The 144,179-nt window shown below is 40.9% G+C and overlaps 3 protein-coding genes across 5 annotated transcripts; 2 read left to right on the forward strand and 1 right to left on the reverse strand.

The window, feature by feature from the left end:
- Positions 1-34,474: 34,474 nt before the first annotated feature.
- On the reverse strand, positions 34,475-38,432 carry cmpk2 (cytidine monophosphate (UMP-CMP) kinase 2, mitochondrial). Its single transcript, XM_031758392.2, has 5 exons — positions 37,428-38,432; positions 37,060-37,174; positions 36,471-36,672; positions 36,043-36,276; positions 34,475-35,155 (listed from the first exon to the last, which is right to left on the reverse strand). Exons 1-5 carry the CDS (start codon positions 38,019-38,021, stop codon positions 35,035-35,037), a joined length of 1,266 nt encoding a protein of 421 aa, XP_031614252.1. The 5' UTR covers positions 38,022-38,432; the 3' UTR covers positions 34,475-35,034.
- Positions 38,433-38,564: 132 nt separating this feature from the next.
- rsad2 (radical S-adenosyl methionine domain containing 2) lies at positions 38,565-41,150 on the forward strand. Its single transcript, XM_031758272.2, has 6 exons — positions 38,565-39,019; positions 39,104-39,265; positions 39,386-39,615; positions 39,697-39,846; positions 40,423-40,455; positions 40,683-41,150. Exons 1-6 carry the CDS (start codon positions 38,695-38,697, stop codon positions 40,845-40,847), a joined length of 1,065 nt encoding a protein of 354 aa, XP_031614132.1. The 5' UTR covers positions 38,565-38,694; the 3' UTR covers positions 40,848-41,150.
- Positions 41,151-42,602: 1,452 nt separating this feature from the next.
- Positions 42,603-73,613, forward strand: rnf144aa (ring finger protein 144aa). Of its 3 annotated transcripts, XM_031758339.2 has the most exons (9): positions 42,604-42,803; positions 43,108-43,294; positions 58,721-58,871; positions 60,686-60,790; positions 61,588-61,648; positions 63,828-64,044; positions 65,392-65,539; positions 65,889-65,978; positions 67,925-73,613. In XM_031758339.2, exons 3-9 carry the CDS (start codon positions 58,737-58,739, stop codon positions 68,054-68,056), a joined length of 888 nt encoding a protein of 295 aa, XP_031614199.1. In that variant the 5' UTR covers positions 42,604-42,803; positions 43,108-43,294; positions 58,721-58,736; the 3' UTR covers positions 68,057-73,613. The 3 variants fall into 3 exon arrangements, with proteins under 3 accessions (XP_031614200.1, XP_031614199.1, XP_039459332.1); XM_031758340.2 differs by lacking the exon at positions 43,108-43,294 and having other exon boundaries at positions 42,603-42,803; XM_039603398.1 differs by having other exon boundaries at positions 42,604-43,294.
- Positions 73,614-144,179: the final 70,566 nt, after the last annotated feature.

The raw sequence follows: 144,179 nt of genomic DNA on the forward strand, positions 1-144,179 counted from the left end.
TTATGGTTATCTGTGAGGTCTGTCCTGTTTGGTTTGGCATGCGCTCGGGCTGTGGCAATAAATTTCACTGAATGCTATGAACCGTTAATTAGGCTGGCAAATGGAGCTTGTAATTTGGCAGAAGCAAAACCCACAGCACTTTGAATTGCAGATACTACAGAGGCTAAAAGAAACTCCAAGTGCTTTGACGAGGCTCTGATTGAAGTTTCTGTGTGTGTACTGTGTGTACGTGTGTGTGTGTGAGAGAGAAAGCGAGAGTAAGAGAGAGTGACTATCTGACTGTGTAACTGAGCATCCACATATATGTGTGTGTTTGCATTTGTGTGAAAATGTGACAGTGTGTGGATTTGGCTATTAGTGTACATATGTATCATATATGTGCATATGTGTTTTTTCCCCTTTCTTTCTATTCTTTTTTCGTGGTCTGAAAGCTTCCTGGCAGCTGCTAATCTTCCACCAAAAGCAAGACTGAGGCTTTTACTTGGCACACCCCTCTTTTCTGTTTCTGTCTCAGACTGGATGGAAGCGAAATGGGCTCTTTTATGGTGAGTGAGTCGCTCAAAATGGCTACACAATCAAGCGTGGCAGAGGATTGAAAGAAGTTTGAGGAGCTGTGATTTACTTTCGTCAACATAAAATCACAAGGCTATTTGATCAGTAGGCAAACTAGCGTGGTAGCCTGACTGAAAGCAAAGAGAATTCATCGGGTTTTAGATAAGTGCTGTGGACTGTATAGAAAAAATAAATAAATGGGAGAAGGGCATGGCGAAAGGAAGAGTAGGGTGAGAATGGATGCATGTAAATATGGGGTTAGTACAGTGCACATCACTATGGCCTTTAGATATGTTGCAAATGCATTGGAGAGGTTAGCAACATGGGCCATGCTTCTAGAAGCCTCGTCAAAGAAAAATGTAGGAGCCAAACTCACACTCACATATGTAGAGTCCACGTGCTGTGGGAATCCACAACAGTACTGCAGGATCAATTACTGGTTAGTTGCTGGAGGGGTCATGCTGCATCAAGTGTCCAGGAGGTTCGATCAATGCTGACTGCAGAGTGGTCCAACATACCAAACATACTCTATATATGGTGGAAGCAGGACATACCACCAGTGTATCTGCATAGGACTAAATGCCCCGGGTAAAACCAATTTTTCCACATGCAGGGTTAATTTTATGAAGGGCCATATTATCTACATTCTTTTCCTAAATTTAATCTAGGTTTAAGTACCTAAACCTAGCCTGCTGCTTTATTATTCACTTAATCAATGAATAAATCAAAAGTAAAATGTGAATTGAAAACCAGTGGGTGTAACATGTTACAAAGTAATAAAATTGTGGCGCATCTACAACTTTTAAGGGGTGGAAATATTACTTTTATTTTCTACTGCAAACAAAAAGGCAAGAGTTCAATGGTAAAGTGCAAACTATGTCCAGGAAACAAGTAACCACCTTATACTACAAAATACAACATTGGCAAACATCATGCTTTCAAACAGCATGCTGACACGAAGCTAACAAAGAATGTGAGTATATGCTGACTTGAGCACAGCAGCCAGAGACTGACCTTCAGCAGGTAACAAAGTCAGAGATGAGGAGTCAGGTTTGTAGCATTGTAGCCTCTATTTCTATCATGTTTCTAATGTACAGTTGAAGTGGCAATTCCTTTGACAGCTTTCTGACCTGGTTTTCATCTTTGCTTTTTGTGTTCGATTTTGTGCTCACACTTTAATACTAAAAGGTTGTATCTGTGTCCTTGTTAGAACAGAGATTTGTCCAAGTTTGTGGGATTGAAGCCCATGGCTTCAGTTATTAACTAGTAATTACACAGGCACTTCAAGACATGTCACTGAGTAGCACAAAAGCAATGTAATGAGTAGTGTAATTAATTAACTTTCACCAGTGATTACTTAACTAATGGAATGCACTCATTTTAATAAAAATAATGACAGTTGTGTAATATATTACTGTTTTGAGTAGTGATAACAGCACTGGTGAAAACCAAGTAAAGCAAATTACAGATAGGGACACAAATCTCAGTCTCCTGGTGAACAGATGTGTGACTTACTTCACCGCCAAGCCTAAAATCTCCTCATGTGAACTTTGTAGCATATTAAAAGAAGACACTTTTCTTTTCTTTCTGTGTCCAGTATTGGTAAAATCAATTTCATTAAGGCTCTAGATCCAAAATGAGTCTTTCTGTCAGATCCCACCTGTGTCGCTCCAGTGGCACAGACTGACAGAAAGGCATTTATTGATGCCCAACTCACAGCTTGTTCATAACAACACTTAACTTTTTGCTGGTTTGTCAAAACTGCATTTGTGTGAATACATACAAGATGTCGTTTGTAGTTTGTACAGTAAAATATAGTTGAAGAACAATAGATATAATTTATGTAGTTTCATGATGGTGCGTCTTCTTGACCAGGTCTCCTTTGAAAAAAAGATTTAAACTCAAAAGACTTCTCCCTTAATTAAAGTTCATAAAAAATAAATAAATATAAATAAATGAATGAAAACATAAGCAGAAGAAAATGTATTTATGGATGGATGGATAAGAAGAATAGGTCATAGATTAGGCATGCTGTGTATACTGCCTACACAAATCTTGATCTGTTCTGCCACACTGATGATGAATTTTTATAAGACATCAAAACACATAAAGAAATGTCAGTTTATTTCGATATAACCTCTAAGTAAAATTAATACATAAATGAATGAATAAATAACATACGGGTGGGTCTTAAGATTAAGACACTTTGGTTTCATTGTAGGAAGATATAGAAAAATCTTGTTCGGTGACAGTTATTTATGACAAGGGATAAATACAGCTTTTAAAAAAAGACACAAAAATAATAATTAGTGACAAGTTTTTTTCTTGTTGTTGTTGTCAACCGAGCAGCTGGTATAACACACTGACAGAGGATGCTCTTTATTGTGCTCCTTTCGAAATTCACCATGTATGAAATATTCAGTGACCATGTGAGATCATCGGTAATGTGAAGACCCAGATAGTTGATGTTCTGCATAATCTCCACCTCTTCACCATTTATTCAAAGTGGGGATTTTGTAGTATTTGCAGATCTTCTGGAGTCCATGCTGATATCCTTAGTCTTACGGTACTCAGGACCAGGTTATTTTCTAGATACCGCTCTGTGAGATGTTTAACCCTCTCTTTACAGCACCTCATCGGTGGTGCTCAGCAAACCTGACTACAGTTTGCTATACAAAAAAGCTGCCGTTTTAGAGGGATGTTTGCTTCGGATTGATTCAAAACTTTGATTCAGATTGAAACATCTACAACAAAAATAAATAAATGCACAGATATTCATGTTCCTTATTAGATGGATACTTACGTATTTCACAAAGTGAAATTTCTGTATTACTGCATTTTCATTTTTTTAAAAAGGCTTCCAATAAGTTGTACGAGACGTTATATGCTAAGGAAGGAGAAAAGCACTTGTATCGATTGGCTAGGCAGAGAGCTTGAGCTGGAAAGGATGTGCAGCAGGGTGATGGGAATGTACTAATGAGTGAAACAGAGTCTGTTGAGAAGATGGAAGGAGTACTTTGAGGAGCTCATGAATAAAGAAAATGAGAGCGAGGAGGATGACTGGAACAGCGTTAGTGAATCAGGAAGTGCAGAGAATAAGCAAGGAGGAGAATGAAAAGTGGAAAGGCGGCTAGATCACACACCTGTGGCGGTATGGAGATGTCTAGAGGAGAGGGCAGTGGAGTTTTCAACCACATTGTTTAACACAATCTGATTAAGTGAGAGGACGCCTGGGGAATAAAGAAAAAGTGTACTGATCTGTGCCTACTGTATCAATTTACAAGAAAAATAGTAATGTACAGGGGTGTAGCAACTATACAGCGGGATAAAGTTGAGTCATACCATAAAGATACAGAAAAGAGTTTTTGAAACTAGGTTAAGAAGAGAGGTGACAGTCAGTGAGCAGCACTATGGCTTCAAGCCAAGAAAGAGCGCTACAGACGAGTATTGATGGATAAGTATAGAGAAAATAAGGAGTTGCAATGCGTCTTTGTGGATCCAAAGAAAGCATATGATAGCGTGTCAAGAGAGGAACTCTGGAGGTGTATGTGGGAGTCAGGATGGCAAAAAAGCATGTGAGGCTGGGGCAGGACATGTATGAGGACGGTGAGACATCGAGAGGTGTGCTGTAGGGGTGACAGGGTTCAAAGTGGGGGTGGGTTTACATCAGGGATCATATCTGGGCCCCTTTTTGTTTTGCACTGGTGATGCACGGGATGACAGATGAGGTTGGGCATGACTCTCCATGGACTATGATGTTTGTAAATGAAATTGTGGTCTGTAGTGAGAGTAGAGAACCAGACGGAAGAGAGCCTAGAGTAGTGGAGGAATGCACTGGAGAGAAAATTTGACAAAATGTCAACATTACCAGTACTTTAGTTTGTTTGTCCAACAGGTTAGTTTTGCTTTACCATAAAGCAGGCATCAATAATGTTTAAGTACTCAAGCAGCTTATCAAATCAACAATATAATATAAAGAACAGAATTAACTTTAGCATAAAACAGATAAAAATGTAATCAGAAGTTCTGATAGATTTCAATCACAGATAGGCCAGTTTTTCTATCCCTGCTATTTTCCTGTAGTATGACAACATTTCCATTTTGTAGCTGGCATTGTACACCTTGGAGCCCACAGTGTATGTGCTGCGAACAGTTGTTTTTTGCAGACTCATATTTGGAGAAAACTAAACCTGACAAAATAGAGAATAAGAGCAGACAGAGAAGGATTAGAAAGTCTGCCTATCAACAGTAATTTGATGGAGAGCACATATTTTTAGATTTATAGGTATTATTCCGGAGAGCAGAGACACTTGCAGTGAGAATGGTGTTATATTACATCGGTCCCAGTGACACTTCAAGCCCCATACACCTTTAATGAGGCAGATTTCAGAAAGACTGGAGGTAAAGCCTTACAGAAGCCCTACATGTAAATACCTCAAATTAGGTCTAGTTGAGTTTGAAATATGTGTGTATTTGCACAGTCAGTAGCAAGAAAGTTTTAAAACAGAGTTAGGTCAAAATCTCCATTCTTTGACAGAAATAACTATATTGAACATTTGAAAAATAAATATGTGGGGTACACTAGCCAGTTCTTTGCTACCACCACCTTCCCTTCAGGATACCCTTGTCATTTCTCATCCTTCCCAGTCCCTCTGTTTTAAATGGCCTCTCTTCACTCTCTTTAATTGGAGAGTGTGAGTTTTGTCACCATCTTATTAATGTCTAAGTCTCTGCACGCTCAGGCAGTTCCGCTCCAGTGGGCACATCTGCCCATGTTCATCCATGCAGCCGCAGAGGTGTCAGACATAGAAAGACACACACACACACACATTTACCCATATGCACATGCAAGGTATTGTCACATGGGCTATTAAAAGTAAAGCTGGACCGATTATGATCCCATTCAGAAAGAGAATAGCTCTCTTGATGTGAATGATGGCACATCATATGGTGCAGAGTGGAGTGGGAGTTTCAGTGGAGATGGAGGGGAAAGAGAATTGACAAGAGGAAATGGAAAATGGTATGCAGCCATAGAAACACGTGAAAAGAGTAACAGAAAGAAGAGGTAAGGTCTGATGATGGTTCCTATCTATCCAGACTGGTCATTTGAATATTAGCAGTCTGAAAGCCAACACACGCACACATACATACACATTTCTGAAGAACAACTCTTCTTCACAACACAGCTTTTGCTGTTGTAAATTAATGTGCAGACTATTAGCCAGAAACCAAGCAGTAAGTCTGTTTTATCCCTATGGTGAACTTTAATATTATAAAATAACAATAGATAATCACATTTTCCTCCACTTATCTGTGGTTGGAGGGGGTGAAGAGGGATATTCAATCCCTCCACTGAGCTGAGGGTCTACCCCAGAGCTTCCTTCCAGCTGGACATGCCCACAAAATCTCCAAGTGAATGTGCCTGGGAGGCATCCTAATCACATGCCCTGAACCACCTCAGTTGGCTCTTTTCAATGTGAAGCAGCACCGGCTCTACTCCAGGCTTCCTCCACATGTCCAAGCTCCTCTCTAAGGCTGAGCCCAATCATCCTATGAAGGAAACCAATTTCAAACACTTGTATTTGCAATCTCAGTGTTATGATCACTATCCAGAGCTCATGACCATATGTGATGGCTGGAACATAAATTGTCCGGTAAATCAAAAGATTTGTGTTCTACTTCAGCTCCCTCTTCATTCCAGCGGTCCAGTACAAAAGCTGTCCATCTTACCCCCGAAACTCTTTGCATGTACAGAGATGGGTTTTCACCCAATGCAAATGTGCTCCTGTGCAGTTCCTCCAAAATACAAACTACACATTGCTGGACGGATGTAGACCGGTGAGAAGTGGACCGGAAAAGGGAAGGGATAGAAGGTGGGGTTGAACAAGAAAAGGAGAAGTGTGAACAAAAAGATAAAAAATCAAAATATACAGTATGAAAAGTACAGACAGTGGACACTTTTCATTGTTTTTAACACTTGGCTTCACTTCAGCTCTTTGTATGTTATAACTTCACTCTTCTCCACGGCTGGGTGACGGCACAAGCAAAAATGGCCCACAGACAAGCTGTACCACATACTTTGTGCTTCCATCAACAACAGATGCTCTTTGAAGGTAGACAAGCTGTCAATGGACTTCCAGTGCACTAACAACTTTTGATTTTTATCTGTGAAAAGCACTGCATAAATAAATTTTACTTACTTACTTACCACTGCTGAACTTCAGCTATACCCTCAACTTAATCTGATTAAGACAACAAAAAACAAGTCATCTGAGAAACGCAAAGACTCATATCTGAGGTTCCCAAACCAGGAAGTCCTCCCTGCTCTGACTGCACCCTGAGAGCATATCAACAGGATTTAAGACAAGCACCATCCTTGGTGACGTATGAACGCCTTTATGCTGAGGAATATGCACATACACAGAAATGCAGTTCTGCAGGCCTTCTCCAAGTCCACAGAAGACGTCATCAAAATTCCATGATTTCCGAGCAAGCTCAGAAAGACAAAGGTTGGTTCCCGATCCAAGCCAGTAACGGTTCCCTGGTTACTCTTAAACATATTCCCTTTTGTATTGTCAATGTGTTTGTCATTTAAAATTACACACTCATAAAAAACCCTCACAAAAAATATGCAAGTAACTATTTCATAATTCACAAGAAAATGGCATCACAGGCTTTACATGTATACAGTTGTTAAATATGCCTTCCTTGCCACTATAAAACTGCACCTTACCACATCTTTACTGATGCCATCCTCTATTGATCACCTAACAACAAGTAGCCCAGAGAAATGCATTTGTGCTCATAAATGTCAACATTTTTTAGTGTGCCTCATACTTGTTTCACACTCTACAGAGCAGAGAATTCACATATTAAAACTGCCCTTCAAGACTTCGGGACAGCACGTGTAATAAAGGATCCAAATAAAGCATTCCTGGTGGAAATCATAAGCATCCAGAGAGAGCGAGAAAGGCAGAGTGGAACTTTGAGCATGTCAGCTGTTTTTCTGGGCCGTCTCAGAGGAGGGGTTTATGTAAGTGGTTTATTGCGTGCCTGCATCACGAAGAAGGGGGGACGACACGGAGCATTTATGAGATTAGCACAAAGTAAACTTCTTCTTAGAGTGGTTTCTCTTGCAGGGGACATCAGCATTCGGCAACAGAGACAGTACTGGGCAGGGTGCAGGGTTAACAATCAATTCAGGAATTAGAAAAAAATGACAACATTAAATGTTTTCGGGAAAAATGAGGAGAAAGAGCAAGAAAGGGACATGTCTCATGTTCCCATTACCTTAAGTGCATCGTGACACCAGAAGCAGAGCAGGTGATGGCCGTGGCACATGCATGACTGCCGTTATGTTGGCACCTGCTAATTTGCTTTACAGTACAACTTAGGATTGTTCTTACAGTGTATTTCAAGGTTAAAGGTATGAATTATGGCAAATGGCACAAGTGACTACAGTTATGCAATAAACACAAAATGACAAAGTTTTTGGCTCTAAAAGTATAGCGCTTTCAAAATATGATATTATGCAACAGGAAGTTGTTCCAAGTATCCTGTGAAACAAATCATAGATCTTTTACAGATTAAAGATGCCTAGGTTGATTCTGTCTCCTCATGAAATCCCAGGCAGACTTGATGAAGTAGAGACTGTGGCTCAGTGGGAGCCACACCATCTGTTGCAAGACTTCATATTGTGTTGTTCATATTGTGAAGGATCCATATTCAGGCTTTATATGCCTGTTATCATGCTACAGAATGACTGTGGTACTAGTCTTTGGTCTGCACTGATACTCGATAAGGATGCTTTGTAATGGATAAGAAAGTCCATCACACTGACCACAAAACCAACTTTTAGAGAAAATGTTTAAAATAAAACCACTTACCAGATAAACACAAACCCTCATAGACTGAATGTCTCTTTATTTCTTCATCTATGAACCTCAATGTGTATTGAAATATCCACTGAGAGAATGTAGATGTATTGTAATCCACTTTTTTATAAAATAGCAACCTCATTACCTCTATACTTTTCTCCGAAAAAAAGTATTTTCTACAGAAATTCAGTATTGTTACTTTTTTTTAGTAAATGAAGATATTTAAACACTTTATTTTATCTGCCTGTAGAAAAAGAAGTCAGTTTTTATTCTGCAAATGGTCACAGAAGTCATCCATTTTCTGATTTGTTTTGAAAGAAAAGGGGAAGTTTATAAATCCTACAAACATCTGATCTGATGATTGAGTATCATGTGAGAAGCAGAACCATCAATCAGAAGAAGACAAACCTAATCTACCACTTCAGGTCTGCTGGTCTTAGAGAGGACGTGAGGGTAGCAATACACCCGGGGAAGGAGTCTCAGCCTCTTCTTCCTCCACAGCCAGTTAGCCACACAGCAACAGCTGGGCACTTTGATTAATTCGTCCGAAGGCAGTGATTTATTCATTTGTGAGGGACCCGCATGAACTCCATAATGGCTTTACATCATGTGCATACAAAGACAACATGCATTGCCATTTGGACTCACTTAATATTTATACAACTTTTTTTTTCCTCTTTCCTACTTCTCACCCTCTCACTCCTCTTCGCTTTGCCATTAATCAGTTTCGACAGCTACCAAGAGGAGTGTGGTTAATGTGAAGTTTTATCATGATTAATTTTGTTTGAAGGAGGTATTTCTGATACATTTTTTATGCGGTATTTGCTTTGACTTTTCTGCTTTTATAGACTCCATCGTCAGTTACTCCACCTCACCTCAGCTCAGGTGAGAAATTGGATATTTTTCTTCTGAAACCAGACCATTAAAATCAACTCAGATCTAGTAGATTTTGTATCTAATCTGTAATCTAAGTAACACAGAAAGGGTTTTTTCACACTTTCACACAAATCCTTTTTTATAGTGTTAACAAGTGTTATGTTTAAAAAGCAGATGACTGCACTGATTAATTACCTTTCCAATATGATGTTGATGCGTTGTTTTAATAGACACTAACACAGATGAAAAAAAGATTAGTGCAGCACCTAAAAGTAACCATTTTTGTAAATTTCCAAAAGAAGAAGCATTAAAATAAAAGTGAATGTGGCACTGTAGCAAAGCACAGTATTCATTCCAGCCCCATCTATAGCTAAAAACACACCAGCATATATAACTATGCTAGTTATTCCTGCAGTCTCTCTTTCAAGCTTTTTATCCCTTTTAGTATACTCTCAGGAATGTGCACTTACACACACACAAAGTGCTGACACCAGCATTTTGTGCTTTGTGTTTTCACTCTCAGCTCTTATAATCTGTTTTATCTCAGGTGCTGCCAATAGCAGGTTTAATTAATGAGAGGATATTCTTAATGTAATTTAGCCTCGAAAGGATTATAAAATGACACATCACTCTGCGGCCTGCAAGGCAATGAGGGATCGTGCAGGAGTGAGGGGTGGAAGGAGAGAGAAAGACTTAGCTGAAAGTCTGTATGACTTGTGTTATATTGTCAGCAGCACTTCAAAGTTCAAACAGCATTAAAAACTGAAAATTGCATCAGTTTGTGGAAAAGTCTTTGCTGAATCTGTATGTGCATGCACGTATTTCGGATTCTTTGTGTATCCTCTATTTAAATTTTGTTTTTGCACCTTTGTCATCAGCTTTTCTATCAAGGGGGTTTGGATTTATCTTTTAACACAGGGGTGTCCCATACTAATTAAGGCCAGACTGAAAAGCTACTCAGCCTAAAGCATTGCAAAGTGTCATTCTTTCATTTACCCTGAGACCTGAGAGAAGCACAGACAGGGAGGTGAGAGACACTGGGTTACAAGTAAATATTAAGATCGCTGATGCATGCAACACACTGGGTGAAGGCTTTATGACTGGATTCATAACTGGACGGTTACTAACTATGTGACTTACCATCACTGTGGTGCTCTCCCTTAACTTTACATTAATGTTTCTCCAAGGCCATATTTTAATGAGTCGCGTAAGATAGTAGATTATTATTAAATATAAATAGACACATAGGTGTGCTTCTGCAATATGATGCAGGTATTTGTATTGTAAATGCACAAAGGCGTGCGGTGGAAATGATTGCACAGTATCTTTCTGTTTGTATCTCTATGTGTGTGTGTGTGTGTGTGTGTGTGTCTCCTGAGCTGATGGCAATTGGCACACCTGCTTATCATCACCTAATTAACCCCTGCAGTAATCTACAGCAGTCCTTATCCAGTCTTTGCCAGATCATTCCTTCACCTACGTGGTATGGGGCATTCTTTGGCAATAAAACATGAGCAGTTTCTCGTGTTTACTTATTTGACTAACTGTGATCTCATTGCACTTCAGGTCAACTCTCCGCTCTCCAGGATGCCTACCAGCTCTGTCTCACCTTCAGTCTGCCTGCCCAATCTCTGCTAGACACCAGGCTTCACACTACTTTCTGCCTCTGTTATCACCTGCTTCTCTCCCTCTCAGCCAATCCAGCCCAAACACTCATCAACTGCTTTCCTCTCCCAGGGCCAACCTCAACCCCCACCTATCCTCATCTGTCTTCTTTTGCAGTGCAATAAACTTTAAGTTGTTTTCTACAAACCGCTTTAACTTAAAGATATTAATGGAGACTTGAATTTGAATAACATTTATACAAAAAAATCTGAAAAAAACATTGCAAATACATAAATTAATGCAGAATTTTATCATACAGACCTTTTAAATTCCAATCTTTGGGCTTATTTCAGCACAGTCAAATCACACATTCACACAGACAGATGCACAGCTTCAAACTCTGCCACTAGCCCTCCAGTCTTACACAATGAAATCAGCCCGGACAGATTATTACTGCAGACCAGCATGTGTTCCATTTATCACAATCTGTGACACTAGCTAACCGTAATATCAAAGTTGACATAAATTTAATTAACTGTCTGTACATGGACCCCAATTTGCATTTCATAAATTATATGTTCTAGCATGCATTTGTAGGGAAGAAAGATAATGGCAACCCATATTTAAAACATGGTGGTTTTATTTTATTTTGTATTTTTTTGCTACATGTGCTGATGATATAACCTGCTGTCACTGGTTCAAGAATCAGGTGTGCAAGCAAATGAAGAGAAGCTCTTCGTGGGCCTGTTAAATGAGACAGAGGGATGATGTGTTGACCGTCTGTTTTGTGCTATCATTTTTCAGTCTTGGATGCATTCCTCATCACTTTAAGTTTCCTACCATTTCAAACAATAAGACTGAATTTCAGTTTGTGTAGTACTGTAAGATCACATGGTAACACTTAAACAAAAGATTGTATTAGTCCACTCAACACACTTGGAAAGTAATATTGTCTGTTTCTTTCTTTAAAAAAAACACACATTAATTTTAAATTAATACTTCAGATGAAAGTTGTATCCTGTAGTTATCCAAGTTAAAGATTAAAATCTCTTTTTCAAGCGAGAGCTGACCAAGAGGACAGCAGAAGATACAAGATATACAACAAAATATAACCACAAATACGACTAATATTCAGTACAGGCAAATGAACCCTAACATGCAAATCATTCCCAGATTTGAATCATATGCAGTAAATCATTACAATAGCAACATTAAAAGCAGTGACATTGAACATAAGAGCTTTCCTATTGCTCCTTTAAAATGAACTGAAACTCTCCAATCATAACCAATTCTGACAATTTCAGCCCCTTCTGTAGATTATGCCAGGAGACAGGGGCAGCATCCTAATTGCTATTTTTTTTATATTAATGTGAGCATGTAGGCTGTACTGGTTGTCATTTTTACACATACGGACCCAAAGATAAGAAGGACCCAGCCCAAGTACAGATTTAAAGATAAAGCAACCAAGTCTGTTTATACAGAGATGGCCGCTTATCAGCAGTATTCAAAGATCAGCGATGTACACAATTTCCACAGCAAATAATAAAATGTGAAGCACAAAGATAGACAGTATCCTTCCTCTTTAGGTCCTGGTCTGGTGCATTCATTAAGAGCAGATAACCAAAGCCCCAAGAAGGTCAAACGTTCCGGAGTTCAAGAAAAAAAAGTTTAAGCTCGGACACAAGCCTTTCAAATGACAAATTCTGATCTAATATGACACCTAAATACTTAGAAGATGCAGCCATTTGAATTTCAGCCCATTGGATGGTTTTGATCTAAGGAGGCTTTGCCATATGAGAATAACATGAAATTGGATTTGCCCACATTTAACACCAATTTAAGTTGAGTTGGTGATATGATATGATATGTTTACTGCACATTGCAAAAACATGGCACTTGTGATAGTACATAAACTAAATCACAGGATAAAGATTTTACCGACCACTGGATGGCGAGAGCCATTTCTGCTACTTCCTGAATGTCTCGGATATGATGTCACACAAGTTACTTGTGTGACTTTTTATCCACTCCTGGCACCTGAGGGAGTAAAGAAGCACAGGATGACTTAGGTTTTTGAATGCAGTGTCCCCACAACAACTGGAAACTCGTACTGAACTTTCAATGTCTTACTTTGTTTTCTTGTACAAACATGTACAGCTGAACCTTGTTTTTTCACACCATCTGCATTGTTTGCCAGGATAGAGGTCTCTTTCTTAACAGAACCAAATACTTTCCACCACTGGCCAAATTTTTTTTAACACATTTGAACACTTATGACGATCTACCACAACATTAAAGAAATTGACTCGCAACACTGTCCAGAACAGACTTCACAGTGGTCTGTCTCTTTCTTAACATCAAACACTTGCTATATGAATCCTCTCTCAAAGTCTTGGAGAGCATCTGTGACCACAATAATTCACAGCTGCAAACTGATTTCCTCCCGGTCAAGCAAGCTCTTGATCACGAGAGCCTGTTCAGAAAGTCTTACTGACTTATGATCACTTACATGGGGAAAAGTTCCCAGGACTTCAAAACTTTGGCTTAGGTTTTCCCTTTAATTCCAGGGTCCAGATTTGCAGCAGAACATGTGTTCTGCTTTCAGGATTAAAATGGGCATGAAAAGCTGTTTGTCTGAGGCGAAGATGCAAAACCAAATAGCAAAAGCCTCTGCAACAATCTCCCTCAAGCTAGAATCCAGTTCAGGTATATTTAATTCATATTTGCGTCTTTAAGCTGTGTAGCTTGGGTAACGTGCACATGCTGCAGCAGCTGAATCACTTTTAAAGCTTAACACTTTGACACAGCCTGTTTGGAACAGCAAGTGTATCTTAGCACTTGAACAGTCACGGAGAGCTCACAGATCTCAGGATTCAACTTATTAAATCTGTGCATTTGTTGTCTTTTTGATTTCCGTTGACAGCAGAGATAATCCAAAAAGTTTTTCTTCCTCAAAAAGAGTTCATCAATACCTTAAAACAGCATTTAAAATCAGTTAATTGGCATGGATAGCGCTCTGTCCTGCTGGGACTCAGTTGATGCATGTTTTTTTCTTTCAAGGATACTCCGAGAATTACGAGTTAAAAATTCAGAATTCTGTCCGAGCTGTTAGCATTTGGCAATTTTGGGGTAGTTATGTCTCACACGCTGAAAACTCTCATTCAGAAGAACTTGATTTGTTTTCCAGATGACTTGTAAAAGCTGTAGCACATTCATTTCAAGCCACTTAAACATTAAAGGCTATAAAATGCCGCGCACATTTGGAACATCATTTGAAGAATTTGGAGCAGCAGAGAATTTTGTAATTGGCAAGATTAATAATATTTACAGCGTTGAGATGCAAATCTCCCTTCGCCGGGGCCCCATGAATAATTGAGTGCGAACAATCACTTTGAATAATTCATTTCTAAATATTCTTCAGTGTATTTTTTTTATGACCAGAGGGCAAGCTGAGTTTTGTGACAGCAGCAATGTGCGGCAGTAATTACGCTGAGTGTTTGTGCCTCTCCCCACCCCCCCTTAATTGCTGGGAGAAGTTCCTTTGCCCCAGTAGTCTTTTTCAAAGCGGTGCAGGGTTGTAGAAAATAAGGTGATAAGACAGAGACAGAGAATAGAGGGAGAGTAAACAATCATTCTCCCCTTCTTTCTATCCGTCTTCCTGCTCATATCCCCTTACTATAATTTCCATCGCGGAGATTTCCTGTACCAGCTATCTCTCTGCCTGTGTTTGCGGCTCATGAGTAGAATATTGATGCTAATGAAATTAATTACTTGTGGTGCTTTTTCTTTCAATATTTGCATCCTAACAGCAAGGTCTGCTGGGGGAGAGAAGCAGAGTGAAAGGAGTATCGGGAGAGCAGAGCAGACTTTGACTGAGGTGGGAAATTAAAAAAGGGAAGCTTTAGGAAGCAGATAAGTTGATGTGCGCAGCGAGACCCCCAGACCTCCAGGACCTGGTAGGAATACCGCGCTCCTGATTAAAATCACAGCTATCATTAAAGCAGCGCCCCGCTCGCCATTTTTAATTGAGGGGTTTTAAACATACACTGTGACTTGACTACAAAGCACAAAGTAAGAGGTTGAAGCCACAGGCGCTTTCTCTGTGTTTTCAGCAGCTCGGGCCAGTAGTGTTAATGATGGATCCTCCTGCTGTTAAGGCCACTGGTGTTAATGATTAGCCAATTAATTTTTCAAGAAGAAATTGTGCGACAAATACCCCGTGAGTTTTGTGCACAAAGTTCTTTTATTTACTCCACGATGGCTTTTCTGCAGGTGCCGCTTCGAGTCGGCAAGGGCTCGCGTCTATTGCCGTTGCATTGTTTTCCCTCATATTTCACATCATACGAATGCAATCACTGCACAACCAAAATCGCACGTACTAACTCAAGCCTGTTTTTCTTCACTCGGATCCCCAGAGATGTTGCCAGCAAGACTTATGAGATGGTCTCTTTCATTGGTTGTGGCATAAACTGAAACAGGATGTCAGGAGTATTGAAGACAAGAAGGCACTTTGTACAATTTCATTATGCCTTGATAGATGATGTGCACCTGTTCTGATTACAACCATAAAACACTGTTCCAAGCTTCATCATCCATCTCTTGAAGCAGAATATGCTTGGTGCTTAACTCAAACCCCCTATTGCAGGATAATAACATAACAAAAGATTTTGTGCTTTGGAGCTTTAGCAGGATTTCAAGTTTTTTTTAGACTAGGTAGATTACTTGTTTTCTGCTGTCTTTTCTTGTTAATTACCTCTAACAACATCACAATTTCACATTGGCAGACACCTTAAACCACACTGGCTTCTCTCATCATCCTGTCCCTTCTCTCTTATCCTTTAGAGTCTTCTCTCATACTTTGCAGAGTAGCCAGAAACTTAACCAGAGGCCTTGCTGCCCGCTATCGATCTGCGTGTCGTAATGATGGCTGAAAGATTGCCTGCACCAGGGAGTGATCTGGGAGCTAGTGCAGGATTAAGGAAGGCATGGATTGCTATCGATTTCTATCTGATACAATCATTTCATTTGAGCTCAGATCTCCTTCCTGCTGCATTGTGAACCAATCCGCAGCAAAAATCTTTTAATTCACCCATCCACCCACCCGCATCAGAAGAGCTTAATGCTATAACATGCCACTCAGCTAACAGGGTTAGCACCTTGTGCTGTTTTTATCATTCCTTCAGAACTTATTAATTAAAACCGACCTGAAGACTAAGACCTCGGGGGCCCTGTCCCACCCCCCCATGAGAGATCTAAGTTGAAATGAGGTCTCAGGGAAGATCTCAGCCTGACCACTAGAGAGATCTTATGGCTAATACGGCATTGCTACGCTGTGACAGATTTGTGAACAGCAGGGTCATTTACTTTGATTGATTGTTTTTTGTGGAGAATGCCCCCATTTTCCCACTGAAAATAAGGCCAATCTATTGAACAGCCAGTGTCTCGTGGGTGGGTGTTTTTAATTTGTTGCCTCTGCTGATGAGATGTATCATTGTCACTGGATTTATGTCCTCAGCTCAGCATGCAAGGGGTCTCTTTTTACACTCTCATGCGTTGTACAGTATCAAAACGTGGACCTGACGTTGCTCCGTGATAGATAAATAAGAAGAAACATACCAGATTCAGAACATCAAGGTTTAAAAAAATCTCTTTTATTACCACGTAAAAAGGGATTAAAATGTGAGATCCAATTTTATATGCCCAACTAAGCAATAAATGCTGCATGCTCATCACCTAAACAAGTAGGGATGGCTGTCATCAGTTTAAATGAAACTAATATTGTGTTTATCCCTACTTTTCTGCCCAGGCTTATGTCAGCTTATTAACTCAGCCTCTGCACTTCTAGCTTGATGAAATTCACATACAAGTATCATGCTGACACAGACCTGCTTTGTAAGGGGCTTGTTTCCTAGCATGCTCTTCAATTAGTCCAATTTATGTAGCAAGGCCCGGATTCACCTTCAAAGCTGGGGAGCAAACAGCCAGGCGTCTATTGATTTGGCCCTGCTTTTCCTCTCGGCCATTGATTAAATCTCCGGAATTATTTGCTATACAGGCCAGAGGGATGGCATTATTGCTCTGCACTGCCGTTACCTGTCAGTTATCCAGCCCTACCAGACAGAGAAATAAGGCCACCAGAGGTAGAGGAGAGAGATGTGATGAAAAACAAAAGCACCTAACCACCCTCAACCCCCACCCACTCCCTGTCTTTTAACTCCAGGAACAGATTTGTCCCTTAATGAAGGTCTCACCACGGAAACAAGACTGGTCGAGGGGGTCACGGGGGTTCGAGGAAACGCCCTCTTATCCTGGGCCGGCTTACCCCCGTAGCCACTGGAGATGGCAGTGCCCCAGTCCAAGTGTTTGACCCTCAGATTGATTTATCGTAATCAACTGTGAGCCAGGAAGAATCTAGAGGATGCCTGTGTGGTAGGGAAAGGCACCTTGGGACCATACAGACAATCACTAGACCCTCCATCAATTTACACATGACAGCATCCAAAGACAGAGACGCAGAACTGTCTTTGGTGAGGGTGAGAGAGTAGGCAGCTCAGAGGGGGTGAGCAAGGTGGGGATGGATAGATTAATGTGCATATATGTGTATGGGTGTGCGTGGATGGGTGGTGATAGCGGGATATAGAATGAAGGGTCCCTAGGGCCAAGACAGTTAATTAGCTTTGTGGGAAAACAATCACACTAACAAGCCAAACAAACTTATTAGACCACCCCCATTATCCTTCCTGCTCTCCTTCCTGCCAATGTGGCAGTTTGAGAAGGAGCGCTTCCTCAACGGCAGTTTTAAATTTACAATTTTGGTCAGTTTTTTGGCCGGATGTAGGTAAAGCAGAAAGGAACAAAAGCAAGCAGATCACCGTGCTATTTGGAAAAAACTCTCTGGATGATTCTTGCATTTTTCAAGAGCATATTTAATCACCTCTGAAACGTCCCCTCGGTCTTGGGTTTTGCAGGAAATGAGACCAGTTCAATTAAGTGTGAGATAGAACAAAGAGTGATTCCACAAGCACATCTTCTCACTTTCTTCAGGCTTAACTGCTCCACTAGCTTTATGTCCACTGTGTATGGCACAACCCAGTAATAAAAAATGACCACGGTACATGAAGCAGTATCTGCCTACACAATGTGCATCACACCAAGTAGTCAGTCTTGACCAGCCAACAGATGCAAAAACTCACTCCCTTTTTTGCCTGCTAACATCAAACCTCCACAGAGTGAGCTGATCATTAAGAAGTCCATCCCCAGCACACAAACATTCGCGAAGTCACATAAAGCACTGGTGCAAATAATCGGAGATGCATTCATTCACGCCTGCATGGCTCTGTGTTAAAGTGCGGATTAGGAATGACTGGCATATAGGCACATGGGACGATATGTCACGCTACACATAAAGAAGTGGACTGAGAGCAGATGTAGTCCTCCAAGGGTGTGGCTGGCACAGGGCTGCTTTCCTTGGCCACTGTCCATGCTCTCCCACTGCTGCAGAACTGTATGAGATGCCTTTAATATGGCTTTAAGTCTCACTGAACAGTGGGGAACCCAGGGATCCAATTTAATACCGGCCAGCTGCCCAACTTGCCTGTTCACAGTCTGCCATATGTAGGTCTTACTGTGAGTGTGAGCAAGTTTGTGAGTCTATACATGTGAGTTTCCAGGCTTTTAATTATGCAGGCATAAGTACTGTGTGGAGTAAATTTACTAAAATGCAAAATGTTTGTGTTTAATCGACTGCCATCATGCCCTTGCCTACTTTGAGAGATTTCTTAAACCTAGAAATGAGACCTCTCCAAAATAAGATAAAGCTTCATCAAGCATATATCACATTAACTGCAAGATTAGAGGTTAATGAACTATTTTTTAAGTGTAAATTCTTTCTCGAAGTCAACTTTTTCTCTTGTCATCACATTCGGGCAAAATTGAGGTGATTGAGGACCTCACAAAGGCCCGACATGTTCCACAAACATGGACTGCATTTAATTTCAAACCACGTGGAGCAGTGAATAAGAAAAAAATAACAGGTTTTCAAGTTCAAGTTTTAACTGGGCATCAGTGTGTCTGTCATATTCTACAGATTAAAAAGAGGAAGTGCAACATCCTCAGTTGATGGCTTATCGCTTTGGTTTCACTCAAAACTGATGTGGACTTAGGCTGGTTCTATAGTGCCACATTTCCAAGAAATCTGAGAGGAACTGCTCAAGAACCAGAACATCTAAGACATCAGATAACGTCAAAAAAGTTTAAATAACCCAAATAAAACAGAAATGTGGTGACTTTGACCAGCTACTAAACTATTACCAAATAAACTAAAGCTAACAAACCTTCACAAATCACACAATTAACAAAAGTATAAAAATTCAACTTCAATTTCATTTTAAATTCACGCTTAGCTCAAACAGTAAAGGTAAAATTGCTTTGATTAAATGGCCTTTTTGTAGTATAAAGGATAAGAAGAATCCTAAAAAGAAGTACCAGGCATAGTAAAAATAAATAAATAAATAAAAGAAAAAGGTGGAATTCACACTCAAACTGTGCTCGCTTAATCCAGCATCATTAAGTTGTTCTCTGTTTTGGTGGGTGCATTTACAGACTGCCTAAATATGTGCCATTTGAAGAGCACAAGGACCCCAAAGTGCTCTCACTCCCTTGAGTGGAAAGCAGACACCGCTACTCATTTCCTCCTCCGAGAGGAGCAAGCGGCCGTGAGAGCTGAGGTTTGACACTGGGCCACAGGAGACCAGCTACCTTTCCCTCAACAATGACCTCCTAAACCACTGCAGGACTCATGAGGCCGCCCAGTAGTTGGAACACGTGGATGACATTTATTGTGCAGTGGAATTCAGAACTCCATCAGTAATCTCATAAGCTGTATATGTGCAGGGATAAAGTTGTGTGTGCATGAGTGTGTGCAGTTTCAGGTCACTGTCTTTTACAGAGGTGAGCTAGCTTCTGACACATGCTTCATTACTGAAAGAGAAGTCTAGCTTTACAAAGACCCTTTTGAGTAGAGCTGTGCCATTGTGAAAGCTTGTTAACTTTTACTTGTTCCACTCTGTGACTGTGCTTCTCATGCGTCCCGACCGATACAAATACACAGTGTGTGCAAAGGTGATGAAAGCAAGGAACAATTGCAGATAAAGTGATTTTGAGTGAGTGTGTTTGTGCATGTTTGTTTGCCTGTTGTGTGTGCAGAGTAATGACGCACTGTGTCTGATGGGAAAGTCACATCTTAATGATGGATGGTCGATTATAGAGAGATCTTTTGCTCATCCCGGGCCCAATGTGCTCCGTTATTAGCATGCATGTAAATGGATCATACCCAGCAGCCTCTTCGCTCTCACTTGCTGTCGCCATTAGATATGCAGCCCTGTCTCTCCATTAATAAAGCATGGTCACACTGGAAATTAGTGTGTGTACTTGTAGTGCGTCTGTGGATATGTGAATGTGACAGACAACAGCTTTCAGCTCACATTAAATCTTTTGGCTTGATCAAATGTCACAAGAAAAAGAGTAAAAGCATGAGAGATGAGTATTGTGAATATTGTGTTTAATCAGTTTTTTCTGTCCTTTACATTATTTAGACTCTGTGTGTGTTTGTGTGTCCATTTAAAAATATCACTAGACATGCACCAGCCATTTTTTAGGCACACCTGTTCAGCTGCCTGTTTATGCAAATATCTAGTCAGCCAGTCATATGGTAGCAACTCAATACATTTAGGTATGCAAACATGTCAAGATTACCTGTTCAGTTCAGTTTGAGGATCAAAATACAGAAGAAAGGTGATTTAAGTGACTTTGAACGTGGCATGGTTGTTAGTGCTAGATAGGACGAGCTGAGTATTTCAGAAATTTCCCACCAGCAAATTTTGATTTAGTTCCAGTCATAGTTTTTTGACTTAGTTTTTATTTAGTTTTAGTTGACATGGTCTTTTTCACAGAATGGTCTGAAGCATTAGAAGTCTACACTTGGTGCCACTCCTGCCAGCAAAGAACAGGAAACTGAGACTACAATTTGCAGACAATAGAAGAGAAAATTGTCGCCTGGTCTGATGAATCTCAATTTCTGCTGCAACATTAGGGTGGTGAGACAGAATTTGGTGTAAACAACAGGATTAGTTAATTAGCTTTTAGATGGAGAAATTAAACTCCTGATGGCTCCTACCAGGATAACGTGTCATGTCACAGAGCTCAAATCATCTCAAACTGGTTTCTTCAACAAGACAATGAGTTTGTTGTACTCACATGACCCATATAGTTAGATCTCCTTCCAATAGAGCACCTTTGGGATGTGGTGGAGCAGGAGTTTTGCATCATGAATGCACAGACGACAAATCTGCAGCAACTGTGTGATGCTGTCGTGTTACTATGACCAAAATCTCTGAGCGATGTTTCCAGAACTTTGTTGAACTCTGTTGAATCTTTTTTGGGGTCAGATCTAATAAAGTGTCCAGTGAGTGTATATTGGTGCACAAGTCTGTGATGGAAAATAGTAAGCATGCCTTACAGTGTGTGTGTAGGTGAGTGTGTGTGTGTTTCTGTGCCTGGATGTAGAGGGTACAGTTTTTGCCAAAAGGCATTTCCTAATTTACTACCTGGCAATCCTCAGTATGGAAGAAGCGTGCCATCCAGAGCCACATAAATCTCTGTAATGTACAGGTTATTGCACTTTTTATGTTGAAATTCTGCTTGCCTTTGAATGTGACAAACAATGTTTCCTTTAACAACACAATCTGTTCTACACAACTGCCATTTGTTTTATGGACTATATACATGGAGAGTTACACTTACAAACAGCAGACAGACACCAAGAGCTATTGCTGAGCACAATGAACTCTCTCCCTCCCCAATAATCTACAAAGTGACATCAGAACATTATTTAAGAGGAAAAAAGTGAATCATGTAAAATGTCTGGTAGTATTTACCACCTCATATTGCTATGATAAATCATTAGAGAGCATCATTGAAACTGCTGCAAGAAACAAGAATCTTCCATAAATCTGTGAATAGAATTGTGCGTATACACGTGCGCACACCAGTGCACGTGTATATGGCTGCATTTGCATCATTAGATTACAGTGTAGTCTCCGAAACCCTCCTTAATGATGCTGATGCGTTTCCTTTTGGGGCACTTGCTCCCAGTTTGAGCCAAACTACACATTACTCTACTCTAATAACGTTTTTAACAACTCATTAGCTGTTTTCTGTGACCAAAAGCAACCAACAGCATCCTCCTTTACGCTTTGATTGAAGTATCTTGCGATAGATTTTCTTTGCTACATAAAGCGCATCCCAGGATGCGCTCTAGAAATACTTGGACTTAAACAAACAACACGAAAATCGAGCCAAAAACATTTTTTTAAACAAACACAAAGTACTTGACAGCAACTTTAGTTCACACTCAGTATCTTTATGTGCAGACTGCAGTATCAGCAGGCGTCATCCAAACGCTTCGTAGCATTTAAGTGAAACATCAGCGTCACGCAGCTGTGGCTTTAACACCATTCTCAGCTGGACGAAAATATGTAACGAGAACATGGCGAGGTGTGCGTTGTTGTATGCGGCATTTTTTTACACCTTGGGAAATAATGTCGGGGCATATGCAGCAGGAAGCTTAAGGCCTCTTTGGTCGGCAGCCACCAGCAGCAGGGAAGGATCCTCTGTTTGGCATTCATGTTAAGTGTGTGCTTTGCCTCCCCCCAACATTTCAACCTAATAGTTTGCGTGTGTCTGCTCATGTGGTGAGGGAACTGCTGTTTTTTTAGTGTGTGTGTGTGTGCACATGTGTTGCAGAGTAGAACAGAAGAAAAGAAAAAGGAGAAAGAAGGAGATGGAACGGAGGAATAAGAGGTGGTGAGCATGTTGGAGAGAGGGTGAGAGAAAGGGCAGTAATGGGTTCAGTCCCAAAGGTGAGGGCTATAATCCATCAGTAACCTTTCCTCCACATGCACTCCATACTGCCATGTGCCTAGTATGCATCTGCACATGTAAGTACACATAAACTCACTAACTGTGACTAGCTCGTGTAACCCCTACCGTCAAACTCCATCCACCCCACTGTTGGTTGTTTGATGAAAACCAGAATGCCCCACGAGATCACACAAATCCCCCCCCTTTAACTTTCCAACAACTTTAGCTTCATAGACCAAACTCTGTCTGTGTTGACAATATTTAATGCCCAGGGATTATCCTCAGGGTTCAACAAAGATTTTTAGACCGCTGCTGTCTCACTGAGGGTTTACACAAGCTTTTGATAGATATCCCCGATTCTATTAAGCAGCTGTGTACTGTGGGTTTAGTTGTACCCTCTGGAGTGCTGCATCACTTTTTAGTGCACTGTAGTTTTATGTTAATTGTAGCAGGCTTCGTCTAGGTGCCAGCTGGAAAACCGAGGAATATCCAAAGCTGTCATCAGCACCTTGTTCTTAAGCCCTAAAACACAGAGTGTTCATAGACAGTCATCTTTCCTTTTAAAGGTAAAAATGTTTGCCTCTCTTTGCTCCGGTCGCCAAATAATATGTTCGAAAATTACCCAGGAATGAGAGATCTAAGCCAGCCTACTACATTTTATAAACACTATAATACAAGTGAGGAAGCCAGAAAAAGTGGAAAACCACATACTTAATTATAACACACAGCTGAAGCAATCCATTTTCCTTTTACCAGTGGAGTAAGTAGAATAACCCAAGATTGCATGATTCTGTTGGAATAATTCATTTTTTGTGGTTGCCACATTGTTTAAAGGGTGTAGAGGCATTGAAACTTGGCTGGCCTTACAAGTGAGAGAAATGAGAGCTTTCAACCTCCGGCCAGGTTTTGCCTGGAACAAGGCAATCTTCTTCGCTCACAGAGCCTGCATTTTTAATGAGAACATCTGCTCCGGTGGCCCTCTGGTGGAACCGAGGCTTGCTTAATCACACAGTCGAGCCCCTCAAGTCTGTTGCAGTGGGATCTGCTCAGCCCAGTGATCAGACAGAGCTCACCACTTTGCACTAGAGCAAAGTCCTTGCTGGTTGACTGGATGGAGAAGGTGTTGGAGGGGGCAGAGCAGAGGCACTACATTTGATGCAAACTTTATCCAGGGGAATTGTAGCTGAGACAGTGAAAGATGCAGTCAGAGTAAAAGCCTAGTGCTGCATGTGAGGTCTGTGTGCTATAAGTGGGCTTCTGACTCAGAGGAAATCTGTTTCTCTCATTTGCTCAGTAAAGATCCATTTAAAAAGGTGTCGTAATCTCATGGGCTTGGAAAATTTATATATTGTATAGGTGATACAGTGGTTAGTGCTGTCACCTGAAGCAAGATAGTGCCAGGATTGAATCCACCAGCTGGTTAGGCTCCCTCTATGTGGAGTTTGTATGTTTACCCTGCACATGTGTGGGTGCTCCCTGGATGCTCAAGCTTTTTTCCATATACCAGAGATATACATGCTAGGTTAATTGGTGATTGTAAATGGGCTGCAAGTGTGAACTTGTTGTCTGTCTTTTTATATTAGCTCTGTAATGGACTGGCAATCTGTTCAGGGTGTACTTTGCCCTTTACCCTGTGACAGCTGGGGGCTCCAGCCCCCTCTCCAAACCTGAATTCGAGAACTGGATAGGAAAATGTGACCCCCGTCACATAAAGTGACGGGGGGTTTTATCACCTGTGGTCAAAAAATATGTTTAGTAAATGAGAACTGTTTCAGAAAGCGTGTGCAATAGTGTGAGAGGTTACTATGGAGACTAGAATACAACTTCTCAACATCTTCACCCACCTACAACTATACAACTATTCGCAGTTGGCAAAACAATTTTATATTTCAAAAACTAACTCTATAGGGTGGCGCAGGTGGTGCATTGGTTAGCACTGTCACTTCACAGAAAGATCCTGCATTCAAACCGGTCTCTGAAGGGCCTTTCTGTGCAGATATGCTTGTTCTCCCCATGTCTTTGTGAGTACTCTGACGTTCTCTCATATTCCAAAGAAATGCATTTTATGTTAATTGGTGACTCTAAATTGGCTCTAGGTGTGAGAAAGAGTGCGAATGGTTGTCTGTCCAGGGCGTACCCTGCCTTCCCCCCTGTGACAGCTAACATAGACTCCAGTCCCCCAAGACTTGAAATGGATAAATGGATGTATAATTGTATTTTGTCTCTCATCCAGGATAATAAATCATTATATTTCTATCCATAAGTAACTGCATATTATAACTGAAAAACTATCACACATAAGTACATCATTAAAATCGTTGGGCTTTAGCTGTGCCTTTTGAGATTTTTTTTCAGCTACTAAAAGCAGTCTATTATCCTGTTTGTAGCTACTGTACGAGAGAATTCAGTAGAGACTTTCACAGCCTAGAACGGGTAATTTTAACAATTACTTACAGCTAATTAAATGCAAAATACTGTGAGATATTTTTCAAGTACACTGCAGTATCTTTTGTACTTTTGTTATACTTTGCAAAATGCTGCTGAACTCTCATGTTAAAGAACAGTAATTAAAGAACACAGTTGAAAAGGAATTGCTTCACTCTTCTTTCTGATGAAGAAAAGCACTATAGTTGCATTAGATCACTGGAGTGCCTGCAGTTGAATGAATCTGAGATGTAGGGTTAGGGTTCGGGATCTGTAAAACCATGCCTTTTTTAATTTTGGTGTGACTGTGGTGCTGGGTAGATTTGTACTCACATAACCGTTACATAAAGAGAACATTTTTCTTTATGAATTTTGATGCGTCCATGTACATTCACAACACAACACACACTTTGTGAATGTGTGAGTTTAGAATGTGTGTCAGCGAGAGAGACCCTCTTAGCACACTGAGTACAGTGAAATATGAGCTGCTGAGATGGTATGAGACTTGTAGCCTCTGGTTGAACCGCCAATGAGGCCCACCTCTGCCTCCACCACCACCAATTAGGATAGCACACATAATGCAACCTGAAAGATGCACTGAGCCTGGCAGCTTTATAAACATCCTCCCTTGTCTACGGCCAGTGCTCACAGCCCCGTCTTCTCTGCTCAGCTTTGTGCGTGGGTGTGGGTGTAAGTGTGTGCATCAGGCGTGACTGTGTACGTGAGCGCCGAGAGTGATAGATCCTCCCTCCCAGGGATGCACTCCCATCCTGACAGGGGGTGTTATAGTTATTGCTCTTTCTTTCTCTCTCCCTCTCTCTTGACTACATTATCTTATCTGATTACTCTCTGAGCCAGGATGCGCAGACATGCTGGAGACTGCAGTGTAATATAACATGCCTCTATATGACTTGTGGTTGCTACATGAGATATGCCACCGCACACATCATACTACCGGTAACATCAGACTTGTCTGCTTGCCTCAGAGACCTGACAGCCTCATTGTTATTAACCATGCACAAAAACTGAAGCACAGACAGCCCAGCATGTCAATGCTGCAACAAACCTGTGTAATTACACCATAAATCAAAGCAATCTCCGGCCAAGCTCTGGCCAATTTATCTGCAAACCTAGATTTAATGTGTACAGGGAGGTTGCCTTGCACCTTGACTTGTGTGCACCTCGCGATTGAATAAGGTGTTCTGCGACGGCGTTTAAACCACAGCAGTGAATGATGCCTCTTGCTTATGCAGTCTCCATATCTTCAATTGAAAGATAGCTTTCCCAGCTTTGGATAATAAAGCGGCAGTGAAACTGTAGCCTACCATCAGTATACAGCACTATTAAATAATCCACAGTGTTTTCAGTGGCCTGTGGGGACAATGTAGAGGATGGTATAAACATTAGAGTCAGGAACAACCCTCCAGTAAGCCGTTTTTACGGCACGCGAACAGGTGTGATCCCTGCCTCTCTGCTTTCACACAACTGTGAGAAGTAATAAGAGATATCAAGCATAGGATTGTGCTACAGGCTGCAAGAACACATTCTGCTTGAAGTATATCCAAATGATGGTCTTCTTAAAGCGGTATAACAGGGTATGAATAGAGTATGAATATTAAATAAACCAAAAAGCTTTGAGTTTTGTTGCAAGCATGCAGCTGACACACTGGCATACTGCAAGACCTAGCACGTGGTTGCATCAGACGTACCGTAAAGTAGAGGAGTTAACTTTAAATGGGCCACCGTGTTGCACCAATCCATCTTTCACGGAGCAGTCTCACTAGTTTGAGGTCAGAGGAAAAGAGCAGTCGTTTAGGAGAGCAGAAAATCGAGGTCAGACTGAAAAAGGAAGAAGGGTGTGAGATTATAGGATTTAAAGTGATAGAAAGACACCTATTTCCACTGACACATACTTACTGCTAAGGTGGTCTTCTATTTAGAAGAGAAACACGCCTCCTTCCCACATTTCTGTAGTTGCAGATAATAAAATATTCTCAATTTCAGACCGTACTTTAAGTGATAATGGCATAATGACATTCACTCACTCCAGCTTGAAAGCTTCCTTAAAAAGCTGAATGAATGAATGTTGCTTTAGATACTTCCATGAAGTCTTGTAGAACAAAAAAGAAAGATGATGCCGGATTCGGAAGATTGACAGAAATGGTTTACAAGCAACTAGAGATTAGATTAGATAGTCCTGCAAAGCGAGGTGGGTGTCTCTAGGCTGACATGGCTTTACCAGACAAATCCAATGGACCAGTAAATTTTCAAATTAAAGCGCTATGCTGTGCATATTAATTATGCCAAGATGGAGAAATATTACCCCAAAGTTTCTTTCTTGTTGTTAGAGCTCCATTAGTTACTTCAGAGTAGGAGTGATCATCTGGAATTACACCTATGTATTAAAGTAGATTATCCTGCTTTATTTTATACTGTTTTCCATTTCCAACAGTCTGCTTCACAGTGGAATGGCTGTCACAGAGATTTCCTCCCATGTTATGAATGCGCGCCTTTGTTGCATGCATCTGTAAGATAGATCTAACCCTTGTAATAGTATCTTTGTGTTTTGTTGCTAGACTTCCTCCAGGGTAACACAGAGGTCAGTCTTTGTCAGGTGGTTAAGATATTTAAAAGCGATTTGAAAACTGAAACTATTGCAACTGATGCCATGCCCTACATGTTAAATGCATATCCAATTTGAGACCAAACAAAACTAAGTTAACAGCTAAACAGCAAAACCAAGAGTTTAGTAATTACAGAAGAAATACCTTAGAGACATCAGAATGTGGCCCCCCTTGCCTAAATCTGTCATTACTGTAAATACTTCTATATGTGCATATGGAACAGAAGAAGCACAGTACACGCAAAGACATACGACTTTTTTTCTTCAGGCTAGACCTATACAATTTTAAATTAGCTCGACTCCTCCACAGATCCCCTGGAAACATTCCAGAAGATTATTTTTTAAAGACAACAACAAGTCATTAAAATGAAAGATCATTTAATATTCACTGTTTATTCTTCGGTATTGCTGTGCTGTGAGAACGCTTTAAATTAGCCGGAGAAGCGAATACCTTTGGGTGCACTATCGTGTGCGTGTGTGTTGCAAGACTGCCAGTCTTTTGCTCAAATGAGCGTTAATGATACATCAGTCAAAACTCCACAACTTAACAGTATAGGGAATTTTAATACGTGTATAGTGTTGAGTTGTAACTATACATTGGCATTTTTACTAATGACTCTTAGGGATAAATTTAATAGAAAGATTATACAGAAATGCGAAACCTGTAAAACGTTTAATAGAAAATCCATGCCGTTTATCAAAAAGGTTGTAATCCACTCCATATAACTGCTGATATAAATGTTGTTTAACAATGATGTTTTCATGCTTTTCATGATGGTTTATTTAAGTATTTTTTAATAGCTAAAAAATACTGGCAAAGAAAAAAATTTAAGCTAAGTTTTGCTTATTTTGCTTTATATTGTGAGCGATTGGGATTTTTAATACCAAAATGAAGTTTCTAAGAAGTTCATATAGTCCTGCAGTTGTCTTTTTAGGCACTATATTAAATCTCTGGCAAGAAAACTTCTCCATACCCACCTCAGTCAGATAAAAACTGGCCACTTTAAGTCAAACATGATGCTGCATCAAATAGGCAGGATTAATCATCTCCCTGCAACAGAGCTGAGCTGCTCCATCTTGGCCCGCAGGAGACATCAAACGTACTCTCCCTGCCCGCCTGCCTACTGTTTCCCCTGGAGAGACAGAGATGGGTTAGAGAGTAGAGACTGGCCTCTGGTAGTGCAACTCTCTGTGGAGTCTATATTGATTACACCTGCCACCAGCGGCTAGCTGGAGCTGTGTACTCTGACAGCTGGCAGCACAGGGCGAGATGGATAACTGCTCCAGTCGGGTTTTAGCCAGCTACATCATCACTTGGCTCTGTAGAGGTAGTTAGGAAAGCAAAAGTTTCTCTTTTTTTTCTTTTTCCTTTCTACTGTTTTTTTTAAGTTTACTTCTTTATAGTGTTTCTTGTTTCATTGTTTCTTGGCTTTTCTGTTATGGCACATATTTCATCTCAGACATGAGGAATTCACTTTCTGTTGTATCTGTGAATGTCTACTTATAAAGTTATAGAAAACACAAAGCAGGACGAGGCCTTGGCTCTTTCATCACAACGTCCTTTCTCCATATCTTGTTATACGTATGCTTGACTTCGGAACTTACCCGTTAAAGTTTTCTTTTCAGAGATGGACAGCTTTAAAACTGAGTAGGTCTTAGATTTATAAAATCATGTCTACTGTTAAACCATACCCCTGAGGACAACTCACTCTGTTTAGAAGTCAGAAGGATTGAGTTGTGGGAAGAGTTGGGAGGTGAATCCAGAGTAAATCCCTTTTTTCCTGTTAGCTCACTGTCCCTTCAGCTGGCTGCGAGGTATATGGTGTTGATTATGGAGATGAGAACCATAAATTCAATATTTTCCGTGCTGAAGTGAGAAGACTGTAAAGCAGGCAAACACACTCTCCCTCTCACACGGGCGAGCCAGAGAGTGAGCAAGCTAAATGGGTGTAGAGGGATTCAGATGGCTTAGTCAGGATAGGAACTGGGATCTAGTGGTATGTTTCTCTTATTTGTGTCTCTGCCTCTCTCCCTGCTTTTCTCTCTCTTTTTATCACTGTGCTTTCTCACCCCAAAGGCCTTATTTGCAATCCTTTGCTTCTCACGCTGCAGTCTGTGACAACAGCACAGGTTGAAACATAAGCCTCACCAAAATCTTGGTCATTTCATTTAAAAAAATACACTTTAACTTCTCATCTACTGACTTAAAACCATTATAATTTAAAGGCAAATTGTTATGTAAATTGCACGGTTTGGTGTACTTTTGCTGGGTTTTCCCATTGAAAATTAGCAAACATTTGCTCTGCTTAATGATTCATATCCTTCAGAATTATTCTGATTTTCTTTGTCAGTCTGTGCGTTTGTAATTCTTCACTTCTCCGAGAGCGCAGCTTCCCCCAACCACCGTGGCTCTGTCTGTGGTAGTGTTCATCAAAGACCGGTGACTCCCCAGATACTGTTACAAGAATCCAGGATCAAGTTGCTCTACTTTTATTTATGTGTAGTGCCGGGAGTTTAAATATCTTCCTGCGATGTGAGAGCTCGGTCTGTTTTGACCCAGCCATTATTTCTGTGGCGGGGACCACAGAAAAAAAAGAAAAGAAAAACAGACCTGCATGCCTCATGAGGGACTGAATCAAAAAGTAAGACCAGAGATGTAGAGGAAGGGAGAGAGACAGCCAGTCAGTTTAGGTATTTTGAGAGTTAGTCATCCACTTGCCTGTCAAGCAAGCAGCTTCTCTGCTGTCTGCTGATGCCCGACGAAGCAGAAGACATGCCTAAACATTAATGGAACTAAAACAAAAATAAACCATTTTCATGTATAAAGAGAGATGCGCATACAAAGCTGCGTAGAACTTGGCAGTGCTGCCTTTCATTTATTCCTCTGGGGAAGAAGGACGGTGTTTGTATGTTCGGAAAAGGGGGGAAAAAAGAAAAAAAACATGGCACACAAGGAACATTCCAAGTTTGCCACAGGAAATCAATTTATTTGAGAGGGCAGCCGGGCTAAAAATAGGGAAGCCCCGAAACAATAGTGTTGGAATTAATTGCCCAGATTTTTGTGAGAAGGCAAGAAGACTCGAGAGAGCCAAAGTTTGTTCTCCGTCTTGTTTTCAAATGTGTGTTATGGAAATATTAGTCTGGTCTAGTTGTCATGTTATTTTGTTTTGGTATATTTCTGCTTGTCTGGAGCTGTCAAACAGAACTGAATCTCAATCATTTTCTTCCCCGACTTACCACTCGTCAACACATCTGCCAGCTGCCTTATTTGACAGGATATGATGATTTATCACAAGTTCTCCGCAGTAAATAGACAATAACTGTTTTGTCACACTCCACCGAGTTCTAACTGGGTTTTTGGGAGTGTGTGAGGGAGTGCTGTAGGGGCCTTATGGGGGCTGATGTGTCGTTTTTAATGAGATCTCACAGCAGTGTTTAAATATTTAACCGTTCCTGGTGAAGCCTCCCCAACAGCCGCCAGGCAAAACTGGTGAGGTTTCATGCAATCATCACAAAACTATACTGAACCTATCCCCCGAAAACATCAGAAAATAAGCACAACCTGAATACATAATGGCATTATGAATACACAGCCTGCTGTGCCTAATACCTGCACCTATCGACAGACACGCCGTCTTTGCCCCTGCAAATAAGCAACATGACAAAGGGTGAGCGTGATGATGAAAAGCTGTTGAATTATACATCTGTTTTTTGATGGGATATTTTCAAAACTTTTCTTTCCTCCCCCCCTCCCACCAAAGTAATCCCCCTGTCTCTGCTTTGCTTTCGCCTTTTTCTACCTCATTTTGAGCTTTTTCTGTATGTTTTTGAGAAACATTTCACCAGCGATCAGTTCAACTCCTACACTCTTCATGTTTTTACATCCCACAGCCCGTCAGTCACAGAGAATGGTGCTGGGGTGTCTGCCACCACCTGCTGTGTTCAGAGAGACGTTTCGATGGTGTGCTTGCATACGCTGTGTTTGTGTGCACAATAGTGGAAGTGTCTGAAGGGCATGTTATGTTAGGGTGAGTGACTGTAGAGGAGATTGGTCTGGATGGACAAATAATTGTATTAAGATTTAGGGTCAAAGAAGACTAAAAATAAATGTGTTTGTTTTGTTAATCATCTAACTTGGTCTGATGACATAAACTGGGTGATGAAATCAAAATACTTGCCCTTAAAGGTGTTTAAATAGCTCTAAAATATGAGTTTACGAGGCTGTACACTGATTTAAATTTCCTTATAAATATCATTTGGATTTTTTTTTAATCACAAATGTAAAAGAGGAGACTTTAGTTGGTATTTGAAGCCGCTCATGTGCTGTATTTGGAGGTGCGAGCAGTATAAAGCAAGAGGAAACTGGAGGGACCTGAGCCCACAGATGGCAACGTATGCGACATCTCCCATCACTCTCAACACTTCCACCCCCTTTTCCTGCATCCTCTCCTTTTTCCAGTCTTCCCCTAGGCTTCTCTTCCTTCTTTTATCCCTCCCCTCCCCCAACTGTAGACAACCCATCCCTGCCAAACTTAGCACTCCCAAAATCCACCACCACTCCATCCGGTTGCTGCTCTGAGGTCTCACTGATTGAAAGGAGCATTATTACCTCCCGCTATCCTGCCCATCCACTGTGGAAAATGTTGCTTATTTGACAGTGGATGCATACAGATATTGCTGTAGAGGGTCTTTAGAGTTTGGCAGATACTTGGTGCCAAATCATATGCATGACTCCTCTTGCCATGCCGCTTCATGTGGCTGCCAAATGAGGTTCACTCGGGTTTTTGTCAAGGGACCTAGACTATTATTCAACACCCCCCCACCCCAACAAGCCACACTCCTAACATGCACATCCGTGCACACACACCCACACACAAGATAAAAACCTGTGCTTCCTCAGTGCCCTCTTTCCCTCTCCCAACCTGTACCAGCCCTATGCCCTCCCACTCCCCTCCTACCTATGCCTTCAGTCTCCATACCACACTCATTATTAATGATCTAAGGGACAGCTTTCATTTGATCTATTACTTAGGACGGGACGGCGGCTGCTGTGCTGCTGCATCCCTGCTGGATCTTTAATTATTTCATGGAGGGCTTTCCTCCTCTCCGCTGCTCCTTCTCTGTTGTGCAGATGAAATATTGAAGTTGAGGAGTGTAGTGCAAAGTGGCCCCATACAGAGTAAGGTGTGTGTCTGTGTGCGTGTCTCCTCTGCTTTTGTGAGTGTACAGTGCATTTGTGTGCACAGACATATATGTGTAAGGCCGAGTTTCTGCAGCTCTCAGATGGATCTTAGTTTTTCATTATATGAGGCTCGGACTTTTATCTTGAAACTTCAAGTAGTGAAGTCACAGATTGGAAGCAGATTGCGTTAGTTATTAACTTCTTCCTCGAACTGCAATTCAGCTTTGAAATATTTTCAGTGGGTGAATATGTGAGTTCTTCTTGTTGTTGTTAAGACTCTGGAGTATATTCTGGCTATCTGACAAAAAAAATAGCAACAAATGTTTCCAAAAGGAAAAAAAAAGGCTACGACAAATGTGAACAGAATTATTTCGCTGCATGTGTAATGCGATGTGATTATGGGCCATAAATGTTGTATTACGGCTGTGTTGAGGAGCAGTAATGGCATGATATCACCGCTAACTTTTTGTTGCCAAAAATATCAGCGCTTAACAACATCTGACGGGGAAATGTGGCTGACACCGCTAGCGCACACAGCTTTGCATTCAGGTATGAAATATGGCACGAGGCCTAATTGGCTTGCTCTCCCAACTTCATACATTTTGGACTCTCTGTGTTAATGGCAATCAAAATTCCACATGGGTCTATACTACATTCATTCTGTGCCATACAGAACATCCACTGAGGCACGGGGCAGCTAAAGTGCTTATGAATTCAGCAAACTGTACACAGCTGCCTCATGTAGGAAACCATACTCCATAAACATAATGACTTAATTTTAGTCTGTGTGACGGCATGCGATGGTAAGATTTGCATCCGCAGCACCTCTGCACTCAGTAAAACACTGAATTGCTATAACTGGTAGAAAGAGTGATTCCATGCACTTATGTGGGGGACCAATGAAATGACATTGATATACAGCGCTCCATTAATTGCCATATGAATAGGGTCTGCATTGCTTGGCACTCTGCTGATGCATCACAGTAAAAGAGATGGGTCACTCTGTCTTCTCCACCCTGCAGCTTTGCCAAGCTCATAATTACTAAAACCCCCAATTAATCTTCCCATCACATAGGCCAAATATACACTTCCTCCCTATATAAATGAGTTACAGTATATGCTCTTAGTAGATGTGCATGATTGTGTGTGTGTGTGTGTGTGTGTGTGTGTGTTTTACAAAAGAAGGCGTGTGTACATTTACGTGTGTCCACTTGAAAATGCCAGTGCTTGTGAGAACATCAAGTACAGATAATACCATGTGATCATAGTGCATCACTTGTGTCAGTATCACACAGCTGAGTTCATGTTCTTGCAAACAGAGCAAGACATTGTGTTCACGTAGTACATAGCCAGTTATATAAGCAACACAAACATGCAGTTATACACAGTTTGTAGAAGAGAAAACACAAACAGATGTTTAGTGTCATTTTCTTTTAATTCAAAAACTTTTTTTAACAAGTGAAAATATGTTATCCGAAGATAGACTGGGTTCTGCATTTATTTTAACAAGTTAACATTCAACGTGCATTTTAAGATTTGTTTTTTCTTATTTGCATTTTGATTCAATCTGTAGTAACTCGTCGCCCTTATATAAATGTTCCTATCCACTTCATGAGCGTCAGTCTGCAAAAAAAAAAGTGCTGCTACAAGGTATCTGGAGGCTACACAGTGTCTAATTTCTGAGAGGTCACAACAGCCGTTAGATGTACACTTCTTCCTGACAATACATTAGTGCGAGTATATGTCTGTGTGTGTGTGTGTGTGTCTACATGAATATGTATTTCTGATTGTAGCATGCAGTTCTGGCCCCTGGCAGTCAACCTTTACACTTATGAATAGAATCTCTTCTCCACGCTCCAATCTGCCCACTAGTCTGTCTGCAATCACATTTACGATGCCTTACTGGCACCTAGTGGTGACGGGATGCACTGCATACACTTGATGCTTGACTGCCAGCAGGGGAGATGGAGAATTGTTTACAAGTGGCATTTGCCCCTAATTAAAAGCAGTACTTGTTGGAGCACTCGGTCTGCAGAAGGACTAGCATCCACAGTAACACAAGCTGGGCCGCTGATCCTCCGATAAGCCTCCTCCACTCTGCGCACACACACACGCAAACATTGGTCAAGGAGTGAAGGAAGCGTGCAGCACAAGACAAATTTTAGTATTGTGATTGCTTACAGCTTTGCTGCACAGTAAGGTATACAATACAGTACATTTTTGAGAAACAACACAGATGGCTCAGAGTTCTGCTATTCCTGTTACCAGTGAAGAATTGTCCTTTTGATAGTGGCGGGCCAAGTCTGCAGAATCCCTCACTCATTCACAGGCTGACTGTCAACTCCCTCCATTTTCTAATTCTGCAGGCCCAACATCTGGTTGTCCCGTGTGGAAAGGCCATTATGTCAGGACAGAAGACGAATGAAAGTAGCCATCGACCTGTCTGTGTAGCAACTAACTAGGCCGGCGGTGCCTGCCAGTTTTGACCAGCTTAATGGAGCACAGCAGCTCAGCAACTAATCACCTGCTCTTTCTCATCAGCTGCCTCTCCCATGGGACTGTAATTGATTGTTAAGTGTTTGATGGATCAGACGAAGACTGAGCTGACTTGACTGTGAATCCACAGTCGGGTTTGTACTGATCTTCACTTTCATGCTCTAACACTCATACTTTTTCTTCTTTTTCTTTTTTTTTAATATAAGTATAACATAGCGGAGCCTTTCATTTTTGTCTGACGTGCCTGACATCACCAACTCTGGGTACCTAGAATCATCATACTTGTCCTCAATCAGATTAAGAGTGCCAGCAATATGCACAGAGAACTACTTTAAAAGATCTATATTAATGTTATCACAAGTTCACAACCAATTATCTGGGCTTTCAGTCTAAATGGGTATTTTCACTTGCTTGGTGAGTGTTCTAATACAAGTATAATGCTAATTGAGTAAATAATATATTATGCATAAGCACTCCAACTACCTCACCTGAGTCTGAACAGCTGGTTGTGATCCAGCTCTTCCTCTTCATCAGTCTTTCCTTGGCCTCTGTTTCTGAGTCTCCTCTTCCTTTCCTCGGGGTCAAGGGTGAGTAAGACCACCAGGCTGGGCTGAAACAGGTCACTGGGCCAACAGTACACCTCCGAACCTTCTCCTGGAAGGTTGCACACTGGACCACTCACCGCTGTGGCGATGGCATAGGCCGCTGTGCTGTGCCAAAATCTGGGGACAGATAATCGATGGTGAATTGAAAGGTGAACAACAGGTGGAAGTCGCATCAGGTGACTTGGTAGCCACTGAATATTGAGTTGTATAGACCTAGATCTCAGCGGGATCTACAAGTTCTTACAAAAGAAAAAAAAAGGCCACAAAACAGGCAGACCTTACTCCACCCGCAACATCTCAGCTGTCTTTACCTGTCAACAATGACAGGTGTCTTCATGCCCTCTCGGCCTATTTGATCTGCTGTGATGTAGTTCCCCAGAGCATAGAAGGCCCTGCGGATGAGGGGTGGCTCCTGATCAAAGCGGGCTCTCCAGGGGGACAGGCACTCTGGTGGGGATGGCAGAAGAGTGGCCCCAAGTGTATCCTTCAGAGACTCAGTCAGAGTAGTCTTACCTGTGATACAGAGGACGGGATATAGATTCATCTCAAATCCAAAGAAAACAAAGGTGTGAACATTTTCGAATCACAAAAGGAGGGATTCATCCTTTCTGTTCATATTAAAAGAAACTGCGGTGGCCCTTGAAAAGTTCAACTAAAACTCCCTCTTGAACCACACAGTTGAGCTTTCATGAAGGTTTGAAAATAGTATTAGAGGAGCGAGCTACGCAATAAACCATTTCAAAGTGATGTAACTTTTCTGAGGTCATGATACATGATATTCCATTAAGTGAAGCTCCCTGGCAGATAATGGCTTTAGCGGAGAACAACCAGCCACCACTTTAGGACGACATCTATGCATCAGACTGATCACGTATTTATTTATGAGGTAATGGCATTAACCTGTGGCATCCAGGCCCTCTATGACAATAACAGGGAAGTCTGGTTTATTTCTGGCCTCCACTCTGCTGGGCAGCAGCTCCAGCACAGCCTTAGCTTCTGGGATGATGTCACCACACTGCAGAACAGACAAATCAGTTAAGCAGGCAGGAGTGAGTCATAGACTGTGCTATCAATGAGCGCACATAGTGCTGTGGGCCACCTGGCCCTCCCTGATAGATAAACGTTAGGAGCAAGAGCTCTGGGTCTCTTGGTATAAAGTGCTATCCCTACATCATCCACAAGAGTGCGCCCGTTTGCCAAAATCTTATGCGGTATACTAAAGTAAACGTAAAACAGTCTTATAAACATTAAAATGAGAAAATACGTACTTTTTTCATCACGTCATAGGCCTCATCAAAGCTGTAGAATACATCAGAATTGATAATGTTGAGAGTAGATGGGTGATATTCTGGCGCTTCTGAGGATACCACATAGTATCCCTTTGCCACATCCATCACCTGGCTTGCTGTCTCTGACCACATGTGCTGAGTCCACTGTTGGCCGTCTTCAGCTGGAGAGTACGAACAAACTAACACTGGGTCATGTTGTATTAAATCACTCAAAAGTCGCTCTATCGGGGAGGAAGTGTCAGAATTCCCTTTCAAAAAGTAACCCTTAACGAGAGAATCCCTGACGTTGGGTAGAAATGAAGACATGGGAGACAGGCGACACTCCGGAGGCAAGTCCCTCAGCAGTTTGTCTTTCAGCTCCCCGTAAAACTTCGCCGTTTTTATCCTGTCTCTGCTGCAGTAAACAAGGACAGAGTAGCACTTGTCACGGTTTTGAACTTCTCTGAACACCCTCGGCACGTCTTCTCCCAGGTGCTTTTCCTTAACAGCGAAATAAAAAGGCGCTCCATTTAGCTCCACCGAAAAAATACGAGAGCACCACCGCGGAAGAAGAGACATTGCCTGTTTTGACATCTTGTACACCAGATGCCCTTATCTGTTTCCAAAATATGGCCCAAGACGCATCGTGTGAGCTGAAGGGAAAACGATACTAACGGCGCCAAACGGAGAAAACGAAACTTTCCGTTTATTGTGAAACGCGTTTATTATTGAAGCCAACGCCTCTCAGGAGCAGCCCAGGAATTCTTTCCAGGAATCCAAGTTATGTTTATTGTTGTTTAATGATAACGAGAGACACAAAGAGACTAGACAAGTAGCGAAGCTGTGAAAACTACAGTGAACTGAATGCACCCAGACTCGAAACAGAAACTGTTTTACAAAGAAGCATTTATCACTGAAAGTTTGACCATTAGAACTAAAGATCTATAAATCCTGCACTATTTAATGGCATATCACTATTGTGCATAAAGGTCTCTAATAAAGGTTTAATGGACGAATGACAGCACTGCGAAGAAATGCAAAGAATGCGTTGTCATGACGCGCGTAAATTACTTCTTGCATCTCAGCAGGATGGAACCAGGCTAGGTTTCGTTTTCGTTGTTTGTAAACTGAAACTTTTGAGTCGCTCAGCTGACCGACTCTCCCTACCCTCTATATAAGATGTGCCCTGCGGGTTTCTGCTTATGACGCACCAGCATTCACCTTGCAAACATAGCAAGTCTGACAGCACAACTCATCGTTTAAAAAAATGGATTTTTCTCCGGCTGTCTCGTCTCCCAGGCTGCTTCTGCGGCGCTTCATCAGCACCATCTACTGCATTTTTGAGAGCGCCTTTTCAAAACTCACTTACTGGACAACAGGAGCCTGCAAGGGAACAAACTCATTCGTTTCGTCAGCTGGAGATAAACTGGACCAAAACAAAAACCAAAATCCAACGATCCCAACGAGTGTCAACTACCACTTTACGCGCAAATGTAATTATAAATGTGGATTTTGTTTCCACACTGCAAAAACGTCCTTCGTCCTGCCCTTGGAGGAAGCCAAGAGGGGGCTTAAACTTCTAAAGGAATCAGGTGATTTGACAAATTAATAGCAATAAGCTTTGTTTTTTTGTCAAATTGCTGTGCATGCTATTAAATTTATGTCTTTTTTTTAAGGGATGGAAAAGATCAACTTCTCTGGCGGAGAGCCCTTCCTGCATGGTAAGGGAGAGTTTGTGGGGAAATTGGTCCAGTACTGCAAACAGGACCTCCAGCTCCCAAGTGTCAGCATTGTCAGCAATGGAAGCATGATCAAAGAAGAATGGTTCCAGAAATATGGTAAGATAGCTAAGTTATTAACAGCTTCTTCTTCTTTTTTTATGGATACATTACAGCTGTGCCATATACCATAAAATAATTTACATTTATGATCTCTTTCATTTTTATTTCCTCTTCTAGGTGTCTATCTGGACATTCTAGCTATCTCCTGTGACAGCTTTGATGAAGCAACCAATCAGCTGATTGGCAGAACTCAAGGCAGGAAGAGCCACCTTGACAACCTCTTCAAGATCTGCAGCTGGTGCAAGGAGTATAAAGTGGCATTGAAAATCAACTCCGTCATCAACATCTTCAACTATGACGAAGACATGACACAGCAAATCAATTGGATTAATCCTGTCCGCTGGAAGGTAAAATCGAAAAAATAAGTAAATAAATATGTTTGTACGGTGTAATCATGGATGTACTGAACCTCTCGTTCTTGTTTTCAGGTCTTTCAGTGCCTGCTGATTGACGGGGAAAACGCAGGCGAGACAGCCCTGAGAGAGGCAGAGAGGTTTGTCATCAGTGATCAGCAGTTTCAGGAGTTTCTGGACAGACACAGCAGCGTCTCCTGCCTTGTTCCTGAGTCTAATGAGAAGGTATAATTCTCAGACATGTGCAGCAAGTATGGCAAATATGTTTAAATGCAATAACCTTAATGTATTCTGTGGGAAACATGTTTTTCATCCTTTTTTTAATTTTTTGATTTAAGTAAGGGTGTAGAATTAGAGCTTGGTCTGCCTAGAGTGAATAAAATGTGAATATTATTATAGTAAACACACACAGTGCACAGTTAAACAAACAAACTATGCAAAAGTTGACTTTTGAACACCACTGTCAGTTTTGATTTTGTTTTCTCCTTGTTGCTGTATAGATGGCCACCAAATATAAGGGAATATTTTGGTATAGACTTTTGGTATAGTTTATAATGCTATGATAACTTCTAGAATATCCATATTTCATATCTGTGGTGTGCTCATTCTGCATTCTGCATTGCTCCTCAATTTTGCAGCACTATGGCATGAAAAGTAGGAACTAAACATATATATTCAGTTGAAACGTGAGATCAGTTAATCCTGCCTAAAATAATTCTTTGTTGTGCTGTAATTAATGGTTGAAAATCCAAAGTTAGGATGCACAAAAATTAAAATTTGTGGTCTTTTTTGTTTTAATAGATGAGGAACTCCTATCTGATCCTGGATGAATATGTAAGTACTTTAGATTATTACTAACTGGTAGTGCGGCTGAGCCATTTTATCAAATGTTTAAGTAAAAAAAGATGAACTGCATGTTTGAGTTATGTGAATGTGGATTGCTCAAATTAAGTAAAAAGGCTTGAATTTGGTATAATTGTTTAAATTAGTAACTTGCTAGGCATTTTAGCTGAAGGAACTTACTTCATATGTTGATTTTTTTCCTTTTTTTTTCATTACAGATGCGTTTCCTGGACTGTCGAGAGGGACGGAAGGATCCTTCCAAATCCATCCTTGATGTTGGAGTCAAGGAGGCGATTTGCTTCAGCGGCTTCGATGAAAAAATGTTTCTAAAGAGAGGGGGAAAATATGTGTGGAGCAAAGCTGATATGAAGCTAGAGTGGTAAAACGCTGAGCCCGTGACCTTCTTCAGCTTGTGTTTAATGCTCCTTTGCTAAGTGTTTGCATTGATATGCTCTACAGTATGCACATTTTGCACTAGGAATGTAAATATTCAGATATATCTAAGTGTGTGTATGTTCTGGGGGGGTTATTTGAAGGTTACAGTCACCAAATAGAAGGTGATCCAGAAGTATTGTTCTTCTTTGTTTTTTATTAAATATCTAAATATCTGTCTTTTATGTTAAGCACTTTGGTATACCGCTGGTTTTTAAATGTGCTCTATAAATAAAGATGTATTGTATTGTAAATATATTGTACTGTTTATAATTGTTGAACAAAGTAACATTGAGTGTTATATTCAAATTATAATTTTACACAACAAATTTAGATTGAAGGACAACTTGTCAGTGATTTTGTGATAATTTATTTTTTATGTGGTTAAGTAACAAGGCAAAATAAAGTCATTTTTTCCACAATACAGTGGCTTGAAAAAGTATTCGAAAGTATTGAACTTTCCCACATTTTATCACATTACAGCCACAAACATGAATCCATTTTATTGGAATTCCACGTGAAAGACCAATACAAAGTGGTGTACACGTGACTACACTGTAACTATTTGTCGCTGTACATTTTAAACTTTTTTTGATACTATAATTTGTTTTCCTCTTAAGGTAGAACAGAAATAAGAACCCACTTTTATGCAAAGTAAGATAAACATGGATAGCGTTGATCTGAAAGAACGGTGGTCTCCTCTCAGAGCAAGAACTGGGCTATCTACTTCCACGAGGCTAACTTGTGACCACAGCAACACATAGTCAGCACAACAAAGCCACACCATTGTGTGGACCTTTCAGGCCTTGGAAAATTAAGTACACTGATCTTATCTGTTGTATAAACCTAGCAGACTGTAGCTGGTTCCAACAAGATCAGCAATACTTTTCTACTTTCAATTTACTGGAAATATTGTATAGAAGTTCAAATAGCTCGAGTGGTTTCAATATTTCTGTCACTGCCTCTATCTGGATATGGTTTAGTTGTTTTCTTTTTCAAACACATACCTTACAATGCCTGATTTATGTCTTGCAACACTCACACATAGCTGAACTGAAACTAATGTTATTGCAGTTCACTGCAGCTGACTGCAGCAGTACTGAGATGTAGGTCACAATTTCTATTGTATAAAAGCTTGTGTATGAAAACACGTTTTTCTATTTGTAAGTCTTTTCACTTTTAGGTCTTAAAATTTAGACAAATGAATCAAATTTTGACTGGCAGACAAAAGAAAAAGTTAATGGAAACAAGCATGTATACTAGTTGAAATTAAAAAAAATTTAAATTAAAAAAATGCCATTTTAAAAATGCCACAGCTGTTCTAATTAACAACCTTGTTAATTATTAAAATCACTTTTTATGTTTCTGTAATGGTTAATGAACTAGTATGCACATTTAATGCATTTAATCAAAATGACATTTTTAAAGCTAAAATATAATTACTGTTGTTAAACTGTTATCAAATTTACTGTTTCACAAAAAGCTGAAAAAATAGTGATGCACACTAATAATCCAATATGCTTGTATAAAAACGTGAATTCCGTAACAACTGATTAAATCAATGGTAGTTTTAAAAAGTTCTTGACAAACTGTATTTTCTCATTTTTACCCAGATAAATAAGTACATAAAAGACATTTGTTAGGCACTGTGTATGCAATGTAGGCTGTAAAGGCAAATGAGAAAACGCTTAAAGGCGATTGCAGTGTTTTGACAGCAGGGGGAGCTGTTGTTTGGAAAGGTGGCAGGTGCTGAGCTCTCCTCTAAGGGGCACCGTAGGACAGCAGACGGAAAACCTCTCACAAACAAATGGCGTCCCTCCAGTGCGAAGCAGCTGATTTCCTACCGAGCAAGGCAGGAGGAACGGCGGATAGATAAACAGGGCGCCACCGGATCTCTTCTCAGCAAGGTTGTGTACTGTTTTTTTTTTTTTTGTACGATTCGTGTTGCAGGGTGACGACTGGATGTTGCACACTGTTCTGTAATCGAGAGTAGACCGCTGTTCCGGTGTACAAACAATCCTCCTGTCAAGCAAAACAGAAAGGAGAGTGTCAGCTGCGGCTCGTGCTTCCCGCCGTTTGCTTATTTTATCTGAGCTGAGGCTTTTTTATGATTTGACTCGAGGTTTTTTGGTGTCAGTGTTTGACCAGAGCTCGAACTCAGGCGCTGTGGGCGACAGTAGCAGGTCAAATGTTTCCGCCCCAACGTTTCAGGGCTACATAATGAATATGGGCATCACCCCTTCAGAGGTATCCTCCTCCTCCTCCTCCTCCACCTCTACCACCGCCACCTCCTCCGCCTGACTGGTTGGCCGCCTGTTCGTTAATCCAATTCAAGAGATCATCTCTTCAGCTCTTCCTGAGGTTACACTATCAAGACGGCGTTATCTCAGAAAGCCAGGTAAGGTTTTGTGCTTTTACTCAGTGTGAGAGAGCTGCTTGAGCTGTCAGTGTCATTACACGGCTGTCGCATATTTCCGACATTCTCTCTCCTTTTTTTTTTTTTTTGTTACTGCAAGATATGCTGTAGCTACCTGGCTTACAGCCATCTGACTGATGCCGATGCCTGACGAGATTTCTAAAGTCTAAAGGTGTAGCTCCCCTCTGTGTTAGCGAATTTTAACATAAACAGCTGTAGTTAGTTGGCAGATCAGTGGTCCTAAGTAGCTGTTGCTGGCACTTGCTTGGAGTTTGTGTAATTGGGTTGTTTCCCCACATCCTTCTGTCATATTCGTCTCCTATGCCACAGCTGCAGGGTGCATAACATGCTTGGAGTTGATTGCTCCACTGAGCCCTGAAAAGGTCACTCAGCGCTTGCTGTATACACTTAAAGCAGTAGGTTCCTTTCAGGGTGCAGCTGGATTACATGCATTGCTGTGAAACCAGGCTACTGGGTAATCAAAGGATTTATGTAGTAATCAAGGCTCTGAAGTGCTAAAATACTCCTTTGCTAATTTCTTTGCTACCTGTACACCTCTCACATGGTGTCATCTCCCCTCTGAGGGCTGGCAGTAAATCTGGGGAATATCTTTTTTTTTCTTAAACAACCATTTTTAGTAACGGAAGTCAGTATTGCCTGTATTTTATGAACATTATCTGACATATCAATGTAAAGAGAAGTTGTTTTACTTCAGCATTGTTTTGTGAAATGAAATTCCACTTTTGACACCAATCCTGTCATAAACGGGCTTTTAGGTGCCCTATCAATGTGCTGGAGAAAAAAATAATTTGCTCACTTTCTCCATTATTCTCGGATACAGCTTGCTCCCATCCGGGAATAAAATACATCAAGCTGCTATTCCTCTCTTCTGCAGCAAATTTGTCCAAAGTGAGCTATACTGTAGCTTGCTTTGTACAACACGCCCCTTGGAATGACCGTAAGCTTTCAGCCCGCTCCCAGAGGAAAGTGGGGTGCTGAGTTGACTTAAGAGCCAGAAGGAATGAGGTCATGATGCCGAGAACCCAGCCTGCTATTGAAGTCAACAGACTGTCACAAACAACACACCCATGAATGCACATGGAAGCCTATACGTAACAGACATGTATGAAGGAGACTTGGTGTTTTTTATATAGACAAGGAGGTGTTATATTTGTCCTGTTGTGCTACATGGGCTAAACACAGGGCAGACACTTTCTTAGAAACGGTTTCGTGTTTATCCAAGCTTTGCAGCGGTCTGTTTGACCTTGACATTTGCTACGTACTAAAAAATATGCAGCGATCTTAGCAGGATGCATCATTGTCGTGCTGGAAATAAGGCAATCTGGGAGACTTAGGAAAGCCCTGGGTTGGGCATTTATGCATTCTTTAAAGAGCATGTCTGCAACGACTCATGGCTGATTATTTGAGCTATACTGAAGGCAATCATATACTGATTCCAGTGTGATCTGTAGGTTGGACCTTCTGGTTTAATAACAGAAGGGTGTCTGGGAAATAAACCTAGGGAGGGCCTTGGGGTTTTTTTGTTTTGTTTTTTGGTGAAACAGTGCTATGCTGTAATCGAAATCCTGGAGAGGCTGTCCAGGATGTGCTCTGTCCATCTTTAGGTCACTACGAAAGCACCTAATGTTAAGAAGATTAATTACCTTGAGTTGGACTTGATCTAGAAGTGGGGCTTTCAGTTTAAATACCCCTAACCAGCGATCAGACCTCAATTACTGTCAGTCCTCCAATGCCAGTAAAGCCTTGTTAGAGAAGTAAGGCTAAATTTAGGGGGGCTGACACTGAATGTCAAATTACTGTGCTTAGGTAACTGGACTTTCTAAAGCCTTAGCTGTCTCAGATATACACTTTGTTACTGCAGTCTAGCTTTGTTAAATTACTCCTTTATTCTGGTAACATTTACACTTCCAGAGAAAAAGTCATTTTAGAGTAATCTGATTTCAGGGGTCGTGTTCTGCCTTTGTGCTGTCAGTCCTCCAAAGATTATGCAACAGCTTAAATGCCATTTCAGCAGGGTGTTGCTTGGAGTGAGTGTTCTGGGTGGTGGTGCTGGTTTCCAGGTGTGTGTGTGCATGGCTGGGGATAGAGTGGAGGATAGTGTACACACTAAACAGGCAATACTGCCGTCAGTTGAGCCCTAAATAGCTCCCGAAAATGATGTTCTCTGCTCCGAGAGCACTTTAGCTCTGTGTGTTATGGCTTGTATCCAGCCAGTTAGGATTATGTTTGGATGAGACGGGGATTGTTATGAGAGTATTATTTGGTGCTTGTGCGCTGTGCTTCTTCCAGACGGCCTCTTGGCATTTTGAACTGGTCTCACACGCCCTATTTTTCTCAGACAGGTAGGGCTTTGTAAATTGAGACGCTGTTATGTAACGCACCACGGAATCTGCTGACCGGGACACTTTATACGACGGAGCATTTCAATCTTCTTCTTCTTCTTCTTCATCTTCTGCTTCTTTCGCCTGATCCCTTTGAGGTTGCTGTAGTGGATCATCTGGCTCCATATCATCCTATCCCTTCCATCCTCTGTCACACCAACCCTCTGCATGACCTCTTTCGCTACATCCATGAATCTTCTCTGTGGTCTTCTTTCATTTCAGTTAGTCCTCAGGGGTCAGGATAGTTTCACACAAACAAAGATTAAGAACAAAGAATTTTAGGTGAGGGAGAAGTGAACGCCAGCTGAACATCTGTTTCTTGAATATTAAAGTTTCCCGTGTTCCAGCAGATATATTTGCACCATCCAGGGATAAAATATTTGACTTTCACTGCAGTTCTAGGTCCATTTCTTTTTTTTGGTCATGCATTTTACTGACTTGTGCAGAAAACGGTTTGAATACTGATAATTTATCATCATTATATTGCAGTATTTCCAGCACATCTTTGTAAAGCTTTTATAAAGAGGAGAATTTGGTGTCTCGCATTCACACACCACGGGTTGGTTAATAATTTGGAAAAGGTCAGGAAGAAACATTTTGTAGGAGGAGATGGAAGTTTTTCCTCCTACAGTACTCCCAGTAGACTGTAGTTCAACAACAAATTATGTTTTCTGTTCATTAAAGGGGTACAGCTCACACTTCAGCTACTGGGATTAAGCCAGCCCTTTGCTCCTACTATGTCTGTCTCCATCACTGACGCTCTCCACCTACAGATAAAAGCGGCAAATGGAACACGTTCGGGCTCGCGCTCAGCTGAGAATCATTCGCAGAAATGATGAAAACCGCTAAGTGAAGTAGATGAGCCAAGTGGTAGGCTGGGATCTCGACACCACTGAAGCGAAATGTGGTGCAGCCTGGCATTTTGTAAAGCATAGATTAGTGCCACTGGGGATTGAAAGAGTAAAAATTACATTGACAATGTGAAAATCCCCTTGTTAGAGGAGATGTGATCACATTACAACTTGGCCTGTTGGGCAGATATCGAAGGTTTTTTCCTGCACCATTCTTGTTTTGGAATGAATAAGATTTGGAAAGTTGGAATCATTAAAGCTGCAGTGTGGTTATTGCTTAGTGCTTAACGCTACTAAGGACACCGTTGCAAATTTAGTGTTCAGACTTGTTTGGATACAAGGCCTTTAAAATTTAGGCCTGTTTAATTGGGCTACTTTTTCAATAATCCAGAATAATTTTGGAAAGGCAGGTTCATTTAATTAAATCCTAAAGATCCTAACTTTAAGTGGCGTGAAGATGTTTGGGAAGCTGTGGTCAATGCAACTGTTTTTATGAGTAAGTTTTAATCAAGAACATTGCAGGGGGTTTTCTGTTTCCAGCTTTCCATTTTTTTTCATTCTCTGCAAAAATAATGTGAAAATTAGAGCTTGTCAGTAACTCTGATCAATTTCTACCCTTTCTTTCCAATGTGCAGTGTCACAAAAGTATCTGGATCAGTTATAACCAATATGTGACGGCTAATGCCTGACACATGTCCGAACTACAGGCCCAACCGGATAAGGATTGATAGAGAATATATCAAAGTATCAAAAACTTCTAATGGGGCTTTCTTTTTAGCGTGTTGCCAGGGTGTTGTAATATTTTCCCCCATGTAGATACTTTGAGGGCCTTTACTTACCTTTAGTGAGATAGTATCCTATGTGTTTCTACAACAAACCCAACAACAGGATGCCAGAACATTTCCTAGCATGGGTTTGGGGCTTCCTCCTTCCCATTTCTACGGGAGACCTGTAGACTGGGTTTTCTGTAAAGGGTAGCATCCCATCACAACAGCAAGGAAGGAAAGAGCTGGGAGGCAGAGAGAAAATAATATGCTGTCGTGGTGATTTTTACGTGATACAAGAAAGCACACTGTACAACATGATAAGCTGTGATGTCATGTCATGGCAGGACTACAGGGAGTAGGGAGGGTCAGACTGGGGCATGAGATCTTGGGGGATCTGACTCTATCCACTCTTCTGTTTTGTCTGCTTTGCAGACTCAGCGATTAGCAAAATTGCTTGTGAATTGTTTAGCCCACTGCTTGGTGAGAGTGCCACTGTATCCCACAGATTAGACTCTGAGTGCCTCTCTGTTGGAGTGCTTCTCACTCCTGTTTTGTCCATGAAAACACTATTGTCCAGTGGAGTGACGGCAGTGCTCAGCATGCAAGAGTCACGCTTGTTATTTTAGCCCTTGTTGTGTATTTTCCTCATTAAAATAACTTCAGTGAAAGACTAAAATGGCTGACACGACCCGACTCCACTTAAGTGTCTTGATCAGTACTATTTAGTTGCTTAAAGCTGTGGTAAAAAAGAAAACGCAGTTCTTTTTATTATTTCTTACTTCTCTTCATGTTATGAATTAGCTTTTTTGCCGATCTTGACATAACCTACTCAGTTCATCTCAGTTCATTTAGCACAGTGCAGTGGCATAAGGAATTTGTCCCCAGGGCATTTTTTTCTAATGAGGGACATGTAGACTATGCCTCGTGTGTGTGTGTGATATGCCAATCACACACACTGAGTGTTCAGCCTGACACGTAAAGGGAATCAATGCTATGTGCTAATTTCTGTGTTAACACTCTTTCACCGTGTGTTTGACATAGTAAATTGATAATTCTGACCTTTTCTCTTATTTTCAAAAGCAAAATTTAAGAAATAATAAATCCTATTTTCCTTGTCATGATATGAACACAAGACCTGTTACGGTTTATTCGTCTTAACTCGTCAAACTGATGGGGTGAAGACAGAGTGGCATCACCTCCATTATAAGTCCAAATAAATCAGGAAGTGTTCATATATTAGAAACTGCAAACATTACAGACATCTTCTTGTCTTCTCTTTATTCAGAAACACAGCCTAATATGTGTAGTTCAGGAACATTCTATCAGCGTGCGAATACAGGCCTTATTTGTCAGTTGTCAGCTGCTGCTCTCAGTGGATGTGTCCTTGCGTTTGTCGACTGTGTGCGTAACAGTCAAGATTTTGTCCATTTAGTCCATCTATTCAGCAGCTATGAGTATTTTCTAACATTTTGATTTGTATTAAAATTCACAAGAGATTCTAATGAGTCTGATTTCACAGTTAAATTATAATAAATAAATAAAGAACAACCTGGTAGGGAGGGAAAAAAAACATAAAGAACTTTTACAAAATGAAAGCCAAAAGCGCTGATCAACCAAGCAGAGTCTGGAAAGAGAAATTCCTGCCAGCTGATATTTGTTGGATTCTGTTTTGGACAGAAGTACAAAGTGAATTCTGGACGCATTTGCATAACAAACTAAAACTAACTTTCCTTCATTAGACAAAGCAGTTCACACAATTTCATACCCAGCTGAGCAGTGTTACGGTATTAGATAAGTGTTGTTTGTCAGCTAAAGCCGGGAGTAGTTTAACAATTTCCCTGCATGATTACAGATATATAAATAAGTCAAATGTCCACAATAATGACCTTGGACTTTCCCTGTTATTATCCGCTGTAATCTAGTTAAACCCTACATGTAAACGTAAAGACTGAGGATGCAAAGCGATGAATGACAAGAGATTCCCAGCAAAGTCGACCCTTTGCCCGGGCTCTCTCCATCTGTCAATAGAAATAGGCTCAGTGTGGCATGCCTGTCATCTTCGCTCAGCTTGCGAGACAATAATGTGTGCCAGCATGGTTTTTTTGGAGGTGAGAACTAGCTTACCGTCTCTGCCTCATTTTTTTTTTTTTTTATTGCATACAGATTTGGTAAGAAACGAGTATCTCCTGTTACTGTCTCCACACCAACATCCATATCTTGTTCAGTCTTTGTGCTGTAGAGAACTGTAAGTGCTGTTACCACAGACAATAAGACTCTGTAGGCAAGAACTGGCCCCCTTGCTTTAGCCCCCATCTGACTGTTTTGCTCTGTGCCTGCTGTTCACCACCATGTCATTCAGTTTTCAGTCTTTCTTTCTCTTTTGTGAGATGAGAACAGCACGGTTTGTTAACCGCTGTGTCCTCTTCTACAGGTACTGGTTTGAAGGAATTGGCTTTTTTTGTATAAAGGAAAATGGCGGGGATGAAATACTAACAAAAGAAGAACTTTATCGATGAGTGTGGCCCAACATCGAGTCGACTTTCTTCAATGTAGGCTCTTTACAACTTGAAGGAAAAAACAAAATGCTACAAAAATCTCATGAATATTTACACTCAGTCATTAAGTACTGCCAAAGCTTCAGCTTGTTTGCCTAATGGTCTAGTTAGGAGGCATAAAAGAAAAGAGCCCTTTTTATTCCAGCTGTTTTCTTGTATTTCCTCCAGTCTTTTATTTTTACTGTCACTCTTTCAGTCTGTTTTTACCCACTTCCCTCTTTGTCATGCTCACTCATCCTTTCAACTACATCTTCTTTCCTTCCCTTTTTCTTTTTTGTTTCCCGTCTTGCTAGTCTGCTTCATTCTAGTTTATTTCTCTCTTTTCTCTGAAGGCAGCTCCAGTGGCTGGCATTAACACTGATTGTAGTATAGCTTTGCTGCGTTCCCCCGAATTTCCTCTAGCTGTTGACATATTAATGGTAGGTGACAAAGATAATGGCAGTTAAGCCACTGTCACCTGTGAATGGGTTGCATTCTTTCCTTTTTGTCATTCTTGTTAAATTGAAAATTATTGGGGAAAACAAGACTTTGTTCTGTTCTTCCATCTGGTCATAGTTATTACCTATATCAAAAATTAAACTGGAAAATAAACCACAGAGCACAGCATAAACGGACAGGCTGTGGCATTTAAATGGTGTTCAGCTGGTATTAAGGGGACCCACAGTTTGCCAAGAAAATATCTGAAACTTTTAAACTTGCAGCACTAGCCTGAGCTATTGATACAAGGCAGACGCCAAATTCTGACCCTACCATCTGAATGTCACAGCAGAAAACGAAACCCGTCAGGCCAGCAACATTTTCACTTTTACGGCTTTTGTTCGTGCAAATTGTTGGCGAAGTTTCCTGTTCTTAGCTGGCAGGAGTGGCACCCAGTGTGGTCTTCTGCTGCTGGGAGATTTATTCAGCATTCAGAGCTGCTTTTCTGCATACCTCGGTTGTGACATTATTTTACTGTTGTCTTTCTGTCAGCGTGAAGCAGTCTGGCCATTCTCCTGACTTCTGAGATAAACAAGACATTTTCACCCAGAGAACATAGTTTCTCTTTTTCAGAACATTCTCTGTAAAACTGGGAAAGATCCACTGTGATTTTCCCAGTGGATCTGCAGTTACTGAAATACTCAGATCAGGCACCAACAACCAAGACACTTTCAAAGCTGCTTAAATTACCATTTTGATACTCAGACTGAAATTCAGCAGGTCGTATTAACCGTATCGACATGCTTGAATGCACTGAGTTTATATTATATTTAGTTGGGTTTTTTTTAATCACCATTTCACTGTCCGTCTGGCCCACACTGCAAGATGGACTTTGACTTGCTAAGCCCCCCCCCCACACACACACACACACACACACAGAGCACACACAGAGCACACGCACACACAGAGAGCACACACAATGCCAAAATACATTTGGGTGACTGTGTAACTCATTGGGGCATGTAAAACCTAGGCCTATCGCAACTCTTGGCTACACCCTCAACGTCCCCCCTCCTCCCACCCCACCTCTGTGTCAAGGACAGATGGCGTCTGTCCCCAACTGCTGCCTGTCAAAAAGAGCAAGTCACCTTTCACTTTTAGCAATAGAGCCACCCAAAAATACTCTGTGTGCACTTTGACTTATAAAATGTAGGTTAGCTGCTTTAAAGAATAACCTAAGCTGTCATTATATACACGGTAGTGCATTACGGTTATAGCTTCAGTAATCACATAACGGCTGCTCATCAATTATACCATTACTTTTGCCACATAGGTTGCTGTCGTCTTTGGATGTGCAGTTGCACAATAGTTTATTGCTGTCGTTACATCACTTCTCTAAAATTGTAACGGTGAACTGCTTTCTTTTTGAGAGTTTAACATGACCTATTGGAGAAGGGAACCAGTGTGCAACGGTAAAACTGTTAAGTACAGGAGCAAACACAATATCAATATCAAGCACCTGCAGAAGCTTGCATGCTTACCTCTTTTATACACCGTCTATGATGCCAACACAATGCAATGCTCAAGCAGAGTGTGTGCTGACCCCGACAAAGCAGTTTGATTTTTCAGAAAGCTACAAAAGCACTGATGAACAAGCTCGTAGGATCACACATTTTAAAAGCATACCTTCTACAGATACTTAGGGAGTTGTGCTTAAGTAAGAGTCAGCTGACAGAACCCTTCTCAGAGCACAGAGGGTTTGGGAACATGGTAATGAGCCAGATGCTCAGTATTTTGAATTAAGAATCAGATATGTAAATGGTTTGTTTGCTTGCATCTTTTAAGAAGCTCAAGTCCAGTGTAATACTGTTTTTCTGCAAATTCACAAGTTAAACTTGAGATGATTTATTATAAAACTTACTTTGAAGCATCTGTGCCCCCCCCCAGTCTCCGAAATGTTGGTGCACATAGAGCACAGCTGCTTTACAGGATGCTCATCCTCAAGAAGTTTGTATTGTTGTACCTATCTTATTTGCTCAGTTTTGTGCGTAGGCTGTGGTTATAAATAAAGTCCGTGGTATGCCTGTTTGTTTGGTTGCCTAGGACAGCGAGTAAAAGCCACAAGCTTGCACCATGAGGTGACAAGAAGAAATATCAGGCAGTAAAGGTGAGCCAAGGGAGGCTGGAAAAAAGGCAAAATTGGCAGATTGCCTGTCACTCTCTCTCTCCACTGCGTCTTCTTCCTCGCAGAGTTAATATGGCATAAACTTAAAGGCTGCACTAATTGGCCACAATGAGCAGGGCTGGGCTTTTGAGTGAGGAAAGGAAGGAAGGAAGGAAGTAAATGATGGGGGGGGCGGTCAGGGCAGCAGAGAGCAGGATCACGATGCGGTTATTTCAGACTGACGATCACTGTGCACACAGCTCAGCCTGGAGTACTTTTTCTTTCTGTTAGATTTGTATTGTGATTGTCATTTATGCTTAGAAATATCTACTCATATATTCTTAGAGTTTTATAATTAGGTGTAGATTGGTAGAGGTTTGATCCTTAATAGTCTGCAAGCTTTGTGTGCATTCCAGAGCTCTCTGACTTTCACACCCACATTTTAGGAGCAGGGGAGAGGTCGTACCTTGTCTTATTGTTTTATGGTAGGATAAACTGTTTTAGGCTAAGTGCCTTTTGTTTAGATCGACGGCTCTGGGTAGTCTTCCTGGGGTCACAGTTTGACCCCCCCCACACACACACACACACACACACACACACACACACACACACACACACACACACACACACACACACACACACACACACACACACACAAAGGTATTCTTTGTTCACATGTATACCTATATAAGATGTCATATGTTAATGAACCTATGCATATTCATGTAACCACAATAAAAGAGCAGTGTTACGGGAGAGCGGACGAGAGCAACTGGGGTCAAGCGAAGGAACGGCGCCTGTCCAGTTCTCTCCCGTGCACGTGAAACATGAAGAACTTGCCTACTTCGTGTCTTGCTTGCTGTGTAATTACATTGCCTTCAACGTTCCAGCGAATAGGTTCAAGCTAGAAACCTATCACTTTCTTTTACTTTTTCTTAATAATTCTTTAAGAAACGAACAAATTCCAGTTTCTGTTAACTGTATCGAAATTTCCGAAGATTCAATAACTATTTGTGTGCGCATGGATTCTTGAGTTGCAATGAATCATGCTTCTGTGAAGAGTGATGCATTCCAGCGAAATGCAATTAAAGGACCGAGTCCAATGAGACGACAAGGAAATGATTGTAGCTGTGTGCCAGACAAAAATGATGCTCAGAAAAGTTGAGAAAGATCCGTTTTCACCGATAAAGCCAGTCAGAACGAAAACTGTTCATGACAGCTGGTGTTATATCATTCCTCTAACAATATTCATTTGGCTGTGGCAAATAATCACACGGGCGAGCATCTACTGCACTGGGCCGTTCTCATAATTTACGTAGGACAATATGAGCTGTTTACTGCAGCTGAACACAATTCGGTATTTACTGCGTGTCCTTCGTCACACTGTCTCTGCCTCGTCTGATTGGGTGACAGCAGTTTCTTTCTGAATCAGACGAAAGACATTTTTGTGCGTGTCCACATGTGTGAGAAGAAAAAGAAAAAATTGGGTTGCCCAGACTTACAAAGCAGTTAATGGTTGCTGTCTATCCTTTAATTTCAGATAGGATGCGACGTGAAACTGTGCTCAGTTGAAAACGAGCTGAAATACTGATTCTCTGTGCTTGCCCATCTGCATCAAAGCAAATGACACAATACAGATCGTACACACTGGTGCATTATAACCTGTTATTTGAGGCTGATTCCTAGTGAATGTAAAGGCTTGCATTGTTATTCAGCGTGAGGCTGCTTTTTGAAGCATGCGAAAATGTGCTCTCACTTCTAAACTCTCTCTGAGGGGGTTCAGGTGAGAATTAACATTTTAGGATTTTCTTTACAAGCTAGGAAGCAGCATTTATATGAATGCAGACTCTGATTAGAAGATAACACTGGGAGCAGTGTATTAATATCGGTCTAGCTTCTTTTTTAAGAAGACTTTTATCAATTTTCCATGTTGGGCTACTTTGTTAATTGTTTACTCATAAATGACACTTTCTGATGGATTAAAATAGGTTGTTTGGTTTTAATAAGTAAATAGAAAGAAAGCAATGTTCACAATTCAGGAGGACTTTGACTGGAAAAACACTGTAACTGTTGCAGATTTGTACAAACATTTCCAAGAAAGGAATTCAGAGTACTGCTACTCATTAAAAACATATGTTGACAAGTAGTTATTCACCATTGCTCTTTATGCTCTCCATATTTGTACCCACCTGTCATGATGATGATGGCATCGCCCAGCTGCTGCAGATTTTCTGTTTCCACCACCTCCCAAAGGTGCTCCATTGGATTGAGATCGGGTGATCGTTGCTGCAGTGTTGATGGCTGATTAGATGTTTGTGTTAACAAGCAGTTCAACAGGTGTATCTGTAAGACAATATACATGAATTCCCGAACAATAAAGAGGCATAATGTTTATATGCTGGTCATGAGTGAGTCTGTGTCTGGCCTTGCATCATAGTCCTCATATGTACCATGAAAACCTTGAAATTGTTGAAGTGAGGTCAGCTTGTGATGTGAGGCTTCGGGCAGTATGCTTTTTAGTTAAGGTTTTCCTGTTACTTGCATGGCTTGTGTGTGTTTGTTCAACTGTGCTTGGGTTTGTGTACTGTGGCTGACCTTTGCTTTACATAACATGATGTAGGTGAAAAAAACTTTAATGGGTGGCATCATATGCCTTCTACTGCGGCAAGAAATCCCATTTACTTGTTGTTCCCTGGAGAAGTCAGTCACTCCTCTGTGACTAGTTCCACCCCTGTTATGCAATGGATTGTTAATGCGTGTGTGTGTGTGTGTCTGTTTGTCTCCTGGATATGGAGTCATTATGGCATGCATGGTGCTGTAGCCGGTTAAGCTGTGAGTGAGGGCTATTTTAGACTGATGACTGACACATGGTAGACACTGCACAGGAAAGATGTTTGATTTCCGAGTCTCACTTTATTAATCTTTAACTCTCTGACCTGACCTTTTCAGACTTATCGTACTCAGGAAGGCTATATTTGAAACAATAGCACAAGTAGTCCATTGCTTTGAATATCCTGTGTATCTGTGTGCACGCGCGTGTTTTTCTCAGTGATAATGGACCATCTAGTTAATAATGCAGCAGAGGGATCGCACTGCACCACCTTTTCTCGTGAAAACTCATTTTCCGTTTGCCGTTCTATCTCGCTCGCTCCCTCTTTCCTCCTCAGGCCATGTCAGGGCTTTACAAAACCATTTCATTTGTCCACATCGACCCAGTCTGTCAGTGTTTGCACAGCCGATATAAAACCTGGGATTAGAGGAAAAGGTTCAAGTATTCAAGTACCCACTGTATTAGGAGATCCTGCTTGTGGAATGTAAATGTATATCAATTAGTAATTTAGACAAAGAGACAAAAAAAACTAAATTCAGTCACCCTGGAATATCTTATCATTCTAGTCCTCAACAAAGCTTTTTGCTTTGTAGTGTTAAGCATCTATCCTGTGAAGTGTCAGTCCACTCCTGCCGGTGGGGTTCAACTCGTATTCAAATCATATTTAATGATGCAGTTTGTTGATTGAATGAAATGGTGGCTAAGCTGCTTCTGTTTTTATAGAAGTTCCTGCACATTTACTTTATTATTCATTTTTGAACAGTGATGATCCAGGCTGTCTTAACATGTTTATATTTTTTATGTTTAGTTTCAAAGTGCTTTGCATGATTTTTTTTTTTTTTTTTTTTTTTTTTTTTTTTTTTCCCTTTCCCTAAGCTAACAAAAAGGGCTATTACACACCATTACACTAAATTGTCTGGCTGCATTTGCAGTTGTGACATCATTAATTTAGTAATTGGTTTCTCTTTTGACTTTTTTTTTTTCTTTTGTCTCCTTTTGGCCTCCAAAGCACACACCTCCACGCACTCCCCCGAGGGTCATATTTATGAGTTGGCACCACCCTGATAACAAATTGCCATTTAAGCTTTTCTATGAGTTCAGCAGCTACATAAAGCAGCTTCCTCACCACTCAGTGCTTTCTGGTGAGCGTGATGGATGGTGGATAGATGGATGGATGGATGGATGGATGCCAGGCATTTTGAGTGAGTCAGACATGAGCTGCATCTCATTTTTCTGATTTATCCTCTCAGTTTTTCTCACTTTGCAATTTCCTCCTTGGCCCTCCTACTTAAAACACGACAAAGAGATGCAAAACAGGAAGAACTGAAGCAGTCCAATTGTAACAAATGAGACATTTGCCCCCAGTCAAGCAGCAAATGAATTAGCATCAATTACTAGTAACAGTTTCCCAGCTTGAGGGTTTGAGTTTTTGTTTACACAAACAAGAGTAGTGACGCATGTTATATATTATTGCTTAAACCTGTACTTTCAGATGAGCAGTTTTCCATCTTAATGTACATTTGCATTTTAATCATGACTCTTCTTCCTCCTACTTCTACTAACCTGAGGATGAGGAGGTTGTCTCACAATGTTTGGAAATATTTATAGTGAAAACACTGAAATTATGCCCTTTATCATTTATCAACCCATTCTATCTAAAGAGAAAACCATTTGTACCAACAATCCAAATATACTTACACCCTTTAATTGGAACACATGTTCAGTTCCTCTATATTTGCAGATTAGCAGATTGTCTTACCATGTCTACAAGCCTAAATGCATTAGGCTGCTGCCATGTGATTGGTGAAGAAAGGTGATTTAAGTGACTTGTTGAACTATGCCATGGTTGTCGATGTCAGAGGTCAGAGGAGAATGACCAGACCACTTTGAGCTGATAGGAAGGCAACAGTAACTCAAAAACCACTTGTTACAACCAAAATATGAATAAGAGCATCTCTGAATGTACATTGAGCCTTGTAGATGGGCTACAGCACTGAAGTCAGGTAAAAACAGGATAGTGAGGCTACAGTTTGCAAAGGTTCAACAAAATTGAGCAATAGAAGACTACAAGAACATTGCCTGGTTTGATGACTCTTGCTCTCTGCAGCTACATTTGGGTGGTGAGGTCAAAAAAGAATCTATCTAGGATCTATCATCTGAGCATTGTTTAAACACCAAAGCCTTCATGATTATTGTTGCTGACCATGTCCACCTCTTTATGACCACAGTGCGTCCCTATCCTTTGAGCTGCTTCCAGTAGGAGAACGCAGCTGTGTGATGCCATCATGTCAATATGGATCAAAATCTCTGAATGTTTCCAGCACCTCATAAAGTGGCCAGTGAACTGAAAGAAGACACCAGACACAATCCTACAAAGAGATATTTGCCACATTAGCAGATTGTAACTCTTATTATTTTAATATCCTAGCGCACATCATCTGTGGATTGACTTTACCGCTTAATTTACAGCTTAATGAAGTCAGTCAGTGGTGGATGCAATGACCTGCATTTCCCAATCTACTTAGAATGTGTAATGTGTTGTTAAGGAGGAGGATGTGATGTGCATTGTCTCTCTCATCGCTGACTAGCACATTTAGACAGCACAAGAGTCCATGGATATGAACTCTTCAACCCATCTCTTCCCACTTGCTTCCCTCTTCTGCAAACAGGCAGCTGCACATTGAAGCAGACTGCGACCAGTGAAGGCAAACTGCGAACTCTCCATGTCTGTTTCCCTCTGCCACGTTTCTCCCCCTCCTATCAGCTCACCCTCCACCTCCAAAATCCTCCTTTAGCCAGTTGCTAAGCAGCACGGGGAGAGCTTGACAGTGTTGACGTTGTGTATGTGCGGGAGCACTTCCTGTAAACAGCCGAGTGGGTGCTCTTTGCTCTCAGCTGTAGAGAGAAGGAGAGAGTGAGACGAGACGGCCTAAAATAACCCTTTCTGACTCTCATAAGAGACACGGAATGACGCGAAGTGAAGGAAAAAAGTGTAACTTCATACCAAGTGAAAATTTCACAGGGAGCTGTGAAAGCTGTTGAAGATAACTACAGGAGCTTCAGAAGCTTTTTGAACCGTGTTTTCTTTAATGCCAGAAAGCATGAGGCCTGAAATAAAAATGAACAGAACTGACAACGGCCATTTAGGCGGCGAATTAGTGTCATTGTGCATACAGCAAGCCCGTTTGTGTGTGTGCAACCTCGCTGGACACAATTCGTAAAGCATTGAGTCAGAGCAAATCTTGGACGGAGGATTTATTAAGTGAACAGACAAAAAAAACAATTCGAAGCTACACAGACTCCTTTTTTTTTTTCTTATTTATTCTGTCACCAGCAGTATTTGTTTCACTATCTCCCAGGAAACATTGAGCTTAACTAATTGCTTTCTCTCCTCTTCCCTCCTGTGTCTTTTGATGTTTCAGCTCCGTGGCGGTGAAGATGACCACGGCGCGGTACCGTCCCACGTGGGAGCTGGCCGTGGACCCTCTGGTCTCATGTAAGCTGTGCCTTGGAGAGTTCCCTCTGGAGCAGATGACCACCATCACACAGTGCCAATGTGTCTTTTGTACACTGGTGAGGGTTTTTATTTTTTATTTTTTTTTTTTTTTTTTTTTTTTTTTTTTTGGCATTGCTGTGGCCTCAGGTACTACTTTAAGGAACCCTGGAGTCTTTTTGAACCAGAAAAAGAGATGAAGTTAATACCAGAAGATATTATTCACTGACACCCAGCTTAATCCAAAATTGAATTTAAACCCTTCTTTCTTCTGTATAAAGTCCTGAGCGATAAGATTCTATAATATCTTTAACAACTTGCAGTACCTTGTGATCCCAATAGAGCATTTACTGCAGGCTTACTTGCAGTTTCTTGAGTTCCCAAAAGTACAATGAGAAGCAGAACTTTCAGCTATTAGCAAGCATCCTCTGTTTTTAAGGCTAGTTTTAAAACGTTCCTTTTTGATAAACCTTACAGTTATGACTGGATCTGTTGACCCAGAGCTATCACTTTGTTGTCCTGCCATAGACTGGGGTCTTTCCATGTTGCACTTAGCACTTCTCCTCCACTCAGCTGAACTTCAGTTGTGTGTTTATATATCACTAATACATGTCATTAACTTTTAACTACTCTCTACTCTCGTAGTTTGTTGTTTCTCTATGCCCTGGGTACCAGCTGTCCCTCTCTAAATCACATTCTGCCAAAAGTTTCTAACTTTAAAAGGAGCTTCCTTCCTTCCTGCCCCCGCAAAGCTTTTGTTCATAAGGGATGTTGCAATCAATGGGGTTCTGTTGTTGTGCATTTATTTCCTAAAACTCCAATTCAAACAACATAAATATTACTATTATTCAATAGACTACGATTATCTAATAATAGTAAGATTAAGTAAGATCTGCTTCTGCGTTGAAGTACAGTAAATGTAACTTCTGTGTTAAATTTAGACCCAGTAAAAGTCATACACCGAAATGGCTGCAGTATAAATCTCACATCCCTCCAGTGTAACAGCTGAGGCTGAGAAACGATAGCCCCCCCCTCAATTGGTTAGCAGATGTAAACCAATCTTGCCCAGGGATGAGGAAACAATGCTCATGAATGACAACTAAAAATAGCTGCCATTTCCTAGAACTCAGTCTGGGGTGCAGCAGTAATTGCCAAACTTCCTTTAGCACACTTTATTCCAGAGTACAACCACAATTTAAATGCAGTCGGTAACTCACCATTTCCCTTTTTTTTTTAATATATATTGCATGAAACATTTAGTATGTGATGCTAACATTTCCAGTATGTTGCAATTTATTTCTCTTTTTTTTCCTCCTTTTTTTTGGGGGCTGGCATAAAAGGAACAGTTAAAAAAAAAAAAAACTAGAAAAAAACCAGTCGTGGCACATAGAAGGTTTATGTCTGTGTGTGTCTTTGGTAACAATCAGCTTTGTAAAACTTACTGGCTTCCCTTAAATGAATCATAGAAGATTCACATGAAAAGCATAATTCATGTGTTTGCTCCAAGAAATGTTATAACATGCTAAAGCAGGGCATCTCTATTACTGTTGTACCAGTAGAAAAATTGTTGTGGCTATCATATTTCAGTCTGATAATTATTCATCTTTAGCTCTGTTTTGGCTTTTGCATAGTCTGCATATATCTTGACCAGGGAGTGAAGGCTGGGCGTGTTGCAGGTTTTAGGTGAATAGAATTTGGTTTTGTTTTGTTTTTACAGAACTATCTATTTGATTAATCATTAAAAAACCAAAATGTTGAGTCAAAAGAAGCTGCCACTGTTTGTTTGCCTTATCTGTTGCCGTTGGTTGTGCTTTCATTTTTGTTTCATCTTGCTGATTAACTTGAGATTTGAATGGATTTATGTTATACTTGTCTGTTTTTTTTTTTTCTTCAGTGCCTGAAGCAGTATGTGGAACTCCTGATTAAAGATGGCCTTGAAACTGCAATTAGCTGTCCGGACTCTGCCTGTCCTAAAAGAGGACACTTGCAAGAAAATGAGGTGTGTTTCCATTATAAGAACATCTTAGTTCTGCATTGGACATCGGACCACTCAGTCACTCGCTTTCCATTTAGCAGTAGTCATTTTTTTAATTTCTACACAGGCGCAGCACTGTATGTGCAAAGGTAGCAGAGTAAATGCACTTTGTCCAACCATTGAGTATATCGGTTAAACCTATATTTCTAAAACATCATTGTCAATTTAAAGCACCATCCTTGACTGAGACGTGCATTTCACTTCACTTTCATGTGTGTATTCAATTATAATGAGCAATCCTGCATGCCTTTTTCCATAGCAGATGTCACATTGAGGTCAAACTGCTCCTTCTTCAGGCAGTTTAGGTGATGTGCTCACACAGTCTTTCACTTGGTCTAAAAGAACCATAGGACGCAGCATAGTTTAGCACACAGCAGCATTCAGTTTCTAATTAGCATCCCTGGCCCTTAATAGAACCAAAGCCACTTTAGCCGGTCAGGCACAGCATGCATCATCCCTTTCCATTCTTGTAATTCTCAAAGCCTGAATGTTTTTCATTGCCCATTAAATGAGTAACCATGTGTGGGCCCGCGTACGCATCTTGGCTGCACTTGGCAATCAATTTCTATTTTACTGTAGGGATGAGATTTAAGGCCCAAACAAATGGCAAGTTCAGGTGTTGTGGAATTTTGATTATGACATTGTTCTGGAAATGAAACTCGCGTGGAGAATTTATAATTGCTTCTTGCAGCTTCTGTCTACAAATGTCCACACTGACCTGCTCATTTCACTCCCACTTCTCTTCTCCTCACTTCCTGCAGATTGAGTGCATGGTGGCCACGGAGATGATGCAGAGATACAAGAAACTTCAGTTTGAAAGGGGTGAGTCAGTACAAGGCAGCTTCAGTACGTCAGTGATCACTTCAGAGTTCACCAGTAGGCGCTGTATGGGCGATGACTGTCGAACGCAGTCACATGGACCCGTCTGTCCTGCAAAGATACTACACACAAAAAGATGACAGTCTCATTTTGCACGTGGAGCTCAACTGTTGCTTGCTCTATCTAGACTTAATCATTTTACCCCTGTGGACATTTTCGCTATTGAGTTACACCAGGGGGTGTCTGTGGAAAACTGCTAGAATAGATTTTCAAATCCTTCTTAGCCCCATAAATTTCACTCTTCAACACTGACAGGTGTTTTCAAGTTTTCTATGCATACATTTTTTGATGTACAAAATGAAAAACAATTGGATTTCATTCTGGATTCAATTAAATTGAATGGTTTCACTACAAATAGTCATTCAGTTAAGTAATATTCCTGTACTTTGTTTTGAAATATTATAATTACATTGGTTTGGCTCTATAGTCAAGTGCTAGACGGCAAAACGTGTATAGCCACAGTGATACCATGCATTAGCTGCTGCTTGTGTTTATTTACAGTACTGTGCAAAAGTCTTGAGCCAACACTTATATCTCAATATTTTACTCCATAATGGGAAATGGATACATTAGTTTATTGAAATGTGCAAAAATACATGGAACTACAGTAAACAAGATCCCCAACACCACTGGCTTAAATGCAGCTCCAAATCAAATGAAGAACCTCGATCGTGTTTCACAGCTGTAGACATTCAGTGCTCAAACCTGGGGAGCTATTGTTAAAGACCTCTTTAAAGATGACATGAAAGTCTGGCTGCTTAGAAGCGAAGTATAAAGAAATGAAGGGTAGCATAGTAGTGTACTAAGCTATTAGCTAAGGCTAGCTAGCTTGGTTAGCAGGGGGCATTGATACAAACTGCATGGCTGGATGAAACTAACAGGTAATGTGCATAAAGGGATTTACCCACTTTTGCAGCCAGCCTCAACTGCAGGAACTACAGTTAATTGGCCTCTTTAGCCTTAGGGATTGTCACCACTTGATCCCTTGTATTTTTGTCAAATTCCTATTGTCTCTTTCCCCCGTGTACTTGTACATTTTTAGTGTCAGCAGTTCATTTTCTAATAAATAGCTTGGATCTCAGAGCTGAAAACATGATGGCAGGTCTGTGTCGCTTTGCTTCACACTGTCAGTGTAGACATGCTAATCAGCAATATTTTAGTTCCATCGCTACAAGAGACAGCAGTGACCACGCTGTGCTATCACTCTTTGATGGTACTCACTCTGCAGGTTCTCCGCCTACACAGAGGCACAAACTATACACAGAACATGCAGATCACGCTTGCAGGAATAAATGCATATCCATAAAGACAAACACACATTCATTAACACAGAAGGGACCCTGTAAATTAATAAAAATCCTCAGAAAGAGCTGTTGATTCTGGATAAAAGCAGTGAGCCGTCTCATCAATGTCCCAGTCTAGTCAGGCAGAACAGTTTCTGTAACCGTTCCATATTTCTCAGGCTGAGCCAAAAGTGCAAGTGGAATGTGTGCTCATAGTTCTTGGCAGAGAGGCAAGGGGATGTAAGGACGGGATACAAGGGCAAGTGCATCATGCTATGTACTTAGAATTGGCAGAATCTATGTTTTACCACTTTCGAATATATTCAAAAGAATTTTTGGAAGCCATGGAAACAAGTTACCAAATAATAGATGCAGTAACACGAGAAATAACATATTTTTTTTAAAACAAAAGAAACCTTTCAGTATGTAAGAATATGAACTTTATTGATCCCAGAGGGAAATTCATATGTCTAACATGACTCATCTGCTATTTGTATAAGAATTGAAAATGAAAATGAGTGAAAATGGTTTTGTTTCTCTTCCAGTACTGATGTTTTTTGTTTGGTTTTTTTGTTGCATAAAGATAAAGTGCAGAGAGCATGATATCAAATTATAAGAAGTTTGCAGAGAGAAACATTATTCTTGAATACATGTATCATTATTTCACACGTAACAGGAAATTCTGGAGCATTAAAAAATCACCAAACTGCCAGAGAAGGTTCTAGTCTACTGTGCTAAATCTTTAGAAATCTGCATCTGAAACTCATTAAATATTTTGGCTCAAATGAGCCAATAAGAGAGTCGGTGTTCATGACCTGGACCTTTTTTTGTGCCGTCAGAGGTATTGCTGGACCCGTGCCGAACATGGTGCCCTTCGTCGACCTGCCAGGCGGTGTGCCAGCTAAAGGAAGCGGATTCTCCAGCCCTACCCCAGCTGGTCCAATGTGCTGTATGTGCCCTCGAGTTCTGCTCGGCATGCAAGGCCAACTGGCACCCCGGGCAGGCCTGCCAGGAGAATAACCTGCCCATTACGTCCTTCCTACCAGGAGAAAACAGGTGCTGCTTTCTACTTGTAGCAACTCACTAACTTTCACACATCTAACATTTCATGGACCGTAATCCAAAAAATACTTACAGGCTACGAGACATGAAATGAATTCTGAAACCTGTCCTTAATGCTGTCCTTAAGCAGTGTCCTTAATTAAATCCATGATTATTAAGTCATTAATTATAATTAAATTTTTACTTTTTGCTCAAATTTTGACAGGCAATCATTTAAACATGAGCACTTCAGTAAAGTAATAATACATGTTGGCATGTGATAGTGCAGCAGGTATAAGGCCTGCTAGAAATACTAGTTTTGTCAATGCTGTCTTAGCCCATCTGAGTGAAGGTGAGGAAAACCTGACAGGATTCAGTCAGTGTGTCTTTTTGCTGCCACTTTTTGCTTGAGCATCAGCCAACATTCAAGCACATATTTAGTAGGTAGTGATAAAACAATCTGCTTGAACTAAACTGCAGTAAGGCCAGCTGAAATAGATTAATCATTCATTTTAAGGCTAGAGCATCTGTCTCCTAAGGTAGAACAGACTTGCTCAGAGATGCACACAGCTGACCCATTTCTTTGTCTTATCCTCTTACCCTGGAAATGCCATTAGCTCTGCAGAACCTTCTGCTGCCTGCGCAGGAGCTCAGAGGCCACACTGGAGAAGAGGGTTCATAGTTGTAAAGAGCCTTGGTGTTTGAATTACACTTGTTCACCATAAGGATATCTCTGAAAGCATCATTTTCTTTTTGTTTTGTTTTTTTTGTTCGTTTTGGCTACGCTTACGTTAAACATTAATCTCTCTGCCTGTCACAACATTATAGTTTCTACAAGTTTTTTGGTTTTTTTCTCTCCAGTACAAGTGTTTTTCTTTCGTGATGCAGAAGAATCTTTTTTAACAAAGTAGAATTTGCTAAACTTGGGAGAGACAAAAACAAGTCATGTTCTAAATACAGTTCAGTGTTTTCTAGTTTGTAGCTAAAGTGGTGGAGGTGTTGAGACTGTATTGTGTTTCACTCAAACGAACAGTATGACAGATTCATGGAGACCGGCCTGAAAAATCAATGGGCCTGTTTGCTGTCTTCGGGTAATTCGCAAAATGACAGAGAGCTGTTCATGCACAGATTTTTCGGAGTCAGCTGTTTAGAAATAATGGGAGAAATGGATACAGATAACCTGACACCGAGAGGACAGAAGAATGTTAGTCTGGGCTTGAGTTCAAGGCCATTTTAGTGACTGGTGATACCTACATATGTGTTTATTTAGATGAATCTGATTTAGAACTACATAAAATCATGTTATGCCACGTAGTATGAATATTGAATTGAACACACTTTACTTGCGTCTCTTCTCCTCAGCTCTTTTTATAAGAACGAAGAGGATGATGCACCAATCAAGCGCTGTCCTAAATGTAAAGTTTACATTGAGAGGGACGAGGGCTGTGCACAGATGATGTGCAAGAACTGCAAGCATGCCTTCTGCTGGTACTGTCTGGAGTCCTTGGATGTGAGTGGCATCTTTATTCCTCATCCTGTAGCGTATTTTCACACTGCTAATCTTGGATATTATTTGACTCCATGGGACAACAATATCTCTCATTATCAGGAAATCGTAGCTTTACATTAAGAGTATTTGCAATTTTCATTATTTTGACTGTTCATAGCGACAGCCTCAGCTGAACTCATATAACTTTGATGATTAATGAGCTGTGGTGCCCTTATATAATCTTAATTGTGTGAGCACACAGGCGACCGTGCTACGCAGGTCACTTAAAAAGCAATTTCTCTGAACACCCACCCGTATCATTCAGATAGCTGATGGTCAAGTCTTTATCTGTATGTGTGTCATGTGCTAGGATGACTTTCTCCTGATCCACTATGACAAAGGGCCCTGTCGAAACAAACTGGGGCACTCCAGGGCGTCCGTTATCTGGCACAGAACACAGGTGAGAACACCCACCTCCCCATCCGCAAGTCGCACTCGGCAACCCACCCCTCCCCCTCTTCCTCCCCCTCTCTTAGCCACGCTGCAGCATGTGGCCTCACACGTGCTCCCTGGCTCTGCTTCTGTCTCTCCTTCGGTGCACACATTCACATACAGTGATGGGCTCGTATTATGGTGACAGCACAAAAGCAAAAGAACAACTCGATCCACATGCAGCGACAAGTGTCTAGTGGTCAGTGTCCTGCTGTTTAAGGCTTAAAAAAAAAAAGTTTACATAACCATGGTTTCTCTTTACCTGGAGGTAATCCAATAAAACTACACATTGCATATAAAGCATTAGATTTCCTCATGATACGACATATTGAAGTGCTTAATTCATAGACTGAGCTCCCAAATGCCCTCTCAGTATCACTTATTAGCCAAAAAATCTATTCATAGCTTAGCGCATCCCTTTGTCCAGCATATTTGCTATTTTCTCAGTATTAGCATACACATTGGCATCTGTTGCCTAGTAGGGCAGGCTGAGTCATATGATTACAGTTCAGCTGGTGGAGGCCAGCTATAGCTTCAGTGTTCTATGTGTCTTTTTTCTCTGTCTCGCTCTCGTCATTTCACACCCGTTTGCTCTTTCACATATATGAAAGCCTCCCTCTTGCTTCCTTTATAAAGCCAAGGTGTATCAGAGCAAAGAGCATCTTCTGTTGTGGCCACGTACCATCGTTCTGAATTAATGTCACATCCTATGCTTCAAAGTGCCACCATGATCTGTTAATAAGAACACCCTGTACTTGGTACTTTTTTCTTTGTTTTTCACTACATCACTGCCTCTTCTCGCTGAAAAAATAACAGTTAATGCCAACATTCAGTTAATGCAGGGTTTTTTTTTTTTGTTGTTTAATTAAAAAGAACCCTGCATGCAAGCGATCCTGCAAAATATATCTTCCCAAATAAACTGGAGGAAGAAAAAACCCATTGTGCTATTATAAGTCACTGTTGCATGTGACAGCCGATTATGTATTCCATCATGCTGTGTGTAAATTTCCTGGAGTTTGGCTCCCCCATGTGGTGGATTACTTAAGTTACCTGACTACCAACACAAAACAAAGCTGGATTTTACCAACATGTAACTCTACAGTTCTTAAATCTATAACTGTGTTGGTAACTCCTAAAAACCATCTCCTTAGTAGAACTCTTGCATAACTTCCACACAAAATGGTTCTGCTGGAAAACAACCATCCTTTGTGCCACTTGATTGGAGAAGTACATGATTATGTAACTAAATGTGTGACTTTGCTATGTACAGTCTCACTATGTGACAAAATCATGATGTCCTTCAATTTGTATTTTTTTGTGGGAGTAAGAAAATTTTATTAAAGGTTTTCATGTCTTTATATACTGCAGTATAGAACTTTTTTTAATGATAAAAAATGGCATCTCCACTGTTTGATATCCTTTTATTTTTTTTCCCTCTGAGTAAAAAAAAAAAAAAAAAAAAAAAAAAAAGAGGTAAAGGACTTGCCCAATTATGAAAATATAAATTGTGATGCCTAATGTGTAAAACTGTAATAAACCCGACCATTCTTAACACCTTGGGGAAAAAAAGAGAAAAAAAAGGTCATTTTAAAGCACTTGGTGACATCTACTGGTGAACATGTGTTACTGCAGAAATCGTGCTCATAGTTTGGGACACTTGGGGAAACAGTATATGCACAATTACTCAAAAAAATATCGGTAACTTATATGACACATACTGTAGAGAAAATCAGCAATAAAATTTTCTGAAATGACTTTGAAAGCTGTTAACGCTACTTGAAATGCAGCATTAATAGATTAAATGCATGGCTGCTTGTATGTTTAAAAGAATGCTGCATTTATTTAAATAATTGAGTTTTTTGTTGTTCTTGTTTGTTTTTTTTATTTTAATGTTTCGCTGCTGTCTCCCTGCAGGTTGTGGGAATCTTTGCTGGCTTTGGCCTTCTCCTGCTGGTTGCCTCTCCCTTCCTCCTCCTGGCCACTCCCATCGTCCTCTGCTGCAAGTGCAAGTGCAGCAAAGGCGATGATGACCCATTGCCAACCTAAAAAACACCATCCGAGTTGGCACAGGGAGCCACTTCAAGGATGTGCCCGTCTATTTTTGTCCTTTTTCACCCCTTTTACATTTTTTTTTCCATCCCACCAGCTTTGAGAGCTTTTTCTTTTTTGGGCTGAACCTGCACCAGCCCAAGCCGCTTTGGGATCCATTGCTCTGCATGAGGGAGGCATGGCAGAAAAGCGACCCTACATGTTTATCTCGAGGGAGAGAGGTGCAGGGGTCAAAGATCAGTGGACATGAGACTCGTTGAGGGACTACTGTGTCCAAATGTATGAGAAGTTGCCAGACTGGGGACGTGGAGGATGACTGCACCACTTCAGCTGCCCCCCCCTCCTCTTCTGAGGTGTGGGTTAATTTGTTGTTGCACTTTGGTGGGTAAATGCAAATGAAGGAGGGGAAAAAAAACAACATTAAGAAATGATTTTTTTTCTTTATTATTATTCTTGTATGGACCATGTCATGCAGGAGCCACCTTAGAAAGAACTCTTACTTCATCGCTCTGTTTCGTCAGTTTGTTATGCGCAACAAAAGCTTTTCCCTCACCACCACACTCGATGTAGCTCTACAGATTCAGTCAGTAGCATAATAGAGTTACACCACGGATGTTTGGTGTTCACTCGATTTGCACACGGAACATGATTTCTTTGTCATGTCTGCGACTGAGGTAGAGATGGGAGGCTAGCGTCACTCTCAGCTCAGTGTATAGCACGTCCTCTTGATGATGTCAATGTTTTATAATCCTGCGCTTTTAATAGAACTGTGCTCAAAGTAGTGTCTATGTGTTGTACTTTACAGTGTTTTTCCAACTGTTAGGCAAACATATTAAAGGGGACTGCCTCTCAAATGCATTAAAAGGAAAAAAAAAAAAACAGTTTTTCCTGTGGTAAAATGATAATCGCGTCTTGTTTTGGTTAACTATCACCTTACCTTTTACTGTCTTTGCATTCTACATTAAATTCACAAATGTCACAAATTGAGTGGCATTCCCCTTTAGCATTAAATTAAACTCTATCAAAGGACCTCGTATCCACGTACTGTGGAGCCGTTTTAATTTAATTCACTAAAAGCGATGTCACTCCTGTATTTCTCAGTCCCTAGGCGGCAGTCTAGCCAAATAGAAATGAATGGCCTTAAATTAAAAGTAGTGAAAATCAGGCAAGCCCCCCATGCACTAAAAGAACAAGTCAGATCCAAATGATCCCAGGGAAAGCATGTTTTAAGGACTAAAGTCAGTGAAGCCCTTTATATCCAGACGATTCTATGATGTCATTCATATGCCACTCTGTTAATAGCCATACTGTTTAAAAAAAAGAAAAACAAAAAAACGAGGATATCTCTCTCTACATATAATATAAATAATTGTTCTCAAATGGTGTTCTTTGTGATCTAGGCCCTGTATTTTCTGAGCCTCTTTAAGCAGGAGAGCGATCAATCCAACTATGGTTGTGAATGATCTCAAGATCAACTCAGATCTCCCACTTTTTGAGTCTTAACAAATACCCGCTGGCTCAAACTGCAAACTTGCATATGTTAGTGGTCCAAGTGTCTGTTTTGTTTTGTTGGTAGTTAGACCTCCAACAAAAAGCAGCTATTCCTTGCAGGAATGTCAGAAAAGCCTATAGAGTAAATTTAAAAAGCATGTTAAATCTTTGGGCACATGAATATCAAGCTGCTCTATACTATATCACTTTATCTATGCAAGTTTGTGCATTACCGTAATGATAAGTTATTGATTGGCCATGATTAATTGTAAGGAAGTATTGTGTAATGAGAGCTGCAGAATGTCAGCATATCGTCGCTTTAATTTAATCAGGGAATCATTTGGAAAATATCCATTTTATGTTCATTATATACAGTGCATTGCTTTTTTTTTTTTTGTCCTTAGGCTAGTTTAAAGTTTCCAGAGAAGAAATTTGCATTTGACAACTTCTTTGCAGTTTTCAGAAAAATTAAATTACCTTTTTACAAAAACAATCTTACCTGGTTATAATCATGTTATACCAACTGTCAGTGAGGTTTTTCAGACCAGGACATAATAAAAGAAAATATTTGGTCCTCTGGGTCCAGTGGAGGAATATTGGCCTGCTCATTTTTCAGTGTTGCTTTAATTCATTTAGGTTTTTGTGCAATTATCTATGCACAGCTCTCTTAATGTCTCATCATGGTATTTCAGTTGGGTTGATGTCTGGATTTTGACTGTGTCATTGCAACGCCTTGATTTGCCCTTCCACCCCCCCCCCCCTCTTTTCAGCCATTCTGTTGTAGAGTTGCTGGTGTGTTTTGGATAATTGTCCTGTTCAGCTATGGGCAGGTGTTCCCACATTTAACTCTAGAATACTTTGGCTTACAGATGAGTTCATGGTCAACTCAAAGATTGCAAGTTGTCCTATGGCTCGAAATCAAGCCCCAATCATCACCCCTCTATCACCGTGCTTGATAGTTGGTCTGAGGGGTCTGTGTTGATTTGATGAAAACCAAACACAGCATAAGTGGCATCTCCACTTTGGTCTCATCTATCCAAAGGATGTTGTTCCTTGTAAGTTGCTCAGATTCAGCTTTGCAAACCTAAGGCGTCCTGCTATGTTCTTTATAGAGAGAAGAGACGTTGTCCTGGTAACACTTCCAAACAAGCCATAGTTGTTTCTTTTTCTCTTTTCTAATTGTACTGTCATCTTTAACATTTAATATCCTAACTGAGGCCTGGAGAGTCTTGAGATGTAGTTATTGGATTTTTGCAGTTAGCACTGTTCCCTAACAGCAAGAAGGTGCTGAGTTCAACTCCACCATCTAGCCTTAACCATCTCCCTTTCTCTGGGGAGTTTGCATATTCTCCCCATGTCTGCGTGGGTTCTCTCCGGGTGCTCCAGCTTCCTCCCACAGTCCAAAGACCTGCAGTTAGAGGAGTTAGGTTAACTGGTGAGTCTAAATTGCCCATAGGTGTTAATGTGAGTAGTGGTTTTCTGTCTCTCTGTGTTAGCCCTACGACAGACTGACGACCTGTCCAGTGTGTACCCCGCCTCTCACCCTATGATAGCTGGGATATTCTCCAGCCCCCCACAACCCCAGTAAGGATATAAGTAGAAGAGAATGATTGGATGGATGTGAAAAATCTTTCACTGTAAAATAGTTTGGAGAAGGCCTTCCACGATTGATGGGCAGCAGCGGTCGCTCTTTAAGATCATTGCCGAGGTCTTCCCTCATTAAAAGCCACCTGAGTGCTGCAGACCAGCAAACTGCGCCTGCTTTAATAGAGCTGCTCACACTAGCACATGATCAGTTAAACAAGTGCATTTGATTAGCAGCACCTGGCTGCTATTGTCCCCTCTTATTTCCTATGGAAGCAGTAAGGCTGCACTTAGTTTTTCTCTCACTGTTTTTGCACTTTGGCTCAGTTTTTGTTAAATAAATATTAATCACCTGAGGAAGTATTTTAAGTTGACCTGCTAACGACCAGTTGATTTTTTTTTTTTTTTTTTTATTATGTCCCATTACGTAAAGCCTGGAATTGAAGGAGATTGTGCTTTTTGTTTTGTTTTGTTTTTTACCAAAACTGTGAGTCAGTTGAGGAAAAAAGTAGAAACCTTTCAGTTTAAAATAGAGACGATGAGAAACAATTTATGGGAGAACTTTGTACTTAAGTTTTGCTACCGTGCATAGCACCTGCATGTCTTCAGAGTGTGGCAGGAAGCCAGAGCACCTGGAGAAAAACCACACAGGAAGAACATGTGAACGCCACACAGAAAAGACCAGAGTTGAACATCAGGTTCGAGCTTTGAGGCGACAGTGCTAACCACTGTGCCAACCCGTCATAGCCATTCCAGTGTTTTAATAAGCCATTCGGTTTCTCGCTTCCCTTCTGGTGCAATTCATCAGTGTTCATGTAGCATTTCATTAAAAGTGTGGCTACAGTTGCCAATAAAGGGGGTTAACAAGAGTAGCTAATACTGTATAAGCTAAACAGTAGCTGATCACCTGCACCTCCCTCCTGTTTTTAACTCTTATATTAAATTTTAGAACAAAATTATGTTATTATTAGTAGCCTTTAGGTTTGAATGCGTTACCTGTAGCTTGGGTTGCTTTCATTGGCCTTGCCTTCTGTAGGAGCATGATCATTTGACACCAAATCCGGTTAAATTTTCTACCTTTCAAAGCAACATTTCTTCGCTGCAAATCATTTAAATTCCTGAAACTCTCATTGGTTTAATGACAATCGTGCCAAGCAGATTTCCCAGAAGGCAAAAGGAAGCCGAGCTGTGTGTGCATTTTGATCACGTCTTTGTAATGTATTAACAGTTTTTACAGGGTTGAAATGATTGCTTCTTTATGTAAGCGCTGCACTGTATAATATGGATTTTATCGTTTTACTTCTTCTTGATATGATCTGTGACGTGCGTGATATGGTGCCTGCTGTGTTTTACTGGAGGAGTTTAGCAGCTAAAACGAACTCTATGGAAAAGTCAATGGAGATGATCATAACTGTTTGTTTTTTTATTTGTTTTTTAGGGGTTTTAACAGTTTGAGGAACAGCGGGAGGGGGCTGATACCACTAGTAAACATTTATTTAAATCCAAAAACTAAAAGTCCATCATCGAATTCTTGAAAGGCACAAAGTAACAAATCATGGACACTTTTTTTCTTTTCTTTTTCAAACTCAACATTCTTCTTCACCAATGTCTGCTGGCATTAATAAACAGGTAGATACTGTATTATGCAACAAACATAAGGGCAGCATAATTACTTGTTTTTTCAGGGCTCGACATAAAGGCCTACAGAGTACAACCACTTCACGCGGATGATTCATCAGCACAGGTGCTGGAGAATAGGATGACCTGAGTAAGGGCTTGCTTCTCATTACTTGGGGCCTGAATGGAAAGAGGGTATTTTACAAAGGCTCAAAATCGACTTTGTAACTATCAGATCAAGTTTGGTTACGAGCAGCAGTCTATATTTTATAACTTGTTGTGTCAAGAGATGAAGCTGCATGAGTTTTCTTTGACTTCTACATGGTAAATATAATATTGTAGCCTCTAAAGAGCTTTCATATGGTGGCACTGATAAAGTCGTCATCCTGTTTTTGTTTTTCTTCTTTCGTTTAGAAAATGCACTTTGATGTTCAGCCATAAAATATGTTGGTCAGCCTTCCTATATTTAGTAGATGGCCTTCATGTGTCTGTTACTTTTTTCTTTTTTTGATATATTTTATGTTTTGTACACTTGTTACATCAGTTTGTGTATTTGTATTACCCGTTTATATAGAGGGATTTTTCGCCCCTTTATTGGTCGTATATTAATTACAATGATTTACAATTATCGGTCACTGCCGTAGGGGGGGTTATTTTCAAAGAAACTGCTTTCCATACACAGGACTATGAGAAAACAATGTCTCTAGTTCACTGAGTAATTAAAGGTTAAATGATAACAAAGCTATGACCATTGTAAAATTGCATTAAATCCATTCTGTACAACTTTAGAATTGGCATCTTAATATATCTACAGTTCCACTAACACTGTGACACCAGGTATTAAAGGTTGTTGTTTTCGTGATTCTGTCCTCTTCTTTCGCCGATGCCAGTGGTTCTCAAACTGGAGCCGCGTACAACTAGGTGAAAAATGTAACCTAGAGACGTCTTTTACAGTTGTGATTAATTTCAGTTCATTTAAGTGTGGCATGCAGGGGAAATGAATCTCTTAACATGTCTCAAAGACGCCTTTTGGCTCATGAAATTGTCAGATAGCTCCCTCTAGTGTTCCAAGTGTATAATTTTCTGTTAACATAGATACCTGAAGTAAAAAGAGAAGAGTAACAGATCCAACAAAAAGCTAATTTTGTTACCTTTCACAAGGCTTTTTTTTTTTTTTTTTTTTTTTTTTTTTTTTTTTTTTTTATTCTAACCATCCTGTCTGGTTCATTTAATAACTTTTATATAAAAATGACTTTTTGAATCATATAGACAATAATAATATTTCGATTAGTCCTTATTTAAAGTGCACCGAGCATCTTTCCTTCTTATTCACTGCGGCTCTTTCTGTTCCACTGCATCTCTTTGTGTTCATCAAAGATGTATCGGCCTTTTGTTAAGGTCTGCCAAAGAACAGGTTGTTCTCTCCTTCTCTCTTCCTTTGTTTCTATTTCCTGCCAGATGCTGGATCGGGAGCATTAACAAGACAACCCTGAAAATGAAAGTGCAAACGCTCGGCGATATATCATCCCTCACCAGCTGTTCTCTGTTTGGAAGTCACTCCACCAATCACTAGGCAGGACCACAGGAAGTTGCCATCTGTGGGCACCATGGTGACAAGGTTTGTGGATGGGCGCTGAAGCTGATGTGTTATCTGGAGCAAATGAAGTATGATGCAGGGAGAGAGTGCCAGGAGGTGCGGGGATGGACGGAGAGACAGAGATGAGTGTATCACCTGCGAGACAAAGAGCTGAACCTCAGAGAAACTGGAAACAGAGAGCCAAGCCCCGGCACTGAAAGAGGGGATGGATGGGAAGAGAAGAGACGAGGCCTTTGCACCTGCTCTGTTACAGAACACAAGATTCTGCTATCACACGTGTGTTGGCTGCCGGCCCATCAGGCTGGTCTGTTCTGGCTTTACCTTCCAACACCCTGCTGCCAAGTCGTCATCCTGCTCCCCATCAACACCCCCCTCATCTGCTGCTCTGTACTTACAATATCAACAATACTCTTAAGCTTTAACCCTTCAAAATTACTGCAAGTGAGAATTGAAAGTCTTAAAATAGTCAGAAGCCCTTTATTTACTTTTTACTTTAAACTGAATATACAATGCACGTGAACCTAGTGTGTCTAATGTATGAAATGCAAATTGAACTATCTTAACGGTGCTTTGCATGATCTGTCTGCTCGACCTGTTAGTAGCTGAATATTCAGAGCAGGGACTCAAAATCTTCTGGTCTTCGATTCCCAGTCACTGAAGGAACAGTTCAAGTCTTTAAACTACTAACACTTCAGCAGATTTTACCTTATCAAACAGCTTTATTTTTGCATGATTTATGTTATGACTCATGTAGAGCTATTGACAACTTGGGAACCACTCATGTGAGAGCAGAAAACACCGATTTAAAGACCGCTTTAAAACATACATACTGATTTTTACTGACATTAATTGTTATCATGAATGTTAATGTCTGAATTGGTATTTGCATTAATAAAAGTGTATAATCAGTTCTACTGTTAAACTTATGACATCACTAGAAATACCTCTGTTTCATATTGTCTGATACATTTTCCATTTTTTACATATATGAATAATTTTCTCTACCAAATATTAGAGAGTACTTAAACATGCCTGTCTGATTTTGGTCAATGTGTTTATGTACCCGAAGTATTAAATTCAAAGATATTCACTCCTCTCAGTCTCAAAAGGTTCCAGTTAAATGTTTGCAGCTATAAATGTTTTCTTTAGATTTTCTTTGAGTGACCAGAAATCAGTAGAAACATCCATGTGAGCCATCCAGTCCATAAGGTGCGCCAGTGGGACGTAATCAATAGTGTTGAAAGCAATATTCCCCATTCACTCGATATTAACCATAAATCCATTTGCCAGAAGAGGGAACTAGAGTGCTATGAAAAACATCCCATTGTGTTTGTGAGTAGTGGCACACAGTGGCTTTAAATAAATCAAATATTAAGTGACGTGTTCAGTGCAGAATTATTAAGATGTTTTTTCTTTTTCCACCTATTTTTCAATCTTGCGACACATTTTTCTAATTAGCTGGGGATAAATAAACCACACATTCATTTTGTTCACCTATTTGTTTGCACATGTGTCACTTAGGAAACACTGGTAGGTGCAGAATACAACAATACAACCGTTCAGTATTTTCTGTCCCACTGAGCTTTCACACCCATTCTGACTTTTCTTTCTTTCGCTCTCACTTGTCACTCTGATGGAGACTTCCACTAAGGAAAGAATGCCGTAAACACACGTTGACATTATGAGCTAAGAGCTCCCTGCTAGCTCCCAATGGGGGTTAAGGTTTAATATTAGGCATGTGTATTTGCTCATACTTGCACACAGGGCTCTAATTGTGACCAGGGGCCATTGTACATCAGCTGGTGATTGACATACGGTGACAGGGTTCCACCTCTGATCTATTTTATCCCAGCGTGGAGCTGTACTGCTCATTGTCCCTCAAGGCTGTGACACCTATTAGCTCTCATTAGCTTCCTGTGGTTCAGCAAGATGGGCTCAAAAAAAAGAATGGATAGTCTTGAAATCATTTTTTTAAGTGGGTGCACCATGGACGTGGGATGTCGCAAAATATCACATTAAAGGAAGAATTTGAGATGTGGGCAAAAGATCAATGCTGAAAGTTGGATAAGAAGACTGATACTGCTGAATAGCTTACCGACCAACATGTTTTTCTTAACCTGCACAAAAACTACAAGGTTTTGGCATAGAAGAAACTTCAGGACATCACAGTTATGTGCAAAAAAATAGTCTGTAGCGTCTTTTTAAAAACTTGTTCCTCTCACAGGGTTCACTTGCTTCTCTCCTCTGGACAGATCCAGGACAGCTGTTTTCCCTAGCTTCCATTCTTTATGCTAAGCTAAGCTGCTGACTGTAGTTTCACATTTATTCCAACTGCATAGCTGTTTTTTAGATTAGTTAAACACTCAGATGAGTATTCCCATTCAAATTGGACAAGAAAGTGAATAAAAGTACTCTTTGAAAACATGGAATTCATTCAAACACAGCAGAGTTTGGTGAAGAAAAAGTTAAAATAAGAATATGTATTTTCCTGGAGTAATCCATGATGAAAAAAATTAGTATTCTGCATTCTTGTTGATTTCATGTGTCATCGGCATCCTCTCCCTTTGCACCGAGTTTTGTTTGACTTAGCCTCCTGCCATTGCACCTCATTGCCTCATCGCCTAAACCCATTTCTTTCTCTAAACTATTCCTGTTTTTTCCAACTCCACTTGCCTCCTGTCTCACTCCCCAACATCCCTCCTTTCTCTCGATTTTTATCTGCGAGAAGTTTGCCTTGGGGCATTCACCTGAGCCTCCTCACCTGGCCTCTGAAAAGCCTGCCGGGACAGCAGGCCTGCCTGGTGAGGATAACAGTTGCCGATTGCCGGAAGAAATCTTAACAAATTCTGTTTTCTGTCAAGATGACGCACTGGTGAGGATCTTACGGAGTCGGGTTTGCCATGAACGCATAGGCAAATACAAACGCACTCAAGTTAATGAGGATATTGCCAGGTGGAAAATGAACTGCAGGGAAATCAATCATGGAAGGATGCTCCAGTTCAGTTTATATTTGGTTTAGGAAGAAAATTATCTGAAGCTCACAAATTGATTTTTTTTTATAATACCTGAGGCTAGAGTGGGGAAAAAATATTTTCCTCTGCGAGTTTAAGAGGAAGTTTGTAAAACGGAGCTGGATCGATTTCCATCCCGCTGCTCTTTATGAAATGTCAGTCATGTGTCTTTTAGTCACTGGCAGTTGATGTGCGTTTGATTAGTGGGACTGGAATCATCAGCTATCAGGAATGACGTACTGTACCGAGCCCCTACTGCTCCTACCACCACCACAGCTTCCAGCCATGCACCTGTTCCCTCAGCCTGCTCCATCTCTCACTCACTCAGACGCACACGTCTGTGCCTGTGGTTCCAACTTGGCTTTTTCTCATTAAAGACTCGGTGAAGTGACAGGTTTTGACAGTGAAGGCTTCCACATCGAGCCTGCCATAGTGACAGATATCCGACAGCTTGACGATAACTGGTGCTTTATTGCAGAAACACAGGTGTCCCTCACGTCTGACGACAATAGGCAGCTCTGAGTGATGGGCAGGTTTGATGAAAAGTTACAGAGCCGGAACACGAGCAGAGCGTGCGCACTGGGATGAAAACAAGCTGGAGATGGTGAACTTTTGTGGTCACTTTTAAACTCGCTTAGTAGTAATGATCAGATTAAATGGTTTGATGTTGACTAGATGTAAATTTCCAGTATTACTATTCTGGATGCAAGCACATTAATGAGCATACCCAACCCCGTCCTTCTTTAGCACCTACTCCTTTGCCTCCTCCACCTCCTCAGCCTGTAAATCAGCTCCTTAGCGCTGCTTTTAATACCGCTTGAGTGTGCAATCTTTTTAGCACGCCCCGGTGTTCACTCCTCTCACGTGCCCTCTGTCAACAGTAAACTTTCTGAAAAGCGAGCTTAACAGGCCGTGAAAGGGCGGCACAGATGGCTACATCCTAGGTGGTAATTATCAACCACTTCCTCCCAACAAGAAAAAAAAAAGAAGAAAAAAATGGGGAAGAAACAAGCGAAGGTGTTGCAGACAGGTCAACTGATGCCGCTGACACGTTTGTAGGCTCTCTGGCAGAGAGCTCAAAGAGATGTACAGGAAAGGGCCTTCTGGAGCCCAGACAGCGCGTTGACAGTGTCAGAGGTCAAGCATAGCCATAAGAGGATGATTTTTGGCTTCAGTGCACATCAGCCTGAAGGAGATCTATATTAAAACACAACTCCAGTTGGCCAGAAAAATTGCAGTTTTTCCCAATACCATCCAGCGTGCATTGATTTTATTTTTTTTTATTTGAAGTTGAGAAGTTTTAGAAGTTCTTTAATTGCATTCTAATAGGTTAGTGATGAGGTGCAATGTACAGGAGGCAGGCAATAAGAGCCAATTAGTCCAAAAGTGTTTCAGTCTTCACTAGTTATAGGTAATGGCAGCATTTATATGCACACTAAACAAACAAGGGGATGTTTTTCTTTAAAGAGATTAACCATTTATTTAGTTGTAGATCTATTAAAATTGAAGGTGACAGCTAATTTAAAATCCTCTTTAATTTGGGGGAAATTTAATACACTACAAGGTGATAGGCGAGGCTCCCCCTACCTCCGTACAAGCGGCACGCCACATGCAAAAATATGTAAATGCCGCTCGTATTAGAATCTTTGTCTGGTTGTCATTCTCACATGGGGCACATCAAAGCCATATGACCTGATTTTGCACCTGCTGTTTAATTAAATTTACAAGACAGACACAGTCTCCACTCCCGGTGATATACAAATCTGGCTTTATTACCCCGGCACTGTAATTTACAAGGCAATTTACTGCTGGGCGGTAATGGTGCCTGCCAAAGTGTTCCCTCTGAAAAGATACACAAACATGCACAACAACAAGTTATCCCATTTCCTTGCCTGAAGATGGGACCAAGAATGCCAAGACCACTCTGTAAAATGTAACCACAGGACGAGCGAGTGTGTTGTCGAGGGCCACAAGGCATCTACTGTGCTACACATTTCAATGCTCCCCTCACTAAGGAGTCCAATACTAAATTACTAAACTACATTTTAGGGTTATTTATTTATTTATTTTAGGGGAAAAAAATCTGAATGAGTGTCCTAAGTTTCAGTAAGACAAAAAGGTAAGTGATAAATTTGCTAAAAAGCTGCACTAAACAAAAAAGAAGTAACATTGTGTCTTTGGTGTCAAGACGTGCCAATCAGCACAAGCAAACACAAAGATCAGGATTTAAGGAGGACGGTAATGAACTTAGACCACATTAGAGGGCCAACCTGTTTTATAGCAGCTTCACACGGCTGCAATCACAGACAGGATGTGCAGTGTCCCATCGCAGAGAAGGGACAACTGCACCATTTACAGAGAGTCTCTTAATGAAGGCATTTATTTGGCATTTAGTTATAAACACAAACCTAGAGCCTAAACCTTGCTTTTAAGCTCTACACACCTGGAAAATAACATCAAAAAGTGAGTGTGAATGTGGGAGTTTAAGTAATTCCAGTATGTGAACAGTATGGGTGGAGGGAATTCCTAGTATACACAAATGTCAGAGATGTACAGATGAAGCCTGCAGGATGGTAGGTTGGGTAAGTTTGATGCTTAGGAAGACCTACTTGCAAGCAGCAAAAGCATGCATACAGCATAGTAAACATAATTTTTTAAGGTAATTTGATCCTTTTTTTGTATAAACTGCATATAGTGCAGTTATGTCAATAAGTTTTTGGATGGTGACACATTTTAAAATTTTACCCCCAATCCACCGCCACAGTGGATTTTAAATCAAACAATCTGCAGGCTTTCAGCTTTAATTTAAAGGGTTTAATGAAAGAAAAAAACTGTTTTACAGGCATTATTATGTAGTCTCCCATTTTCTAAGCTAAAAGTAATAATTGACTTAAAAGGAGATACATGGCCCATTTAACCCCGTCCCCTTTTTCTTCCATGACTAATCAGAACCAATATTTTGTGTTGATTTCAAGGTTTGAACTCATTTTGGTAGCTTTTCACTTGGACTCTCAATATGAGGTAGAAAGATATTAAAAATGTAAATAAATCTATCAGACAATATAAACACCTCAGAAGCAAGCAAAGAATGTGATTAAGTATTAAAAAGACTCAATGGACCGACCAGCTCATTAACACTAAAAGACCACAAAGATAACTAAAGTGGATGATTTCAGAATTCTTCTTTTGGTGATGAAAAACAACTTCACAACGTCTAACCAAAGTCAAGAGCACTTAAGGATGTCAGCATATAACTGTCAAAGTCTGTAATCAAGAAATACAGATGGAAATACAGGGTTTACAACAAGGTGCAATCCACTGGTTACACCAGAGGTCCCCAACCCCAGGGCCACAGACCGGTATCGGTCCGTGAGTCGTTTGGTACCAGGCTGCAAGAGTTGAGGCTCAGGTGTGAAATTTATGATTTGCAGGGTTTTTATCGTTAGTTTTTTAGCATTTATATCGTTAACTTCGTTTCCCTGGGTCTTTTCTCGTGTGTTATGAATAAATCTTCTTTTTTTTGGTACTGGTACTGGTTTTATTTTGTTGTATTTATCCGTGACACCTTAAAGGCCGGTCCGTGAAAATATTGTTGGACATAAACTGGTCGGTGGCGCAAAAAAGGTTGGGGACCGCTGTGTTACACTCAAGAACATGAAGTCCAGATTACACTTTGACACAAAGTATCTAAAAAAACAAAAAGGCTTTCCCATTTCTAGAATAATGAATTATTTGGATGATGAAAGCAAGATCAACTTGTATCATAATGATGAGAATTGAAAAGTATGGAGAAGGAAAGGAACAGCTTATGATCTCAAGCTCATCTTTCAAACATGGTGGCAGGATTGTTATGTCATGGGCATGTACGGCCGTCAGTCTGTTAGTGGACCACTGGTGTTTATTGATGATGTGACTGCTGATAGAAGTAGCAGGATGAATTGTGAAGTGTACCGGGCTATGCTCTCTGCTCAGATTCGGCCAAATGCTGTGAAACTGATCAGACAGCATTTCACAGTGCAAATGGAAAATGACCCAAAGTATACTGCAACAGCAATCCAAGAGTTTCTCAAGGCACAGATATGGGATGTTCTTGAACAGGATGCATTTAAATAGGAAAAACCTGAACCCATGATACTGAGTTCTCTTATGCATTGTGCAGGCATGGTTTGGGCCTATTTGTTCTCTGAGAGTTGTTCTGAGTGAATAAATGATAAAACGATCTCAGAAGGCCTTGGTTTGACGATTATAAAAAAAGACGATACTGTGGCCTTCAACGTTTTCAAGATCACAACCCATTTGAAGAACTTGAATATTTCAGATGTTCAAATGCAGAAACATATTTTAGAAGAATGGTGGTCCATCTCTTTAGAAGAACTCAAAAGACTTGAAGAAAGAGTGATACTTAAGGTTTTCTGGCAGAACATAGTGACCCAACACCTTAAGACACTTTTTGGTTTTTGTCAGGGATTTTTTTTTTTTTACATGGAGTAAGCTTGTATCATGCATTATTAACATAAAGTATGAAGGGAATATAGCCTCTATCATTTTCTAAGTAACGGCTGACTGTAGCAATTGTTCTGCCATTTGGCAAAAAAGCAGCAGTAACCATGGCAGGGAATCTAAGATGTAGGGAATTGGGGTGGATTAACTAAAAACATGCAGCTGAGCTGCAGGATCATAAAAAAGAAGAAGCAACTTGGTACATTTAACTAATTATGACATAAAGCCTTCACATATTGACCTGAATTAAGGTGCAAAACAGCAAAAGTTTGCACCCCTTAGAGATAACTTCTAATGAGATTTCAGCAGCCTATCAACAAGGACAATATATTTTCTAGACTCTAATCCTTTATGAATCAAGAAGTCACACCTATATACATTTTTATTTATGTCCTCATGGCTTGCTGTCACAATACTAATACACCAAGTTAATCCAGCAGTCGCCCACTTACAGTTAAATTGTCTTGGTTGCCTAACATCTGGCGCGAATGCTAATGTGGGTGTTTTTTTCTGTTTTTTTATGTGAAGTGGTTCTTTCAGCTGTTTAGTTGCACTTAAAGAATCATTGTTTGTGTGGACACATTTTTGTGTTGAAAAATGCAACAATTCATTTCACCTTAAGGTTCTGTCTGGAAGTTGAAACTTTCTGACGTTGGCACATCTTACTCATGATAAGTTAAGGATTAATATTCAAGCCATACACTGTACATGTACACAATAAAGAAAACATGAATGGTAATTGTTTTGGTAACAGAAGCAGATTTTTATCAATGATGTGGCATCCTGTATCATAGGTAGTACTGAAGGTGCAGTTTGGCCTTTAAGGTTCTGTTTAGAAAGACTTGAGGGGTTTGACATGCACCACCAAAGTAGATCTCAAGTTGCACATGTGAGTGTGCATGAGTGTGCACAGAAATTTGTTACTGCACGTGAATCGGAGACATGCCCCTGGTTGCGGTAGAGTGTGCATCTCAGGCAATCCATAATAGATGATGAAATTTGGCAAGCAGTCCAGCCTTATGGTCCTTTCCTCCTCCTGCAGCTGCTTGTTTTCCCAGAACTCATCTGTGCTGCTGACCAAGAGTTGTGTGCGCATGTGTATCAGAGAGAGTGAGAGAGAGATACTGTGTCCGTATGTCACTGTCTTTGCCCACAAGCACTCCACGAGCATCTTTCCATTGCTCAATATGTCAGACTTGAATATGAAAATGGGCAACTTTTTCATCACTCACCCACCATGTGCACATAAGGCCACAACGCTGATGGTGAATGTCAAAGTTGAGCGGAAAGGCCAAGGACCAGTGACAAAGCACCACAGACTATAAATACATGCTGCACTCTGGTGATAGACACAGATCACAGTCTAAGTTTGGCCACTCCAGTAATCAGTCTAATGTTAAAGGAGATCAATTCACAGATGTAATGACGGCAAAAAATCTGCCAGCGGGTATTGCACTGCAAACAAGTAAAAGTTGCTTCATATGAGAAGTGTGTATGTATATGAACTTGTAACTCTCTGTAACAGAGCAAAGAACTTATCCTTAAATTACTGAGTTCTATGGAAGCAACAATGCATTTTCCCCATTAAAAACTCATTTTTCAGGTTAACTCACCTGAGGCGAGTTGAACTAAACGATGTGTTTTAGCTCAAACTGTAACACTGCTTCAATGAATGCAATGACATGCAGCCATATGTGAAAAATAAAGTTTTCACAGATGTGCAATCTTACTGTTTCCATAGGAATTGAAAGGGTACGTTGCAGCCAGGTGCTGCTAATCAAAAGCATTGATTAACTGATCATTACCAAGCGGGAGCACTTCTATAAAAGTAGATTTCTTTGGCAGTTTGTTGCTCAGGAACGTCCAGGTGCCACACACAATACCACAATCTTTCCAGGAGTTGATGTCCCAGCTATTTCACTCCAATGTCTAACCCCTCCCAGACTCAGTTAACATATTAAATGTTAAAATTCACGACAGTGCACTTAGAAGAAAGCTGAACAAGTGTGGCTTGTTTGCAAGGGCTGCCAGGAAAATGCTTCTTTTCTCTATGAAGAATGTGACAGACATACTGCACAGTGCCACGTCTGGCAAAAACCCAAACACAACATCTCAGCCTAAACACCTCATACCAACTGTCGAGCAAGGTAGTGGAGGGATGATGATTTGGGCTTGTTTTGCAGCCAGAGGACCTGGACACCTCACCTTCTGTATACCAAAGTATTCTAGAGTCAGATGTGAGGCCAGCTGTGTGACAGCTAAAACTTGGCTGAAACTGTGTCATGCAACAGGACAATGATCCCAAGCACTGCAACATCTCTACGGCTGAATGTCTGAAAATGAAATCTGGGTTTCCAGACCCTGATTGAAATGCTGTAATGAGACCATAAATATGAACAAATGCCTGCAAACCTCAATGAACTAAAGCAATGTGGTAATGAAGAGCGGGCCTAAATATCTTCACAATGATGTGAGAGACTAATAAAATCCGGCAGAAAAATTATTACTTTAAGTTACTGCTATTAAAGATGCTTCAACAACCTATTGAAGTCCCATGACAGAACTTGTTGGGACCTGAAATCCCAACATTTTAAGAAATGTGGTTGAAACGCTGCTTGATCAGCTCACCGCTGTTGTCACTAACTTTGGTTCAGGAATGGGTGCAGCCAGATCTCTGCAGTTACTTTAGTAACTACATTTTGTTCATTACTAAAAGAAACAATGGCCTAAATTGTCAAAGTAAACCACATCTTGTTATAAACCTTCATGATCTTGTTCATATTAATATATGTATAATTATTAATAATCACTGTGCCTTATTTATGTAGTTCACTTCAACCAAGAGTTGCTGAGGACAGTCAGGGAAGTATTGTCGTGATTTCGGAAACACTTAAAGCTGGAACAGCGGCCTTAGGCCTCCTGGATAAGTTCTTTCAAAGTTATTGACCCACAAAGTTCTAAGTTTCTCCCTTTCTAGCACACTTGCATTCATACAAGCAGGGGTAAGCAGTGTGCCATGATTGATGGGATAGGTTGGGCTGGTAAGGGGGGATGCCTGTGTGCAGGCTGTAGAGCAGCTGTTTTCTCCGAGCTCGAGGAGAGCAAAGACAGAGAGAGTATGTGCGAAAGTGAGAGAGAGGAAAGAAAGAGAGAGAGGTCGAACAGAAAGTGAAGGGAGGGCAGAAGGAGGGAGAAGAGAGAGAGAGCAAGTGTGCCTTCCTCGTGCCCTTCAGGCAGACCAGGTGTCTACAGCTCCACGCTGAGTCGTACCACAGAACCTGGCACGGCAGTTCTCAAACAGGTCCTGCTCGTCGTTCCCCCTTTCCCCAAGGATGGCTGCAATTAACACACACACAGAGTGCACAGTGTAGAGAAAACATGCCGAAAATGACAACGCCCCAAGCCACAGCACATGGAAAGGAAAGGGAGAGAGAGAGGGAGGGAGAAAGAGAGAAATGAGGGAAACAAAAACAGAGAGAGGGAGCCAGAGAGACACACCGGAGAGCTTGTTTTATAAAGGTGCAGGTGCAGGATTTGAGTGACTGCCAGGTTGCACTCTCCTTTTCGTTCCATATTAACGTTGTCAGCTTTTTACCTCCCCTCTCCTCACCTGCACTGCTCCATACCTCACTGTGTTCTGTTGTTTGCTCATTATCAAGGGCTCCCCTCACACCCAGACGCTACGCGATCCACAGAGGTGCAAGAAAGTTTGGCAAAAAACTTTCGGCTTTGCAGAGTTGTAATATTTTCGGAACCCTTTCATGTGACAAGGCATTCTCAAATCAAAGCAATGCATATATTTAAAAACGTCATTATTGCTGAAAGAGTGAAGATTTTTTTTAAATGAGTGACAGATGTCAGTCATTTCTGCTGAGCCAGTAAACTGGGACGTGGTGTCACTGTGTGGTAAAGCTGCAAGGACACAATATATGAGCAAGTCCTGACTTTCCCATGACTTTAATTGTGTGCGTCTGAGTCATATGTCAGCAGGGAAGATCCAGATCCTGACAAAAGGATTTAATACAGCACATAAAAAAATGCTTTCTGAATTACCCAAATATTCATTCTGAGGAAGCCTTTACTTTGCATGTATTCAAATGGTTATTGTCCATGCTTCATGTCCCACCTTACCAGTTTCTCGTTTCTATCATGACACAGTGCATGGACACAGCTCCTGTGTTATATATGATAAGTGCTTTACCCACCAAGCCTGTTATGGTTTTTGGTCTGTAACACTGACTGACAGACTGTCGTCTAACTGTGGCATTCAAAACTACCATGTGACCAAAAACACCTATAAATACAAGATGTTACAGTAAAATTCAGTATGCCTGCCTAGTAAAGTGTGTAATAAAGTGATTCATTGCTATCTACGTAGACCTATAATGTACAAAACATTATTATTCAAAATAAAATATATATATATATAAAATATATAAGCATAAACAACAGCTGTTGGTATGTCTGAAAAACAGCTGAAAGTTCAGAAACACTTACTAAATATGTCGCTGCACTGGCCAAATCACAGTGCACAGTGTACATATTTAAAATATACTCCTCTGCGTGTGCCATCTTCAGTCCCTTGATTCTACACTTACTAAATATCAATGCCTGTCTACATTATTTGGCTTTCCAGTATCATTTTATCACATTATCTGTGTAGTTTAGGCCCTGCAGATGTTTTCCCTCATAGGAGAGTTGCATTTAATCAGTGAGACAGATGTTTCTCATGACAAAAACAAGTGATCATAGTTTATTTTTTCTATAAATTATACAGTTAGTAGCAATAAATACAAGTGTTTCACATATAGTAATGTGCATCCGAGCTCTACACACACTTCCATCAGCGAAGAGGCAGAAAGAGTCTTTTGTCTCTGGTATATAGTACTCACAGTTTTCACACTGATGAAAAGTATTACAGTCCTCTATGAGCTATAAGGCCATCTTTGACAGAAGCTGAGCTTGGAGAGAAAAAAAAAGTTTCACAAATGGCCAAATGTCACTAATTAGTTTGAACTCTGCATTTCTGATGAAGCCAGTTGGTGTGGTGGGGTGGTGGTGTTGGCAGGGGGCAGCAGGAAGAGGGGGGGATTGATGGGCTGTGCCTCAAAATGTAAATTAAACAAAAGGCGGGAGTTCACATGACAGCTTTGGAGGGGCAGGGCTGGAGCCTTCTGATTTTCTGTGTGAGAAGGAGAACAAGTGGAGCACAGTGCACCAAACATTGGCACATGGCAAACAGCTCGGAGGCAGCGGAAGCAAAATAACTTCTGTTCTAGGGAACAACAAAGGAGGAACAAACAGCGTGGCCCACAACTTTTTGGTCCTTATTATTCTGTGATTTCGTAATCAAGAGGATGGGATCTGATCTACAAACCATGGACAGCTGGTTCATTTCCACCGCCGGGCCTTGTGGGAGATGTAGTTTCTTCTCTCAACGACATATGCAAATCCCAACTGTCCCTCCCCTCTCTCTCCATAATTGCCGACTTTTCAGTAACAGAAGGAGGCCCATTTGCGTGTGTGTGTACACGTTTGTGTGAAAAGAGTGTCTGTGTGTGCAGCCTATGCTCTCGTCAGGGTCCAGCCTTATTTCAAGGGATAAATAAAAGATGCAGAGTTCTTCTAAAGGAGCCCAGCAGAAGGTAGACACAGACAGGCAGATATGGAGGGATTCTTCAGAGAATCTGGGTTGTGCATGGCGCTGCATCGATTCTCCATTTGGGCTTCGCGAGGTTCAAACACACTGCATTGTGGGCCACAGATTGTGTTGCATGGGCGTCCCTCAAGTGACATGTAAAAAGCCGGCCCCCCATCTGCCTGACAGATTTGTGCGGGCAGCCCCTAAAAGCTTTGGCAGAGAGAGACAGGTGGGGACGGACAGACAGACAGACTGAAGGACGAGTGCCACTCAGCACCCCTCAGCTGTCATGCAAAAGAGAAAGTGAAGCTTACTTTACTGGCGACAAGCTGTGGCAGACAACAAACTAAATGCAGACGATAATCTGAACCTGCATCGAGATTCACAGCGTGACTGTGAATAGCTAGACCTGTCTATAAGCTCCTGGAAGCTCCGTAGGGCAGGAAACAGACCTGCTGATGATACACCCTGACAGCCTGCATCAGGGTAAATTATGGTAATAGCATGCAGTCATCTGCCTGGTGCCATTTGACTCGACAAAAACACTTAAACACTCCATCTATTTCTCTAAGTGGGAAGCAGAGAGGCCATCTTGGATGGGTGGGCCTGTGGGTTTTTTTGACAGGAACAGAGCAGAAGAAACCCTAGTGACGCTACAGTGACATCCCACAGTCTGTTCAACACAGAGGCAGGCGTGCTTGCCTCCTCAAAATCTACCAGCACGGATGGATGTGTTACCAAATATTTAATATTTTAAGGCTGCTTCTTGGATCGTGACTTAACCTGAAAATGCAGGTTTTTATAAATGCGCTTTGTTAAACAACCAGTTCAAAATCTCTGGACACCTGAACGAGCCACAGGTGCGTCAGGGGAAAGGTTGAGAATCTTTTCTTTTTTTTCCTCTCAAATAAGAAAGAGAACAAGTGTTTTATCGCTGCACTAGCAGAATACTAGCTCCTGTGTTTGCACTATTATTACTGTTGTTTGCATGCCAGATACTCCTATAACATTTTCTTTTGCTCAAGCATTACCTTTCTACAAATCACTGCCAGCAGACAGAGCAGATTTGCTGCAGTCAACATGTGTTTACATTTCTGGGGAGCTGCACGTCAAGCTAGCTCATTAGCTTAGCCTTTGGATACATGCCTGCAGTGTACCTATAGTGTTGATTCAGCACACAAATATAAGCCAGGCTTAAGTGTCAGCTGATTGCTTGCAATCTCACGGTGACATCAAGTCACTGCTCTGGGCTGCAGGACATTCAGTAATAGCGATGTATTTTTGGACTACACAACCAGGCTCCATGCTTCCCCCCTACCATCTATGCTCAACTAAGCATAGCGTTTCAGTTTTCTAATGCTATACCCAATGCGCATGGTTTTGAAATGAAATGTGCCTAAATGCTGAACTATTGCTTTGAAGTACAGTATCGTTTACCATGCACACTGACAAAAATCCCTAGCTAAATAGCATTAGACATGCTTTTAGTCTGATCACATTAGGGTTGTGAAGGGTCACAATGTAATGACAGTTCAATCAAATCAATGCTTTGTTCAAACTTGGAATCGATAGCAGTATATTGTGATTATGAAATGTATCTCCTTGCAGTGCTGAGCAGATCTCCCTCTGGGAGCTTTCTCCTCTCTATATATATTGTTCATCCAGCTCAGTTTCACTACTGAAACAGGACTATCTGAATACCAGGCAGAGAGAATCGATGCAAAACATGTCAGTGACAGTTCTCTGTTTTCTGAGTGCGTTGTTACACTATAAAAAAGAATGACATTCACTGTAATAATGTGCAGATTTTAAATACAATTTGTTACAAGATATTTTAAGATGTACTGAACCAGAATAAGAATCTAATTCATTATTTATGTCCCAGGACACTTACTTTTACTTAAACTGCAGAAGGCAACATCTTTAAAATCATAAATTAACAATAAAGACACCAAAAACCTAGAATTTAAACATTTAGAAATGCCCACCCAAAAGACAAATTTAAAACTAAAATAATTCATAAAGAAATAAATCTCCCTCCCACCCATTAAAAATGTTCAAGAATATCTTAAAAGACTTGAACAGCAGTATTTTACAGGTCCCTCTGGCAAAAGACATCATTGAGGGCTGTTTTTGGATACAGCCATTTTTGAACTTCCAGTATCACCTCACCATTACAAAACATGTCTACATTTGAAAAGCTGGAGATCACTGAACAACTGCAAAAAGTATTATTTTCAGCTGCTGTCTAGTTCAGCTGGATATAATTTATAGTTTAGACCAGGACTGTGCTGGAGTAAACATCATTATACTGACTGGTAGAAGTCACTGGTAATTCCTAAAATACAGTACTTCTTGTCCCTCAGCTAGAACCCTGTATGTGAAGCACATAATATGTAGTGTGAAGGTTTGGCTGTTTCTGAGATGTTTTTACATCATCATTTTTCCAGTTTAGGTTCAGTGGGGGGCTAGATCCTGTCCCCATCATGGGATGATAGGCAGGATAGACCCTGGACAGACTGCCAGTCTGTTGCAGGGCTAACACATGAGGATAGACAACCATTCACGCTCACACCTATGGTCATTTGCCAGTTAACCACATGCATGTCATAGGACTGTGGGAGGAAGCCAGAGTCCCCAGAGAAAACATGCAAACTCCACACAGAAAGGTGCCGCATGGGATTCAAACCCAGGACCGTCTTGCTGTGAGCCACCACCGTGCCACCCTCAGATTTACATATATTAAAGATATTTTGAGCCACTTTTGCAAAAGTTATTACAATAATTCAGATTCTCCCAAGTCATTTTCTGTTCACATTTAGTAGTTTTTACTCGTTTAAACTAAAAATAAAAAAAAACAATGAATCCATACATTGAAAAGTTCTATAATGCATTTATCTGGTCCTTATTGGTCACTGACATTTGTTAGAACACATGGATTCATATTATATATTCATTCTAAAGAAGACAGATGGGCACCGAGCAATCAGATGCAACACGTCAGAATGACATTGCTGAGAGGCCACCTGACTTTCCTTTCCATTTATGTATAATAAATTATACATAAATATATATATTATACATTTATGTATATTATATGCCTTTCCTTCCACATTATACTGAATACTAAGAGGGCAAATGCAGCCAATGGGCTTAATTAAAGACCCTATCATTCGCATGCATGGTGACTGGTTGCAAACACACATGCACAACACTTATTAAAAGGAATAAAACTATAAAAAGTCCATGTAAGTAATGGAAATAAAATGTTAGAAAGTGAAGCAGGGAGCGAGGCTTCATCGGGCCACGGCTGGGTCTGAGCCTCAGTGAGATAAATGTCACTTCTAACCCTCCGTTGGCCTATACAGCACAAATGGAGCGACCGCTCTCCTCTTATCATCAGCTGCACACGCACACACTGCTCTCTCCCTCTCGTGCTAGAACAATTAGCTTTATGGTGGCTCAGAGCCTGTGAAATGTCATTCTGCCAGGTAAACTAGCTATTATATCACAAAGGCTGCAGCTGAGTCAATTATACAGCACAGGGAAGAGGGGTAAGGCCCGAGAAGCAGGGCAATGAATTCATGAGTTCATCAAAGGAGAGGTCGGAGGGGTCAGCGGTGAGAGAGGCCGCGAGGCAGGGAGGAAGTGAGCGAGAGAGTGGGAGAAACAGAAAAGATAGAGCGTCAGTTCAGTAGGTTGTCAATGGTATGCTAATATGACATTCACATCAGAGGAGACTACATCATCAAATCAAATAAGACACAATTTAGATAAAAGGCTCCATATGAGTGTTTGCATCTTGATTTATTAGCATTCGCTCTGCTGAAAAATGAAGGTCAACAACATTTTGTGTACATATATTTGAAATTTGGAATATGGCTAAATTAAGCACAGCTCTGTGTATATTAATTAGTTGACTTGGAAGATACTTATTGGGTAATGTAATTTAGCAATGTGAGTATTTCTTTATATATTTTGCACTTTATGTTTGGTGATGTACTATGTGCCATTTTTCCTGTTCTGTTGGGTTTAGAGACCATGTTCATTCAATTAAAAAATTAACTCACTGCATTCAAAAATGTACTTTATGTATCAAGAACAAATGAGTTTACTATGTAGATGTGATCCCCCTCATTATTTATTTTATTATTGGTTCATTTAGTACTGTAGCAGTTAGTGATCTATGTTTTGTTGTGAGCATTAGTTAGTGTCTTCTGTATCTTAATGCGTCATATTTTGCACATTGCAGGTCATATATCTAGTTTTAAATTCTTATCTGCAAACTGATGACATTAACTCTCAAAGTGATTCTTTCCTGCTGACATGTCAAAGTATTAAATGAGAATACAAGCATCTCAAAACTGCACCTAAGTGGTGTAAATCTACTGCAGTTACACTCCACAGCAGTTATGAGGTGTCCTAACATTTTGCAAAACATCAAAACAAATATGATGGAGAGGTGGACAGAGTGAACCAGAAGCTGTAAGGCGTATCTGTCTTGCGAAGGTAGTCTTGTCACAGATACTGCCCTCTCAGCAGAGCGACCAGATGGAGCCTGATGCTCAGGGCACATAAAGGCAGCCCCCTGGGGGACTCTGAATCCATCCCCTCACCCCTTCTCACCCCTAAACTGGGGCTCTGACTGGGCAAGGGGACCGGTTCTCTGCCTCTCTCCTACTTTTGAGGGCACTTCCCCTCCCAAATACCCCTCCTGTCTACCCCTTGCCTCCTGCAGCGGACACTGCCCAAATGCCAGCACGTCCCACCTGGGCCTAGCCAAGCCTGACCCTACTGTCGGGGGGGCAGGCGTGACATGCAGTGCACAGAGCACTCACCCTTGACAGAAACACAATGGCCCAAGGACTGGCTGGCTGGCTGACTGCACTGGGTATAGATAATACTGTTAATCGTGCAGAGTAGCAAACAGCTTCACAGAACAATGAGAAACCAGCAGAGCAGTGATTGGAAAATATTTTCCAGGGCTTCAGGTACCATACTCTCATCCACACACACATACAGTAAATGAAGCCACACCAATACACTTTCACAGATGTGTAGAAGAACATGCACATGCATTTATTTATGTTCATGTTTATTTAAAGTCCTCCTTGGCATAGATGAAACTGCTAGTGTTCCACAAATTTGGGGAATTTAGCTTTTTGCTAGAGGCGTTGTGTTGCTTAAGTTTACTTTTCAAAATACCCAAAATGTGTTTTATGTTATTAAAGTCATGTGACATACTGTGATAGGTCATATATTTTCATCTTTAGAAACTTTGGATAATTTTTCTGCTTCAATATTGCAGGACAGTTCAATGAAGAAGTATTTGCACGCTTCCTAACAGCCAAAATTACTCCAAAAGTGCACGGATGACTCATTCAGGATGTCACAGAAGAACCCAGCACAAGATCTAATGAACGTCAGGCCTCATCAGTCTGCTTTAAGGTCATTGTACATGACTCAAAATGTAAAAAGAGACAACACAAAGGTTCATCTCACATTTACCCAAAAACATCTTGATGACCCCCCAAGACTTTGGGGAAAATATTCTGTAGACTAACAAGATAAAAATTTAACTTTTTTGAAAGGTTTGAGTCCCATTATATTAAATGTAATTTAACTACAGGTAATTGCATAAAAAACACCATACACACAGACAAACATGGTGTAAAAAACAACCAAAAATGAAGAAATCAGGACTTTATCACTGAACTGTATTCTCCAAGGCTTCTGGAGCACGAGTCACCTTGCAGTTTAGTATCAGTAGGTTCATGATGCGTTATAAGCATGAACTCTCTCAGATCTTTTGCACTGGTGGGCCCTGGCATGTGCTTGCCAACAATGCTGGATCCAATTTAAGCCAAACAAAGTTACATTTATCAGGCTTCCTGTTTTCTTTCTATCTTGTTAATTGAGAATAATAGTGCAGAGGATTGTACTTTCTTCTATTATAGACTGACAAGATACAGTAGATGACAAATTAAAGAAAAAACTAAAGGAAATGCATTTGAATTTAAGAAGTGATCTCCCACTGACGACTTTTCCAAGAGTCAATTAGTGCAAAAGCCTTTAGATGATCTGTAATGAATTTAAACTGAGAGAGAGTGAGATAGATTCGATTTAAACAACACTATTACAACTTGCTTTGTCTCTGCTGTAACTTTGCATTCAGTTGAACAATACTTGAACTACACTTGCATAAAACTGTTATACAGTAACTTTTGGTCGCCACTGTATTTCTCATTTCTGTATCTTTTATATTTTCTATGAGCCTCATTGCCATACAGTCAGGCTGTTGTAGCCAATTACTGCTGCTAGCTGCTCAGATGTCGTCAAATTGAGTGGCAGCCTCCCCAGCTCGCCTACATCTGGGGTGTGAGGGGTATGTGTCGCAAACAGTCACACATCCTAGAAATCCACTCTGTTTATCACCTGCTGACATTCATATTCATGTCACGATGCCTGTCTGGCCTGTGATAGGATTTGGTTAGTTCACTGACCAGCAAGGCTCTAATCTGTCTCCAAGCTACTATAAACTTTTATCAAAAAGATTTTCAAAGGGATCTTCATCTTCAGAGTGATGCTAATAAGTGTCAAGACACTTTCACACTGAGGAGGTTTGAACATATTCCATGTTTTACATAGATAAAAATGCATATTTGCTAAGTAATTTACACTCAAAAACCATTAATAAAAAAGCAAAAATGTTTCTTTTTTCATTTGTTACAAACTCATTTGTTACAAACTCACACCAAACCAAACTCATTGCCTGCTGGCAATGCTTTTGGTTTGGTGTGCTCTGTTTGCTTTAATTATAGTATCCTTGAGACATACTTAAAGCATACCTATAGCCCACTTACAGCACTGACAGTGATTACACATAGATTAGAAATTCACGTTCCTATCTCTAAGGTTTTCACAGGACCCTAAATCAAAGAACCAGAGATTGTGGCCAAAAATCTCCACACTGAACTTGTCTGTCCAAAGGACATTGTTCCAGAATTCTTTCATGTTAATTCATATGGAAGCAGTAAGTGTGTACTTATATTGGAGTGCTTAGTGTTCTGTGAAATATTAATTTTTTATATGCCCATATAAGGTCCCACTATCATCTCCAAAGAACTACAATGAAACTATGGTGAGGCATAGAGCAGGAGAACCACAAGTACTCTTCTTGTTGTTGACCATCTGGCCAAATCACCAAATTTGGTGAGTTAGGTGAAGTGCCTGTTTCAGTAGAGCTTCAGCTTAGCAGCACTTCATCAATCAGGCGGCAAGTAACATTTAAAGGACTCTGAGGAAAATGAAAAAGACTGATTGAAAGACCCTCCCATATACAGTAGTGGTGTAAATGGGGGGTCTGGTGTGAACACTACTAATATAAAGAATGGTGAAAAATAAACTGGGCCTTATATGGTGTTTTTATACTCTACTAAAGCACTCAAAACAATTTGTTTAACTTGCCTTATTCACCCATTCACTTTGTCTATATAACATTCACACTCTGGTGAACACATCAGAGATCAGTATCTTGGTTATGGATACTTTGGCTTGCAGACCAGAGCAGCCCGGGATCAAACCACCAACCTTATGGTTAGGAGGTGACCTGGTCTACCTCTTGAGCTACAACCACCCCAGGATCATGGTAGTAGTAACATGGGAGCAACAATTGCCAAGACTTAAACCTTACAAGATATCGATGAAAAGACCTGAAGAAGTTTTCATATGTTTCCCATCCTGATGAACCTCCTGGGAAAAACGGCTGTGAATAGCCTGTAGAGACTTTTTAAAATATATACTACTATTTTACAACAGCAGTCATGTAATGGTGCTTTATACTATAAGGTAAAGAACCTACAAAATAAGAGTGAGAGCCCCAATGGTCCAGTGATTCCCCGTGAGAAAGCTCTTGGCAAAAATTCAGCAATTACTCAATGCTATGGTTGCTGCCAAAGGAGCTTCTGCAAAGTGCTAAATGAAGAGTCTGAAAAATTCCAATTTTCATTTCAGATTTTTTATTAATTGCAAAATGCAGAAAAAAAGCATGTTTGCAATTATTAGTTATTGAGTGTTGATGGATAAATTGCATCTCATAACATTTACAAATTAAATATACAACACAATAACATGTCCAATAACTGAAAGTGGGTGAACCTTATGTTTTTGTAATGCAGCTTAAACAAAAAAAAAGCTGTGCTGATCTTTTTTGCACCACTGTGCACTGTATATGCCGGTAATTCAAAATATATATCTATAAATTCCCCACAAAGTTTATGTTTTTAAATCATTTTTACAGTATATTAAATAATGTATCCAGCTTTTCATTCCTATGCATGTTAACCTTCATGATGGGATTTGGCCCAGGTCTGTGAGTGTGTTTACTCATGTCTCTGTTGGTCGGGGTGTGTGTGTGCGTGAATCACAGGGGGCTTCTCTTCCCTGTTTGGCTCAGATTTTGGCAGCCCTCTGTATTCTGCCATGCATACGGAAACATGCAGGAGTGGGCCTGGAATCAAGGTCAGGCCTGGAAAATGATGTAGCAACACTCCTAAAACCTGAATTTCTGCTGAGTTTGGCATTGTGCTCACTGTCCCCCGAGGCCACAGCCAGGAGTCACCCATCATGCTTATCCAGACCAACCTGTAATGAGCTGCTGGAAGACGTTCCGATGTAGGAGTAGTGTTTGGAGACTGTTGGCACAATAGTTCTGTTGAAGAGACTACATGGTCTTCTGGCACAAAACTAGGGTCGACTTCATACTCCCATAGATTAAATGTTACTTAGTGGTAACCTCCATATGTGAAGGAACGCACTAAAAATCTCAAAATATAGCAGGTGAGAAAGATATTCAAAAAGAATTTGAATTTTAAAGTGTAATAAATCAAGAAACTTCTAACAAGTAACAGTTAAATGAAAGCAATTTTAAAGCAAAATTTAAAAAAACATCATCCAGTTCAGCACCACAATCATCTAATCCACGGTCAAAAAAATCCTAATTTACTTCCTACAAGTGTCAGGAGGCAAGAGCGCACAGACTGAAAGTACAAAGACACAGAGATCAGAGAGCCCCCATACCACTTTTGTGCTGACCTTAAAAGGAGCAGCGCACTGTGCAAACATCTGGTCCATCAGCTGGATCCTATGCATCAGCGGGCACAGGGACACACTGGGACAGGTTGGCGGCTGCCTTTGACAGCAACAGTTAATTTCCAACATAATCAATTTATGTGCAGCTCCATAATAACCATCTGTGTTCTGCATGAGGAGGACAGTCCTGAGGAACGAACAGTGCTGGCTGCTCCTCCTCTCCATGGGCGACGCCAGGAGCAAAAGGGAGGAGAAGGAAGCGGAGGAGTTGGAAAACGGGGAAGCGAGGAGTCAATGAAGTAGGTGGGTGAGTTGAAAGTGTGAGAGGGGGTTGTTTGCAAGAGTTAGGTAAAGATCAAGTGGGCTAGGAGAAGTAAGAAGAGAGGGGGAAGTAGGTGATGATGAAGAGGTCAAAAAAAGGAATGATGATGAAATTAGGCGACTGTTTCTAACACAGCCAGGGGCAAGGGCACTTAAGCGGTGGAAGTCAATAAGGTTCAGAGGATGTGAAAAAAAAATCCCTATTTCATTTCATTACAGGATGCAAATACAATGAATGAACGAAGTAGGTCTCCTCAACATTTCCCTGCTATAAATGTGGTTTGCTACCAAGGTTAGCTCCCTTGGCACTTGAAACCCACCGCATCCTCATCCACCTCCAATGTCAAAATTTGCCAGGGAAGGTGTCACTCAGGCGATTACTGAATCACCTTAGTGAGCCAATTACACTGCAGGCTGTCAAAGCCAATAGCAAACAGCGCCTCACGCACAGACACCCACAGCTTGGCTAGTGTGAAACAAAACATGAAAACAGAATTAAGCTCTGGTGACCCTTCACCCCGCGACATGCAATTTTCATAAGAGTAATCAGCATAATGTGCTAGCTTCTGCACATAACTTCTGACTTGTTTTGACCCTAAAAGGAATGTTTGTGTGCTTCATAAATTTGGTAAGACTTTCTTTGAAGGTCATGTCTGTAATGCATTCTAAACTTTAGACATTATAATACATTTATGAGGATTTAGAGAATTCTTAAATACATGTTCATAATCACACATGACAACAAGGTTTATAAAGCATAAGTGTTTCTCCATGGCAACGGGATGACACTGGTCCAAGTCCTGAGTTGTGCAGCTTATAATTTATCTTCCTGTCAAAAGCTACGTGAAGACTCTAAATGTGGTTGCTAATAACAGCAATGTCAGTTTAAAGTCAATTTATGAGCTTATTTCATATCAGAAACTTGGAATTTATCAGTTGTTATGATACATCTAAAGACATCTCTGTGGTACAGTTATGGTTTACCTGTTGTCACTTTGGCATGGAGGCAAAAGGCAGAATGGAGACTTGACTCAATTTATATGATAGTATATTCAAACTTCAAGTATTTTTTATACCTTATTGCAAGTTTTCCATCAAGATTATAAATATTAGGAGTATACTGTAACACCCCCTGAATGCACTTCAGGGATGAAAGTGATTTCTCTGTGGCGTAAAGTGCTTTTATCACCCAGTCTGAAACCTCAGCCATGTTGTTTTGGTTCAGGTGTGAATAAAAATCAAAATTTCACATCGTTTTCTTAGGTAGTCTTCAAATACAAGGCACCGTTTCCCTCTTTTACCTTGTGATGTGTTCACAAAACTAGAAATTACAAGCATACAAACACATGTAAGTCCACACAAGCCAACTCGTATGGAATCCACCTGCTATTTCGAACCTGAAGTGTGCGTGTGATGCCGTCTGAAGTTTTTATATATTTTTACACACCACTACTGCGAGACCTCAGTACAGTCCATCCAACCTGTCATGCATTATACATGTGCTGTGTGAATGTCCATGTGTCCCTGTACATCCTCTGCCATCCTAATTGACATGCAGTGGGCCCTAGCAGCTGTGAAGCTTTCTATCTGTGTGTGTGAAAGAGTGTGTGTGTGGTGTGTATAGCTCTCAGTAAAGCCCCTGCATCCTCTAGGCCACCTGGACATAATGGCCTTCAGCTGCCACCATCACCACCAATATAAGCAGCAGCAAGAGCTGAGAGAGACCCATTTCTAACACATGCACCCATTTTCTTTTTATGACGCATGGACCTCTGCTACTGTTCATTTAGCTGTGTGCAAGGAGAAAACAGACAAAGTGACAAGCACAGACCTTCTCACATATGTACATACCCGTACTGTATCCCTACTGTTTCCACATTTTGCTTTCTTTAGGATTTCAGCCAATGAACAACTAGGGGCCTCCTCTGTCTAATTTTTAATGTTTCATTTTATGTTGAACCCTATCGCAGCTGACACGGGGCAAAAGGTACGATATACCCTGGACATGTCACCAACCGATCACAGGGGCAACACAGAGACACACAAACATGTCACTAACTATTTAGAATGAATTATCCAACAAGCTTATCTTCTGATTGTTAGAGGCACCCGGAGAACAAGTGGCCTTGTGGTTTCAGATCAGGAAATTTCTTGCTGTGAGTGTTAACCACTTCACCCAAACTGTTCAGTTCAGTTCTGCCACACATGAGGAACAGTACAGCTAAGAGATAACAAAGCGTGCCGGAAGCTAATAGCAATGGGTTGGCAGTTTGGAGGTACTTAACACGCCAGCAGTCTTTCCTTTAATGTCTCTTTTCTGTTTTATGCTCAGTCTCAGTCTAATTATGTTCTGCGTAACACTTGTAGTTCAAAATTATATTGAAAGTATGGTAACATAATGTGTTTTTGTTAGCTATACTAATATCATTTCACTTTACCGTCTTCCTATCAGTTCCAATCCACACGCAACATGTGTGTGTTGTATGTCTGTGTCTGTGTGTGAGCAAGTGCACTCTCACAGAGAGCAGGGAAAGGAGAAACTAGAAAATAAGCACCTTCATGACTTTGCCAAACATAATTACATCAGGGATTATTAATTGTTCTGATTCTGATTGAGTTGAAATGAGACTAGTGGAAATAAATTGTTGAGTAATGGAGATAATTTTATGTTTTTTATGCTGTCATTTATAAACAAATGCCAATTATGAATATACAACTGTATATTTTTAATATATGCAAGATTTTTGTTATTATTTTACAAACCCAGAAAATAATTATTTGGCGCAAGCCTGATATTACCTAAAAAAATGATCCTCAGTATCTTCCTCAAAGGGATTCATACAATGAGTAAAATACTAGAAGTCTGGGAATATGTCATCTTTTATTATTATACAATTTACCACTGGTATTAAATTGATCGTTTGTATTGGCAGATACCAACTGTTGTGTTATTCTGGGAAGACCTTGCATATTCCACCAGGACATTAAAACAACAATTTTAAAAAAGCATAATATTTCAAAAACCTATTTTGAAAACAGGGTTGTTTTATTTTTATCCTAAACCCTGAAATTTAACTTGAAAGTAAAGATAAGTAAAGATGTGTCTACATGAACTGTACTTTACAGAGCTGCAGATTTTTCTATTTAAACTACATTTCAAGCAACTGTCTCTATGGCAAAGAAATAGAGAAGCTTTTGCAACCTCTGATATGTTCTTTGTTCACAGAGTAAGTAAGATCTACTGTGTACACGTGTGTGAGGAGGGCTTTTTTTTGCCTTCTTCCTCATCTTGAAGTCTTGATTCAATATTTTTTCTCCTTTCCTATATCAGAAGCCTTTGATTCTGTCCTGCTTCTCAATTCTTCATGGAACTCCAACATTTCAAAGACTTCTTCTTCTCTCCCCTCCTCCTTCCCAGGCGGAGTGCTGGCCAAGTCTGGGAGAGGGACTGCCCATCAGAGGTTGGCTGCTATCAGCAGGGGGCCGCATGTCTCCAATTCAGGTCAGCCTTGGCTACAGACGGGGACTTAAAAGCAAGCCACAACGCGTCCTGTGATCCCAGTAAGCACGCTTGTTAGTGGAATTGATAACGGACCCATACACCTGGGTCCTCTGAAGTTGGCATGGCATTTTAAAGGGGAAGACAGGGAGCCAGGGCAGCCAGATACCGCATGAAAACGTGTCAAACTGAGGAAAGGAGGGATGGGGGGGAAAGGTCTTTTTGGCATGTGACGAAACAGAATATGTTTGAGGGAGCGACCTAGAACATTGTGGAATTATGTACAAATACAGGGCATATGGCATGGAATCATTCTGAGAATCCGAAATATGTTTTGGCTCTATCGTGTTACCCCCTGTAATTTTCTTGCACAAAGTTTGAGTCATAAGTAAACGATTACCAAACGTGTGCAGACACATGCTTGAGTCATAATGTTGCATTTTTATATTAAAATGATTTTTTGTTATGAATTGTATATTTAAGCTTCATATTATTCTCATATGTTTCTGCATGTGTGCATTTTGGTGACAGCAGTGCACCTGATACACTACGTGCCACCATTTCCCAAATAACAGTAATACAAGCGCCATGTTCAGATGCCACATTTATGATAATCAGAGTATAATTCATTTATCGAGTCTACCTTTGCCATGTGTTGACCCCACGGCCATGTTGCCAGCTCACATCTGGCTGCATGGTGCGGCGCTCAGTCCTGGATGGGATTTGCCCCTGGTGATGGGGCATCTGGGAGGCCAGATGAAGCTGAGGCTTGATGAGTGCTTTGTCTATTATGGATATGGGGCTTTATGGAGACATTGACAGCTGCACATTGACAGTCTCCTGAGCAGGAGGCCTACTTCAGCAGTTGTGCTCTTTCTGTTGTCTAGAACAGAGAACAAGTGCAGAGCTTTAAATATTAAATGGATTCTAAGCTTGCTAGCGCAGGTTTCAAGTCAAACCTTCATTTAAAGGGAAAAATCTTTGGATTATAAAGCTTAGTTGTGAACTTTTAGATTATTAAAATGTTGAACTTACATATATGAAAATACATAAATTAGTCAAACTCCTAATCGTCTGCATGGAAGCTGCAACAACTAGAATCAATACATGTTTCGAAAAATGATACCAATCAAGCTGTCAAAACGAGGTTGCAACCGAATGAAACTATCAGTGCATCTGTTGTGCATCCTGGCACTCCTAAGTGATAGGTTGTGGATCGGAGAGGTGGATGGAGAGAGCGGAACGAGGAACTCGAATGAAAGATTATCCAACGACAAGAGACATGTAGCTACAGACCAGGCAAACCGAGCTGACGTTCTCCAACCTTCCCTCCTGCCCGCCATTTGTGAAGGATTTGGGGATTTCATAATTTCCTGTTCTTTCTGAAAGGGGGATGGCAGCACCTGGTCCACACAGCTGTACTTCATTTAGAGAGCAATTTGAAAAGAGCGAGGGGGAGAGGAGAGGAGCGAAGCAGCCTTGTCATTAAGGGCTCCAGAATGGCCTCCGTTTGTTAGACACATGGCACAGAGTTAATGCCGCTGAATGGGGAATAGGCGCTGTTGATGCTGTCACAAATTTCTCATAAGTGCTATGACATCTGAAAAAGCCACTCCAAGAGCAGGGAGGGGGAAATTCAAATTTTCCTTATCAAAGAGGGGGTTTTTTGTAGGTAATTGACAGCTGTGGCTAGGATGTAAGCATGTGTTTCTGTCTGTTAAGATGGATATTCTATTTGTGTATCATTTCATCTTTCGTACACCTTGAAGTTTGTTGTGCGTGCAGGTGATGGCGGCGGTGGAGTTTATATCAATGAGCTGACAATGAGAATAATAAGCAGATTGTTGGTAAACTAAGGTGATGCAAAAGGTTTGTTGTGCGGATGCGCAGCTGCCTCGCCTCTTCAGAGTTGATCTAATTGATTTTGACGTGCACATGTGCAGGGGGGGAAAAATAGTGAGGCGGGATCAAAGGCAAACGCTTTATTGCCACATCACAGGCCCCTGCTGCATTTTGAATTCTACCAATCTGTCCAAACAGTCAGATAAAATCCTGCGATGAAGAGATGTGCTTCTCTCTTTCTAGTTCACTTGCTCTACCCCTCCTCTTCTCCTCTCTCTCGCTGTCTGTCTACCTTGACTGCTCTTTCTTGCTCTTCCTTTCCTTCAGAGTAATTCCCAAGCGGTAATAAGTGATGCAAGAGTCACCAGGGCACTATGAAAACACTGATCCACAAAGGTAAAAACAGCTTCCACAACAACATGTCAGAGACTTGACTGAAGAACTGGAAAACAAAAGATGGTAAAATTTAAGTTTGTGAGTTACAGAAACTGCCATATATGCAAAACTTTACACTACATGGTAAAAAATGTCAAGAGTGAGTTTCCGGTCAGTTGGTGAGGAGCGATCAGTAACCGCAAAAGTTTGTGGAAATCAAGTTTAATTCATTAAGGCATACTGTCACTTCCAGTGACGCCATGGAGCAGCAACTGAACAAATCTGGGAATGAAAGCTAGAGTTGGAGTTGAATGGCTGGATTGCATGAGTCATATTCAAAGATAAACAAAATGCTTTGTAAAAAACCAAAAATAGAAAGGATGACAGTCTGAGATTCAAGACTTAGTATCATTCTGTTTCTGAAAAATTATTTAAAGCTCACATTTAAGTAGGTCGGCAGCACACACAATAGAAACCGCCTTCTTTTCACACCCGGCTACCTCACAGAGTTTGTTTTTGAGGTGTGTGCATCGCAGCTGTCTTTTCTTTTTTCTGTAGTTAGACATCTAGACCGCTCAGTGAGCAATAGGCCCGTGCTCTGTGCTCACCGTTAATGGGATGTTGGTGTGCAGAGCTGAAAGCATGTGCCTGAGTCTGTGGGCAGAGTGTAATAAAAGAACCACAGTTGGACTAACCATGCTGAGCTCAAAAAGCTACATAGAGAAGATGAGAACGTACACACATGCAAAAGTGGTGCACACACGCACACACACACCTGCCAGGTGTGTGAGGAGGCTGTGTGATATGGAGCCAGGCTCCCACAACCAACCAGTCTCAGAGAGCTGCGCTTCACAAATGAGTCAGAAACAAATCCTGGTAACAAGCACTGCAATAGAGCAACTGCATTTAACCCAGCCATCCTCTTCCACAACAATATAATATATAATACATTTGCTCGCTGAGTTTCACCTCAAGCTGTATTTCTGTTCCAACATTCACTGACACTGACATAACAATGATGGATTCCTCTGCAGGAACTGGAACCAAGAAGCATCCCTTACAAAAATCCAACAACTTGATGAGATCTGTATGAAAACTTGCGAGTGGGCTCTGCTGTTTGTCAAGTGTGCCTTTGGCAGGGCAGTGGTGGTAGTGATGGCTGTGGGTGGTGGTGGGGGTGGAGGGGGTCAGAGGGGCTCTTGGCTGCTCTCCTCCCTCCTGTCAGCCCCCTCTCTCGGCCAGGCAGGCAGGCTGTGTTGGGCGGCCCGGCTCCTCGGTAGCAGATGCGAGCCCTCATGTCAGAGGCAGGCAGTGGCCCGACGGAGTGCCGCTCGTGCTCATACCTCATTGAGCCATCTCCCCTAGCAGATGGCGCGCTGCTGCGGGCGCTCCTCTCCCCGATAATTACCAGGCCTCGCCACAGATGGAAATGTCAGTCAGCCTCACAGGTCCTGGTTCCTGCCACTGCCTCCGTCCGCGGCCCCTCTACCTAGGCCGGGCGCTGCCAACACTCACCATGTGTTCTGTGACTGCTGACTAGGCAGGCAACAAAAGAGAAATCCACCCACATGAATATTCATGCAGGGATGTTAGGTGGCTAGCTGTAGACCAGGCTGGGCACTGGCAAATAGTTGGCCAGGTGCAGGTTGTGACACCGATTTCCAACCTTTTTTGTCTTCCACTTCTATAGTGTGTCACCGTTCACGTTTCATAGCACGGTGCCGAGAAGTGTGCCTTGATCAATCTTGTGCGTGCTGGAGAAAGAAAGGTGAAATTGTACATACTGCTTTGTACAGTTGTGGAATGACATATTTAGGAGATTAGGATAACTGTGTTTGCAAAATGGATTAATTCTAGCAGATGCCAGGACTAACCCCCACTTATCTGTGATAAGGTGACCAGATGTCTCAGCTTGGCAAAGGCAACACTCTCCGAGTTTTATTACTCCGCGCCAAAGCATCCCCCGAGAAATTTCTCTGTGCATTCACAGATAATCTACCTTCGCAGAGAACAAGGCGACAGGGTTTTGCCGCTTTGTGTATTTGTCCATGTAAGAATTTATGTGAACGTGTTGCCTGGTTGTAGAAAGCTCAAGAAGATTAAACTAAAGTAAATACCTTTGTGCCTAAGTGCCAGCATAGTGATGGAAGTAAGTAGTGGTTTCCTGAAAATACCACTTTGATATAGATATCGTACAATTAAGTTTCCTAGCAGAAAAAATACCATAAAATTTTAAATCAGCACCAGTCTGCTTATTTCCAAACAGGAATTATACAACTTATATTATGATATGTGTAGGTTAAAGAAAAAGCCACGATTTCTCAAATCTTGCTCTCAGCTCATGTCCATAAACGTTGTGGTGTTGATTTGTAAACTATTTCCATTCATTTTATTTGCATAGTGTTAATGTGCAACAACAGTCACCTCGAGGCGTTTTACATTGGAAGATAAAGACCCTACAATATTAGTAAGAAATCCTAACAATCAGTTAACCTGCTGTGATCCAGCAGTTGGAGAGAGTGGGAAGGAAAAACTCCCTTTTAACAGGAAAAAGCCTCTTGCAGAAACAGGCTGCTTTGACCAGTTGTGGGTGAGGGGAAGAAAAAACCCATTTGAATCCCGTAATTAGTAAACAGATACCATATTAAACGTGGAAATTGAGAGATGTTATTTATTTATTTACCTTTTTTTTTAAAATAGGACCTCGATTTTAATTTTATGCCTGCAACTCATTTAAGAAAAAAGTGGGAGATGGTGCATTTAGTTTTTTTTTTAACAGTCTGTAAGCATTTGTAGACTAAGAAAGCCTATTGGGGTTGCTGGAAGGCCACGTGTTTTCATATTCTTGCTCGATGTCGGACTTAAGCCTGGGCGTCTCTGGGATGTACTTTTTCTACCCAATCATGTCCATAATTAACCTAATTGCTAAATATTTCACCTGGCATTTCTGTTTTAGCTTTAAACAACTTTGTCAGTTAGTTGTTGCTCCATTCCAGCTTTATATATTGCTGGCTTCAAATTCAAAATATTTGTGTATATTTTTCAAAAACGGTCAAATTTGATTAGGGTTTAAACGATATGCAAATCACTGAATTCAGTTATACATTACATATACATTTTACCCATAATTCCACCTTTTTTTGGAACTAGCACTGTATATTTCTACTGGGGGTGCTTAAAATTTACAATCACTGATTATAGGTGATGGCTATGATTGGATGTCATAAACAAGGGCATTTTATGGCCCATATGCCTTTTTATACATTGAGATCTGATCATTTCCCTAGTACACAGTCTAGGGTGCACTATCTCACCACAGCACATTTGTAGGTCACAGGAGTGTACATAACAATAAAAACTGCCAGTGGTTAACAGAAAAAAAGAGAAATGAGTCATAGCGAAGGTGCATTTTAGTTGATGCAGAAGTGACATTTTGCTAATTGCAGTGCACCGTTGCTTACAGTTTGAAGCCCCAGCCGCAAAGCCCACTTTGGAGAAGGAGAGGAGGCTGTACTGTTGCAGAGCAATGCAAATAACAAACTTGAAACCCCACTCTGCAGTTGCTTTTAAAGTCAGTTTCAATGGCAGCCTGATGGGCAGAAAAATGGACTATACTTAATTATATCTTCCATCTGGCAATTTCAGAATGATAAATTTACCCAGCCATAGAAATGTGTGATTCCTTATTTCATCATATTTGCCTTTTTACTTAATTTTATTGTTTCTATAGCACCTACTGTCTACCTTTGTAAGATAACGAACTTCCGGGACACTACATTACCCCACTTATCTACCAGACAGTGGCACACGTGGTTGACCTCTCTTTAAAAGGCAGTCGAAGGAACCGATGAAACAAGAATAACATTCTCCTCAACAGCAAATCTGTCACTTTATATATGAAAAACCGAAAACACACATACACATCAACAACTCCAATCAGCGGGAGTTTGGTAAATATCTGCTGTGCAGTGAATTTGTAAAACTTTTGATTGTTTAAACAGTGCAGAAGATCCTCTCTCATCATGGGGATTAATTCGAGCCCAACTTCCAAACCTGCCAAGTCCTTACTCACTGATATCTTGTTAGACAGACTGAGAGAAGAAACTTGGAAACATATGATGCAATATGAGTGAAATGCAGTCAATGCAGTCAGAATATAAGCAGAGAAGTCCTTCCCCCTACAAGACTGAAAGCTGTCAGCACCGCAACAATTTACTCCCACCTCCACACGGAGCCTGAAAAGTAGAAAGGAAGCTTTTGAAATTAAAATCCTATTAGCAGCCAATAAAAGGCAAATATGTATAGGCAGGTATTCCTGCATCATCTGTATGCATGATGTTTAGTTATCTCCAATTTAGCAGCCACTTATAAAGCCTTTGTCAAACTGCAAGAGTGGCAGTACTCGATATAACCTCTGATCATAATTAAAAGTGGTCAAATGAGACTCAAGATATCACACCTTTGTGTTGTACAGATGCAGTTCAACAGAATGGCATCAGTCTGCCTCCCTTTTTTCTTTCTTCTTTTTGTCTTGAGCTGACAAAGCTGGCCCCTCATTTCCATTCTGCCCATTATGTAAATGAGGGCGGATCACATATTGGTTCTGATGAGTAAAGCAAGTGCAGAGGCCAGGTCTCCTTTAGGACCAAGTGGAAATTTGCACTTAAAAGCCATTTTGTGTGATAAAACAATGGCCCAGGTGCTGTGCCCTTGACCAAGGGCTTTATCGTCTCCTGTGAGGCAGAAAGTTGGTGTCACACCTGTTTCAGCTCCTTTCTGTGAGCGCCTGGCCCGGCTCATTCTGTCTGGCTGACAATTGAGTACAGATGATGCTGTCAAAATGAATTAAAGGTTTCACTGCTTTCTAACCCCTCCACTTCACTGACTCACAGCAAATTTGTTGCTTGTTCAAAATAAGTGTTATGTGTACATACTGGGCATTGCTGTGACAGGTGTGAAAAAATCACGGGCTATCTTTTTCTGTAGACGACTGTTTCTGTGGATACCACATTCCCATTTGTTTTATATTCTCAGTTTATACTCCTGCAAAACAAAAGGCCAACAAAGCCGATCAACACTGTTAAATATTCTATATTTTCATAAACTGTTTATTGTTGTCAGGGGACCGTCACATTTGATAGATTAACAACAAAGGCCGTATGTTATTCGTCGCCTGGTAAGATTTTCGCTCCTTTGTCCTGTTGGTAGTCAACAAACAAAGCTAGATCAGGGAGATTAGCATCCATCACCCAATTCATTTATACAACAAATCACCTCAAACCATATCAAACAACACTGACGTTTGGCATCCAACCAAAGACAAAATCAGCCCTCTGAGGAATTCCCCACATAATCTGGTAGGATTTGAGAGTAAACAACAGAGCTTGTGGTTTTGCCACTTATTTTGCATATACTTACTATGCTATAGTAACTACAGATTACAGTGGAGTCATATGGCACATCCTTTTGTCTAAAGCAACAGAGAAAAGGCTAGATAACGTCTAAAAATGTAGGACTGTAGAGATGAAATTTGTGTTGGAAGGCTGGAAATATGTTTATGAAGCCACAAATGAGAAAAACCTGAGATGAACAACCATGGGCGGGGGGATTGAACAGTTACTCCTGTTGCCCCGTGGGCGAGCACTAGGTTTTAAATTGATGACTTGAATTTTGTAGACTGAAAACTAGGTGGGAAACAGTAATGTGGATTTACTACACAAAAGCACAAAATCTGAGATTTTAGTGAAGTGCTAGGCTATCAGCTAATGTTAGCAAGCATGGTTAGCAAGCCGGATCGATGAACTGACACATATATTTGCTGAAAATACTAGAATTTCAATCAAGAACACTGACCTTAACTTTCATGCGACTGATAAATCAGTGTTGTTGTCTAAGTAACTGCTAATGCCACATCATAATAATAAGGCAGTATCTAAATGTAAGCAAAGCTAAGCTTAAATGAATAGCTTAAATGCACATTCAGGGAGCATGATTTTGGAAGTGCCTTGAGGCGACTGTTGTTGTGATTTGGCGCTGCATAAATAAAACTCAATATAATTGAACTGAATTGGAACACTTATCCTACTAATGGAGTTTGAAGTTCACACTCAAACTTACATAACTTTACCGTTATTTCTATGGCTAACACTGAATGCCGTTGTAAGCTAAAGAACACCAGGGACACGGCAGTACCTAAAAAATCTACCAGACAGTGGCACCAACTCGACAAACATACTTACTAAAATCAGGGGAGCTGCGGCCTAGCAGCTGCTAGTCCAGCAGCATAAGTCATGCAAAAATATCACCCTTACACACCGATGTTACTAAGGGGAATATTTTTAGTGTGATATTAAAATAAATATCATTGTCTGCAGTTTGTTATATTTGAAATGCACAGATGGACTAGATAGATTACGTTCAGTCACCAATATGCTAAGCTGCACTAACTACTCTTTTGGACTTTATACTGAATGAGCTAGTATAAGAATGGTATTCTTTTGTACCATTTCTTTAATAATTTAACACTGTGAGGTCTAAGTAATCATCAAGTGACAGCACAGAGTTAAGACTTTTAAAGGAAAAAAGCATTTACTGACTTAAAGTTTTTATGATGCCTTAAAAATGGCTTCTAACATTAAAAGAAGTCATATTATCTGAATATATTTTGGTTCGACTTAGTTTCTACTGACACTTTCATCAAGTCTAAGTATTTAAAGAGAAGTTAAATAATTTCAGTATATACAGTAAATACAGCTACAAGTTCCCCTTCGGGGTTTGTGCATAATTACAATTTTGTACAAGTTTCATAAGATAAGGAGAAACAATGGTGGTAAAAGAAATAGTTTCAAAATAATCTTTTCTCAAATTGCAAGGGCCAATTATTTTCTTATGATGAAAGTATCCCTTTATCAAGCGGGATCATACTAAGCAATTAACACTGGGTGCAGATAATGAAGAAAGCATCTAGAGTTTAAAAAGGAAAAGCTGTTCTGCAGCGCTATGCACATTTGCATTACATTCACATAAATTCCACTTCATTCCAAATATCACATGCACTCCATTTTGCAATCTGCGCTGCACTTAGGGCCCGCTGCTTTCACAACACGTCCTGAAGAGAGAGCGAGAGTGAGGAACTGTCTGCAAAGGAGGCACTGAGCAAATCGGGGAAAGAAGTACGGAGTAGTTTAGAGCGGGTGTGTTTGAGTGAGAGAAAGTAAGAGTTGGGTGACCTTGTTACCAGTTGGGTTGAGTTGGACAGGCTGGTAGGAGGTTGCTGTCTACGGGGAGGGACAGACAGATGCTCGCTCTTCTCCCTGGGCAAAACATCTCGCCTGGTGCAGGCAGCACACAATCTGGCCCGGGCAGCTGTAACCCTAATGATCACTGGTGGCACTGCACCTGACCAACCGACCAGCTCAATACTCATTCAGCCCTCCCTTTCCTTTCCCTCCACTCCCCAGCCCTCCATCTCCTCTTTGACCTCCAATGCCTCCAAACTCTGAGTAGAAACTAGCTGTGCTCTCAAAGCATAGAGAAAGGAGGGGGGTGGGGCTCAAATACAAGGGTGGTTTAAAGCAGACAGGAGGATCGCTAAGAGAAGGGGCTGATATGCAAGTGATGGGGAAGAAAAAAATAGCTGCTAGCATTGCACAAGATGCTTATAAGAAGAGAAATAAGGGACTGAGACATGCTTAGTATGTAAGAATGTAAATAATAACACAGGAAACAGAATACAGAGTGATCCATAAGAAATAAATGAAGCTGAATGGATGCAGGGATGGTGGATATTTAGACAGGAGGGCAATGAGAAGCTCTCATGCTTCTCTACTACAACAACTGATCAAGTCTGAGCTGCTTATCAGATCTCACGCACACTGCTTTCTGGTGTGAGGGCTTGAATTCACGGGGTTTTGATTAGATGCCCGAAAATGCGAACTGAATGTATATGTGTGTGTATATTGATGGAGGATTTAGATTAATATCGGTGCATTCATGAATGTTCAATACATTTTTGTAAAAAATAGAAACACAACAGACTTTATCAAGAGCAACATAGTATATGGAGGGCATATTTCCACCATTGCCCTAGTGTCTATAAAGTTTACCAACAGTTAATAAAAAATAAAAAGTAAACCCAACTTATAACTTGTTAGCTAACTATTGTTGTAGTATGGAAAACTTTGGATAATCAATAACATTTAAAAAGGAAATCAGGACATAAAAGGCATCCAGATTACACTCTCTGGGTATCTTCTTCCTTACTGAGACTATTTATTTTTAAAAAACAATATTTTGCTCATCTAAAGTGATCATAGTGATTTTCTTACCTAAATGAAAAAATCACTTTATAATTTCCCTTTCATTCATCCATTTTTCTTTAGCATTTTTTTTTTCATATTTGAGAGGAATTAGGGTTTTACCAAACATGTTTTTGTTCCGTGTGTGAATTATGAGTTGTAAGACTCCTAATCCATATTAATCAAAGCTGAGCCGTTGTTTTCTCTAGCACACGCGATGCACGCGCGCACACAGGCGCACAGAGACACGCAGACATTACATAAAAAGGTCATTCACAACAACCTCCCGTGGTAAACATTTTAATCCCAATTAATCGCTAATTCAGCTCATCACTCCATCCGTTCACTTCCGTGAGACGGACCGATCTGGATCCGCGCGGGTGACAGAAAGCTCATCTGCTTCTCGAGCATCAAACATGATGAAAAGAGAAAGAGATTTTTTTTTTTCTGGTCAAGTGTTAACTTTCAAAAGGGGGTGCTAGTTAGCTTCATTTGGCTCCTCTGCCTGTAGTGCTCTGAAAGAGTTAGAGCCCTTGTTAGACTAAATTAAAGAGGATAATGTGCCGCAACAGAGAAAGCAAACTATTCAGGAGTAAAAATCTAAAAACAATCACTTGAAGTAAAATAATCTTAATTTAATCTTCAATCAGCATAATAAATATTTCCTGAAATATGCCTTTTTTCCAATGTTGTTACTTAGTCCGTCTTAATGTTTTGCTCTTGACTGCTCTGTCCGGTCACACGGCACATTAAAGTATATGCGTGCATGTTTCTGGTAACAGAGATCGAAAAAGCAAGATCTAGATGTCAGAGAGGGAGAGAATAGAGAGCGAGCATCTGTGAGTGAGAGAGGAAACGGAGTGAGAGCTCGAAAGTGCAAGGAGAGGATTGTGGTAGTGTGTTTGGAGATCGGCCTGGGCCAAGAATGTGTCCGTGACTGCTGCTCTGTGTATCTGCCTTGCCTGGGTGACACCGGTGACACAGACATTTCCCAGCAGCCTCCTCGCAGTCCTGAGCCACCGCTGATCTTCCGGGAGCCAATCAGCACACACACACATGCACACACCATCAAACACTATCTCTCTGTCTTTCCCCTCTCTAGGCCGGGCAACAGGCTCTGTGTTAGCCTAAGCAGACCAGGACTGTCAGAACCATATGACCCCGGCAGGGCTGCTCAAACTGTGCTGCTGCTCTTTAATTATACTACATCATCCAAGATTCCCCGTGATAACAGTGTGTTTCAGCTGCTTCACTAGGAACTATTATCTACACATGAGCTTGATTTGATGATTTGTGGGGTGTGTGCCGCTCTTGTGCAGTTGGATAGATGAATGAACAGAAAGACAGACAAGCTCTGAACCACTTTAAAACCCAACAGCCAGCATCTGGAGAGTTCACATCCTCCTCCAGCAGCCCAGCTGTCTATCTGCCATGTTTTCTTTATCAGCCCTCATCATCCGGCAGCCCTACACATGACCAAATTAGTCCCAGTATCAGCCGTTATCTGGCCTTGGATGGTCAGCCTGCCTGACCAGAATCACTCTTTTTCCAGCCTTCTGCTACACTTGCTGATCCAGACTGAGGAAATCCAGGCTACAAATCCTGGGTTTGAGCCTCAACAGACTCCACAGTGCTCCGGCACAAAGAAAAGGGCCTTGCTTCCTTTTAAGGTGGGCTGGCCTTGCTTTGGTTTATAAATATGTGAGATATAAATTATATATTTATATACCAAGCACAGGTCCATCGGTTCCCTGAGGTAACATGAAAAGCACTGGGAAGGTGGAAGAAAAATAATAAATGAGATTGCTAGGCTATAGACCTGCAGATCTTTGCTTACTTTAGTTTCTGCCGGCAGCAGATGTACATCGACCTTGTAACTTTGAATTTCTGCAATGGCTGTGCTCAGTGGACGCCCTGGCAGAGTGCTCTCTCCTGCATAAGCATAGCTGAGGGAAGATTAGAGTTTGCACTTGGCTGGTATTACCACATGAGTCACTCATGCCCTGCATGTGACGTCTTAAGTAAGTTTCAAGTAGCAAACTCAAAGTAGAAGATTAGCCACTGGCATATGTATTCATCTTAATTCATGTAGTATTTTTCTTCTTGGAACGTTGAGTATTGCAGTCCCATGACCTTAGGTGCACTGGAGATTAGTTTCCATTTCAAAACCACTTTCTGAAAAACTTCTCATGCTTAATTAGAGGAGCTGGTAGTCATTTCTGGGAAAAAAAAAAAAGTACAGATAAAAGAGTCAATGAAAAATTCATATAAAGCATTCCTGCTGTTTCTTTTACATGATATTCGGGGTAGAAAACAAATCTTAACTGTAGTTCAAAGAACATGTAAACATGAGTACACGGCATTCGTGCATAGTTCCAAACACATGCAAATGCATACGTGCACACAAGATGCTACAGAGGCCCGATGGAGATAGGGAGAGTGTATGTCAGGGGGACAGGATGGATGCGAAGAGGTGCCAAAGACCACAGCACACTGTCTGTGCCAAGCAGAACTGAGCGCCCACTGCCATCCAAACATAAATAAAGTGCTTTTGGCTCCCTGCAGCCACCAGTGTGTGCCGTGCATCCGCCAAGCATGTTTTTTCTAACAAAGTTAAAAACAGGACAAATTTGATGCAATCACTTGCTGGAAATAAATATGTGGCATGTCTTGGACAGATAGGGTGTGAATCAGATGGTTGGTCAGTTATTAAGTTTCATAACATAACTTCAGGATAGATTTCCTCTTCAGACTTTTAGAGCATCGAAGGGAAAAAGACACAAATTGGGCACGCGGCACAAGTTTCTTCCCTGTTTACTTTCTTTGCAGCTATGCAAGATGCCAAGCAGAGTTGCACATATTGAACCATATGAAGTTACTGATCCTCTTCACTGCTGCTATCTACTCTTGTAATTATCTCAGTATTAGGTAAGAATGGCCCTTTTCATGCAAGATATAAAATGCAAATTGTTGTTAGATGATTTCATTTGTGCATCAGATAAGAATGTGTGGGTGCATGTGTGTGTGTGTGTGTGTGCATCCGTACTGATGTTCCTGTTCCAAATAGCCTCAGGCTCAATTCCCACTCTTCACCCTGGTAGCAGTGCTGACTGATTAAGGCCCTGATCTCCACTGCTTCTTGAACAACACTCACACCAATGATACTGCCCTGGCCCGTGACTCTTGGGTGGTTAAAAAGGCATTTTGCCATAGCAACACAGCACTTCTTCTGCCAAGAATTTGACCTGCTGGTAACATGACCCGCCAAATTGTCTCTATCTATGTTTTCTCTCTCTCTCACTCTTTTTTTTTTTTTTTATTCCTGATGTCTCTCTGCCACATTGTCTCCTCACCTAACTTTGGTCTCACACGGTTCCCCGCATATAGACTAGGGTAAAAAGCCTATAAGCCCCAGCTTTACTACATACCCTGCTGGGTTACTACTGACTTTAATACCTTATGATCAAAGTTTTAAATCCGAGAGTGGGGGGAATAAGCTGGAGAAATCCATAGTGGCAAATCACCGCCACTAACGCTCACATGCCAAATTGCAATAACTTTCAGTCACTATATCCGTGAGCCTGTGCCATATATGGAGTGTACATTACGATTTGAAAAGTGCCAATTAGCATATGCTAAGAATGTCTGAATCAAACACTTCTTGGCTCATATTTTCAAACTGGCAAAGATGCAGACTTGCTGTGCAATCGTATTAAATCCTCTGTGTGATATATATCCCAGCCTTAACCGGACCACCAAGGCCTATAGACTGGGTTTTAGGTGACACGCACTGCTTTAGTGAAATGTATCTCCTCCATCACCGGCACTGGAAGGCGCTGATTGGCTGACTGGCTGGCTAGCTGGCTGGCTGGCTGACCAGCTAAGTGAAACCCTGGCCTGTGATCACTCTGATGTGGGGATTTTCTTCCGGCACCAGTCACTCAGCTCCATTCCAGAGAAGTGACTCCAACAGGAAGTAACACATTAACAGAACAATCAGTTTCCTTGTTAGGGAGCTTTACGCCGCCAAAGCCTGCTATTAACACCACTGGGAGATCTGGTCAATTGATAAGACATGCCAGATGAAAGAAACAGAAGGCTGTGCAGGTTACATGGCTGCATTTATTTTTGTCCTTTGGGTAGAATATGCTTAAAAAAGTGCTTTTGAATGTTCTGAAAGGAGATATTGTCGAAACAGCACCTTCATGAGACTGCACACTATGCCACACTTGTTCAAAATGTTTGCTTTTACAACATACGCCTTCTTTCTTATTGTTACTGAACAAAGATTACTCATTGTTTTTATCATATCTGTATTAAGTTAGCCTGGATTCAAAACTCAAGTCATAAAGTCGAACGGATAAAGTCATAATAAGAATCAATTCAATTAATTTAAGACAAAAATATATGGAGAAACCTGACCTCATACAACTACCTGCTGAATCTGTCTCTTGATGATGTTATGTGATCGGCATTATATTGAAACTACATAAATTCTATGTGGAAAGCTGTTATGGCTAAAATGAATGCATGCAATCACTAATCAAACCACAAACTCAAAAAGAAACAATGAGACGCAAATCTTCCCAAGCTGCTAACTGAGAGATATAGAAGGCTGATTCAGTGTTGGGCAGACTGGTAATGGCTCTTTTGAGATAACATTGTTCATATCAGATAACATTCATACAGATTTGCAAAACTCCCAACAACTCTTTGAAATTCCAATCTAATGTGCTGTTGATTTGTTAAATATTTATTGTTGAGACAACTATTCAAAATATTCAGCCTGGTATCAGCTGTGAGGGTGCTGTATATGTTGGGAAATTATGGGACTTTTTTACCGCAGTAGGACACAACACGGGATAAAAGTTAATAATTCTAATAATTACTGTTGCTGTTGTTATCACACAGTTTCTCTCCTGCCCTCTTCCCATCGCCTCCCTTTTCTCTTCAGACTCTCTGCCCTTTGGGAGGCAGGGGAAACACAGTCGTATGTGTGGCAGGTGGACTTCCTGTCTTTGTAATTAGAACCAAATTAGGTTAAACTGCAGTTCTTCCCTCAGCCCACAGTCCGTGGAGAGCCTCTGCCCCTGCACCTCCAGGCACACAGAATTAGCTGGGCCACATACTGGGAGCCTAATGGACAACCGTGTACACCATGGCTGCTGCTCATGAGCTAGATAACACCTCACACCTGCACATATCACACATCTCATGCTCTCTCATCATTAAACATCGCATTATATAGCTCCTGATTGTTTACACGGTAGGGCTGCTGCTGCTGCTGTTGTGCTTTTTGCAGGTGGGGTTGGGATGTGAATAAAGCTGGGGTCCTATTGGTGTGAGATGGAGTCTTTATTTTGGGTGTGAGCAGAGCTCTAATTGAAGACTGATGGATTTACATTAATTTCCTCCCCACACCTGCCTCCTTTATCTGCTCTCAGATAGCACGGGAGCGATGGGTCTGCTGGCCAGCCCGCCAGCCTTTCTATTATGAATAATGGGCAGAGCTGAGCGCATGCCTCTCTTCAACGTACACAACCACACAGAACACTATTATTCAGTGCAGTTGGTAGCACAGTAGCAAATGTACCTGAGAAACTGTGAAATCCAGCCTGTTTGAGCTGCCAATAATAAAAAAAACCCAGCAAAACAGGGAAGAGGACAGGTGCAGCTCCTCTCCTGCTGTTGTCTGTGTACATTCCACACAGCTCTGACTGGTCAACAAAATGAGCAGCTTTTTCAAGCGACAACATGGAAGACAATAGAAACCACAATAAGTTTGTCCATGTTTGGCAGTAATCCATATTTTAAAAATGGAATAATAAACCACAACAGTCTTTTAGAGCTCTAGTTTCAGCAGAAGTTTTAACATTCACCTGAGGCGAGCAATAAATAGCATCCCTTATCTGTCTTTTTAGAGTTGGAGGGGATATCTGACCTAACATGGAATCTGAAGGCTGGGAGGCCAGGGGCTAATGGCGAAGGGCTGTGAGCTGTCAGATGTGACTGACAGAGCTAACTGCTCCACAGAGATGACAGAAAAGAAGCGAAGGAGGAGCTGGGAAGACAAAGCTTCATATGGGAAGTCAGGAAAGGGAGGGTGAGGGTGAAGCAGGAGGTTAAGGGGTGGAGGCGGTAGGAAAAAGAAATGATGGAAAAAAGAGGAGCATAATGTCTCCACCAATGGTTCAGGGCAGATCCAGCCAGCTGGAGAATAACTGCTGAGCTGGGGAAGTGAGAGGAGAACAGACTCACATGATTGACTTGTCATTGATCATAATCTTAACTGCATGCATCCAAGTCCTCTGGGTGTAATTTGTCCACTTGACACGTGTGTGTGTGTGTGTGTGTGTGTGTGTGTGTGTGTGTGTGTGTGTGTGTGTGTGTGTGTGTGTGTGTGTGTGTGTGTGTGTGTGTGTCTGAGAGAGAGTGTGCCCATGTATGCACGTGTGCCTTTTGTGTACATGTATAGTGTTCATGTATATTACAAAATGTTAAAGCAACCTTTCAGACAAATGAAGGCCTTACTTATAATGAACCTATGTGTAAAATGAAGATACTTTCATAACAATGGTATGAATGCAGCCAAATCAATAGCTGATATGACCATTTTTTTCTTTTTAGTAAATTTAATAATACACATAATACCTGCAGCATTTCTCCTGTGCATATACATGTGCACACAGTTATTTCAATTGTTTGGTATATCAGATATTCTGGGAATGTCTGAGAAATTTTCACTCCACTCTCCTGTGGATTTAGGCTGCTTTCTATAGCTTCTGTCTGTTTCATGTAATCACAGAAGGACAATAATGTTGCCCCACATCTGTGGTTTGGCTCATCATTCCTCTTGTTGAAGAGGATCATTCTTTATGACTCTGGCTGTATATTTGAGGTCACTGTCATGTATCAGAATAAAAATGGGACAGATGAGATGCCTCTCTGATGGTATTAGATTACTGAGATGGATGTAATCTAAAATTCCTAAGCAATACTGTCTAAACATCACAAATCACATAGGCTGAAAGACTGGTTAGCAATTGCCTAGCAACCACTCCCCAACCACTTGTAACCACTGGTTGCTAGGGGAAAATGTGTATTTCCCCACCAGTTGGTTAATGGTTTTGGGAATTTGCTTGCTGTTGCTAGGTAAAACTGGTTGTAATTGGAAAGCGGTACCAAAAGGTACTCCACCAAAAACCACAGAGGATCACTGGCCAGTCTCTAGAGCTGTGTGAATGTGGACTTAGACCTAGAGGTTTCTGTTTTCACACTTTGCACTCATTAGGTTAACATTAACATCTTTGTCCATTTACTGCCTGCCTTGGAAAACAGTTAAAAAATTTGAAACTAATCTTTCAACAGGATCAGAAAATATGACGACATGATTGTCATGAAGCAATTATTTCAACTCGACTACAAACATTGGATCTGTTTTGTAGCAAACTTGAAACCATAGCTGACTCACTGTTTCCCCACAGATAAGCGCTGCTTAACAGATGCCATTATATATTTGAAAACTCGTTATTATTTTTGTTATTTTAAGCTGGTGAAGGTGACAAGACCAGCTGTGATCAATTATAGGCAATTTCTCCTCCTAACCTGCCCATCAAAAAATCCTGAAAAGCTGTTAAAGACGACTTTCCCAAATGTTTACTGACTATCACACATGTCCAGCAAAGGAACACATAGAGAAAGATATTCTTTGAAGTGAATCATGCTGGTTATGAGGTATCATATGAAGGTCACATCACTAGCTGTAGTCCATGACGATAGCGTTGGAGCCCATGCCTCGCCAACACCAAGCCCAGTGTTTGTGTGATTCACACGAGAGGCAGCTGAATATATTGTTCAGTTATTTATTTATTATTAGAAATCATTTAAAGGAAGCGCAAGTGGATTTTTCACATGCCTGCATAATCAGATTTAAAATGAATAATTGACAGATATCTTGAAACACAAATATCTGAAAATTATTACTCTTTAGACACCAAGACCAAAAAATAAAAACAAAATAAAGGATCGGGGGGCATCAGTGGAAATTACAGGGAATTCTGGCATTTCCACTGGATAATGGGTTTTATGAGTAAGGGAACCCACTCATTTAGCCTTGTTCCGAAATACTGTATGTTTATATTAACTGACCGAAAGTGACCAGAAAAATGATCTCACTCCCTCACTCAAACACACACACACACAGGGTATCCGGTCATTCCCATGTGTCTTCTTCTATTATGGAGGGATTGATGTATTGTTAAACAGCAATCTGACAGTGAGAAACTGACCTTTCTTTTATGCTTTCCTTTAGCATTTGCACAAATGGTATTTTCATGTTCATGGCCCTGGTGAGCATTAACACAAAGGCCAACAACTGGAGGAACATCGCCGATGCCAATGGAACCGCTGTGTTACGAGAAGGAAAAAAATATGCACCGTGATCTATTGTACACACTTGGATTGCTGCCATTAAATCATCAATAAAAACAGAGGACACCATCTGTAGCTTTTCACAAATATGTAGATAGCATTTAGTTTGTTAAAGAAGGTCTGTCTTCTGTGTGTATGCGTCTGTACATCTGGATGTGAAGTCATGTGTGCTGTGGTCATAGTGGGTGATGTTTCTGTGTTTTAGTAAACCTAGGGAGCTCGGCTGTAGGACAGCAGGAGGGTCTAAAAACCACTGGCCGGTCATGAGGCCTTTGACACTCAACAACCATAGATTCTGGAAAACAGAAGAAAAAATAAGTCAGTGTTTGGGAAAAGGTGTGCGTATAAATGATGGCACAGTGTTACGAATGGCTCTGAAAACTAAAATTAGAGTAATTTTGCTTTTTTCATCCAGTCATTTTAATATTGTAACAATAAACACCTTTATTTTACTAGACTGGAAGAAGAAAGAGACATAACCGGGCCAAATTCAATCAAGAATGATAAGTTGTAGTGTGGGTCAACTGACCTCACAGGCGCATAAACTGGCTGATAGTGAGTTCAATGGAGAGTAGCGTTGTGTGAAGAAAGACATGCATGCACACATGTAGGTAAGTTACTGGGGGTAGAGCGGTAAAAGGGGAGAATAGGAGAGAGAGAGTGCATATGCGTCAGCTGCCCGAGAGAAGCAGGAAACAGGACAAGGTTAATGTTCTATGACAGACAGAAGCCAGCAACTCTCTTTAATGTTGCTCCCATTAGGGCGCTCTCGGTGCTTGCATCCCACTCTAGCATCCTTTAGAAGACGCCTCTGCCAACAACTGGTGGGAGAGCAGCAGCGTGCCAGCTGCCAAACATGACATTTGCTGGCTAGGCCACTGAACCCCAGCGGGTGACATCTGCAGAGCAGCCTTTCATCCCCACACCGGGTACCTGTGTGGCCCCCGGCCCCTGAGAGCCAGGATGAATGCGCTCACTCTTTCTCCCAGCTGGGTTCCTCATAGCCACAGGGCCACAGCTTTGACACACATTCACACAGACAGAGATACAGCGCACGCGCGCACACACACACACAGTTGTGTAAGTACATGTTCATACACCCACACACAATCAAACACACACTCATAAACTTACACAAAAGCGCGCCACCTCTACCTCACAAACACCTCCACACAACAAACAGCTTCCAGCGTCAACATCTGCAGCTCTGGGGGTTGCTTTTGTTTCCCCATGTCGTTTCATCATCAGGGGCTGGCAGTCAAGTTGTGCTGCTATTGTTGTTATTTCAACCGCAGACCCTGCTGCAACTGGCAACTAGGGATGCCATCTAATCCTCACTAGACGTTGATCAAATATGCAAACGCAAGCTGGGGCTGGAGTGGGTGAACAAAAAAACCCCAAAAATTACAAACAAAGTGAGGAAGAGACACAAATGCAGAGGAAGAGCCGGTAAAGAGGCAATGTAGGAAAATGGCACAAGTCTGATGATGGAGGGAGACACTAACAGGAGTAACACAGGCTCCCATTAAATAAATAAATAAGCTGGAAATATAAATCTGGCTTGTACAAATGTGAGATACAGACTACAGATGTACTTTACCTTGTGGCTCATCTTAATGATGTATAAATCTGCTGTTTTGCAGCTCAACAAGGTTTGAGTTATGGACATATAAAGCTGATACATTTAACACGCTCGTGCAAAAACATCTGCAATCTGTTGGTCATTAAAATACAATGCTACTGTTGTTTTTCCCACATCCTAATCGTGCATCTAACAAAACAGTAATACCCTACTTTTCGTGTACCCATTCCTGCACGGTGCGATGATACAGCTGATGGTCAGGACTCATAACTCACTTAAGTGTCTACTTCTTCATCACCAGTGCCAAAGTGTTCTTCCTTCTCCTCTCTATCTCTTTAATCAGCCTTGATCTTTGACCACTTGTTGTTATGAGTGGTTCTGTGTAGGGGTTCTGCTCCCGGCTGACATCCCATTAGCCCCACATTAGGAAATTCTAATCACTGTGCCACCGGGACACTGGGACTCACAGCTCCTATTTCACTTAACCTCCAGCAGGAGAGATCAGACTCAGCGTCTCAATGTTTGTCCCTAATTACCTCCCTACAGTGAGCTGCCACACACAATTTAATCCAATTTTCATCCCCTCTCATCTTTAACATCTCGCAAAGCAGTCACACACCCATGCAGTGGTTTATATCTACAATCCATATGCTTCCCACTGGTATTGTAATCACATGTTGGATCTGCTTAATTCTATCAATCCATGGCTTGACACCTGTCACTTTTGCTTTTGTTTTGGGTATTAGGTTGCTCGCATTTTAGTTTGCAAATGGAGCACAGTTCTAAAAAACAAAAGACTGCACTGCAGCAGCCAGCTCTGCAAATGTCAATAATACCTGATTTATATTTTTAGTGCAGCTTTCCTACTGATTCCTGACCCCAGCTGCACTGTTCAAAGCTTGCTATAAACTACTACAGTCAGGAACCACTGACTAATTCTTAATCAGAATATGTCTTTTAACTAAAACAAGTCTGTTGGACATTTTTATGCTATTAAAATTAGTAAAATCCTGTCTAAATGTAGGAGATAAAAACAATTTACCCAATTTGTTACTTCTAAAATTAAATGCTATAATTCCTTACTAGCTGGATGTCTCAAAAATACTCTAAAAAGCCTTCAACTGAGCCAAATGCTATTCAGTTAAATCAGTTTTATTTATATAGTGCCAAATCACATCAACATTCGTCTCAAACTCTTTACATTAAAGGTAAAGACCCTGCAATAATACAGTAGAAGTACAGGAAATAGACAGAAATGTTACCCAGATTAATTTTTCTTCTTTGACCCACGTAAAATCCAGAATACGATTAAAAAAGTTTGCACACCCAAAAAAAGCATTTATAGCCAAACATTTAAGGCATCACATTACCCCAAAAGCATGATTTGCTCTCAAAATCCACGTTCACTTGTTTGTGTTTGAGAGGCAGATGGCCTCTCTGCTTCTGAGAACGTGCTTTTTGATAAAGCTTATAGTTAAGGTTGGCTATATCTGAACCACCCTTTGATTCTGCAGCTATAGCTTTGGGCTTCTGGGGTAATTCTCACAGTGTGCACTGCTCCTCTACCTTCCTCTCTTTCACTCCACATGCTTGTAAGTAAGCCAGCATTGCATCTTATTCATTTTGTGTCTTCTCTTTCCTGCAGTTTTTGCTTCATCCATTCTGTCCTCTTTTCTTTCTTTCTTTTTGTGCACTTGTGGTTCAAGACTTTGTCTATTATATTGCCCACTTCTTGTTTTTATTCTGTGCTCCTCTCTTCTGTCTTTACTCTCCTCTAACCCCAACTGGCTGAGGCAGATGGCTGCCCTCACTGAGGCTGGTTCTGCCAGAGGTTTGTTTCATGGTAAAGGGGAGTTTTTCCTCCCCACTGTCAGCAAGTGATTGCTTAAAGGGAATTGTTGTGTTTCTGTATATATTATAAGTTCTTAACGTTAATGAGTAAAATGCCCCTGAGACGACTTGCATTGTGATTTGAATTGGATTGAATAAAATTAATTCTTCAGTTTTGGGCATCCACAAATCGAAAGAATAAGCATATAGTCTCAGGGCTGGTTCCTGGCTCACACATACAAGGCTTCTCATAATGGCTGACATACTCAGACTGCAATGTTTCTAATGTATCTTCGAGTGAGAACCCATTCTTACTTTTCAATCTTACTACTTCATACAGATAAGATGAGACAAAATAAACCAGCACTTGGCAAGTGGAACACTCAACACTCCATTCACACGGCTAAAGCTGACTTCTGCACTTTTTCTTGAATTTCTCATTTGATATCAAATAAGCTGCACGGGTACAATGGAGCATGCTAATAAAATTAGTTTGCATAAAGGCCATTCTTGCACAGTTTCTCAAAAAAAGAAAAAACTAACCCAGATGCGACTTAAGGCTTTTAGAGCACAGTTTGACTTTTGCATATTTTTAAATCTCTTTGTTATATTTCTTGGACCTTGTGTCATTTCCTTAGAATCACCCTCTAAATCAGTTCACTGTTCACTAGTCTGGCATTGTGACATAAAACAGAGGTTCTCTGATTCAAAAACACTCCAATGAGCAGCGCAGAAGGATTAATAAGTAGCCAATCATTCTGTTCTGCTTTTAAAACCCTTGACGAACCAATATATTGGCATGGCTAGAGATCAGTGTTGACTTAATATGACATTAATATAAGTGGGAATGTTGGTCTCTCCTGATTTATTAAGAAACATTGAATCCCCTTCGGTAATTGATTAGAGTGGATGCAACATGAGACTGAAAATGAAAACTGAGTGTAAGGAGTTGACAATTTCAGTATGTCTGATATCAAGCTAGGTAATATGTAATCACGGATGAGTCTCACATGCAGGAGAAAACAGGGACCAGTGATCAGCTTGAAATCAAATGACTATTTATTTAAGGGTAAGAAAACATCCCCAGATTGAGGCAGTTGATTTTTTAAAACAAAGACAAGGGTCTACATGAGAGAGGCGCCCTGAAAACATTAGTCAAACATCCCCAATGTGACTAGGAATCGAGCATTTGTTTATCTACATAATTATGGATAAATTATGTAGATAAACAATGTGGAACAATTCTCTTGCTATTGGCTAAACCTGCCACTTTAAGGAACCTGCATGTGGCATAGTTCCCTTGTTGTGGGAAGTTTGCAAAGAGAGTGTGTGAAAAGAACGATCGCCAGTTGAAAGTCCATCTCTCATCTACTGTAATCATACAGTGTCTATTATAGTTAGGAGATATTTAAATAACTGAATTCTGTTCCCTGCTCTGTAAGAATGCAGCATTACATCGGTCTCCCTGGTTTCATCCCCACTCACCGCCACAGAGTTATTCCAAACAGTAGGTTACCAATTAATGAGCCAGGTGACAGGAAAGTAACAGCAGCATTTTTAAGTTTCGAAGAATCATTAAAAAGTTAAATTTCACCTCTGTGTGAAAGAACTAACAGCCAAGACAAACTATTCATAGTGATCAATGAATTTCATTTGATGTTCTTTCCAGTGAGTCAAAATGAGGCTACAATAGCTTAACTTGAAAAGATAAACATGTGTGCTATGTGGCTCATTATTCCGCTAAATCCATATGTTTAAAAAAAGGGAGCGCATATTCAAAGTGTCTCCCTGAAATGCTGAAATCTGATTTGACTGACAAAATTCTGAATGAGTGGAATCCCTAGACGATGTAAATTTTCCAAATTTTTCCACGTGCAGATGTCTTCTGCTAAACTAGATTGTGAGTTTTTCTCTGTGTGTTTGTTTGCTTGCGTCCCCGCCAGCCTGATTAAGAGCAGACATGCTTGAGCGCATATGTTTCTATATTTGCATGTTTACGTCTTGGTGTGTGTGTGTGTGTGTGTGCATGAACGGTTTAAAACCTGTGATGGCATCCCTATGTGTTATCCTGTGTAACACAGTCTTGGTCCTCATTATCATTTCTCCCTGGGCCTGTTCTGGTGTTCAGAGACCCACCAGAGGGGCCTTTGGCTCGGTGGGAGAGGTGTTGGAGGCGGCCTGGCCCTGCTGTGCTCCTTCCTTCCCCCTCCACAGGGTGCCAGGCACAGCGTGTACCACTGGCAAGCCAAGCCTGACAATGAGGCTGCCTGCACAGCCAACGCCATGTTTGAACAGGGCAGGGGGTTGCCACGTCATGCTGAACACACACTTGCAGGAAGGCCTGCTTGAACACACAAATACACAAATACGCTCACACACATCTCCACAAGGCAGACTCCTGGTGGGTTCAACACATGTTTGGAAGATGCTACAGTGGTGAGGGCGAGTGTGTGGAGTGAGTTTGTGCAGGAGATAAACATCACAGAGACTTTAAAAACTGTAGGTTCTATTGAGATTAAATGGAAGAATTTTGCTGACTTGTTTGGCTTTATGGCGGATTTAGAATAAAATATGAGGCAAGCAAAATCCACATTATACGCAATAAAGGGTTAAATCTTTTTTTTTAAAGTTTGAAATAAAAAGTGACTGCAGTTCAGTGTTTTACTAACTTCACTCTGTCATCCTTGATGCAGTAATTCAGTCTCCTCCTCCCCCTGACTTCATAGTTTCAGCATATTGCGTGTTCCACATTAAGTTTTGATTCAGTCATATGTTCAGCTCTCAGGTGTGCTTCTGAACCATGAAATATTAAATGTGTGAATTCAAGGAGATGTCACATTCTGTGTTTCATTCATTATGTACACCTACACTACTTTGTTGACTCTTTGAATTCTAATAGGTATGGATAGGAAGTAATGCAATCATTATGTTGGCATTACAACTTGTGCTCAGCATCTGTTTAGTTTGTAAACTTTTTCGCAGTTATTTTTTCAGTTGTTGTCTAGACGAAAACGAAAATCTGGTGAATGTTAAAATGTTAAAAGAGCATTAGGAAGGCATCCTAAAAATGTAGCTGTGTGAATATTGGCTTGAAATGTGTTAACATGTGAGCGAGTGTGTATCTATGTGTGAATGTGTTTACACGACCTCCTCCTTCTCTGCTCTTCTCTCTCTAAGTGTCACATCTCTTCTCGAAGCCGTCCGTGGGAGTCAATCCCACTCAGTCCCAAATAAAGTAGGGCCATTGGTAGATATTAAACAGTGATACATGCACAGGCAAGGGCGTAACTGAAACCAAGACAAAATCTATGATGCAAATGTCTGTGGTCTCCAGTGTCGCACACCCTCCAATATAAGCATATCCGGACACATACGGATCACTGTAGACGTACATGTATGAAGAAAAACTCGTGTGCAGTTAAAAATATTGCCAGACCAGTATACAGTACTGGCAGTTCTGTGCCAAGCTCTTGAGCTACCCCTTGAGACTCATTTCGTTGTATTTGGAAGAAAAATGGGAAGTAAGTGCAGCAATTTACTGCAACGTGCAATTTAACATAGTGTATAATGAAAAAAACAGAGTTTCTAAAATTCTAACAAGCTTAAAAGTCAATATTTGGTATGACCTGAAGATTAATTCTTCAGCACAGCCTGAACTCTCTTAGGCAAGCTTTCTTAAGTAATCTTAAGATGTAGTTCTGCTGCTTTCTTTGAAGGACCTTCAAAGCTTTTCTTTGGATGTTGACTGCCCTGAGTTGGGGGAGGCCTATCCATCACTGATAATTTCCCATTGTTCCATTGTTTTCTATCCAGCTATGCTTTTACTGCATTTGTAGTGTGTTTGGGCAGCGAAAAAATAAGCCATTGTCAATCAGAATCAATCCAGATGGTATTTAATGATGGATCATAATCTGGTATTACTTTACTTAAAAGAAGGTCTGGACAACTATTGCTCAAAACTACTTTAAAAATCACAAGAAGGCTGATTCATTGGACGCAAAATATAAAGAAATGAAGGATGGCTCAAGACTTTTGCACAGTACCATCACTGAGTTATTTAATTTAGCTCCACTTAAAATAACCTTCAAAACATGCAACTTTGCTTTAGAGGCAAAGTTTTTCTATTTCTGTCTCAAAATCATGGCTCGATTTTTACATATATGTCTTCATTCAGGCAGAAAAGGCTATTGAGGAACAACAAAGACAACTGAAACAACTCCAAAATTACACATGATTATACAAGATGCACTGACATGTAACCATGACTCTTAGTGCACCTCTGTTCTGCAAAAACAATAACACCCCTCGGAGTCTCCCACAGGGAGTTCAGAAGGGAAAGGGATTGGGTTACCATGACATAAATCTCCCCGTCTCCTTCTCCTGGAGGTGGGCAGCAGGGCGACGAGGCTCTTAGCGTCAGTGTCTTTGGGAATGCCGGCATGTTCCCTGGAGGAGATAGGGGAGATAGGCTTGGCGCCTCCAGAGGAGTCTTTCACCCTCTCTCTCCCTCTTTCTCTCCCTTTCTCTTTCTCACTCTCGCCATCTCTGCTTATCTCAAAAAAAACCACAATAGGGTTTTGTACACTGGAGCAAAGCAGGGAGGCTTCAGATGGCAGCCGAGTATGATATTCAGGAGGACAGAAGGCTAGAGAATCACTCCCTCTGTTCCACACAATGATACAATACAATGCAACACACAACACAATCTCTAATGAAAGCAGCAGAGATTCCTGTTCACCTGGCATTTACTACATACAAACCGCCTTTGCTGTGCATGTTCACAAGCAAAATGACTTTTAATTATTTTTAAAAAAGAAAGGAATGATTCTTTTGGTGTGCATGTTTACCTAAACTGTTATAAAATCAATGTAGTCACGTGTCAGTTCATAAAAATAGCTGTTGTTACTAGCTGAACGGTAAAAAGGGGGGCATGATTGGCCACATGAGGACCACACCAGGTACCAGCTAAGTAATGAGAAATTAGATCTGGCTCGGTAAAAACGTGTAAACTAATCACCTTTCATGCAGTCGGTCTGTTTGCTGCTGTTTGAAGGAGGACAGGAGATCAAAATGGTGATGACACACAAAGCACATTGGCTATCATGAGCTGCTGTCCACAGCAGGGCATGTCTGTGTCAAATCTGTCAGAACACGATGCGACCGAAGTCCATCGCATTTCTGCAAAGAACACGATGCAGCTCGTTCCATTTATGACTGCGTGGCGCAATGTGGCACAACCTCAATCTGGTAATAAATATTTTCAGCTCGCTTTCTATGGGACAATGAAAGGCTTTTGTGTCATGGGTTTCTCAAGCTTCACGCGTCACAAAGGTCAAGCATTATCAATCTACAGAATACTGCAGGCCAATTATATGGAGCTCACCATAAATCTTATCATCTGTAAGTTTCACAACCTTGATGATTCCAGAGGCCAAAGGCTGTGCCCTTTCTTGTATTTACTTAGGGCAGGTAAATTGGAGAGCCAGCAGCTGTAATGGAAAATAGCCTTGGAGACACTTGAGTGCCCGAGACGAAGAGAATAGCAATTATTCTGGAAAATCAATTTTCAACCCAATCTTTCTCCCTTATCGACCGCTGAGAAGGTGACAGGAAAATTTATACCTCAGACTGTATTATAGGCTCTATTTGCTACTGCAGAAACACCTCTTATTTTTCTTGACATTTGACTGCAGCTGAGTATACCCACCCGACTTACTCCTTTTGTTAATGTATATTTTTTAACCTTCTAGAAGTTCATTCATTATTACTGTTTTAATGCTTCTATTGGTTGAGTGTGCTAATAGAAATCATATTGGTTTCATGGTTTAAGAATAGGAGAAGCATGAGTTAGATCCATAATTTGTTTTAGTTTTGCCTCTATATCCCACCACACAGGATTTTAAATCAATCAAGGCGCGATTAAAGAATAGACTTTCAGTTGTAACTGCAAGAAGGTTTTTGCAAACATACTGTATTAACTGAATTACAGCTTTTTTAGTACATGGATCAGTACATTTTCAGAGGATTAAAATTAAGGAGACAGTTGACTTAGGACCAGTTTAATGGGTGTGCCAAGTTTGTATTCTGTAGCTTTTAACTGCAATTTTAAATATGAGGCAAAAGAAATGTGAGAGAGGCCATTATCAGGTTCAAATATAAATAAAATATATCTATCGGAGAGAGAGCAAAAACTTTAAGAATTGCGAAATCAACAGCCTATCACGTTCTTAAAGAGAAGGAATGTGCTGGTCTGCTCAACATTATCAAAAGGCCTGAAAACCAGCAGAAGACAATTAAAGTTTATGATGAAAGAATTATTTCCATGGTTGAAAAAAAAAACAAATTCACAATGTCAAGAAAATTTGCAAGGAAATCATGCTCTACAATCCTTTGTGGACAAAAAAATAGGGGGTGTACAACAAGGTGCAAACTACTGGTTACATTCAAAAACAGGAAAATAAGATTAGACTTTTCCAGAAAACACCTGAAAAATCTTTCAAAGGCTCTGGAGAGATAAAACCAAGATGAAGTTATGAAGAAACACATGGGGAAGAATCACATCACATCATGGGTCAAACATGGTGAAGGCTTATGACATTGGCATGTACTGTATGACTGCCAGTGGAACCAGGTCACCAGTGCTTATTTATTGTTAACAGGGTTGATTTGACTGCTGATAGAAGCAGCAGGGTGAATTGTAAGTGTATGGATTTTTACTCTCTGCTCAGATTGAGCCAAATGCTGTGAAACTGATTGGATGGTGCTTTGAGATTCAAACAGATAATGACCCTAAGCATACTGCAAGAAAACCCAAGAGTTTCAGAAGGCAAGTCAGTCACCTGATTGCAGTTCAATAGGGCATGCTTTTCAGTTACTGAATACAGAAAGACCAACAAATAAGCAGCAACTGCATCCTGCCAGAGCTGCTCAAGAAAGGAAGCACAGCATTTTGAGATGTTCATGGGTCCTAAACATCAGGCAGTCTCTGAGCGCAAAGGATTTACAAGAATTAAGAACAGCCCTTATATTTAAAATTATATTAGTTTGTCTAATTACATTTGAGCCTCTGGAAACAAGGGTGCATGTATAAAAATGTCTGTAAATCCTAAACAGTTAATCTACAATATTTGTTAAACCCCTTGAATAAAATCTGAAAGTCTGCATATTAATCAGTGATTTAAAACGTAACATGATGGTGTTGTTGTCTTTATCCAACAAATTATGGGCCTAACTGTATTCGACAAGAAAATCTCCAAAGACAATGATATCTAAGCTGTAGGTGCTGCTGTTGCCTATGTTTTACATGTGTCTGTTGGTCCATGCAGGCTCACACACATGTACCTTGTGCCATACCTCTTTATAATTATTCCCACAGTCTTATCAGTGTTTATTTTGCTACTGTGAAAAGCTTACCGCGCCAGCATTCTTTGCATGTCATTCCCTGACCAAGATTTATCACTGTGTTTATCCCATTAATACGTCAAGGCTCTATGTAAACTGGCTTCAGAGTATTGCAGAATTCATTTTGTCTGGCTGTCTATCACAATGGCTCGTTTTATACATCTTTTACTCTTAAGCCTGCATCCATCTGTCTTGCCTGTTGTTCAGTTTTGGCTGACACAAGGCAGAGTTTCTGCTCAGTACTCATTTTAATTTCTTTCTATACACTTTGTGTACATTAGCAAGGTACATGCAGAGAAAATGTATGTAATAATATATCACGTGTCTGTTTGTGTGTGGGTGTGTGTGTTTTCACATGACAAAGATGTAAATCACAAGTGGCAGTCCTCTGATATGGACTAATAAAACTCACTGATCTGGAAGCGCTAAAGGCTTTTTCAGCATACACCCTGCAATGCAGCCCAGTAGCAGTTTCTGTCTTTTGCACACACACTCACACACAAACACACACACACACACAGACTTCCCCCTGAAGACTACTGTGGGGCCATTTTCAAGATTACCCATAACTCCTCAGGAGGGAATTCATAATATGTGTTGTCTGTTAACGACGCACACATAAAAGCACACGCGTACGAACACGAGCACAACCACACAACCAGCATGCAGAGAAAAACAAAAAAAACGCATAGATACACATGTTGCCCTCCTTTTCCTTAATATCCTGACACAGCAAAGGAAAAGGGGGATTGGAGGATTTACAGTGCTGATTCTGAGAAGTAGCATTTGCTTTTGGTTACCAGGGACCTCTGTGCGTTCAGGAGGCGGTGCATCGTACCCCCAGTAACTCCACCTTGGGTACTTCTCTGTCACCTCCTCCCTCCTTCGCCCTCACACTGGAGAATCAAAGTGCTTGTGTGTGTGTGTGTGAGTACTGACTGTTGAAACAGATGCCGGTGTGTGTGTGTGCCACCTATGTCAACATGGCCGGTCTCCGGACCTGATGCTGCTCGGAGATAGGACCCTGCCCACAGAGCCATTGAGTCTAGACTCCAGATGTGTTCCTCCACACACACACACACACAAACACACACAAGTACCAGTGCCGGTCCAAAGTAATAATTTTACCAGATGACAGTCGTTTACTCGCACACAGAGCCCAGTATGGATAATAATTCCAATCTTGTCACTCTTAAAAAAGATTAAATAATCACATATTTTCTCATTTATGACAACAGAGGCCATCTTCAGTGTACAGTAAGTGGACTGTCTAATTACAATTGGATATTGTTAGACAGTCAAATACCAGTGACGACCATACACCACACAATCTATTTCCAGCATGGATTTTACACATAACCTGTAACCAATGCAAGCAATGCTATTGCAAAGACAAACTTTATATAACTGTTTATAAGTTTTGCTTAACATTTAAGTAGATATCAAATGTGTTGTTCCACAGTATTGCACATTTAAATTACCCACTGCTTCTTCTGAAATAAACAGAAACATATGCTGGCTGCATATGCTCCACACTGCTTTATTTAGACTGTTCTATAGCGGCACGACAACAAGAGTGTTTTTGTGAAAAAGACACATGGGTAAATTGCAACTGTTATACAAAACAAGACTTGGGAAGAGGAAAAGTAAAGAGTAAAAGTGTTCAGAGCACAGATGCACCCGCTCTCTTGCTATCTCCTGTGCTTGTGGGTATACTGCCGATCCAGCTATTCTTGTTGGTTTGTTAATTGTTTGTCACCCACCAGGTGCCATCTGTCTGTAGTCCCACAGTCCCCGAGCCATGTGGGCCGGCCTGCCTGGCGCCTGCCAACGTCACTGACCTGCAGCAACCGTCCACACCTCCGTCACACACCTCCTGATCCGTCTGGGATAAATAGCTTCTCCCTCAACTTCTGTGCCGCCATCACGGCTTCCCAATCTGTCCTGTGTTAGAAGTGGAAGAGGGAGGGGGGTGACAGGAAGAGACAGGGAGGGAGGGAGAGAGGGAGAGAGAGACACAAATAAGAGGAAGGAATGGGTAAATGGATAGAGGGATGCGTAGTGTGAGAATGAACAAGACACAGAGATGGATGTGCGCAAAGATAAAATGGCCTGTTTGTGCTTCCTGATCTGTCTCATTTTGCAGAAAACACAGTTCAAACATCACAGGCTGCTACAATAACTCAGCAACAACTGTCGCATTTGTGTCTACAAGCCTTGCATACTGTGGGTGCCAGATCAACAATCAAATTCTGATTTCATTATAGCATTATTTTGCACAGCACTGACTGCACCTCGCTACTTTAGGAGACACACCAACAGGCGAGGGAGGTCACCTTCACCTGGGCCTGATGTTGGGGCAGCTGCTTGTTGAAAAATGAGATCAGCTGCTTGCTCACCGGGATATATACTGCAGTCTGGAAGTACCCAGGGTCTAGTGTACCAGGTAGCATACGGTGGGCCCCGTACAATAAAGACAGGGTGAACAGCCCCCTCTCTCCCAGCCTGTCTGCCTGCCTGCCTGCCATCCTGGGGCATGTTGGGTCACCTTGACAACTGGGCCCAGTGAGGGGAGCTGCACCCCACTTCAGGGCAAAGAAGAAGGCAGTATGGGTAATGAGGCGTTGCCATGCAAGTGGAACAGCTTTTGAATAACCCCATCCGCACACAGATACACATACACACTATTCTATTTGTGTTTACAGGAGGGACAACAGCTTGTAGAAGAAACCTCTGCGGAGTTGTTGGTCCAGGAAGGAAGAGATTCATGGGCATCGTGGTGGAGGTCAGCTAGTCATGAGAGAGTTCATGCACAGATAACTTCAATAAAGCATCTAAACGTGATATATGATGTATATGTGATGCATGAAAAAGGATTAGCGGGAGTAATTTGCTATTATGTAGAAACACCGGCAGGATGTGAACCTATTGTTGTTATGTCAAAACTCCCTCATCATAATGAAATACTTGTAAAGGTTATAGGGTTTCTCTTCTTTCCAAACTGACATTTATGTTTTGTGGACTCACTAGACTCAGCTCAGAAAACTGTAAATCCAGGCCAATGTAATGTTTATTTTAAAGGAGGAGGAAACACTGGATTTTCCTACCCAAGCACACCTAGTTATAATGATTGTCAGAAGTGAGGTTTAATCATTCTACATCTTGGTCTCATAAATTTGGGGAAGGTACAGTATTCCCTCATGTTGACTCAACGTTAAACATTCACTAATAGCCTCAAAAACTGTGCGGTGTCCCATGAAGCCAATGGAATCCTGTGAACGGCAGAACAAGACCCAGTGGGACTTTCTGATCACCTCTACACACACAGAGACTCACAGTCAGTGTAAGGTACACTTATAATCACCACCACAGATGTACTAATCATTACTGAATGCAGCGGGCATGCTCTAACGGTATAGCTAGTGCATATCTTGTTTCTTTGGCAGGAGAGACAATGAGACAAAGACAAACTAGTTCATGAAACAGCATGTAGGAACATATTGCTGACCACCAGCTACATTTGTTTGAACGGAATAAGCCTGCAATCCATGTATTAAAGCAACATAATACAAAGTAGCTGGAGTGTATAGGCTCCAATCCAAAGTATGAACCCCGCATATGGGTCATCAAATGTGTTTTTTTTTTTTTATTTAAATGTTCTTCACGCTCACATGCTTATAGTCCTTGAGTGGTGAATATATTAACGCGAAACGACTTGTGAACTTTAGTTTCTTATCTCCTTGCAAAAAAGAAAAAAGATTCCACTTCATTATTCAGCCATTCCTTCTGTTTGCAATTGGAAACAACCCTTTCCCAGTATAAATTGCTAAAACTCTTGGAAACCACATAGAAATTCCACAAATGCATGCACTATATCGTATTAAGCTGTAAAGCCATATTGCAGAAAAATGGACCGCAGAAGGAGTTCATTTCTTTCACAGGTTTGTAAAGATGATGTATGATAGTAGGACGAGTGTTCTTTTTCCTCTTATTATACATATATATATTTTTTTTTTTTTTTTTTTACTCGTGTCTGTCCACTCTGAATGCTAGTTAATCTCCTGCAAACTTTGCTACAGATGCTGGCAGATTGGTTTGAAATGATTATGGGAGCCAGATCCCGCTGTCCAGCTTTCCAGTAACACTCCTACATGGAGATGGAACCAGAACTTGGGCTGAGGCTGAGACTGGAGCTGGTCTGCCAGGGGACGGATGCCAACAGGCCCAAGAAATTAATACCAGCACTGGGGCCTCACTAAGGTTCAACATTCAGCTCTCGCTGGAGCAGAAAAGACGAAATGACCGGCAATGATGTCACCAGAAAAGGTGGCTTGACTTTGAATGCTAGCTATGCTTCACCTGGAACTAACAGGGGGAATTAGTTCCCATTGATGAGAAACACCCAGAAACAGAAACATGACTTTGATGTGGTAAGAATATATGCCTCAATATAAGCAAAAAATTAGATTTACATATAAAACCATGTAATTTCTAAATCATCCCGTCGATGAACCATCTAGTTAATCGGACTTCATTCAAACTAAGAAAACGCTCAGTCTAAGCATTACTTTTCTGTTCAGCAGCAGCATTTCTATGATCCAAAAGAAAGGGAGTGGAAGTGTAGCAACAATGACGAGTGAAACTGAACCACAGCTCCCAAACCAAACCACAGCTTCCTGACTTTTGCTGCACCCATCACATTAGACTTAAGTTGCCAAAAAAAAATCTGATTTACTTTGACACAACATATTAATCACCCCCCGAAGGGGAATTACAATATTATTAACCGCTGGAAAAGAAACCTGATGAGAAAATAAGTTGATAAGATACAGATGAACATTATTAGGACCATCGCGGATTTGACGCTCTTGGCTTCTGTCTTTCGGTTTGAAGACACAACGGTTTTGATTATACTGTAAAAACAATCAAATCAAATCATAGTCACTTTCTGTCACTGCACATTCGCGGAGAGTTAAGCGTTGCCATCGTTTCTGTGCTTTTTAATGAGCTCTGGGGACATTACAGGCAGTTTATAAGCTGCAATCGTGATCCTCTGTGTCTAATCACAGCAATGATGGTTTAAACATCAGGAAATCATTTACATTGCTTTGGCTCAAGGGGAGTTTCAAAGTATCCAAGTAAAATTATGATAACAGAAGACTACTTACACACTCGAGTGTGCACACGGACTATTTTACGGACCAGACTAGCTTGCGTCTGTAAGATATAACTCAAAATGTGGTTTCTTAATACTTTGCAGGGAACTGAATAGATTAATGGATTAAGAAAAGACAACCATTTAATTACATTCTAAAGCTTCTGCAGTAAAGCAGGGTATGTAGTCATTTTAATCTATTGACTTCATCATTCAAAACAAAAGCCTTGTAATTAATTTGTAACTCTATAATTGACTTGTAATGAATTTATAAAACTTTTCATCCCTGTTAAAAAAAACAAAAAAAAACCCAACTTCAAATGGGAACAAACAATCAATCATCTCAATGTCTGTTGCAATACTAATGAACCGCGACGGATTCCTGTCAGAGAAATGAAGGCCAACATGTTTCAATAAGGACGCTTGTTTCTTCTTCCCATAAATATGTTATCCTCGGTTATGCCAGTGCTGGAAAGCGTCCAACTCAAGCCATGAGACAACATATTTTGTGTGGGCTAGCTAATAATGTTTGCCCCCACTGCTTCTATCTGTTCCTGCCCTAAGAAAAAGAAAAAAAAAACCACTCCAAGAGTAGGAGGATTTCATGTACGTTAACGGGAAACTTTCATTTTGTAATGGAAGAATGGAGTCATGGTGTAGAGTAAAAATAAAAACTGCGAAAAGAGAGCGCTTAAGCCAGCCTAGTTCACAGTGGGATAAAGAATTTCGCTCACTGACCCTTTTAATGGAAACCGACACTGAACATTCAGCTGGGGGAACAAATACACAAAACGGCAGAGCTTCTATTTTTCTTTTTCCACTCCGTTTTGCTTTTTTTAACCACCTAACACTCCCCGATGGCGCACTGTCCTAAAACTGACCAGCCTTGAAATATGACGAGTTTAATATGTCCTACATCACCGCTGAGCGCGATTGAGTTACTAGAGTAACAACTGGTCTTTCCCAGACTGCAGCAGAGCAGCAGAGCCCACGGAGGAGCAGTGTGAACATAACCCCTTGTCAAAAGGGTTCAAACCCAGGAGGAGACAGAAGTCTGAAGGAATGGAAAAAGCGGAATAAAGGGGAAAAAAAAGCTCCTTAAAGGAAGGAGACTTTCAGGTGGGTAGGGATTCAGGATAGCTGCTCTGATGACAGGTAAGGATAAGAAGAGCAGTCGCTCGTCACAATATTGCAGCGGTGGCGGGTGGGTGGGCCACGAGGGGAGGTAAAAATAGAGGAAGGCAGGCGGGGGGGTGTGCAGGAGGCAGGGCAGCCTTACCGGCGCTGTCACCAGCCCCTGCGTGTTTGGATAAGACCCATGGAACATGTGGGGGAATCAGCATGAGGCATCACACCTGGAGGAAAAGACAACTAAATCCAACCCCCAGTGCAGCAGGCCCTGGCTCCACCAAGTCTAGCCAGCATCTGGAATGGATATCTGGAGATGCAGTCGAATTCACAGCCTCTTCCACGCGCGCTTCTCACTCTACCTCTGTTTTTTTTTTTTTTTTAAATGCAAAGTGAAAAGGTTGTGGAGACTCACAGAGGAATTGTGTTTATAAATAAATGCTTTTTCTCAAACTTGGTGCTATCCCATCTGCTTGGCAGTAACGGTATTGTGTTGTCGGTAAACTATAATACACTTTTTTTCTTATAATTGCTAGCTTCCCTTCACCCCCAATATGCTTCCACTTGACTCATCTTGGCTTTAGCAAGTGTACAGATGCCAGCAGTTTTTGGTTACAGTAGCCTCATTCTTCTTTTGCCATCTTTTAGCATGTTTCAAAGGAACAATGTTATCCACTCACAGTCAAAAACAGAACTTTGTATATATCCAAGCATATCTTTTGATGTTTCAGGGGTAACACGTGCTTTCCTGGACTACAAGTTTAAACTGTTAGTGCCTGACAATAGATGAGAAGCCACCACCGCTGCCCACAACCTGCATGACGCACCACCGTGGCTGTGTTTTATGGATGTTTGTGTGTATGTGTTTGTATATGCTGTTTGTCACGGGCCAACCGTCCATGTTGTGACTGGAAGAATCCCGGGCACAATGTTTGTTTACACGGAACCGCTCACTCACCCAAATAATCAGCCGCTGTGGGCCTTTCTAATCCCTACACAAAGTCAATGGAGCCAGGTTGAGCTGGCGACAGGCGAGATAAGATACTCAAACACAGCCTCTTGATCTACGAGCCGCGGCCTCTCCTTCCCACACCCTCTGTCCCCCCTTTGTTTCCTCTATTGCAATTCCCAACGTGACACGGATTTGAAGCTCACAGGATGCATTCAGAAAGCGGGCCCGCTTGGCTTCTGAGGCTCAACTGTTTCGCCTCCCTCTACCTAGCTGGTCAGCTGAATTTTTGTTTTGGGATTTTTCTTTTTGTTTTCATCCTTTTTGCACGTTCTCGCAGCGCAACGTACAAGTCAAAGCAAGCTGCCGTGGTCTGAAGAAACGCCCACTCGCTCGCAAAGGAATGCATATCTGAATTAGTGTATTGTTATGGTTTTGGCTACGTTGGTACTCACTTTGCAACTCCCGGTGTGCGAGTGTGATTCTGCATGCGTGCTTGTGTATACACTGATAGAAGTATGTGGCGAAACATTCATTAACATTCCATTCATGACCTCGGTATTATGTCCACAGTGACAGAGAGCATATATTTGCCTTTCACACCTCTTGCATCGGATGAGGGGAAATGATAGAGCGTTATGTGTGTCAGTGTGTGTGTGTGTGAATGAGATAGAGGGACAGAACGAGGGAGAGAGCAGCAGGGGGACGGATAAAACACAGCTCGCTGATACAACATAATCTATCTGGAACCATGTCTCAATATCACAATATTTCACACATTTACGTATCACAAATGTGGCAGTGGCAGCCTTCTCCTCAGATCAGTGGAGTTATTTCTGCCTTGTGTGCTGGATGCTGCAGGACCGAGATACAGTTTGCAACGGCACAGATGGGAGAGGCTATAGCATCGGTACCACAGTATCACATGCAAAAATGTTTGGTATGTTTTAACACAGATAAAGCTGACATATTCCGAGGCGTTTCGCAGACAATACCCATGAAGGAACAATCTCCCATCTGGCAGTGCAGTCTCTCTAAAATCCTCTCTGTCATGCTCAATGAGAACTGGAGAGACAAAACATTCCCTGTCTGTATATCAGTCCTTATCAAGGCTGTACCTTGGGCCTTGCTGGATATCAGCAAAACATCACCCCGCAGGGTAGGGCCTTTTAAAAAAGGAAAACCCTGCACTTTATGTAGTAGCTCCAAATTTATAAACATCTCTTCATGGTTTGACACTATACAGAAGCAGTTTATGTATTCGTCCCGAGGGTATAAGTATGGGATTGGATAGCAGCATAGTGGACAAACTTCTTAGCTCTGGAACCACATGTACAATTTCCTGGTTAGGATCAAATCGATCAGCTTTACACTGTGTCCTCTTCCCTTCCCACGCCTCAGTAAAGAAGGATTACTTTCTGAGGCTGGGTTACCCGCCACCCTTAGGAGAGGAATGCCAATGAAGTCACTGCTGTACTGCTTCTCTCCACATGATGGTGCAGAGGACAAGTCTCCCCCCTGACAGCATGAACGCTCACATTCATCTTTAGGTCGTTACATATGTAGATCCGTGCACACAGACGCACGTGCTGAAACACGGACGATGTATTGAGAGGGATTATTTTTAACTACATCAACAAACAATCCGCCCGGCATCTGAAATATTTATTTTCATGTATGTAAATTGAATTAATTACGTTTGCGCTGTTTGCACTGAAGAGATGCGAATTTGTGTAATGGCTTAAGTTGAGTGGGCATTTTTAATTGTTTTTTTTTTTTTTTTATTTAAAGCTGCGTCCTCATCCCCTGCTGTATGAGGTTACTGTCTTTTAGTCAGGGAACAAAGAGCCGTACCACTCAATATGACACACAATCTGTGTCTTTGCATGCGTGCGTCTGTGTCCTCCCTGTCTGAATGTTGTCACACCTGTACCCTCTGTCATGATGTTATCAGACCCTAAACACCTGCTCCACAGTCTAAGGTCACCAGCTACATAAAGTAAAAACTGCCTCCCTGGCACAGTGAGACGGGCATCTGAAAATACATTCTTTTGTGTGTAAATAAAAAGAGCTGTGCTTTTGTTCTATAGTTATTTATATGCAGCTCGTGTCACCCAGCACATCAGTCACAGGTGTCATATAATCCAGAGGATGACCTTAATAGAGGGAGACGGGGATGAAGAGAAGCAAAGGAGAGTAAGGACACATGCAGGGTCATATTCTTGTGATGTACACAGACTTTACGCTCTACAGTACCTGCTTTGCTTTTAGGAAAGCGCTATGCAATATAAATATCAGTCCAAGTTACCATCTTTAGTAACGTAACTAGTAAAGCAAAGTGAAAAGGTACTGCGAAGTAGATATATAGTTATTTTGAGCTCCATGGTTTTAAAATATTATTAATATTGGATGCTTATTCTCTTCACAATAAAAAACAACAACTTTAATTCTACTAAGCACTGACACAGCACAATTGCTTATAATCATCTTTACACATAGAATAACAGCTTGTAAAAGTTAGTGGAAATATGATGAGCTGCTTAGCTACATTTAGCATTGGCGTTAGCAGTAATTGTAGCTTCTTTTTTAAAGCGGCAAATTGAGAGAGATTTTAATTTTTGAAGTGCAGCGTCACTGCAATTACACAAATACAAAAGAGAGTCGGAAACCTGGTATTTTTACACGCTTACATTGCGTGTTACACTCTTTTTACTCTTTATCATTTTCCTCACATCACTACACATTGCTCCATTTTATTCTCATTAATTTGACATACAAAAATTGTAACAATTCAGAAAAATCTCTGTGCTCCAAATCACTGTCTTCACACATGCACTGTGATGGGTGGACAGACTGTGGCAACAGTAGGAAAGATTTTGAAGGTCAGAAAAAATGGAATGCCTGAAATAAAATATTACTTTTTACCTTCTCCTGAAAACTGTTTTGTAAATTCTGAGGTATTTTTATATATTTCCAAGGTAGTCTGAATGTGGTGTGTAAATATCAACCTCACAAGACAAACAAGTGTGGATTGTTTAAAGCAGTTTCACCAGCACTGCTAATAAGTGCATGACTTAGAAATTTTGCGTTTTGCTTCTGTATGTCACCAGATGGCGAGATGAGGTCTATTCTTTTGCTATTTCAATATGATTCACATCCCCCAATGAAAAAGACCTAACTATTTTTCAAGAATAGACATGACTAAGGGCCAGAGCCACGTATCAGCGTGATGACTTGCAGTACAGTAAAAGGGAGCTACTTCAACTACGTCCAAAAGTTCCTTGCAAAATACTCAAGAAAACTGTTGCAGGTAAATTTGGAAACAATATGGCTTCAAAGGAGGAGATGCAAACAGATGGTGATGTGTGACCGAAATGTAAAAAAATGACTCCACTGATTGTCGCTGGACCACTTGCTAGCTGCGCTCACTAGCTGCACTTGCTAGCTGCACTCCATATTACAGAAAGCACAAACGGTGAATGGAAATTAATGATGCAGTCACACAGTGAAAAGGCAAAACTTAAAAGAGCAGGTTAAAAAGCTCAACCCAAGATAGAACAGGTAGAAAATATATTTTTCAGGTTTATTATGTGATAATATTATGCAGGTTTCTCACCTTTTTCACTCACTATGTGTTAATAGACCTCTCTGCATTGAATTATGCTTGTTATTAATCTCTGCTGGCTCTCTTCCACAGCATGACTTTCATCCTGTTTTCCTTCTTTCACCCCAACTAGTCACAGAAGATGGCTGCCCCTCCCTGAGCCTGGTTCTGCTGGAGGTTTTCCTTCCCACAGTCGCCAAAGTGCTTGCTCATAGGGGGTCATATGATTGTTAGCTTTTTCTCTGTATCTGTTATTGTAGGGTCAACCTTACAATATAAAGTGCCTTGAGGCGACTGTTGTTGTGAATTGGCACTATATAAATAAAATTAAATTTAACTGAATGTTAGATGGTTATGTCATTTTAGGTATTGCTAAACTAAGCAATTTTTTTGCACTTTTTAAATTCCCAGGGAAAACACTACCTCAGCTACTTTTGACCTTACATTTCACTTGCACTGTATCACTGGATATACCAAAGGTTAATTCTGTCGCTACATCCAGATAAACAGAATCAACTTTTTGGGATTTCCTTACCTGGATAATTGAGCATGCATCAAGACATCACTGGATATACTGCTGTGTCACTACTATTACCCTATAATCCTGCTGTAAGCACCTTTTTCAGTAGTTTAACACTTCCAATTAGGTAGTGTGTCTTCAATGACAATAACTACTTGGAAAAGAATGGAAGGTGCTCTATATTTACTTACACTTACAACTGCTGCTGCTTGCAAGCATCAATAGCAAAATGTTCAGTAGTTCCTTTATGATTTTTTTCACTGCATACTGATTCATATACTATACTATACCTATACTGATAACTAAAGGTCTTAGCAAGTTTCTAGAAAATACTGCGATACATATCATATATTGCCATTCAGTTATTATACAAATACTTAAACTTAAAAGAAAGTAACAGTACATCAAAACATGTAAAACCTGATTTAGGCAGCAGCTTTCATTATGAGGTACTTTGTGTTTAATTTTTCAAAGAAAACCAGGTTTGCTGTCCTCATTATTGGAATTTTCTATTTTGAAGAGCGGTCCTGTCCAACTAAAGACAGGCTTATATCCAGTTTATCTGAGTCACTTTCTGCATTTTTTATATTCCAAGCCGCCTACTTTTGATCAGAACTGTCCTTCATTATGTTCTAGTTTGTTTCATTTCAGACATGACGAGTGATAGCAAGACTCCACAGTGTAAAGATGTGCACACTCTCCAAGTCACTATTATAGACTTAAGTTCACATTGAAACTCTGGCTGAATGTGAAAAATGAAAGCTTACTTTGGAATAAAAGCTTTAATTTCATGTAACACTTAAATAGTTTTACTTTTACAAACAAACAATAGAGCAGTGTCACTAAAGACTGTTTTCCAACAAGCATTTTGCCATAAGCTGTATTTACTTTTCAAAAAATTAATTGGTTATTAATAAACAAGGCAGGACACAGAATAATATCCTCCAGGTTGTAAAGCAAACTGTATTAAAAAAAAATAACTCCTTTTGTGAAACAGGTTCTTAACAAGGCTGCAGGACATCACCGCAATGGCTGGATTACTGTGTGTAGATAGTGTGGAAAAAAAATTGCATTACACTGCTGTGCCTGTTGGTGCTTTTGCTCAGAAATACTTCCATTTCCAATCCTTAATGACAAACAAGAAAGCTTTTCTGATTGAAAACAATTCCAGCACTTCAAGCCATAACAAAAATCATGACAAGAGCATTTTCACCAAAAGGAAGACATTTCACGCACTGGGAGCCTTTTGTGATATTTTCTCTCCCTCCCTCTTACCCTTCTTCTCTCTCTCTGTCTCTTTCCTTTGTGTGCGTAAATCATCTCTTCCCTGCGGCCTGTCTGTGATCATGTTGATGGGAAACAAAGAAATCATCTTGAATGGCACATTAATTTCCTCCCTTCTCCCCCTGCCCTCTGCCTAATGAAATCCCCTCTGCCACGGGGCCTGAGGAGCCACACTGGCAAGCCGTCACCAGCCAGTAAATATGTTTACCTTGGAGCACTACGCTAATGGACTGTTTACTAGGGGGAGGAAGCAAGGGGTGTTACAGCGACCATGCACGCTGGGTGTGGGGTTGTGTGTTCCTCAGACCAAATGACAGCTCTTTTGCTTCCCCCATCTCCTAAACTAACAAACCTAATCTAGAGTGTCACCAACAAGGTGTTCAGATGGAGAGCCAAAATGCATCATCTTTAGCTAGCGTAACCACACTTTTTAACATCTAATGCTTTGTGAGTCTCCATGTGTGATAGCTGCTCTGTTCCTTGATTCTGGATTAAGAATATAGAGAAAATGCATCACAGACATGTCTCCTGATCTTTCTGCAAATTAGAATTATTGTATACATGAAATTGCTGCTTAGAGGATTCTCCAAAACAATTGTCTTGAGGAAGCTCAACGACGTAACCGAGAGACACGACCAGCTGTAATCTTGTGTCTGTAATCTCTGTTGAACTGATGCTGAATTACATGAATGTGACTAGCCAACCTTGTTCTTGCAACTTTCACAGAACGTAACCCTGTGTGCTGATTCAGGCTCGAAGTAGACATGATGGTATCAGAGTGCCTTGAGGATACTACTGTTGTGATTTGGCGCTACAGAAATAAAACTGAATTGAATTGAATCAGATTATCAGAATGGGTATGTGTGTTTGTAAGGGGCTCTGATAATAAAATTCCAATATACTAGAGTAAAAACTGTTGTAAACTGACCTTCAGACAATGTCCCAAACTGACCTGAGTTTATATGTTAAATTGTCTTCTATGTGGTCACTCTTTGGCTTTGGTGGCCCTGAAAGAGCAAACGGATTGCAATTTAAGGAAACACCAACATATAGAAAATGCTGCAAAAGCACACAAAACACAATTAAAGTTCAATAAAACACAAAAGAAGTTGAAAAAAAATCTCCAATATACATCTGAAGTGTTTCTGGGGACACAATAATATGACGGACTAGCTGCAGAAATGACAGAAACCAAGAGATGTGAAGGATTGTATTGAGACCCGCTTAAAGGATGGAGATTATCCATCAGTGTTGTGAGGGATAGAAAGATGCAGGTAATGGGTGATTTAATTGCACGATTTAAAAAAATACTCTAGATACATGTTTGCTATTAGCTCTTTACTGTTAGCTTGTCATTTCTGCAGCTGGCCTG

The sequence above is a fragment of the Oreochromis aureus genome, linkage group 19 (assembly GCF_013358895.1).
Source record: "Oreochromis aureus strain Israel breed Guangdong linkage group 19, ZZ_aureus, whole genome shotgun sequence".
In the NCBI taxonomy this organism is placed as follows: domain Eukaryota; kingdom Metazoa; phylum Chordata; class Actinopteri; order Cichliformes; family Cichlidae; genus Oreochromis; species Oreochromis aureus.

Excerpts from the sequence above, each read along its gene's own strand:
- cmpk2 (XM_031758392.2), bottom strand. The coding sequence starts at position 38,021 with ATGTCAAAACAGGCAATGTCTCTTCTTCCGCGGTGGTGCTCTCGTATT. Across the intron at positions 36,277-36,470 it reads ACACCTGTCATTGTTGACAG|ATTTTGGCACAGCACAGCGG; the intron begins GTAAAGACAGCT and ends ATCTGTCCCCAG. Across the intron at positions 35,156-36,042 it reads AACCAGCTGTTCAGACTCAG|AGTGGAGGAGGCTTATCGGA; the intron begins GTGAGGTAGTTG and ends GTGTGTGCGCAG.
- rsad2 (XM_031758272.2), top strand. The coding sequence starts at position 38,695 with ATGGATTTTTCTCCGGCTGTCTCGTCTCCCAGGCTGCTTCTGCGGCGC. Across the intron at positions 39,020-39,103 it reads TAAACTTCTAAAGGAATCAG|GGATGGAAAAGATCAACTTC; the intron begins GTGATTTGACAA and ends CTTTTTTTTAAG. Across the intron at positions 39,266-39,385 it reads AGAATGGTTCCAGAAATATG|GTGTCTATCTGGACATTCTA; the intron begins GTAAGATAGCTA and ends TTCCTCTTCTAG.
- rnf144aa (XM_031758340.2), top strand. The coding sequence starts at position 58,737 with ATGACCACGGCGCGGTACCGTCCCACGTGGGAGCTGGCCGTGGACCCT. Across the intron at positions 58,872-60,685 it reads AATGTGTCTTTTGTACACTG|TGCCTGAAGCAGTATGTGGA; the intron begins GTGAGGGTTTTT and ends TTTTTTCTTCAG. Across the intron at positions 65,979-67,924 it reads TTATCTGGCACAGAACACAG|GTTGTGGGAATCTTTGCTGG; the intron begins GTGAGAACACCC and ends GTCTCCCTGCAG.